This window comes from Micromys minutus (assembly GCF_963924665.1).
Source record: "Micromys minutus genome assembly, chromosome: 27".
In the NCBI taxonomy this organism is placed as follows: domain Eukaryota; kingdom Metazoa; phylum Chordata; class Mammalia; order Rodentia; family Muridae; genus Micromys; species Micromys minutus.
Genome location: NC_137962.1, coordinates 34,376,487 through 34,507,932, shown reverse-complemented (window position 1 = coordinate 34,507,932; position 131,446 = coordinate 34,376,487). Strand labels below are relative to the sequence as shown.

At 50.9% G+C, this 131,446-nt stretch overlaps 2 protein-coding genes across 4 annotated transcripts; both read left to right on the top strand.

Moving 5' to 3' along the window:
- The first annotated feature begins 27,131 nt into the window (after positions 1–27,131).
- On the top strand, positions 27,132–65,496 carry PRR5 (proline rich 5). Of its 3 annotated transcripts, XM_080938868.1 has the most exons (9): positions 27,132–27,160; positions 44,176–44,295; positions 50,623–50,703; positions 55,800–55,848; positions 56,069–56,126; positions 61,126–61,217; positions 61,610–61,750; positions 63,324–63,459; positions 64,654–65,496. In XM_080938868.1, exons 2-9 carry the CDS (start codon positions 44,186–44,188, stop codon positions 65,121–65,123), a joined length of 1,137 nt encoding a protein of 378 aa, XP_080794994.1. In that variant the 5' UTR covers positions 27,132–27,160; positions 44,176–44,185; the 3' UTR covers positions 65,124–65,496. The 3 variants fall into 3 exon arrangements, with proteins under 3 accessions (XP_080794994.1, XP_080794995.1, XP_080794993.1); XM_080938869.1 differs by lacking the exons at positions 27,132–27,160; positions 44,176–44,295 and adding an exon at positions 44,028–44,152; XM_080938867.1 differs by lacking the exon at positions 27,132–27,160 and having other exon boundaries at positions 44,034–44,295.
- Positions 65,497–80,016: 14,520 nt separating this feature from the next.
- ARHGAP8 (Rho GTPase activating protein 8) lies at positions 80,017–123,506 on the top strand (the record flags this gene model as incomplete). Its single annotated transcript, XM_080939730.1, has 13 exons — positions 80,017–80,083; positions 90,203–90,342; positions 96,453–96,540; positions 97,626–97,757; positions 101,563–101,649; positions 107,163–107,261; positions 107,843–107,953; positions 117,059–117,132; positions 117,690–117,767; positions 118,520–118,648; positions 120,828–120,931; positions 122,651–122,936; positions 123,376–123,506. Exons 2-13 carry the CDS (start codon positions 90,264–90,266, stop codon positions 123,504–123,506), a joined length of 1,398 nt encoding a protein of 465 aa, XP_080795856.1. The 5' UTR covers positions 80,017–80,083; positions 90,203–90,263.
- Between the last annotated feature and the right edge of the window lie 7,940 nt (positions 123,507–131,446).

The following is a 131,446-nucleotide window of genomic DNA, read 5'->3' as shown; positions in this document are numbered from 1 at the left end:
CCTATAGGAGTGGCCATGGACTCCGACTCCTTCTGAGACCTCACATGGCTACTGGGTTCTTCTCTCTCCAAAACATGGTGAGCCTTTCTCTTCCTTGCACCTGTCTCTTTTCCTCCATGGACCTGGAAGTCCTGCCTATTCCTTCCACCCAGCAATTGGCCCACAGCTTTCTTTACTGACAGATCAAGAACCAAATGGGGAACAGGACCTTAGCATCAGAACCGCCCCTACAGCTCCTGACCAGCCTCAGATATAAAGCAAGTCTGAGATCCTGTCAAGAAGCAAAGAAAAGCAAAAAGGAAAGAACAATGAAAAACATTTATTACCTTCAGTCTACTCTCCTCCAAACCAGAGCATCAGGGAGCCGCCATGCCTCAATGCCGACCTGGCCTTGAGGACAGACACAGGCAGAAGCTGGAAAAACAAGGCCTTGACAGTCAACAGGATGGGGGATGGGAGACTGAGAGCCCCAGTCATTGGAAGGACAGTAGATGTGGTGAGCTGAGGGTCTCTGGGCCTGTGAACAGAAGCTGTGAGCTTGTGAGCAATGAGGAAATCATATCTAAGCATTCACTGTGGTTTGGTATATCAATCCACATTCTGATGTTGTCTGAAGAGGCCAAAGTGAAGGCTTGCCTGGACTCTATTCTGGTTTGATGCAAGCCAGGCACTCTTCTAATGGCACCAGGTTGCTCTTGGTTCAAGGGGAATGTACTTACTGCTCCTCCGCTGTGAAAGCAGAACATATTGTTCACTGACTGTTTGGGAAAGAAAATGCTGGTTTTGAAAACTAGAAAGAACAGAAAACTTAACTCATTATCACTAAAGACACCCACCCATAGTAGTTTTCTTGGTCTACATTTCATTTCACCTCAGTATCCCATACAATACTTTGGCTATCAGCACCTCCCTCTCCTGTTTATCCATTTCATTTTTTATTGGCTTTCTGAGAGTCTCATTATGTAACTCAGACTGACCCTGGACTCACATCTCACAGACAAATATCTATTCATCCCAGACAGGACACTGAAAACAGTCCAAAGAAACAGTTCCATTCAAAAACTACCTCAGTGAACCAGTAAGTTTATTAGAGTCACTTACAGAAGAGTGAAGGTGACATTACTCACAAGGGCATTACTGAGGATTATTTACAGGAGCAAAGGATTCAAGGGCAGCTATGTCACTAAGAAGTCAACTCCAGCAAAGTAACGACTTGCAAAAAAACTGTATCCCTAAAGTTTGCAAGGAGTTCTGTAGAGTCTCCTGTTCTTAGCCACTGTTACTGCTTATAGAGCCTTGGGGTGAGACCTTGTAAATCTTGTAAGTTTCAGGAAATTCCTGAGCCTTGCAATTTTAGTTTACTGGGCCTTGTATATGTCAGTGAGTGGCTTCTCTCCGCAATAGCATTCCAGGCTCTGTAGTTTTGTTTGTTTTTTGATATTTTGTCTTTTTTTTTTTTTCTTTTTACAGAGCTGAGGATCAAACCCAGGGTCTTGTGCCTGCTAGGCAAATGCTGTACCACTAAGCTAAATCCTCACCCCCTTGTTTGTTTTCTGAGACTTTCTTTTCCTAAACAGAATTCATAGTCATTTCCCCATGTCTTCACAAATATGCTATAAACCTGTGTGGTGGTTTGAATAGCAGTGGTCACCATAGGCTTATACATTTAAATACTTGGTCATTAGGGAGTGGAATTACTTGACAGGGATTAAGAGGTTTGCTCCCTGTTGGAGTAGGTGTGGGTCTTGGAGAAAGTTTGTCACTGGGGGTTGGGCTTTGGGGTTTCAAATGCTCAACCCAGGCCCAGTGTCTCTCTCTTCCTGCTGCCTGTGGATCCAAATGTAGAACTCTCAACTTTTCCAGCACCAAGATTGCCTGCAGGCCACCATGCTCCTCTACCTGATGATAATGGGCTAAACCTACAGTTCTGTAAGCCAGCCTCAATTAAACCCTTCCCTTTATAAGAGTTGCCATGGTCATGGTGTCTTTTCACAGCAGTAGAACACTGACTAAGACAGCCTGTGATGATTAATTTTTATAGTCAGCCTGACAGGATTCAGAATCACCCGGGAAACCATCTGTAAGTATGTGTCTATGTGTGTATGTGAGTGTGCGTATGTGTTTCTGTGTGCATGCATGTGTGTGTCTATGTGTGTATGTGAGTATGTGTGTGTGTTCATGTGTGTGTGTGCATTTTCAGAGAAGTTTCACTGAAGTGAGAAAGCTCACCATTAATAGACAGCAGCAGCCTCTGTGTGCTGTCCTCTCAGACTGAAGGAGGAAAAGGTGAACTGACCACACGTGCCTCTCTGATTCCTGACCGAGCTCACAATGTGACCTGATTCCTGCAACACCCCCTGTACCTCAAACGGAGACAAGGCAAACCCCTCCTCCTTAAGCTGCTTCTGTCTGGTGTCTTGTTACAACCAGGAGGAGAAACATAACTTAAGCCAAGAGCCAATGCTTTACCCCACATCCCTAGCTTCCTACACACACACACACACACACACCCTCACATGCACACAAACATATGCCCACACACACTCACACACACACACATACACACAAACACATACTCCCACACACACCCTAACACACACATGCACACACCTTCATACAGCCACACACACACAAACACATACCCCCCCACACTCACACACACTCACACACACACCCTAACACACACATGCACACACCCTCACACAGCCACACACACCCTCACACAGCCTCAAACACACACCCTCACATGCTCCCCACACACACCCCATGCATCCTGTTCAGCGTGGCCATTACTAACTTCAGGATGAACTCTGACTGTGAGTATCCCTTCCTGCAACTACAAACCACACTCCAGTAGACAGTGTAAACCTCTTCCCACATTCCAGAGGCTCCCTGAGCCCCACTCAGTCCTCTGACTTCCTGAACTCTCTAGCCAGATCGGCCTCTGGATAATGCCGACATTTAAGTTGCCGCCAGAGGCCCAGGGTGGCTCCCGCCAGGCCCAGACTGGCTGATTCTTCCTTTTTCCTCTATGGCAGCCATCCCTGAATGCCATAAACCTAAACCACCAAGCTCCCCTGAGGAGTCTGAGGCTGGCTTTCAGGGTAAACCCTGTGTGGTTAGAGGTCCCTGGGGACCCAGGTCCCAAGTGCAGCCCTAGTCTCTGGACCCTCTTTAAATGAGCACACAAAAGAGGACATGATGTGTACACACCCGGGATGGTTGGTGATGGCCACTCCGTGGTCATCTTCCAAAGCCTGTGCACCCTGGCTGGGCTATTTGGGAGAACACACTGTTCCCGGCCAGAACAGTCTGGCCTCTTCCAAGAACTGAAGATGAAAGGCTCTGCAGTTCGTTAACAATTCCTTTCTTCCCTTTGCCCAGCAGAAGTTTCCATTCAACCAGAGAAACATTTTTCAAATTAACCGTCCCCTCCCAGAACTGCTTGGCTTGGAGGCTGAGGAGAGAGAGACACAGGCCTGGGCTTCCTCACAGTCTAAGGGACTGGATATCTGTTCCCACTTTGGAGGCTCGGGGCCCTGGGGGCAGACCCTTCTGCTTCCAGATGGGCCGAAAGGCTACTCAGGAGGAGGACAAGGGTCAGTGTGCAGCTGGCCAGTGGATGCTGCTCAGTCTCTGAGCTTCTGCCAGCTGTGGCTGGGGAAGGTGGGAGGGGACTCCAGAGAGGGGACACACCATGGAGGAGACACCAGGGAGGGGATACCAGGGAGGGGACACCAGGGAGGGAGGACACCAGGGAGGGGATACCAGGGAGGGGACACCAGGGAGGGAGGACACCAGGGAGGAGGGATGCCAGGGAGGAGGGACACCAGGGAGGGACACCAGGGAGGGGACTCCAGAGATGGAGACAGCAGAGAGGAGACTCCAGGGAGGGGATATCAGGGAGGGGGACACCAGAGAAGGGGGACACCAGGGAAGGGACTTTAGGGAGGAGACACCAGGGAGGGAACACCAGGGAGGGGACACTAGGGAGCCTCTGTCATTCATTTGTGTTCCTTAATACACTTGGACATGGCCCCATGGATGAGGACTAGGCTGGGCTTGGAGACAGACAGGCAGATAACACTCTCTCTGTCTCTCTCGGTCTTTCTATCTCTGCTTCTCTGTCTCTCTCTGTCTCTCTCTGTCTCTCTCTCTCACACACACACACACAGACACACAAACACTCTCTCTCTGTCTCTGTCTCTCTCTCTCTGGCTCTCTCTGGCTCTGTCTCTCTCTCACACACACACAGACAGACACACACACTCTGTCTCTCTGTCTTTCTCTCACACACACACGCACATGCACATGTGCACACATACACACACACTCTCTCTGTCTGTCTCTGTCTGTCTCTGTCTCTCTCTCACACACACGCACACACACACACCTTGTTCAATTGCTGTGGGGATGCTGAAGGAGAGTTATCACTGGCATGTTGCATTCACTGCACTGAGGAAAACATATTTTCTGTTTCTAATTGTGAGCTACAAACTGGGGTTGGTGTTGACATTTGTAAAATCTCTGCACCAAGGGCTAGAGATGTGGCTCAGTGGTTAAGAGCACTGACTGTTCTTCCACAGGACCAGGGTTCAATTCCCAGAACTCACACGACAGCTCACAACTGTCCATAACTCCACTTCTGGAAGATCCGATACCCCAGACAGACAGGCATGCAGGCAAAACACCAACGCACAAAAAAACATAAATAGATTTTTAAAAATCTCTGCGTCGGGTGGGTCGCTCATGTCTTTTATCCCAGCACCATCTTTGGCCCTTCCTGGACACCAGCAACAGTAAACTTCAAGAACTGGGTAATAGGAGTCGGGGGAACTGGGCATGGTGGCATATACCCAGTTACTCCACTGCTGTGTAGACTGAAACAGAAGATTATAAGTTCCAGCCAGCCTGGGCCGGGAATCAAAACCTGGAGAACTGTACCAATGTGCACAACCAGACCCTTGTCAGAGCCCCTGTGAACTGTCAGTGAAGGGCCTCCATCCAGCTGGAACATGCCACACATAGTTCTGTCAGGCCTTGCCCTTCTCTCCCATGCCCTCTGCCTTGCATTCCTAAAGCTGGCCACCAAGGTCTATTTCCTTATTTGTCTACTTGTCCTGAGGCTGGTTAAAAGGTCCAGCTACCAAACTATTGAAGTCCAGCCATCAGAAGCCATTGTCTCACCTAGTTAACCTGCCCAATCAAAATCAAACAACTCATCATAACACAGGGTTTCCCCCTTTTTATCTTTATAAACTGCCATCTGCTCATGGTCCATGTCTGCCTTCTCTCTATCCAGAGGCAGGCCTTTTCCTCTCTCCTCGGGGACAAATAGGCCTGCCCCCTCTCCCTTATTCTCTTCCCCTTCTCCCTCATCCTCTGTCTCCTGTCTTTGTCTTTTATTCCCTGCGCTTTGTCTCTCTGGGACAAATACATCTCCTTTGGGCTGAGAACTTGGTCTTGGGGTCTTGAGCCAATACTCATCAGCACCCAGAGCCCATCAGCCCCTCCAGGCATCTGACCAACATGAGTCAGGCAGGTGTCCTGGGATCCCTTTGACAACAAATGGCAGCAATAAAAGACTAGTTGCCCGATGCCCTCTAGCACTATAAGGCCAAGCATTTCCCTTTTAATGATCTCAGACTCTTTCAATACTCTGCAACTTAATGAGCCAAGAAACCGAAGATCAGAGAGACAAGGTGCTGGCTTGAAACTCCACAGTGCACTGAGGCAGAGCCTGGGCTTGCAGAGGCCAGGTCTGGGATACACCACAAGGCATAATTCAACCAAGCACTACCAATATGGCACACTGGGCACACATCTATCTCATCTGACCCCCAGAAGCTAAGAAGGCTCGGCACTTGGAATAGGAGAAATATTTATAAAAAGTGTCTGCCGTGTGCCAAGTCCTGATGTGGACATAGGAGCCCTGGAGACCCCAGTAGGCGAAGTTCAGCTCCCAAGAGCCTGGCTTCCAAGAAAGCTTTCTACATTAGCCAGGACTGCTTAAATCTTGAGGCTTTTATTCAAAAGTCTTTGGTCAAAAGCATTCACTCCGCTCCTTTGCTCCTTCCAAACTTAGATGAGTCACTTGTTGGTTCAGACCCAGGGGCGGGGCTGAAGGCTCACACATACTGAGAGCATGGTCACCAAGACCTCAGCGCCAGCGTCTCCAGTACAGTCAGAGGACTCTCTGAGAAGAGGATGCAAGGAAAGCCAGGGCTTAAAAGCCTGTGCAACTATATTCTAAAGAGGCGGGGTGGCCTGTGTCTCAGACTGCCTCATCTCTGACTCTTCCCATCGCTGGGAGGAGTTCCTCCCATGTCTCTTGGCACCTTGTGAGGCACCAGGTTTGTGGGTCCCAGGAATTAAATTCAGGTCATCAATGTTAGGAAAAGGATGAGGAGAGTAGGGGTAGCGATATGGCCCGTGGAGGTGCAGTGAGGCCTGGGGGCCTGGGAGCCCATGTTGGAAATCCCTTCCCCCTGAGGGACCAGCCACACAACGGTATAGTACAGAATAGAGTTTATTCAGGTCATGGGAGAGTTAAGAGGGTAGTAGAGGCAGAGAGAGGGAGAGAAGAGAGGAATAGAGGAGTAGCGTAGAGGCTGGCCATGAGCACATGGAGAGAGAGGGGGAAAGGGAAGGAAAAAAGGAAGGATGGGGGGAGAGCAAGGCTGCAAGAGAGCAAGAGCAAGAGAGAGAGGAAGGGTAAGCAGACCCTTTTATAGTGTCAGGTCACTGTGCCAGAGCATACCTGGCTATTGCCAGGTAACCAAGGGGTGGGGTTTACAGAATCCTAACAATGAAGCTTAGCAACAAGCATCTTCACTTCCTGAGCCATCTCACTGGTCCCTCATCCTGGATCTTTTCCCCACTGTCTCCTCTTTGCCTGATACCATCCCCTCAGGCACAGCTTCTGCCACTGAGTACTGAGAAGCATCTCCAAGCTGAAGAATGAGCCTCTCCAGGGCCTGGAAGGAGACACGGGACTAGTACAGATAAATCAAGGACCGTGGTGGCAAGGTAGCATAGGGAGTCAGAGGATCTGTATTGTCACTGCGGGTTTGAATCAGCAATACAGAGTGACATGGGCCCCCATGCTGGACAACAGACAGGCCCCTGGAACTCAGGGATCCAAGTTCTGGCCTGCAGAACTCAGCCATCCATCCACTCTAGGGGGATAGAGCATCTCTGTTTTCCCAGGCTGTTTGCTCAGGGTGTGTTGAGAAGTATCTTCCAATGATTCGTGTCCACCTAGAATCTATAAACAGACACTTGACAGAAAAGAGATTATGCAGACATGGAAAAGCCCAGCTGAGCTCCCTTTATTCAGTGGGGACTGCTGTGCTTGTAAAAGGGTAAGTCAAATTTCACACAGACACACAGACACACACAAAAGGAAGATGCCATGTCAGAACAAAGGCCGAGACTGGAGCAGTAACCAGAGGAGGCAGGAAGGAGCCTCTCTATCCAGATCCCTTGCTCAGACCGCAGGGCCCTCATCTCACGCTTTGGTTTCTGACTCCAGGTTGGAGAACTGTGAAAAACATGTTTCCCCTCTTTAAGACCCTCCCCCTGCTCAGCCCATGGGCCCTTTGCTCCTACAGCTGAGAAAACAAACTCATCAGTATCAAATTCTCACAAGGCCAGTCCAGAACAAAGACTAGCTGGAGTCTCTCATGCTTAACACACAGGCATGGGAAACTCACGGGAATTGTCTCCAACATCCCCATGATTGCTTTGCTCAGCAACATAAACACCAAGACTTTCTTTTCTGCACCTTATCCTGTCTTTTTGGAGTGTCCAACTCCTGCAGCTACTGCTCCTCAGGGGGAAAAAATCTTAAAGCAGCTCAGAAGAAAATGTAAAGTTGCTCCTGTGTCATTGCTCCAAGATGGAGTTCCACCGAAGGATGTTTGCAAAAGGGCAGTAAAGGGCTTCCAAAAACCAGAAAGCTAAAATATCTAATCCCTGCTCTTCCAGAGGATAGCAAGACCAGAAGCAAATCAGAGGTGCCTCTCAGCCCTTTTCTAGCCTCAGAGTCATGAGGGAGGGGGAGCTGGCCCTGGTGGCATAGGCGCAGGAGAGCTGGCCCTGACCCTTACCAGCTGTGAATTAGGTGAGCTAGCTGGGGCAGTGCTGGAGAGCTGGCCCTGGTGGTGTGGCTGCAGGAGGATTGGGCTGACCAACTCAGCTACCACCCAGGCCCAGCCCCAGGGCTCTGAGTTCGCCCACCCCAACATGTACCCCACCAATGAACTGTTGGAGCGCTTGAAGGAGCTGGTCCTGCAGATCCAAAGCCTGCAGGATCTCTGTAACACAGGCCAACAACGGGATACCCAAGAGGAATGCCTGTGAGGACCCAGTATTGATACTGTAGCAGAAGCCAGAGGCCTCAAACCAGACCAAGGACCCATTGCAATGAACATTCGCAAGTAAAGATGTGTGGACAAATGGATATACTGTGTGACACACTACACTTTTCACAAAAAGAGATGGTTTGGGTTTTGTTTTGTTATTTTAAAGTCGGGGAGTTTGCAAAAGGCTGATTGGGAAGCATGATGTGAAATTCACAAAGAATCAATAGAGAGTAAAAATAATAATGACAATAGTAATAACAACAACAACAACAATAATAGCAACCAGCATCCTAGGACCTCTTCGTTCTCTTGGCTCCTATCTGATGGCAGTGAACTTGTCTAAATGCGAATCACCCAGCATTTACATTGACATCAAGATTTCCAACAGTTTCATTTGCTACTGGACTAAAATGTTGCCTTAAAAAAAAAACTGTCCAAGCCAGGTGTGGTAATACATGCCTTTAATCCCAGTACTAGAGAGGTGTAGGCAAACTCTCTGTGAGTTTGAGATCAGTCAGGTCTTTGTAGTGAGTTCCAAGCCAGCCAAGGACACAGTATGATCCTGTGTCAAAAACAAAACAAAAAAAAAAAAAAAAAAAAAACAAACAAACAAAACCTGTCCCAGTAGGGCCACCTCTTCCCAAGACCAGGACCATATTCTCATCACTTTTCACTGAATTCTACCAGGAAAGGAGTCTCCTTAAGACTGAGTATATCAACAATTCACAAGTCTCAGGAACTCCCTGAAACTGACTAGATGTATGTACTAGGTTCACTCTCCCTCTTCAAGGTCAAATAAATAATAGGGAATGCTCAGGAAACACAGATCAGCTGCGCTGCCTGGAAAAAAATTCTTTGACCCACTGAGTTGCCTGCTACAAAAAACTCCAAGGTCTGGCTGCCATCAGTTGTCAACTACGCTGGGTGGTGGCCTTTGTAATATAGCTGTCTTTGAGTTGTTGCTGCTCCTGTAAATACCCATAAACCCATACTCCTGTAAGTAACCCTAAAACATTCACTAGTTCACCAAGCTAAACTTTGGTGGTATCCTTACTTTGGTCTGGGTTGAGTATACATTTTTGTGTGTTTCCTCAGGACCAGTTTCACACAGTATGGAGTGGCACAGTATGCATTTGTAATGCATGAGCTAGGGCCAGGGCCTATGATTTTCTCATCTATCTCTCCTCTTCACTGAACATGTGTGTGCTGAGCATCTCTAAAGGCCAGGGATTATGTGCACAGTCCTGCAGTCAGAACATAGCTATAATGGTTAATATTGATTGCTGATATTGATTGCTAATGTGATGATTTGAATGAGACATGTTCCCCATAGGCTGATGCATTCAAACACTTGGTGATGCTGTTTGGGAAGGTTTGAGTGGTGTGGCCTTGTGAGAGGAGGTATGTTGCTGGGAATGGGCTTAGAGAGTTTATAGACTCCACTTCTGGTTCTCCCCTGTGGGAAAACACTGCTGATTAAGATGGAAGTCTACCATTGTCTGGATAGCCTTTAGAGTTCAGCACAATATGGAAGACTCCCTTAATTCCCAGGGTTCTCCCTTCTCTAACCTTGTCTGAGGAGTTCAGACCCACACACACACACACCTCTGTAGAATGTCACGTAGCCTTGGTTAGATTACAGGTTCAACTTTCTTTCCCCCAATAAAAACCCATACAGCCAGCACCCGAGGTTCCTGGAATGCCTCTCTATGCTAATGAAGAGTTTTAGTACCATAAACCTTCAGCCAATGACGTTTGCTCATCCTGGATAGTCTGACCCCCCCCCATCCACAGAATTATATAAGCCTTGAATCAGTCCAAATAAAGTTGATCTGTCTCCCTGAAACTGGTCCCAGTGTCATTTCCATACATACAGAGCTTCTGAAACCCACCCCCTCATCCCAAACCCCTCAGCCCCCTACCCTTACCTCATCTATCATCTCTGTTCCCTTTATCCTTACCCTCATGGGCCTCTATCAACCAATGATCCCCAGACGCAGGCAGGGCCACACCCACCCCTCTTACTGCTTCATGTTTGTGGTTGATGCTGTGCTCTTTCAGCTTTTCACTCCAGATCCATGCCTGACTGCTACCATGCCTTTCCACCATGATGAACTCTAAATCCTTTGGAACCACAAGCCAGTAAATTCTTCTGTTAATTACCACAGTTGTGGTGTGCTATCATGGGACCAGAAAAGTAACTGGCACAGTCAACTTAGTAGGACCTAGAATCCCTGAAGAGACAATCCTGTGAACATGTCTGTGAGGAATTTTCTTGAAGTGGAAGTTTCTGGTTGTGTCATGTGATGCAGACTCACATGGTGTTTGCGGAGGCATGACCTGTGGGAGAACCATGTCTCAAGTCTTGACTGATCTTCACTTCTTTGAGAGAGGCTCTTCAGAGAACTTCTCCAGGTTTCCCAGCTGGTTCTGGTTACTCCTGCTGACTCATGCTGATTCAATGGAGGCCTAGAGGTTTCTGCTGGATCGTGACACCTCTGATGATATGATTTGTGTGTCATATCCTGACACTACTGAACTGGACTGCTGGTATTCTTACAAATGGAGATTGGAATCATCCCCAAAGAACTATTTCTGAACAGGTCTGCGCCTCTTTGTCCTATTTACCATCTTTTCTCTCCTACCTTTGGACAGTGAGCTAGAAGGGGAGGGGTTCAAAATATTTGAGAACACTTATCAAAAGTAGGTTTTGAAAAATCTAAGCCTACAGTTTCTAGATTGGGCTAATAAAGTGGGGTGTCCCACCCTCAACATATGTGGCACCATTTGGGGGACTGAACTTAGTAAAAAGGGACAGCAAGTTGAGTGCCAGTATCAATACCTCTCTGCTTCCTGGCTGCAGATATATTTCATGACCAGATGTCACACACTCCTGCTGCCACACTTTGTTCAGACAATACTCTCAAAATGTGAGCTATAGCACACCCTTCCTTCTTCCTTAAGTTGCTTTTGTTGAGAATTTTGTCTCAGCAATGAGAAAAACAGCTGGTACACAGACGAAAACACACCTGGGAAACATTCTATACAGGTGACCCCAGGAAGTCTGAGAGAGATATTGTTAGAGATTGGCTCTATGGTTTGATTCAATCAGGAATCAAATGCTAAAGATCCTTGTCCCCAATTGGTTTTTGATTGATCAACAAAGATGCTAGCGGTCAGTAGCTGGACAGAGGGAGATGGGGTAGGACCCTTGGAGTTGTATAGGCTAGGATGCAGGGGGAAGGAGAGAGAAATCGCCTTGACTTGGGAAAGAAATACAATATGGATGGACACAGGAACTGCAGAAGATGAAGCCAACCAGCCATGTGAGATTTCAGGTAAGTGGCCACTGGCCACCTCCCCGACTGGGCCTAGGGTAGGAGGCAGAAGATTAGAAGTGCCCAATCATTGAGCTGGACAGCATACTGAAAATAAGCCAATGTGTGTGTTTTTCATTTGCAGATCCAAAGAGTTCCTGGGTGGGTGGCTGGAAGCCATCAGGAACACAAAGCAGTGTAGCACAAACTTACTGCTACAGTGGATCTGTGGTCAATCCTAGGGAAATTTCAATCCCCCCAGCTTCACGTGACTTAAAAACCACGAATTCTGGAGGCTGTGCCTCTGATATTAACTTCCTGTTAGTCCTGCCGCAGATAATAAGGCTTCTGGCTGGTTGTGACATTTCACCTGCCCTTGTTTTCCAAGACCCGAAGGCTAGCTTTGTTGAAAGTGGAGACTCTTCCCTGGAGTCTTGCAGACGGCAGGGGGAACTAAAGATGGGTAGAAAAGCACGGCACCTCTGCCTGCATAACGTGCCCGTCTCCTGTGCTACCTCAGCCTCAACTAGATTTCTGTCCAGCTCTGTGATACCCCTGTTCAAGACTGATGACACAGAAATGATAACTATGACATTATTGCTCCTTAGCCAAGTGCCTGAGAGTTTCCAGTCATTCACTACTTCCTGACCATCAACACAGCTCCTGCTGTCCCTCCTTGGGGTCTCTGGGGAGAATCATGTTGATTATATCTCAGTCCTGTTACTGGGGGGGGGGCAGATCACCTGACTTTGTAAGGGAGGTTCTGATACTAAGGTCTTATTCCCTAACTGGTTCTTGATTTGACAATAAAGAAGGCCAGGAACCAACTGCTGAGTGGAAGGTACAGGTCCCAAGAGAAAAGGAGAGGCAGGGAAGGAGAGAGGAGGCTTTTCTGCCATGCTTTGGAATGAGACAAAAGCAACAATCACTTAAGGTCTTGGGGTAGCTATGGTCCGTGGCCTCCGCTTCCGGCAGATGGCCAAGGATGTTGGCTGGAACTAGCTGATACAAACCACTAAGTTTAGGCCGGAGGGAGAGATGGAGATAATAAATTGATAAGGGCTCGCCTTTCCAGACAGGAGTGATTTGCACCCAGCAATTGTGCCTAGCAGGCAAGTTCTAAAGTAATAAAACTGCCTGTGTGTCCTTTGTCCACAGATTCAAGGGTCTTGGGAGTGGGCTCATTACACCTTCTGGAGCTTAAAGGCCAGGAGAAAGGGAAGCTAGGTTAGGGTCAGTTGTGATCAATCTCGGAGCTAGGCTAAGTAGACCAAAAGGGAGCAGGGAGGAGATGGTAGTGTGGGCCGTGGTCCCAGGCAAAGGTGGTAGGTAGCATGCTATTAAAACTATAAGCAACATGACTTAGGGGAGGAAAGGGTGTATTTTGGTTACACTTCCAGGTCACAGTTCATCATTGAAGAGAATGAGGTCAGGAACCCCAGAGGAAGAGGATTTACTGACTCACTGTGGCTCACACTTAGCTAGCTTTTTTATTCAGCCTAGGACTACCTGCCTAGGGAATGGTAGTACCCGTAGTGGTCTCTGGCCTCCTGCATAAATTAACAATCAAAATGGTCTAACCATATAGACATACCCGCAGGCCAATCTGATCTCAGCGATTCCTCTGTTGGGATTCCCTTCTTGGCCTGGCTTCAGCAAGATGACCGCTGAAGCTAACTAAGGTGGTCTCTCATCTTTTAAGTTTGCTGGCTTTTCGCATCTTTTTCCTTGTCCCAGCAACTTACCCTGAGTCATTACCTTCTTCAGTGGTGAGCAATGAAGTTGAGGTCTGTAACAAAAGGTGACTATGCTGATTATCTTCATTATTTCAGATCCTCTTAATTCAGCAGCCAGGAGCGTCCACCATGGGATAGAACCTCCACACACTCTTTGGAACAGAGGCCAGTCTGAGTAGAGATCCACTGACTTCTCCCTGCCTGTCACCTTGCCTCTCTCTGTCCAAGCATCCCAACTTCTTCTAGGGAGTCACCCCACTCTGCTGTGTAATTTGCATGTATTGGAAGGTGAGAAGGGAACTAACAGTATCTTCTGGCTCAGGGTGGACAAGATAAAACAGCCACTTAGAAGCTTCTTCTGGAAAAGTTGGCTGGCAGTTGGTGGTGCATGCCTTTAATCCCAGCACTTGGGAGGCAGAGGCAGGCAGATCTCTGGGAGTTCAAGGCCAGCCTGGTCTACAAAGTGAGTTCCAGGACAACCATGGCTACACAAAGAAACCTTACCTAGGAAAAAAGAAAGAAAGGAAGGAAGGAAGGAAGGAAGGAAGAGAGAGAAGGAAAGAAAGAGAGAAAGAGGATCTGGAGAGATGGCTCTGACTGTTCTTCCAGAGGTCTTGAGTTCAGATCCCAACAACCACATGGTGGCTCACAACCATCTGTAATGAGATCCGATGCCCTCTTCTGGTGTGTCTGAAGACATCGACAGTATACTTATAATATATAAATATAAAATAAATAAATCTTTAAGAGAGAGAGAGAGAGAGAGAGAAGGAAAGAAGTAAAGAAAGAAAAAACAAACAAAGAAAGGAAAAACGAAAGAAGGAAGGAAGGAAGAAATGAACAAGCAAACAAAGAAAGAGAGAGACAGAAAGAGAGAAGGAAAAAAACAAAAAAAGAAAGAAAGAAAGAAAGAAAGAAGAAAATAAAGGAACAAAAAACAAAGAAACAAAGAAAGAGAGAGAAGGAAAGAAAGAAACAAAGAGAAAAGGAAAAAAGAAAAAAAAGTTGACTCACTTGGGTCCACAGAATAATTCAAAGTTGGGCCTCTCTGCCTTTGTTTTGTGTCTGTCTCCTTTGCTTGGAGTTACTTAGTCACCTCTTCAAACCACTGTGCCAGACAATCAAGAAGTATCTGCCTAACTCATTTGATCTGTTTTCTCTGTTGCTGTGTACTATAATGCTAAATTCTGTATCCCCAGGTCTAATTAATTGCCTCAAGATGAGTGAATCCTCACATAAGCCAGCTTTTGTTGTACAAACCTTGCTTCTTGATTTAGAACTATTGATTAATGACGATGCCTACAGCCTGTAGCTGGGAAGAAGAGAAGTAGGCAGGACTCTGCTTCCTAGGCTTAGGGTCTGAGACAGAGACCATGAGGAGAGGGAAGGGAAAAAGGAAGAAGGCGCCATGGGCTTAGTGGATCATGGCCATGAGGGATGGCCTGTTGGAGCAAAACATGCCCAGGCAAAACATGGCGAGTGATACCTCGGGATCACTGCCAGGGAAGTAGAAAAAAAATGTGTAGAGGGTTGCTATCTGTTCAGCTCTAAGGCTTTAAGACTTACTGTAAATATAAAGGTTTTGTGTCTTTTGAGATCAAAAGTAGAGTAGAAACCTCCAAACAACATTTACCACAACAGATAGACACCCCCAACATGGACATGGTGATCAATAAGAAGAACCCTAGAGGAAACAGCTGGAACCTTCGAATGAGGACAGTAATAAAGACGGCTTCACACCACCTCACAGGACCAGAGCCAAGGGAGTGGTGCTGAAGCTGCTCCTGCCCTGGGATATTTCACTGTGAAAACATCCTGGGCCTATTCTAATTCTTCTTCTGTTCAAACCCAGAGCTGTGTCAGCACTGCAAAGATGGACTGAAGACCCCCTTCATTCCTCTTCCCAGTGTGGCCACAGGGAATAAACCTCTCTGCCTTTTAGGGCTGCTTGTCTCTTTAACTGGTCATTTGAAAAGGAAAGCCCAGGTCCAGCCTGTAACACCGGAGTTCAGGATTTTGCCCTGAAAACTTCTGTTATATTAGATAGTTAGTTAAACATTAGTAAGCTTGAAAATCATTAAGGATTGGGGCTGGGGAGGTGGCTCAGAGGTTAAGAGCATTTGCTGCTCATGTAGAGGACCCACATTTGGTTCTCAGTACCCATGATGGGTGGCTGACAAATGTGTGTCACTCCAGCTTCATGGAAATTGACGCTGTCGTCTGGATTCTTAGGACCCTACACATGCGTAGACACATGTAATTAAAAATAATAAAGATTCGAGTAAAGCATTAAAAGAACAAACAGAAAGGATTGCTATCTAAACACAAGCTTTCTGGTAAAGAAGCAGGATGTATCTTCCTGTCCCCTCCTTTAAAAGTTCAATCCCCAAGCAGGGCATAAACCAAGTGTGGGGTACACACCTGTAATACTAGGCCTTGGGGAGCTGGAGTAAGAAGATTAGGAATTCAAGATCATCCTTGACTCCTCAAGGAGTTTGAGGCCATCCTTAGACACATAAGACTCTTCTGAAGAGAAGTTAGAGGCACTGGAGAGGTGGGTCTATGTTTAAGAGCACTGGCTGTTCTTGCTCAGACTAGGGTTTAGGTCCTAGCACCCACATAACATTACAACTCTCTCTCACTCCAGTTCCAGAGGATCTGGCACCCTCTTCTGACAGTCACCCGCACCAGGCACACATGTAGTGCACAGATATACACGCAGGCAAAACACTCATACACAAAATAATATATATGTTTTTAAATTAAAATGGCAGGACATGGGGGTATACACCTTCAAACCCAGCGCTTAGGAGATAGAAGCAAACTCTATGAGTTTGTAGCCAGCCTGATCTATCTCGTGTATTCTAGGTCAGCCAAGCTTACTTAGTAAGACCCTGTCTCAGAAAATAAACAAACAAACAAAACTTAAATGCCATTAAGTTTTGGGACCACTAAGAAAGATGAGTGTAAGAAAGGGTACAAAGATGGAGTGCCAAAGAAAATCAGGCAAAGCCCAGAAACTCCAGATCTGGGCAAGGCTTATCCCATGTAAGAGACGAAGCAAAGGCTTTGGATGAAGGGCTAACAGGCTGTGAAGACACACAGGCTGTCAAGGTAGATGAAGGTCTGCGGGTTCCCTCGTGGGGCATCTCCTTCCCCATCCCCAGGTTTTAAACAGTGCAATGACCGAGGGTAAGCAGGGGTCTGGGGTAAGAAACAGCTGTCCCACAGGGCTCTAGGTACAGGAGAGGCAGGAGAATCTGGAAGTCAAAGTCAGCCTGGGCTACATGTGATTCCATCCCAAGAAATCAAAATAGAGAACCCCCACCCCTTCTCTGGTTTTTAAAGACAGGGTTTCTCTGTGTAAACCAGGCTGTCATGGAACTCACAGAGATCCACCTGTTTCTGCCTCCCAAACTCTAGGATTATAGGTGTGTGCCATCACTCCCTGGCAAAACACCTCAAATCTTAAATTAGAATTTATTTGTTTTTATTTTACACGTCTGGGTGTTTTGCTTGTATGTCTGCGAACCTTGTGAATGTCTGGCACCCTCCGAGGCCGCTAAAGGACATCGGACCCCCTGATCTGGAGTTATAGTTAGTGTGAACCACCATGTGGGTGCTGAGAATTGAGTCTGGATCCTTAGGAAGAACAGTCAGTGCTCTAGCTGCTGAGTCACCTCTCCAGCCCCAAAATATAGCAGATTTTGAAGGAAGTATGTAAAGTAAGGCATGAGACAATTTTAAAGCTTTAAATAACTGTATTTAAACCGAATCAGCTAGGTACCCCCATGTACATCTGTAGTCTTAATTGACATAGAAAAATTGTCTGAGCCAGATTTTCTTTTTCTTTTTCAAATTTATTTAATTTAAATTATAATAACAATATAGCAGGACAGGCAGAGTGAACCGCCAGGGAAGGGAATTGCCTAGAGAGGGCAGCTTTTGGACCGAGTGATGGAGTCTGTGCCCTTGGCTCCATACTAGAGGGGCATCTTTGGAGTGAGACCATGGGGGCTGATAAAGGGATAAATCCATTTAATATTTACAACAACAGGGTTAAGCCAGGCCATGGTGGTGCACACCTTTAATCCCAGGACTTGAGAGGCAGAGACAAGCAGATCTCTGAGTTCCGGGGTAGCCTGGTCTATAGAGTGAGTGAGTTCCAGGACAGCCAGGGCTACAAAGAAAAATCCTGTCTTGAAAAAAAAAGGAAAGAAGGTCTGGAGAGATGGCTCAGCGGTTAAGAGCACTGGCTGCTCTTCCACAGGTCCTGAGTTCAGTTCCCAGCAACCACATGGTGGCTCACAACCATCTGCTGTGTCTGAAGACAGCTATAAATAAAAATTAATTAAAATTTTTAAAAAGAAATGAAAAAGAAAATAAAGAACCCTAGGGTTATAAATAGATAACCAGCTAAGCCATCACACAGAATATATAAGTCATCATGCAGAATATATAACTTTTTGAGGGTCTCAAGAAACCCAAGATGGCTTTGAATTTGCTCTATAACCAAGAGTGACTTTGAACGCCCTGTCAGTGCTGGGACCCTGCCTGGTTTTATGCCGTGCTGTGGGTAGAACTTAGGGCTTTGTGTGTGCTAGACAAGCCCCAGCCCCAGAATAAAAAATGTTTAAAAGAACAAATGTGTTCAATAGATGCAAAAACTAATAATCCTCAAACAAATTAGGGAAAGAGGGGATACCCCCACCAACCGGTAAAGAAATTCCAAGATACAACGCTAACGTCACAGTACGTCGGAAGCTCAAGGCTTTCTCCAGCAGCCGGGCATAAGATGTGGATCTCAGCTCTCCCCGCTTCCATCCTGCTTGATCCGGAGGCGCTAGACAGCCTGTATGCTGCTCCGTGTAGAAAACCTAGAGAAGCTCTACAGGGCCCTGGCTCTGCGGAGAAAGCGCAGAACGGAACGGCAAGGATGCTGAGGGCAGGCTGGCTGCAGGCTCTCCAAGAAGCCAGCTATCTCAGAGCAACTACGCCTGAGCTGACTCTACGTGGAAACCTGAGAGCAGCCGCTGTGGACAGATTACTGGCTGGGTGCCTGACCACAGCCTTCGTCACTAATCCCACCCTGGGGCACAGGATGTGGATGAGTGATGGATGGTAGGGGGGTGGGGCGGCTGCCTGCCAGGCTTTCAGAGTAAGTGGAGGAGCACAAAGCCCCAGCCTAGGCTCCTTTATCCCCAAGTTCTATGTCTTGGGGTCGGGGAGGAACAGTTTCGGGCCAGAGTTGTTCCTGTAGGGATGGAGGAAAGGCACCCACCCTGGATTCAGGTACTTAGGAGGTGGATTTGGTCAACTCAGAAAGCCCTTAGATCCTGGTCTCCTCATCCTCTCAGGCTCTTCTGTGGGGACCCAGGGTGTGTGCTCAAGTTTCAAGGTCCTCACTGGTAGGGCAGCTGGAGACTGCGGGATGACATTTTCCCAAGAATTGTAAATCTGTGATCCTGCAGTTGAGGGAGACTTTTACTCAGCTCCCTGGTAGACAGAAGCAGCCCACAACCTCTATGGTAGCAGTTTCCAACCTGCGGGGGGCGGGAGGGGCAGCATATCAGATATCCCGCATATCAGATCTTTCCATTACGATTCATAGCGGTAGCAAAACTACAGTTATGTAATTTTAAGTTAAGCAGCAACGAAATGATTTTATGGTGGCGGGTCACCACAATATGAGGAACTATGTAAAAAGGTCACGGCATTAGGAAGGTTGAGAACCACCACAAGGGCTTCCAGCATCACAACCTTGATCATAGCACCTGGCAGAATTAGTGCCGAGGCCTTGCTCGGCCTGACCTGCGAGCTCTTCAGAACAGCTGTGAGTCCTTCTTCATCCCAACCCCAGCTTCCCAGCTGCTAGGCCTCCCTGTGAGCTTGTTACTCAAGTTAAGGTCTGGGCCCTGGCAGCCCCCCAACAAGCCAAGCTCAGCAAACCGTCCTCGACAAGCCAAGTAAAGGCAAGTAACAAGCAGAGAGGAGAAAGAAAAAAAAGAAGTTTATTCAACACGGCCACATTGGGAAGGTGAACAAAGAGGCCCAGTGATTCTGTGACCTAACAGGACGTGTAGGCTGACATAAAGGGGAAGAGGTACGCATGACCAAGCAGTCTGGGTCCGAGTGGGACCCCACCCATCATCATTGTCTGTCTAATCTGTTCTGCAAGGTGGTCTGATAAATTATGGGGACCATGCAGAATCTCTTCCTAGGAGGCACGCTCCTCCTCTGGCCAGCTCCAAGCGTCTGCATTTTGTTCTTTTCCCAGCATGACACACCTGGGAATATCCCAGAATCGTGGGGGTGCGTCATCTCAATAGTCTCAAAGCCAGGGGGAGGGGTATAGGAGTCTGTTCCGAATAGTTTTATTCCTGACAGACATCACGGGCTCAAGGGCAGAAGGAGGGGAATCATGGAAGCCTCCAGAAGCCCTGGGCCCCTGAGGAGTTGCTAAAAATGTAACATTTGGCTTGCATTAAAACAGAAAAACTTCCTGATACGAGGTCATCTGGGTGTCGTTCATTCAGCTCCACCCCAAGAGTGAGCCATGTTGCTAAAATTTCTTCACTGGAGTAAATATGTAAATAATATCCATCACCCCTGCCTCAAAGGCCCCAGTGACAATTCATGAATGTATGAAGCACAAGGAACCCCACACATGTCTACACCTAATATGGTTGATGGATAATAGCCACTCTATGTCTGTGAGAAGAAAATCTTTTCCCCTTGTGTGCTGACCTTTTTGGTTTGGGGGTTTTGTTTGTCAACTTGACATACACTATGGTCAACCTGGGTGAGGGAGCCACAGTTAAGAAAATGCCTCCATCACTGGCCTAGAGGCAAGTCTGTCAGACATTTTCTTGATTGATAATTGATGTGGGAGGGCCCAGACCTCCATAGGTGATGCCACATCAGTCAGGTGATCCCTAGGTCGTACAAAAAAGCAGGATGAGCAAGTCATGGGGAGCAAGCTAGTAAGCAGCACCCCTCCGTGGTCCTGCTTCAGTTCCTGCCTTCTGGTTCCTGCCTGACTTCTCCTGGTGTACGACAGTGTAAGGTAAAATATACCCTTTCCTCCCCAAGTTGCTCTTTAGGTTATGGTGTTTATCCCATCAATAGAACAGGACAGAAACTGGCTCCAGGATTATGGGGTACTGCTGTGACAGACTTCTCTGTGTTGTTTTGGGGAGGACCACATAAGCTTTGAGATCTCTGAGTTAGGAAAGTCATTCAGTGCTCAGAGCCTACCGGGAACTTGCAAGGTAGGAATGCTGAAACCAATGTGGATGGCAGAGGGCTGACTGTGAAGTATTCGAGGGAAGGTTGAGAGTCCCTCAAAGATTCTATTGGGGCTGTTCATTTGATATATTTGACTTGAGCATCTGCTATTTGGGATAGAAAGGTGGTTCAGTAGTTAAGATCATGGCTACTCTTCCGGAAGACCCAAGTTCAATTCTCAGCACCTGCATGGTGCCTAACCACGATCAGTTTCAGGGAATCCAGTGCCCTCTTCTGGCCTCTGGAGGTGCTGCATTCATGTGGCACACAGATATATGCGGGCAAAACACCCATACACATAACAATAAAAATAGATACATCTTCAAAAAAAAGAGAGGGTTTTTTTTTTCTCTAGTTATCTGAGGTTAAACAATCAGCCGCAATTAACAGGAGACCAGAGTGACCTTATTCTTCCATGGCCTGTATACTCTAGACCCTTCCTGAGATCCCAAGACCATGTGCAGTTAGAGCAGAAATTCAGCTGCTGGCTGGTTGAGGAATGGAGAAGCCTTTAAGTTTGCTCATTGCGTGTGTATGTGAGGGAAATGTATTGTGACTCTATCTCTCTCTGTCTCTGTGAGAGAGACAGAAACTACATAGTTCTGACTGGCCTAGAACTTTCCACGTGTATCTCATTAGCCTCAAACATACAGAGACCCACCTGCCTGTACCTCCTGAGCGTTGTGTGGTGTATCTTAACTCATGTGCAAAATTTTCTTCTCCTTTCTCCCTCCCTCGGGGTGGGGATGGGGCAAACAGACAGAGCTGTTCTTATGGAAACTGCAGTTGTCTTATTCAGAGGATGCTACCCTACCTCCAGAGCCCAAGGAAGAGCCCCGAAGTTTCATAGAGACAAGCTAGAGGCTTCTCTAGCCTGGAAGCAGGTGGAGTCTCAGACCTGGCTAAACTCCAGAATTCTTCTGGCTCCTACAGGTCCTTGGCTCCTCCTACCAATATGTGTCTGATGCACAGGTGAGATATGTATGTGTGGATCACATGTATGAGGGATAGTTGCAAGGCATGAGCATGAAACATCCACACACAACAGGTGGGATGCACAGGTGCAGGATACAGGCCCAGGGCACAGGTGTGGAAGACAAGTCTAGGGTACAGATATGAGGAACAGATAGTAAATGTAAAGCACAGGTGCAGGGCACAGGTGTGAAGGACAATTACAGAGCATCAATGTGAGGTACAGCTGTGGAGCATGCAGACAAAGGACAAGCATGATGCACAGGTGTGGAGGGCAAGTGCAGGAGGCACAGGTGTGAGGAAAAGATGTAAAGCACAGGTGCAGGGTACAGGTGTGGAGGACAATTACAGGGCATCAGTGCTAGGCATAGATGTTGGGCATGCAGACAAAGGACAAACATGATACACAGGTGTGGAGGGCAGGTGCAGGAGGCCCAGGTGCTACGCTCAAGTATGAATGCCAGTGATATGTCTCTATAAGCCTGCGGGGTACAATCATTCAGCAGGCCTCCCCCAAGCATCTACCACGCAGTCTGCAGAGACAGCTGAAAGGCAGGCTGTCTGCTTTCAAGGACTTTCCATTCTAAAAGGAGAGGGGGAGGGAAAGAGTGCATCTCAATAGCTGCTTCTCTCATCATGCTCCAGAACTCACAGCATAGCTGCATGGACAGGACTGAGTTAGGCAGCCCTCCCTGCCTCAACCCCTGCACATAAAGAAAGCCCAAATCAAACCCAGCAAAAGGGACAACAGTCAAGACTCAGAGGTTCAAACACAGAGGTCAAACAGAGCAAGGAGAAGGATTTGCAGACACTCCTTCCTCACCAAGCCTTAACCCCCTCCCCTTCTTCAGATCCCAGCATGCTGCACGGCAGCTGCCTTTGCATCTTAGACCCTAAGTGGAGAGGAGACCAGGAGTGAGGCCATGGTCCTTCTGATGCTGGAGGAGCTCTGCCTGGAAAAAGACACCTGGGCCTGGCGGGTTCCAGTGCTCCCACTGGGTACTGGGGACACTTGGGAAGTCAGCCACGCGTTCTTTTTTTAAACTCTTTGGTCCTGTAACATTTAAATAATATTTAAGCACCAAGGGAAGAGTTCCAGCTGATCTCCCCAGCTGCTGAGTTCTTGGGAGGCCACAAGGCAGGACAGCCAGTGTCTAGTCCAGGATAAGTCTTGTGTCCAGGGTTCTCTGGCTGCTCCTACCAATGGCCACACTTTGGGGCTCAAAGCATGGAATTTCAGCCTCTGGAGCCTATCATGAGGGCCACATTCCTTCAGTGGCTCTGAGGGTGACGTTCCTTAGTTTCCCTGTGGGCTACTCAAGACACCCCCAGTCTCGCCCATCATAGCCCCTCCTCTCTGTTATGTTGCCACTCCTCTATGTGTAGTCCTGGTGATGGCCTTGGTCCCCGTGTGATGATCTGGGCCAGAAGTCCCATCTCAAAATCCCTGCACACAGTCGCAAAGTCCCTCCTGCCGTAAGGACTACGTCAGGCCACGGGGACTGAGATGAGAGACATCTCTGTGAGAAGATATGACAGTCTGGAACTGAGTGTGACCCTGGCAAGCCTCCCACACTGCTGAGCCTGTCTCCCTGACCTCAGTCCACGGGCTTTCAGTCCACCTCACAGAGGACCAAAAGCCTCACTGATCAAATGGGATAACAACAGACCTCCAGAGCCACACCCCCACCCCCATCCCCAAGGCTGTGGAGAAAATAAGGAGAAGGAAGTTTTGCATGTGAGTTTAGATACACCACACAGTGCTCGGGAGGCAGAGGCAGGTGGGTCTCTGTATGTTTGAGGCCAATAACAGAAAAAAATAAACTGCTGTGATCAGTGCCCTGATGACTCTTGCAAGGGATAAAACCTGGGGATCAAAGTAGATGGACCCCTAAGTAATGAACTATCACTGGCGGCAGGGCCTGCACCGAGTGCTGCTTACACTAAGAGTAAAGAACAAAAGCAGACATGGGGGCCTGTGGTGCAGCTCAGTGGGTAGCGCTTGCCTCGAATGCACAAGGCTCTGCGGTTCTATCCCCAGCACAGCATAACCCTGGTGTGGTGGCACACACAGTTCCAGCAGTGGGAAGATGGAGTCAGGAGAGCTGAAAGTTCAAGGTCACCCTCAGCTGTGCAATGAGCCCAGTCCAGCCTGGGATACAGAAGACGGTCTCAAAAAAAAAAGTAAACAAATAGCCAAGTGCACACCTGTATTTCCAGCACTTGAAAGACAGACCCAGGAGGATCTCTGTAAGTCTGAAGTCACCCTGGTATACAGAGCAAGTTCCAGGCCCAGTCATGGCTACACAGTGAGATTCAGTCTCAGAAAAACAACAAAAATAAAATAAAATAAAAAAGAATAGGCAGAGGCACATAAGTACAATACAGTGCCCTCCTGAGACGCCGTGAGGACAGGGAGAGGTGGCTCTCATGCTGGATAGAGAGGGAAGTGGTAAAGCCACCTGGAGCACAGTTAAGTGTCTCCTCACACCCTAAGCACACACATACCGCAGAACCCACTCCTGGGCCCGTTCCCAGACAAATGAAAACATATGTTCACACGAAAACCTATATGTTTTGCACTAGAAACTAGAAACAACCCAGTTGTCCTTCAGCAAGGGATCTGCTACATAAGCTGTGTGTGCCCATCCCTTGGAAGACAATTCCAAAATCAAAACGAGAGGCAGGCTTTTGATACCCGAACCCAGTTAGAAGGCAGGAAAAGAAGACTGCTCACTCATCAGTGACCTCACACGTGTTGGGCGTTTTCTTTTTCGGTTTTCTTTGTATCACAGTGACGACAAGCCGGAGCCGGGGCCCACGTGTAGAGGACCACCTCTGAGGAAGTGGACTTTCTTCTTCCACTTTCTTTCAAAACCGAGTCTCTGTTGTTTCTGCTCCGACTCCAGGTTCACTGGCCTGAGAACCTGCCGCTGGCCGTATGAATGTTGGGGTTACAGATCTATCCTGATTCCATCCATGCCTGAGGATGGAGCTTAGGTGGGCAGGCTTGTGCGACAAGCGCTCGTGAGCCATGTCCCTGAGGCAGCATGGAGCTTCTCTGAGGTGACAAGCTGTGGAAATGGAGAAAGGGAAGGAGACAAGGTCGTGAGATAACACAGGGTGTCCCTACTCTGACCAATGGCCTTCCTCTTAATATCCTTTTGTTTGTTTGTTTCTTTTTGTCTGTTTTACAGTTTTGACCAGCAGGGGGTCCAAGAGAGTTCTCCAAGGTCTGTGTTGTCTTTTTTAAAAACTTTGTTTCATTCTATTTTATGTTTTATTTTGTTTGTTTTTCAGACAAGGCTTCTGCTATGTGGCCTTGGCTGCCCTGGAACTCGCTCTGTAGACCAGACTTGCTTTGAATCACGGAAATCCACCTGCCTCTGCCTCCCAAGTGCCAGGGTTAAAGGTGCACACCCCACTGCCCAGCCTCTTTCTATTATTTATTCTCATTTATTTATTTGCTTATTTTTTAACCGGGTCTCATGTAACCCAGCTGGCCTCAAACTTTGTAGCCAAAGAAGACCTATAACTTTTAATCCTCCTGTTTCTAATTCCCAAATGATGAGAAATGCAGGTATGCACGGCCATGTGCAGTTAATCTCTCTCTCTCTCTCTCTCTTTTAAACAATTATTTATTTACTGGAGGTGGGTGATATGCCATGGTGCTCTTTTTCCACCGTGTGGGTCTTGAGACTCAACCTCAGGCCATCAGACATAATGTCGAGTACCTCTACCACTGAGCCATGGTACCAGTCCTGTATTCTTTTGTTTTAATTTATTTGTGTTTATTGTTTATGTATATGACTGCTTTGATCACGCATATATGTGAGCGTCACATGTGTGCCTGGTGTCACTGGAGATCAGAAGAAGGCATCAGACCCCCTGGAACTGAAATACAATCAGTTGTGAACCACCATGTGGGTGCTCGTAACTGAACCTGGGTTCTCTGCCAGAGCAGCCAGTGCTCTTAACTGCTGAGCCATCTCCCTAGGCTCCTGTATTATTTCTTATAACTTCATGTTATATCTGCAATATGCTCAAAATAAGAAACTTTAACTTGAGCCAGGCGTAGTGACGCATGCCTTTAGTCCAAGCATTTTGAAGGCAAAGACAGGCAGACCTCTGTAAGTTTCTGGCCAGGGCTGCTAAAGAGCTTCAGGCCAGGCTGGACATGTGAGTAAAGGAAAGGGGACATTTAATTTGAAAATAAAATGGTGAGTGTATGTGGTCACACAGACCACACCAGAGGCCTATTGGATGGCCTAACGGTCCACCGCCACCATTTCCTTTTGCTCCCATGTCCCTCTGACACCTTAGGGACCTCAGCCAGCACCCCTTCAAATATAGTCACCTCAGACTAGATACCTCGTGAGAACACGTTAGCCCTCTCTGCCAGGCATACCTTCCCTCAGGGAGTCTGCCTCACACTCGGATTGTGCGGGCCCCTGGGTCTACTCTGGATTTGGCTAGATCTACCATTCCTGGAGTGTAACCACCAGGAGGGCTGACACCTCACCTGAATGAACACTTCTGAGCTTGAGCAGTTTCACTTCAGATGAGCAAATGATGGGATAGAAAAGGCGTGTGTGTGAGTGTGGACACAGATAGGCACAACCGCATTCTAGAACTTTCAAACCATCTCTCTATTACACGCAAACGCAATAACCAGAGATCTGCATTGAGTCTTATGCCTGAAAGCCTGGACCCTGGTTAGGCTTCCTGCCTGGGAAGTCCTGGTCCTGGAGTGACCTCTTCACCTCTTACCATCACATCAGAAGAGAAGAGTGGGAGTCGGGTGAATGAAACACACCTTTCTGACACAAGAGGCTTTGGGTATTAGACATGTGGAGAATTGGGTATAGCCTCAAGAACATGGCCCATCAGGAATTGAGCTGGGTCCCGGGATGAGGGCGGGGGAAGGGAGGAGGGAAGAGGTGTGGGGCCGGGGTGAGGGACATGATAGTGTTTCTCTTCTAATCGAGGGGATGCTGTGATGTGGCCCAGGTCGCTACAAGCTTCCAGAACCTTAGCCGGGATATTTGCATATGTCCCCGAGACTCAGGACAAGGACTGAGTCTGTCAGATTTTTTTTTCTCACACCTGGAAGCTTCCTGTGGGCATTTGAGGGCCACCAAGGGATGTGTTCTGGGGGGTTCTGGCCCAAGGGTGATGCTAGGAGCCTCCTACAGGGAGGATGGGACATACAGCTTGCGCAATGCACGCAGTAGTATACAAGGAGGGGCCGCGGCGCTGCCAAGATGATGGGCGTGTCTGCAACCCCTTGAGCGTCCCAATTCTGTTAGCTAGAGACAGAGCCTCTGCGGGCTGGGCGGGGTCTCGCAGGGGCGCGGGCTCCGCGGGCGGGGTCTCTGATGGGCGGGGTCTCTGGTGGGCGTGACCTCCGCAGTCCCTCCTCCCCCAGCCTGTCCAGGCTTTGCGCGGTGGAGGCGGCTGCGGCGGCTGCACCGGGACCGAGGTGAGCGGCCATCGGTTCTCGAGGCGAAGCGGACGGCAGGGAGGGTCCCGGGCTCGGGAGAGGGGCTGCACACGTTTTCGCAGGAGGCGAAACCCGGGCGGCGCCGCGAGTGCATGTGTGCGTGTGCGCGTGAGTGCCGCCGAGCGAGCGTCCGGAGGTGGGGTAGGGGTGGGGGCGACCTCGATCAGGAACGGCCCCTAGAGGAACGTCTCAGTCAGCCTCACAGGATATTTCTTGTTTGTCCTTCAGCGGCCCCTGCCCCGCCCCCTTCTCTTGGTGTCGGAGTTTCTCTCCATCTCTGTGGGTGGGTCCCGCTGGGGTCCAGCCGCCTGGCCATCCTATTACCCTCCCTCCATCATGATCTTCCTCAATGCCTCCTCATTATCGAAGTCTGCCTCTCCCTCTCCATCGTCCCTCTTAATAGAGCAAACAAAGATTATCGAGGGAGGGGGAGCCCTTGTTCCCAAGCTGTTCCTGGCTCAGGCTGTGTCCCCCCACACCCTCTGGCCTCTGGCCTGGACCTCCAGTCACCTGGTAAGGAGCTGGATAAGAGCAGCAGGCTGATCCCACACAGGCAGAGGCCCCAGGGTAGCAGCACTGTCACTCTAGCTGGCCATTGACAGGTAGGGCTGGACACCTGGCAGATGAGCCTGGCCAGGGTCTGAGCCAGTGACCATCACATGGTTTCTACATGCCTTCCCATATGAGCAGCCGAGAGCCTAAGGCTTTCCATGATTTCCCTTGCCAGAGCCAGGGTGAGAAGAAAGCACGGAGCTGTGGGAGGGTCCCTGGCCTTGCAGGCCCCAGGAGGCCAACTCCATTCTGTCCCCTGAGCCTCCATATCCCTGTCAAGCATGGGTGGGAGTACTGCTGTGAGGGACTGTGGAGACTGTGACATGAACAAGAAGTTGAGGGACCGGGGATATGCTTGGCTGAGAGCGTAGCTCCACCTGCCTGTGTCCAGGATCCCGAAGGCCTTGGGCCGATTCCCTGGACTGCATTCAGAGAGGCCCCATCTTCCTCTGACTCCTGTCAGGGCTCATTCTAGAGAATCTTAGGGGCTCCCCTGGTCAGATCTCTGGGCACCCCAGCCCTCTTTGAGGATGCAGGCTTCTGGGCTGTCTTGGGATGCTTCTGGGGCTGTAGGGGTTTGCACTTAACTGGCAGTCCCTCAGTCCTGTTCTGATGCATGTTCAAGTGTGAGCCTCACTGAGAGAAGGCTGGCTAACAATGGTTCACCCTCAAGAAGGGTCCCAAGGTTGTGTCCCTGAGCCAGCCAGGGCTCTCTATGAACCCGAGTCCCCTTGCCAGAGGTGATAACCTCCTGAGTGGTCCCTCCTGCCGAGCTCTTTGTTGAATTGTAGGTCACAGGTTGCTATGAAGCCAAGTCAGCCTGAGCCAACTCTGAGACCCACTGCTGAGTGAGTGTGTGGCTCTTAGGGAATCACTGCTTCTCTGATCCTTGGTGCCTGAGCTGAAAACTAGGAGTTGGTATTTCTACCCACACTGGGTACCCCGGGAGGATCTAGTGGTGTGCACAGAATGGAGCAGAAGTAGCCCCCGGGGTGGGTGGCATTTGTTTTTGGGGGAAACTGTGCTAATGGAGGGTGATGGGGACAGTTGTATTTTCTCACCAGCAAGGAAAGTGTTTGTGCAGTGGCTGCTTGGCAAATGGCTTTTGTTTCTAATGGATGGCTTGAAAGGCCTGGGCCGGCTGGGCGGAAATGCCTGGGGAGGAAGAGCGGGCACTCCGTGTGATGCCAGCTTCTATGAGCAAGGACGGGCCTGGAGGGGGTGGTAGTAGAGCTGCCTAGAAAACCCCCCATCCAGTCCAGGAGGTCAGACCCAGGCCCCCTCCAGATACCCACATTCAGTGCACTCCTGTCCTCACAGAACACACATGAGACCCCCACAGAGAGACAGGAAATCAATCTGTTCTCAAAGGCCTTCCCCAAGCCTGCAGGTGCTGAAGGGACTGGAGGTGTGACTGAGACCTCACAGAGAGAGCCAGGCAGGCATGACAAGTGGATGAAGCTGGAGATCCAGATGAGGGTAACAGTGGTTCCCTGGGTTACACAGCAGGGCCAAGGGAGGCCCAAGAGGCCACAGGGACCAGTCACTCCCCTTTCAGAGGCAGGAGATAGGAAGCCAAGAATGAGGCCGTGGCTCCTTGAAGACAATGTAACAATGTTCTCCTTTAACCACATTCCTCTTTATGTCTCAAAACTGGATCTGGATGCAGGACTTCTCTTTCTAAAGGACAGTGTCTCAGCTGGCGGCAGCTCAGTTAGTGGAATGCTTGCCTGGCATTCACAAGGTCCTGGGTTCGATCCTCTGTACTATGTAAGTTAGGCATGATGACGCATACCTGTAATCTCAGCACTGGGGATGGGGAGGCAGAATGATTGGAGCTCCAGGGTCATCTCCAGCTCCACAGTGAGTTTCAGACCAGCCCAAGCAAGAGACTCTGACCTTGTCCCAGGAGGAGGAAGGGAGGATGGAGAGACGTTTCATTTTGTTTCCCAGGCTGGCCTTGAACTCCTGGGCTCAGCCTTTGAGTGCTAGGTTGCCTGTGCACACCACTGCAGCCAGCACAGATGGGCTCGAGGGCCTTGGAGTCATGTTTTTAGGAACCTTGGGAACCCTAAACTGGAGCTTTGTACCAGTGCTGTCCTCTGCCTTCAGATGGGGGCACAAAGGGAAATCCAGAGCCACCTACTACCAGAAGCTGCCTCTCTCTGCAGCCCGAGGGTGGTGGGAAAAGACGGTTTTGGACAAGCAGAGGCTCTGGCCCAGCTGTGCACCTTTACTAGCCCAGCAGCCTTGGCAAATTTCCCAGCCTCTAGCTGCCTCCAGCTTTGTCTATCAGATGATGAAAATGGCCACCGTATGCTTCATGTGTCACTGTGAGAATAAGAGGGTAGCCCCAGCCAGGAGGGTTCTCCACTAGTGAGGTATTGGATTCCACTAGAGGACTGGGGTGAGTGACTCTGTTGTACTGAAGCCCTCATACGGTACTATGGGCTTGGTGGCACTGTAGACTCTAGGGAAGCCATCTAGGCCCCAAGGCCCAAGTGGTAGTATTGTGGGCCTTGACATCGGTGCTGAGGTGACTGAAGGGATCCAGGTGAGGAAGGACTAGGTACTCACGTAGAGGGCAAGGAACCTTTAGCTGTTCTCTGCCATCTGTAACCACCCCAGGAGGGGGGAGGCTTACTGCCTTGAGCCTACCTGACTTTTCTGTATTGGCACATATGGGGAGGGGACAGGGCGAGGCACCTCATTAGAAGATGGTCTGATAGGAATGCAGAGGTCTTTCTTGCTCCACTTGGTTTTGCTCCAAATCTTGGCTCATCCTAAATGAACGCGGCTCTACCCCCATGTCTTGATCATCTCCCCTATGCTGGGCCCTGTGGGAGCTTCCCTGGCCTCTGTCTACTCTTCCAGCAGCTCAGGAGGTTGTTGTGGTCCTGCCTAGTTAGCAGATAGGTAAACTGAGGCCCAGGACCAGCAAGGAAAAGGGTCAGGGCTCAGACCCGGGTCTCTGTAGCCAGCCATTTGTCATATTGGTACGGTTGAAGATAAGGAAAAGAAGCCTTACCCTCAGGGGCTTCCACCTGGGCTCCCTGGATCCCAGCCTCAGTTTTGTGCATTTTTTTTTCTAGAAGGTTCTCAGAGTTTGCTTGTTGGACTGGTTGGGGGCCGTCATAAAATTTTAAAATCATTTGGTCCAGCAACTAGACAACAGTCCAGGAGAATGACACAAGAAAGCTCTCAGCCTGGAAGACAGCCCCTTGGCTCTAGATTGGAGTTCTAGACCTGGTTCCACCCAGGGCACCCTCTTTGAGCCCTCGGTGTGTAGTCTTAACTGTACCAGAAGATAGAGCATGGCTCTGGTCCTGATGCATGGGTGGGGCTGAGAGGCTCCTGTAGAGAGGGGAGATTCCCGCCAGCATCATTCACATTTGTACCCATCCTGCCTCTCTTTAGCCAGGCCTGAGACAGAGAGATGCCAACAAGGAGGGTAAATAGAATGTGTTCAAGGACCCTTCGGTGGGCCAGTCCCTTATCACCCGTGACACCAGCCTACCCCTGCTACACAAGGCCTGGGAGGAGACCCCAGCCTCGCTTTGCCTACACCCTCAGACTAAAGCCATTATTGTGAGAGTTTGGGTTTTGTTTTCAGAACCATGTCTTACTCTGTGACCCAGGCTGGCCTAGAACTCACTATATAACCCAAGCTGATCTCAGTGTCTCAGCAATCCTCCTGCCTCAGACTCTCATGGGCTAGAATTATGGGTGAGCACCACCATACCCATCTTCTGGTTTCTTCCTTTCTTCCTTCCTTCCTTCCTTTCTTTTTCTCCTCTATCTGTCTGTCTGTCTCTTTTTCCAGATAAAGTTTCTCTGTGCAGCTGTGGCTATCCTGAAGCTCTCTCTCTCTGTAGACCAGGCTATCCTTTAACTCAGAGATCCACCCGCCTCTGCCTCCCGAGTGCTGGGACTAAAGGCCTGTGCTGCCACTGCATGGCGTGGCTTTTTTTTTTTTTTTTTTCTTTCCCAATAGATCCTGGAGTGGACTGTTGTCTACAACAGTGCCCAGCCCACACAGGTCACCAGGCGACACCTGAGTGTGTGTCCTGCTTTTCCGTACGGGGTCCTCACCAGCCTCTTCTCTGTCTTTAGACAAAATGCCCAGCTCCCAGCTCCTACCATGCCTGAGTTCTCAGCCAGGCAACACCCCCTATCATGCCCGCTCTGTATGTCACACACTCCTGTGGAGGGTTCCCCTGTGTATCCCAGGTTCTGCCAAATGAGATACAGAACACCGTATCTCAGAGGCCTCGGAAGGAGTGAGCCTTAGATGGGACCATAAAGGCCCTGGTTGTGGCTGCTGTCACCCTGAGTTATTCTGACTGTAGCCTTTCTAAACGTGGTTGTCCCTGCAAGAAGGGGCTGGGTCTTACCTGTGACCACCTGACTTGATGCAGTTTCCCAGCTAGTGTGAGCCTCCATATGCACAAGGCCACACTGCATACATACAGCCTCATCTTGTCCCCATCACTGGGCAACCTTAACTCCATTGTAGAGCCAGCCTTCAAAATAGGCTTCCCCAGGATGACATGACAGGAAGGGACATCCAGGAAGGCTTCCTGAAGGAGGTGGCTGGCGCTGAGCCAGCAAGATGGCAGGGCTGAGTCTGCCTGGCATTCTAGGTAGAGTGAAGAAAGGGACTTCATGTGAGGGGCGTGGCCAAACCTAACATCTGCAGGGTTGAGTGGGGTATAGGGTTGTTTGCTGAGCTGCCCTGAAGACATCTTGGGTCAGATGTCCAGTTACACCTCCTGACACCAGCTGTTCCTACCACTTCAGGCCTGGACAGGAAGGGGTGTACTTTAGGCTCCAGGGAATGGGGATCTGCCTGGGACCTGCTCCGTAAGCATGATAAAATATTTATCAGGAACCAGGCATCTGGGGCTTCCCTGCGCAGGCTGCCACGGGCAGCTCCCACCGAAGCTGGCGGCAGCCTCACCGAGTTCCGCTGAGTCACAGCCCGTGAGCCCTCTGCCCAGCCCACCTGCTTGCTGTCCTGTGGCCACGTGGGTTTCTGATAATATGTAAGCCATTGGGTAGTCCCACAACCAGGGCACCCATCACAGTGAATGCTGAACCAACATGGACTGTGCAGGCCTCGGCCAAGGTCATAGGCAGACAGGCTGCGGGTACCCCTTCCCTCCTGTGGCCTCTGGCTCCTGAGAAAGGTAGGTTTTCTGCCTCTTTATCATGGGGACACTGATTCTGAGTGGAGTTAGGATGGTCTAAGGAGCTCAGGAGCTCGTGGTCAGAGGAGATTTGCCATTTGTCTGACCCCGAGTCTGTTTCTGAGAAGTCTGACACAGATAAGGACTAATTCCTAGGTCCAACCTAACGTGACAGTATTGGGACTTTACGTTTGAATCAGCAACAACAAAAACAGCGGCAGATGGTGCCTTCCTTCTGCTATGCAGGGTGCGAGAGCGCCCAGGCTGCCTAGTCTTTTGCTTATCCATTCATAAAACAGTCTGTCTGCCCTGGCCGGCAGTCTAACTTGAGTCATGTGTGTGTGCACTGTGCTGTGTGACCTTGGGTAGGTTGCTCCACCTCTCTGATGCTCATAATTCCTTCAGGTCCTCATACCCCTGAGGCCAGATGGGCCTCAATGGGCATTTAGAAAGGCTCCATTTTCGAGAAAGACCCTGGCACAGCCTGAAGTAGGCTTGCCAGGCGGTAGACCAGAGGCTTGAGGACAGAACTTGCTGGGCCGGATGAAAATGTCTCTGAGGTTGTCAAGATCCCTGGGGAAAATCTGTGGTCCCTGGAGCTACTGCCACAACATCTGGGGATGAGACAGGCAGCTGGCCACACCAGCCACAAGTGGGGGACCCTGTGAGCTGCCAAACCAAGCCAGGCCATCATGCCTCTGGCTGCCTTTGGTGTCTGCTAGCCCCATTCCTGCCTCTCATAGGCCTGCCCCTGCTGCAGCAGCTTCTTCCTGCTCCTCCTCCAGAAGGGCGCTGTGTCATTAAGCTCCTGTGGGAAGTTGTACAGCCCTGTGGGGCCTTCCTGACTGCCTGTGCGCACGCACCCACCCACACACACACACACACACACACACACACTCCTAGCCATGTGTCCAAGTGCCTACCCATGTCAACCTTGGAGTCCTGTTCCTGGCCCTGAAGAGTGCTTGCTACAGCACTTCCGTGCCTGCTCAGGACTCTGTGTGACAGCTCGTGTGTGTAGAAGTACATCAGGGGTGTCCTCGAGTGTCTGTTGGGTGAAGACAGGGAGTGCGGATGGCAGATGCCCTGTGAAGGCACCGTGAAGCAGAATGAACTCCTGTCTGTCTGTGCAGATCTCAGCAAATAGCCTCTGTTTGCCTGTCTTTCAAAGGCGGTGGAAGATGGGAGGAGGGGGTGATGGAAATAAAGGCATCTGGTCCTGGGAGACAGGTGGAGCCCAGGGCAGGAGACCCCTTGCCTCAAGTCCAGTGAGCAGGCCTAGTGTGTTCATTCTAAGGAGCAGGCAGAGAATGGGAAGGCTGGGGCTGTCACACAGCTAATAGTGGCTGACACATATGTACAGCTGGGCGTGGAAAAGGATGATACGGAATGCCCTGGTGGGGCTAAAGCTTTCTCTAGAGGCTCCTTTCTCTTTTATCTTCTGCTTTTGAGAAGCATTCTAGTGTTCCTTAGAGTGACTTTGTATGTATTAAAAGTCCCGTGACAAACCTCGATTTCAGTGGCCACAAGGTCATTCGGGGACACAGCCTGATGCTGAGACTCCGGCTGACCACAGTCTGATGGCAGAGGCCAGCAAGCCAGCCTGTTAGGTTTGGTTCACCAGACACAGCCTGACAGGAGGAGCTGGGCATACAGTCTGAAGGAGGAAGCTAACCACCAGGCAATCTGATAAGGGAGGTTTGTTGATAGTCTGACGGAGCCTAAATAGCTTGCCAAGGTGTCCCTGCTGGTGAATTCCTAGAGCAACATCCACAGAACTGGGCACTCCTCCCAGCATTCACATAAGGGACTTGTGCCTGTCACTTCTAGGTGTCTAGTATTTGAGAGTTGCAGAGCTGAGAGCCAGCTCCTCTCCAGTCAGGCTCCCAGGAGCCCTGTGCTTTGCAGAACACACACACGGTAGATATGAGATGCTCTCGCGGTCTTTGCAGCTCCGGGGAGGCGAGGGCCTGATTTACCCATAGAGCCTGTGAGGCAAACTCCAGGAACACTGAGCTGGCTGCTGCTCCCCAGCAGTCAAATGGAATGACTTTAGCAGGCAACTGGCCAGAAGGTGGCAGCCTAGTGCAAGGTGTGTAATCGCCTGCCCTGCCCCCCCCATCCCCCAGCCACAAACACACTCTGATAAGTGGGGTCAGGACAGAGGCTGCGAGGCAGCAAGATGATGATCACCTTGCCACGGCTACTGAGCAGCCCCATCCGGCCCAGGCGAGTTGTGCTTTTCTTCAGTAGGCAGCTCTGGGCCTCGGAATTACCCGGCCCTTGACTTTTGGAGGCCTGTGGGTGCAGTACTGGGGACCTGCTGAATGCCACTGCCCTTAGAACCTGCCTCCTAAGCTGGAGCCTGACTCCTCTCCTGGGGGAGTGGCCCTACCGAGTTCCCCCAGTAATGGCAGTATTATATATAATGGCAGTATCCATCTGGCAGTAATGGCAGGTATACCCAAGTGAGTGTGCCTCGTGGAGATGTATCTCCGAGTGGGGAAAATAAAGCCTGTGCAGCAATGTGCACCATGGGGCGCCAACCTCAGAGTGAGCACCCTAGAGACACCACCCTGAGCTGTGTGGGGCTTTACCCTCGGAGTGGACCTTTTAGGGGCTCCACCCTCACAGGAAGTACTTGGGGGTCTCCACCCTCAGAGGGAGCACTGTAGGGCTGAGCGTAGAAACGTTCCCTGCAATATTTTCTCAGAAGAGCAGGAAAGGTGGTGCTGGCCAAGATGTCTGGGGACAAGGAGCAAAACACATCCCGTGGAGGCAGTGGAGGGGAGAGAAAGCCATGTGATCAGTGGCCAAGAGGACAAAGATGAATCATGTGACAGTAGAGACCAGGGGAGATGGGACGTAGCATGAGGAAGCCGTGCCTTACAGGGGGCAGAGTGGACCCTGGGCATTTGTAACCCACTCAGCATCCAGACCCATCTAAGCATCCAGGAGCCCCGGCCCCAGGGCAGCCAGCCCAAGATCCTAACAAAGCCAAGGGGGAGGAGGGATGAACAGGGCCGAATTAGGCCAAAGAGTCAGAGGGCTTCTGCCAGAAAGGAGCCTGACATTTGGACAAGCTGGAACCAGAGGTGACAGAGGTGGGCAGGTGCTGCAATGATGGTGTCAAAAGCACACAGCAATGCAGTTCTCAAAACCGTGACTCCCCATTCCATAGACACTAAAGGAGCAGGGTCAAGAAAGTGATTCTGTGGGTCAGGGTGGTGGTCTAGGTTCGATTCCCGGAACCCACATGGGAGAGAGAGAGAACGGACCCCCACAAGCTGGGCTTGGACTTTTACATGTGTTGCCAAGGCACATGAGTGTGTGCATACACAGGATAAGTAAACCAAGGTAATACAGTGTTTAAGTTAGGAAGAACTATGATGAGCCAAGGCTTACCCACATTGACCCCAGGCTGGGTCCTTCTCTCCTCCAAATCCCAGGACTCTCCAAGGAGGCCCAGCTGGCCTGGGGACAACAGAAAACATGGCCTAGATGAGAGTAGAAGGAACTGATCCTTAGCTCAGCTTTTCCACACTGGGCATGGAATCATACGGTTAAAAATGCTAGGCCCTGTGGCCCATGAAAGCGATACCACTTGAGGCAAGAGAAGCACTAAGTTTGAAGCCTTCTAGCCAGGGCTACATAGTGAGTTCCAGCCTAGCCTGGGCTACACTGTGAGACCATGTCTCATTTTTAGAAGATTTATCTTCCTTTTATTCATATGTGCAAGAGCGTGTGTTTGCAGCTGCTCACAGAGGCCAATAGAGGGGTTCAGATCCCCTAGAGTTACAGGCAGTTATGACTCATTCCCCACACCATCAGGGTGCTGGGTACTGAACTGTCTTCCACAAGAGCATTGGGAGCTCTTAACTACTGAGCCATCTCTCTAGCTCCCCTGCAAAATGATTAAAACGTACCTAATTAAGCAGTCCTGGTCAAGGTGTAACCTGGGTGATCCCTGTCTAGGTTCTGTTCTGCAGGGTGATCCTAAGTTATTCCCACTGCGTGAGGAGTGATCTGATTCCATCCAGTAAGACCATCCCATAAGACACTCCCGGTTTAGCATGTAGCCTGGCCACTCTAGAAGAGACCCTCCTTGTGGTGGGGGGGCGAGGTGCCCTGTCCCTTGAATCCCTGTAGTTCGACATTGCTTGGGGAGGGGGTGTTTCTGTCCCTTGTCATAAAGATTTTTGTGTCTCAGTGTTGTTGGAATCCAAGGTGACTGCAGGCTTAGGACAGTGATTGGAGACCTCTGGAGCCTTCCGGGGTCTGGAACAGGACATTGTAACCTTTGACTACATGCCTCCATTGTTATTCGTGCTTTTAGCCTTGAAGCAAGATGCTATGGGAACAGGTACAGCTTTTAGACAGACAACCCTTGGGTGACTGACGTGTCTACCCACAGAGGTAAGCAGGTGACCCAGAATGAAGGAGACAGACAAAATGAATCGAGGCATGCTGTGGCTTCAGTCTGGCTTTAGTGGCCTTGTCAGACTAGGGAGAGCCTGTGCAGTGTGCTTTTTATCAAAAGTAGCTTTCCGGTGCCGGTCGCAAGGATATCTCCCCGACATTAAAACCGAACCAAACCAAAAACATAGCCATCGAGAGGTGGAGCCCAAAAGAGATCACCAGGCTGCACCTTGACCAGGACTGCCTAATTATGCATGTGATTAAGTTGTTTTGCAGGGCGGAGACTGGAAAGGGCTAGATGGGAAGCAGGGAGGATTCTGGGGGCCCAGGAGGATAGAGACGAGGACCTGGAGGGCTCAAGGGAGAAAGCGGGACTCAAAGAATGGAGGCTGGGCCCTGCCTGCCTAGAGTCCAGGATGGGACTTTGGACTTTGGAGTTTTCTCAGAGTTTTCACAGAAGGCATGGGGCCTGATCTGGGGATTAGGCAGGCAAAGCAAGGGCCCATTTGGAGAGGACCAGGGATAAAAGCCAGTGGCAGGGAGGAGTTGAGCCTATAGAAGTTGCTGGGTCCTGTAAAAGCTCTGGGGGGGGGGCAATATAGAGCCAGTGGTTAGGCCCAGCTGTCCTCAGATGGATTCCAGTCTTGTTACCTGGTATTAGAGAACTCGGAGACCCAACAGGCAACAGGAACTCCAGAGTCAGAGCTGGTCCTGCCTCTCACCAGCCTGTGACCCTGTTGTGACCTCAAGATTTGGGCCTCAGTGGCCTGGGCTGGGTATAGCAGGTACCTGGTAAATGTTGCTGCTTTTCCTGATCTTGGTGCCTAGGTCCACTGGGGATGTCACCCTCCAGGGAGTCTCTCCTTAATGGAAATTTTGAAGGAGCCAAGTTTTGACTGCTGGGGTTTGTCCCTGCCCCTCTCTACCATGTGACATGACCCCACCCTCCCACCCTCAGCTCAAAGATATTTAATTGGAAGAGTTTTCCTCAGATAATTTATTGGGTGTACAAGTCTAGTCTTACTACCTGATATTAGGGAAGCTTGGGGGAATACCACCCTCAAAAGCAGCACCCTTCTCCAGAAAGCCCTGGCTGGCTCTTTAGGCTTCAACCAGGAAGTAAGAGATACAGGCCAAGGGTTGGTTCTCCTTGTTCCTATCGCCCACGTTGGATCTGGATCCCTGACAGGAAACAGCTTTTCCTACCTGGCAGGTATAGGCAACAGGAAAGGAAATGAACTCTCTCCATTCAGATTTCCTACCACGCCTGTGCACTCTGTCTGGGCTCCTCTTGGGTCACACCAGCAGGAGCTGATTCTTAAATCATTTATTCTTTCCAAGAATGCTTCTAAGGAAAAGCTAGCTACTGGCAAGAAGGTGCCCCCGAGGAGAGTACGGAGCAGGAAGGAAGGCAAGGTCACTGTTGCGGGTGGGTGGGCCTTTATCCACAGAGTGGGGACAAGCACCATAGGTACCCACGTGAAACAGGAGCTGAGGTCGCAATGCCTTTGGCAGGGCTGGATCTCCTTAAGGGATTCAAAGTACCAACTCTGCCACACCAAGATTCAGCTCCAAAGGGAACCTCGCTGTCTCCTGACACCGAGTGACAGATCAGTACCCGAGTTCTAAAACTGTCCCCAAGAACCTTTGGAAACTGATGTCCAAGACCTTCACAGATGGGAAACTTTTGGAGGAAGAGTCTCCTGGGGCCACGTGGATGAGGTGAGGGTGTTGGAGACAAGGGATCACTGCTGGTCAGAATCCCACAGCAGCCAGAAGCGTAGGAGGGGAGGTGTTTAACGTGGGGACCAGGATTACCAGGTGGAGTTGTCCTGTGTCAGGAAGACCCAAGGGGAGGTGGCTCGAAGTGAGGCGGCAGACGGTATAGTGTGCTGCTTTTTACACTGATGGACACATGTCCTGCCCTCAGTGCGGATTGGTCAGCTGGCTTTGGAGTGTAGGGAGAAGAGTCCTCCAAGGTCCTAGTCCTTGCCCTATGGTGACAGGCTCACCCGACTTCTGCAGCCCAGCCTCAGTGTCCCTCCCACTGTCCTCTATAACAGGAGCAGTTGCCAAGCTCCGGGTGTGACCCCATGACCTTGTGATTGTCCTATTTCACCCTCCTCTGCACACCAAGGAAGGGATGAGGCATGGCACAAGGGCACAGGCCAGAAAGACAGAGCCACATGCCTTAGCTATCTATTGGCCCTTTCCTGGGTATCTGGGACATCAGGGGAAGGAGCCCACATGCCAACAGGCTACTAGAGACATGGTGCCAATCAGCTTTGGGGAACTGCCAGGCCTTGCCAACAGGGATCAAAATTACTCCTTCTGGAGAGGATGACCCTTGGAAGGAGAGCCTAGGGAGGGTGCATTGTGGGTGGTAGGTGACAGTGACTGAGCTGGAACTGCTTCTCTCCAGCTTCAGCCCTGCCACTTCCCCTGATTTTTAGCATGTGCCACAGCCTCTCTGAGCCCCCCATTTCTCTGTTGTAACAGGAGACTCCCTCACCTCTAGGGGCTACCACAGCCTTGGGAGCACCACAGCTTTGGGAGCACTACAGCCTTGGGAGCCCCAGATGGGGGTGTGTATTGAAGTTCTGCCTCTCTGCCCTGTTTCTTCTCCTTCCCAACCCGGGCAAGAATTCCTTCCTTCTTCAATCAGCTCCTTCAAATAAGCTCTCTGTCCCCTTTGATTGACATGAGAAAAGAGAGGGTGAAGCTACATTGTGATCTCGTCCTAGACTAGAAACTAGGGGCTGAGAGCAAAATGCCCGGAAAATGAACCACCTGGTTCATACCCCATGAGTCAGAGAGGACTGTGGGGGAGTGTATGTGCATGCCACCAAGGGCTTCAATCTTTATTGACCCTCAAATTCTGAGATGCTGTCCATCTTCCAGATGTATTCACTGAGTCCCTTTGGGTCAGCTGATCTAGTAGCAAGACCAGGTGGACCTCCTTCCCGGGCTGCTCGCTTAGGGCTCACTCCAAGGACAGCCCTGATGCTCTTTGACTCTCCCTTGGTGGCCAGTATCCTGTCTCAAGTCCTTAGCTGGCTAGGTGGGAAGTTGGATGAGACCTGGGTGCTGTGGGAGGAGACTGTGGTTCTGACAGATGAGAACTGGCAGCTTGGGGGATGCATGAATGAGCCCTCTTGTCTCCCATGTCCTTAACCAGCCACCTTAGACACAGGTGATTCTCAACTGTTCAATCCAGGCACCAAACCCAGAGGTCGCCATCAGTGCCTGGAGGACCTAGTGGGGCACATGAAGCCCCTGCACCTGCTTACAGAGGGCCATAACTGTACCAAGAGATGTCTAGGAATTCTGCCAAACAATGGCTATTGTGTTTGGTTGGTTGGGATCTTCAGACACTTAAGGCCACGGGAACACTTAGGCTCGCCCCACCCCCAACTCCTCAGTTGCCTTGCTGTAACAGCCTGGTTTCCTCCCATACTCTGCCGTGGATTTCTGAGCCCAGAGAGCTCTGCCCTTCGCCTACCACACTCAACACCCAGCAGCGCCTGCGCTGCCTACCACCAGCCCCAACACCGTCGGCACTGCACCCCCGCATCTCCGGCGCACTTCTGCGTTGGGCTGTGGGTGTAGCCTGTGTTCGTCTGTGCTGGGGTGGGGACGGCTCGTTTCTTCACTCTCTGGAGATGTCTTTCTTTTTTCCTTTTCCTTTCTTTGAGACATTGTCTCCTAAGAGTCTATAATTCACTGTGGGGCCCAGGCTAGCTGCAGACTCAAGGCAATTCTCCTGTCTCAACCTTCCAACAACTGAGATTACAGACAAGCACCCCTACAGTTAGCTCCAGAGACGTCTTTAAAGTCCCACAACCACATGCCCTGTTCTGCATTTTATTTTTCCTGCTTCTAGCCCTGTGCAGTTCATTCCTTCCTTCCTGCTCCTGCTCACTGCGGTCTCCTCTCACCTACCAGCCTCTCCTTTCCTCTGGTTGCTCAGACCGCCTCCCTGTGTCCATCCGGCCACTCCTGCCAGACAGGCAGCCAGGAGTCAGTCCTGCCCCTTGTCCTGCCCAACTGTGCTGGATACAAGGTCAGGCCTCTCTGAGGGGCCCAGGGTTTTGCTGCAGTGACACCAGTGGTGGAGAAATGGTGGCTTCATATCTATGCATCTTGGTTTCACCAATGTGACCTGAAACATGAGACAGATACATCTAGCCATTATTCCTACGGAGTAGCTACTGCGAGCTCAGCGTAGGGAATGTAAGTAGGAACAAGTTCCGGCTCCTGGCTCTGATAGTCAATACCATATTCTGATAGGAAATACCATATTGAGTCTAAACAAGGGCAGGAGCAATCGGAGAAGTGGGAGTTGACCCTTTAACGTTGATCTCCACTGAAGGGTGTTCTGGAAAGCAGGGAGGCATGCAGGTTTTGAAGGTATCTCAAGGATTGGGGGGCTCGGGCTTGCTCTTCAGCACAGTGGGACCTCAGGGGGGCGGTGTGTGTCATGGTCAGTTTCAGCTATTATTTGTGAGGGCAATGGGGGGGGAATCACTCGGTGTGGTCAGAAACGGTCTGTAGTCCAGGCTAGAGTGCTAAGGACCGAGGATGGAGGCAGGGTGGGTAGAGTCAAAAGGAGGGTCTGGCACATGTATCAACCTCTTTTTTTAATACTTGAAATTTTGATTATGTGAATGGATGTGTGTATCTGAGTGTGGGCTTGTGTACTGGCATGCAGTGCCCTAAAACGCCAGAAGAGTGTGCTAGCTTCCCAGAGCTGGAGTTGCAGGAAGTTTGTGAACCAAACTTGTGTCCTCTGCAAGAGCAGTACAAAGCCATCCATCCCTCCAGCCCCCGGGGGCTAGGGTTGCGATTTTCTGTTGCCGGTATTCATACCGATCCTGACGCACAGAGAGCTCGTAGGCAGGGCCTGGACATGTCTGATACAGGATGAAAATCTCCAGGACCTGGACTGTGTGTCCTGGGGAGATAGGGACATTTGTGGCCTTCATTTTCCACACAGGAAACAGAAGCCCTTGAGAAGTGACTCACCCAAGGCTACCTACCACTGCTCCAGGGGCTGAGAGCACCCACCCAAGAGTTTCAAGGCTAGTGCTACGGAGCAGTGACAGCTCCCCACAGACACCCCCAGCCAGACCACCACTGCACACCAGTATAGGCTGGTGGGTCAGTAAATCACTGGATTTTCATCTAGGTTTTTTTTTTTTTTTTTTTTTTTTTTTTTACATTAAGATAGGAAATCTGTGTCCAGCTGGGACATAGTCCTGTGTGTGTCACCATGACTGGAAAGCGTCCAAGCTGGCTTCCTCCTGCTCCCTTGAACAGAGCTCCTAGCCAGTATGGCCAGCACTCCATAGTTGGTTAAGCCCTGTACACCTATGTAAGCAATCTCTATGCCCCCACCTGAATGCCTCCTCCTCCCAGACCTGGGTTCCTTGGCATGGTTCAGAAAGCTGCCGCCTGCTGTTGTCACCTCCGCCCTTGCTTGGAGACTGGTGAATTCATCTGCTGTTGGCCCCCCGAGTCAAGTCCTCACTGGAGCCATTGACTGAAGGAGACAGGGGGAGCCCAACCCTTCTCCTGGCTGCCATTTCAGAGTAGGTTGAGTGGCCTTCAGCTCTGTGAGAGTTCTTGTGAACAAGGAGTTGTCTGTTTAATTACTGCCTCCTAAGACAGGCATGTGGGGGTGTCCAGGATACATTGGCCACTTAGGAAATGCTGATGGCTGTAGTTGAACTATGATTCTATTCTCCTGCAAGTCACCTGGGGCTGTGCTTGGAAGTGGCAGGCAAAACCGAGGGACTCCCAGATCCTGGTTGAAGGGAACTGTGTGTCAGGGGTTGGGGCACTGTGTGGTCATGAGCCTTGGTCCAGCTTGCCATGTTCCGGTGGCAGAACCCTGGAAAGATTATTTTGTCCTGGGTGATCCACAACGTGCCCAATAGGTAGAACTCAAATTTGTCTCAATGCCCCTAGAGCTGTCATATGTCCCTGGATCATTTTTGCCTTGCACCTAAGTCACAAGGACTGAGGAGACACTCTGACTTCTGCCATTTAGAAAGATTCAGGGGGTGTCACCGCCCTCTGTTCCTTCAACTCTCTCTCTCTGGCCAGTCAATAATCCAAGGTACCTATCTGCCTGAGAGGACCCTAGTCCTTGGCCCCTCCCCCCTCAGAGAAAAAGGCTCTAGGACAGCTGGGTTCATGCTAGACTCAGGTGGGGTGGGGCTGATAGCTGAGGCACCCGGCTGAAAGCTTTGATCCGCAGTGGGAGGAGCCAGTGTCCACGTGAAGGGGTCTGGATGGATCTCTGTGGGCACAACCTTATCTCCTGAGATGAGTAACTACAGAGAGGGCGTGAGTTCAGGAGACATTAATGGGAGCCTATAGGGTGTGTGTGTGTGTGTGTATGACCACAATTTTGGATGCCGGGTGGATAGTTGGGTTTGACCTGCCCAGTGGCTCTCGTGTGGTGGCTTCCGAAAGGAAGAAGGGAGGTGGCTGAGAGCAACCCCACCCCAACCCCCTCGAGATGGCCCTTTGGCCGCTGAGGTCTCCAAGACGCCGGCCCCGCCCTCCCAACGGGAGACCACGCCCCCGTGGCCCCGCCCAGATGGGAGGCCCCGCCCTCGGCCTGCTTTTTTGCGCTCCGAGCGCTCCACGCTGCGCCGCTGCGAGCAATGGTTCACAGGGCCCGGAGCTGGGTGTGCGGCCCCGGGAAGGGGCGCAGGACCGGGGCGGTACCCCACGGGGTCGCCGGGCTTGCTGCTAGCGGCCGACTTTCGTCGTAGGGGACGCGGGGCGCGCGTGGGCCGGGGTGAGCATGAGGACTCTCCGCAGGTTGAAGTTCATGAGTTCGCCCAGCCTCAGTGACCTGGGCAAGAGGGAGCCGGGCGCGGCGGGTGCGGACGAGCGGGGCACGCAGCAGCGCCGGGCCTGCGCCAACGCCACCTGGAACAGGTAAGGCGCGCTGCCCGGAGCGGCGTGGCCGGAGACCGCACCGCGCCACTTTGCGCGCAGCTCGCCCCGCCGCCGGGCCGCGCGCGGGGAGGGAAGTGAGTGCAACGTGTCGGCGGCTCGAGCCCACGATCGCTCCCCGGAGGGAGGGCGAGCGGCCGGCCGGGAGCAGGAGGCCTCTGAGCCCCCACTTCGGAGGGGCGCACTTGAACCTCGTGGGCCCCCGGCGGGGCGCCGCTGCACTTCCTGTATGCGTGTCGGGCCCTGGGCGCGGGGTGGGCGGTGGCTTTCCCCGAGTTGGACCCCGGGCCTCCCAGCTGTCTGCGGGGGTGCGCCAGCTGCCAGACATTCCTTACCGGACCCTTCCGGAGGCCCATCCAGGACCAGCCGGGCGTGGGAAGCCCCTCCCCCAGCGGTACTCTCAACCAGTCACAGTTCTTTTAGCCGAGTTCCCCGATGGGTCTCCTCTTGGCTCTTCAAAAAAAAAAAAAAAAAAAAAAAGTATTTCCACCCAAAGTAAAATATGGACCGAGGGAGTGTGAGGCAGGCTCTCCACTCCACCCCTCCACCTGGCCATAAAATCCTGCCAGGTGCTTCACCCTCTTTGGTGTGCCACTAGGAACGCGGTTGTCTCTTGGACACATATCTTCTGTTCATCTAGTTCGAGAGCAACCCCGGGCACACTCGGGTGCCAGCCTGGACCCTAACTTCCATCTTCCAGTAAGCTGCAGCCTGCTTGAGAACTGAGACTATCTGCCTCAGTTTCCCTCTATCCTGGACCTACACAGGTCTCCTCTCAATGGGCTGGGAGCACAACTGTGAGAGGAGGAAGACTCCTTGTGCCCCAGAACCACTCTCTTCATCCCCTTCCTGGTCCCTGGCTAGGATTTAGTGGAGCCATGCTGACTTTTGGCTCAGATTTCAACTCCACTTCTCTGCTGTGTGGCCTTAAGGAGTTTGCTTGCCATCTCTGTCCTCAGCTTCTTTATCAATAGCAGCAACTCAGAACTCAAGTCTAGACGCATTCAGAGAACAGCTGTAGGAGTAGTGTCTAGGAAGTTACTAGAAGCAGTTTTGTGGGGACCCTTTCACCCCATCTTGGGGTCTCTGGCTCACAGGGCTTAGATGGCTCCATGGAGATTTACTCTGCCAGAGCTGAGGGGAGGGGCTTGCAAGAAGAGATCATCTAAGTTCTCAGGTTTTCCCTTTAGTGGCCTATCAAATCCTGATGTTGGCTCCCACAGTATTTGAACTGCTCCCCTCTCTCCAGTCTTTGGGTCGGAGGATGCAGGCTCGGGCTGTGTTCTGTGCTCTGGTCCTGACTGTTCAGGGTCCTCACCATCCTAGCCAACAAGGGAGATTGTATCTCCTATCCTAGAGAGAGTTTCGTGGTCACCCAAAGCAGCCAGCACCCACACTGTACAGCAGGGCGTGGCTTGAGTCCTGGGACCCTCTCAGGCAGGCGCACGGATAAGTAAAGGATCTGGAGATAGTAGGCCCAGAGTCCCCTCCCAGCCCCAGCTCCTGCCTCTCTTTCTGTTCCCTTGCCAGTGCCTGCAAGGGCTTCAGGACGTCAACCCTAAGCAGGGTCAGGACAGCGGTATCAGCCAGCCGCCTATATTCTGGCTCGCCCTTAAGCTACGGACCTCATTCTTCATCTCAAGACCATTACAGCGTTAAGGAGTCCGATTTCCTTCACAAGAGGGACTGTCCAACCCACCGCAGTGACACTGGGTACAGCCCTCCAATTCAGTGCACAGCTATTGCTCTGTCCTAAGACAGTCCACGCACACATTCATTCATTCATTCATCTAGTGTTCATTCATTTTTTCTCCATGTTGGCTTGACCAGGCTGAAGGTCTTAGTTTAAGAGCAAACAGCCTGCTCAGAGCGAGAGACCCAAGTCGGAAAGTAAATGAGGGGCTGTCAGAGGGAGAGATAATTGCTGGTGGCTTAGCACTCAGAGGAAGTCGAATGGGGAACACTAGACTGCTGACCACTTGGCCCAATGCCTCGCCCTCCATGCCTGCTAGGTGTGCGGGAACATGGGAAGCTCTCTGAAAGAGCCATGGCGCTGCTGGCCTGTCCCCTACAACCACATAGAGTTGGGAGCTGTTTCCAGAACACCTGCTGCTGCTTTCTCAGAGCTGGAGGGCAGAATACCTGGCTTAACAGCTCCCTCCTGCCTGGGAGATGCCCTGCTGTCCCCCAGCCCCTCACCCCTAGTGGCTCCAGAAAAACTCTCAGAAACTAGCCAGTATTCACAATAGACCTAAAGTGCTAGGGGAACTCGTGGCAGGGAATCCTAGCCTTCTGAGCCTTCACACAGTCAGTGCCTCATCTCTGTCCCCATTGCAGGTGGAGGCCCTGGGCAGGCAGGAGCAGGGGAAAGTATACCCCAAAGTGTAGGACCCCTGTCCTCCTCCTCCCCCCAAGTGGGCTATCCTTCTCCATATCCATGAAGAGAATGAGGACATGAGAGGAAGAATGTGACCAGGATGTCCCCTGACAGCAGGGTCTGGGATCTGAACCAGGCCTGCCAGGGAGCCCAGTGCCCAGGGCTACCTCTGAGTTCCTGTCCCTGCTGGGGAACAGGGAAGCAAGCATTGGTGATTAGAGCTGTATTTCCGGGGCTGATGGCTCTAACTCAAGCGGGAACAAGTGGCAGCAGCAGGGCCCTCTGGAACCTGAGGTGGGGTTTAGCGTATGTGTTATACACATGGGAAAATGGGGGTTCAGAGAGATGCAGAAATCACCTACACCCTAAATCCCACCCAGGCCTGAGCCAAAGCTTCCAGGCTACCAGCCCCCACTCAACCTTGTCTTATTCCACCCTAGGGCCTGGTCTGAGATTGGGCCTCTCTCTATCCTCTCTTGCTCCAAGTATCTGACAGGTTTTTATCGTTTTGGTTTGGTTTTGATTTTTTGTTTGTTTGTTGTTTTTGTTTGTTTGACTGTGGAAAGCTCAGAGAGCTAGGGAGACTCAAAAGGAGCAGGTTCTAGCCTGTGTGTCCTCAAGGCTGGGGGCAGGAGGGCTGTAGGTCAGTGCCTTTTTTCCATTCTGGTCCTGCTGAGTAGAAAATGTGACCCTGGGCCTTTCTAAGCCTTAGTGTCTTCTTCTGTAATTGGGGTCCCCACCACATGCTGGTTTTTACTATACTGAAGAGACCAGACAGTGGGTGGTCCGTGGGTTGGGTGTGGACCAGGTGTCCTGAGTGCCCATCCCTGAAAGGCCCCCAGGAGGTGGGCACTTCGTGCATTCGGCTCCTTTGGAGTGAGCAGAACAGTGACCCCCAAAATGTTACTGCCCCAGTTCTTGGCCCGTGGATGTGGGCTTTCATGTGGCTAGGAGACTTTGCAGCTGTGGTTATATTACAGCTGCTGAGCCAAGGTGATGGCCCAGCCTGTTTAGGTGGCTTTGTGTGGTCACAGAATCTGTGAAGGGTGGGACAAGTCAGAGAAGGAGCTGACACCTAGCATCCTGTCTTGCTGTCCTTAAAGACAAGGAAGAACTTAGAGCCAAGGGACTCAGGTGCTTCTAGAAACCAGACGAGGTAGAACAGCACCCAGAGCCACCCTAAGAGCTAGTTGCAAGGTGCTCTTGCCCAGTTTGGCTGAATGATAGATGTCATAGCAGATTTGGCTTTTGTTAGACTAAGTGGTTTTAGCAGATACTCACCCCTGGTCCCTCTTCTTCCCTACTTGGTCTCAAGGACCAACCTTCCTCCCTAGGCACTGAGAACCAGGTCTGAGGTGCAGGCATGGCCTCCTGTCATGTAGCTTTGAGAGACATTAAGGAAGGCCCCCAGCAAATAAGAAACATATTATCTCCATCCCCTTGGATGTCTCTAGGGGACTCCAGAGCAGGTTCGGAATCTGGGAAAGATGGTGTTCCCACCCTTCCCTACAGGAATCTCAGACTCTTAGAGAAATTGTTCATCCTCAGTGGAACCAAAACTGGCCTTCAGACCTGCCCTTCCTCTCAAGACTAGGCAACCCCTCCTCTGGTGGCAGTCTGTCTCAGGCTGAGCTGCTTGTGGGGCCAAGCTTCAGTTTCTCCCTGTGCCCACCCATTGAGGTCACACACGCTCCAGGGCCAGGACCTGGCCTGCTTGAACAGAGAGCCTTGTTTTCTGGTAGATGCTAGAGGCTGGAGAGGGATGGGGTTTTACACCTGAGGATACCCTCCCCTGGCCTCACCCGGAAGTCCTGCCACTTCCTGTGGTTTTCTGGGGACCATCTGCAGATGTCCTGACTGGGCTTGTCACACTGGCCGGGAGGCGGTGGCTGAAAAAGGCAAGGTTTCACTTCTTAGTTTATGGATGACAAATCACATGGAGTCAGTCCTCTCTCTCTCTCCCCCTCTCCTCCCTCTTTCCAAGTAGCTGACAAGTTTTGATGTTTTGTTTCTTGTGGGGTTTGTTTGGGCTTTTTGGTTGGTTGGTTGGTTGGTTGGGTTTTTTGGTTGTTGTTTTTGTCTTCAGAAAGACGGATCCTCACAGAGCAAGGAAGAGTCAAAAGGAACAGGGTCTATGCCCAAAGATGGGACAAGAGGACTATAGGCTAGTGCCTCATTTCAGTTCTGGTCCTGCTGAATAGAAGATATGTCCCTTGGTCTCTCTAGGCCTTAGTGTCTTCTTCTGTAGTTGAGGTCTGACTGTTGCCACCACATGTTGGCCTTTAAAACACCGAGGGACCACATGGGTGGTCCATGGGTTGGGTGTAGCCCAAGTATCTGGAGTATCTGTCCCTGAATTACCCCTAGGAGGTGGGCACTGTGTTTATTCAGCTCAAGGGAACAAGGCCTGGAAGCTAGAGGAGGACATAAACCCAGGCCTGTTCAACAGGCTGGGGTAAGTGCACGGCTCAAGGGGTGGGTGGGAGGGGCCTAACATGCACTAGCCTAGGAGATGGTCAGCTGACTGGGGCAGTGTGGCGGGGTGGCTTCAGGGCTGTTGAGTTGGCTATGGTAGCCTAGGGTAATGAAGGAAGGGAGAGGACTTAAGTAGCCACCTTCATAGCCAGTGTGATTCACACCATTGACAACCCGATGAGTCCAGCCTTGGGTAGGAGGGGTTCCAGGGCACCAGTACTAATGTACTCTGGGCCACAGGGAGCCAGGGAAGACCTTATCTAGGCAGAGTCAGGGTGTCTCTCCAGAAGGTATAATGGAAGAGGAAGGACAAACTGAACCTTGGAAACCAGGGCTGCTCCTACTTTTGGCAATCCTGGACCTCCGCCGTCTGCTCTGATGGTGTCCTGGGCTCCCCAGGGCATGCTTATCACCCTACACCCCCGATCTGTTTCTATGGGTGAAGCCTTCCTGGCATAGTAGGAAAGTTCTTAGGTATCACTGTGAGCCAGGTTCAAGGGAAGGACAAACAGTGGTCTGGTTTTCACCAGGGCGGGCGGCCAAGCTTAACCTAGCAGTGGAGAAAGGCGAGTCCAGTGATCACATTGACTAAGCATGTCCTGAGTTGATGTAAGCTGTAAGCGCTGAGTGGAGTTGTGACCTGGAAGAAGGGACCGAGTAAACAGAGGAGCAGGAGATAGGCAGAAAGAAAGGCATGTGCAAATGTCCTGGGGCTGACAGCAGCTTCCCCTGAATATCCGGATAAGCACAAGGAGGCTTGAGTACCGTGGGCCTCAGCTCAGGGGCTCTCTGCAGTTCATGCAGGGCTTGAACTTTATGCAGCTCCCATGGGCCAAACCCAATCTATCACCTGATATATGAATAATAAAGTTTTATTGGTATACAGTCCCACATTTCTAACTTCACGGCATTGAAGCAGATAGCTGCAGGTGAGTAGTCCTCAGACCTCTTAACAGCTGACCCTCTGGCCCTTTAGAGAAAAGTGTTTGCAGCTTCCTGCTTCAGAGAGTTTTAATCAGCAGAGCCTGGACAGGGTCAGCCTCACTGTTTTAGCGTTCCTTTGCCCCAGGGAAGAGGCTGTGGGGGCTGGGACCCCAGTGGCTCATGGGGGCTCTGCCATGGGACTAGAAGCATTGGGGAGTGGAGGAAAAGAGAGAAGAGACGCAGAAGGCGCCCAGTATCTGGCCCAAGGTGGGAGGATTAAGAGCATGCAGGAAGGAAGGGAAGTTCTGCCCAGGTTGGACTCCAAGGCCTACAGGATGCCTGGCTGGTTCCTGTGAGCCAGACTTTGTGTCAGGAGCCCAGACCTGGAGTTGTAGCAGGGTGGGACACCGCCCATGATTTCAGGAGGGGGCTGAGTGGGACTGGATGGGACTGGATAGTTGGGAGGAGACAGGCCTGGAGGGAAGTTAAGAGGTCTGGTGCCTCTGGGTGAACACTCATCTTTCTTCCCACAGTATCCATAACGGCGTGATCGCTGTCTTCCAGCGCAAGGGGCTGCCCGACCAGGAGCTCTTCGTCCTCAACGAGGGTGTCCGGTGAGTGTAAACCAGTCCTGTCTGGGAAACCCATCTGTGCCACTGGGGGTGGAGGAGGGAGGGCCCACAGCCCACCCTCCCAGGGACGCCTTGGACATCGGCTTGAGGTAATGTCCGCATTCCCTGCCACCCGATGCCTTACGGAGGATATTTATTCTGTCAGAGAGGAAGGGCCCACCTGCTTAATGACCCACTGCCATTCCGGAAATAGTCGAGCCACGAACACCCCTCATTTCCTTTGACTGGCTGGGAACCAGCTGAGGACAGAGAAGCACTCGGACTTCTGCAGCAGACCGGGCCACTGTAGCTTTGAGAGGGTTTTCAGTCAGTAGTGGAAAATGATGGAATTCCGAGTGGTCAAGCTACCTCCCCCCTCTCCCGCCCGGGTCACACAGCTGCCACAGTGAGGTGCCGTTAACCTCCGACCCTGACCCAGAGCACCCTATCCCCAGATCCAAAGTATACCTGCAGAATAATCTTCCATTTACTGGCTGAAGGCACACCATATCCACCTGAGGCCCGGGGTACAAAAGGGTACTGGGAACAGTGTGGCGCGAGGTGCCTCTGAAGTCCTTGTACTTGTCATTGCTAACAGCGCCCCACTGCTCACGGTGCCTCTGGAGCCTAGGGAACCCAGTTCACAACAAATCTAAACAATCTGGTAGCCGGTTTGGGGTTGGTCAGTGAAGTGCTCTGGTGTGGCTGTGACGGAAGCTCCAGCATCACACACAGGAAAAGAGCGCACCCACATCTTTAAATCCACAGAGTAGGTGCGCCTCCTTGGCCCTTCTAGTTCTGGCTTCCACCTCCTCTCTGAGAGGCCTATAAAAGCCTTAGGGGGACTACCCTGCTCCCTAGGATGGACTGGGGGGGCAAGGTTTAGAGAAGCCACCCTGTGTCCCAGCACCTGACTAGAAAGCATAGTGATGGGAGGTGCTGACTTCAGGGATATATGATGGCCTTGGGACAGCTGCTTTTTTACCAGTGCAAACACTCGCCGAATGTCTGCTGTGCCTTTAAGCCTCCCACACACCACAGACCTTGGGTCCATGCCTTTATGTCTGTATTTTATAGGGTCACTGGCTGCCAGCTGAATGGCCTGGTGGCTGAGCTAGAACCCAGGTCCCAGCTCCAGGGTGCATGGCCATTCAGAACTGTCCCTTCCCACTGTAGTTCTCCACACGTGGCCACATTAAATTAACTAGGACTAGGGCTGGGAATGTGGCTCAGTTGCCAGAGTGCTTGTTGAGCGTCGAACCTGAGGTTCAGCCCTTCATCAATGGTTCGTTCCTGTGACCTCAGCACTGGGGAGGTAGAGGCAGGAAGATCCGGAGTTTAAGGCCATCCTCAGCTATGTATTGAGTTTAAGTCCATCCTGACCTATCTGAGACCCTGCCAGAAACAAAAATCATCTTGGTCTGATTGTGCTTCAAGCACAAAGCTCGCCATTGGCTTTGATCCAGTGAGAGAATCCCTGGGCTGCTTTCAGAAGTTCCCCACCATCACCATAGTAAGGGGTAGTTAGTGACACGAACAGGGGTGTGTTGGCTGTACCTAAGTAGGGACAGTTAGGCACAACTGAAGACTGCATGACTCTCTTCCCTTTATATGTGTATGTATGCGCACACACGTGTACATAGAGCCTTGCGTGGTTTGGTCACGCCGACATCCCCAGGCAGTGCCACCATGAGATAATCACCGTGTCCCTTCCTAAACCCAGACAATAGATCCAGCTGCATGCCTGTGGTGCAGAGTGTAGCCTGCCCCAGTGCTCCCTGGCCACCCGTGGGCCGGTCACTGTCCTGAGCACTAGGTCACTGTGACTCGGTGCTGTGTATTATAGACAAGGTACAGAGAGACTCAGTGGTGTGAATTTGCAGGCCCATGACGAGCCTGCTCATCCACTGTCCTTCACAGACCTGCCTTTATGCACATGGTTGTGTGCGTTTATCCACATGCAGTCCACAGTGTTGAGCGTGCTCGCGTGTTGGTATCGTTGTCACCAGGCTTCCAGTTCATTTTGTATCACCACACGAGAAGAGTCCCTCCCTCTTACAGCCCCCCAGTCGGCCCAGCCTGGCTCTTCTGGACATTTTATAAGAATAGCATTGCATGACAGCGTACAGCTGGTCCCTTCATGCTCCTGAGGTACGGCTGTGTGGGTGCCTGGATTTGTGACCCATGTTACTACTTGTGTGGCCTGTGGCTGTAATGAGTGCTGGGTCCTACTGCTGTGAGCATCCTTGTACAAAAGGTTTGGGGGTTTTCATTTAGTTCTGGGCTTAGCTTTTCTTATCTTGTTTATTATTTTCAGACGGGGTCTCAATATGTATTGCTGACTAGAACTTTCGATTTAGCTCAGGCAGACCTTGAACTTACAGAGATCCTCCTGCCTCTGTCTCCTGAGTGCTGGGATTAAAGGCATGTGCCACCTGTCTATAGTTTCGAATGGCTCTGAAGACTTCTGTAACCTAGTCTAGCATTGACTTAGATCCTCCTGCCTCAGCCTTCTGCCGGGATTATAAGTGTGTGCCCAGGATCCATGGTCAAGATTTTACATAGATGTGTGATGCGGCTTCTCTTAGCATATGTCCAGATCTGTTGAGGGCTTGGGCTTCTTGTGGGGGAGGCTCCCTACTTCCCACAGAGTGAGCAGCAAGATGGGCCCCAACCTCTCACTATATTTCTTGAGAGTCTCACAGCACTGAGGGTGCCACGGTGGCTCCTTGTGACTTTGGTTGGCGCTTCTTGGTGACTGACGGTGTCAGGCATCTTCTGGGTACAAGCTGGCTGCTCATGCATCTTCTTTGGAGAAGCTCACATCCCCGACCACATATCATTGAGGAGTCTTTACTGTAGATCGGCCAATTAGTAGTGTTTCCTGGTCTAGCCTGTGTCTCAAGCCTGCAGCCTTTGGGCCATATGCATCCCTGGGTAGTTATGAATGCAGCGCAGAGCACTCATGATGATATATCCCCTTAGCACACTGTCAAATGACTGAACACCTCTGGTGAAGTCGCTGCCTTTATCAGGTACCATCTCTATTTATTGTCCCAAGTCCCAGGTCCCTTCACCTTCCTCAGTTGACTATTTACCATTTTAAATCCACCTAGTCCAGACAAGGGAGCTGACATTGGGGTTCCCTGACCTGACGCTGATGGCATTGTCTGCCTTCCCAATTTCAGTTTCTCCTTAAGACTGATCACTGTGAGTTTGAGACCAGCCTAAGCTCCGTAGTGATGGGAGGGCGGCTTGGGTTGTAGAGCAAGACCCTGTCTAACATGAGTGGACGAACAAGCCTTATAGGAAAGTATGAGAGTCAGTCAAATGCCTGAGTCAGCACTTGTGTCCGTTTGGACTAACAGGAGAATGAGTCTGTTCTGAGCATGTCCAACCCGGCTACACTGTTGGAATCGTTAGCTGGAGTGGGTGCATCTTTTGCTTTTTGAGACAAGGTCTCTTGTAGCTCAGGCTGGCCTATGAACTCTATATAGCCAAAGATGACCACAGTCTCCTGACAGTCCCAACAAAATGTGCATATATTTTGGATGCACGCATTTTTAGCTTCCGGTGCAGGTGTGGGAACAGCGTCCTCCCCACCTGGCTGTGCTTGCTTTTGCCTCTGCTGGGCACTTCCTCTTTTTGTTACGTGTTACGTTTGTGTTTGGAGTTTTATCCCTTATATTGTTTCCAGTTCCTACTTGGCTTGTCCTTATTTTTGTTGTTTGCAGTTCTGGGGACTGAGCCCGGGGCTTTGTATATGCAGGGCAAATGTTCTACCCCTACACCTACCATAACCTTCCCAGCTCGAGGTTTGGCTGTTTTTTATAAAGCATCTTGGAAGGCGGGGTATTGTTACCAGGAGACAAGGAGATGGTGGAGTCATGTGCCCGGGTGTGTGTGAACTAAAGGAAGGACAGATGACCAAGACCAAGCACAGAGTAACTTTGAAGGAAATGACAAACTCACCCGCCAATCGGGATGGGGGAGGAGCTTTTACTGTAGATACTCACTGTGTGGGAACTGAACTAGGACCATGCTGTTGGGGATGGTGTTATTTAAGCCTGAGTAACTCAGATTTGTATGTATCAGAACCATGAAGGATGAGGACTACCTGTAATTCAGGACTGTACATCTCCCAAGTGGAACAAGCAGCTGGAAAAACTTAAGACTTCTGCCTGGTTTGTCTCAGAATGTGAAGACTGGGCGGAATGTCAGTGTCTGTATTGATTTCCTTTGGGGTTCTGTGATTAAACACCATGACCAAAGCAACTAAGGAAAGGAGGCATTTATTTGACTTGGACTTCACAGGGATAAGAGTCCACCATGGTAGGGAAGCATGACAGCCAGGGGTGGACATAGGGGAACAGGAAGCTCATCTTCATACCCAAGCATTAAACAGGGAGTAAGCAGGAAGTGGGCCCTGCCCCCAGTGACTTCCTCTATCAAGGCCCTATATCCAAGAAGTCCCACAACCTCCCCCAAACAGCACCACCATCTGGGGACCTAGTGTTAAAGCATGTGAGCCCATGAGGGCCATTCTCATCCAAACCCTCACAGTGGCTGTACTTTTTCAGGATGGGATCAGGGTAGAAAATGACTCCACTAGAGGCAGGCAGCACTGTTTACAAGGTAGAGATTCCATGTTAATGTGGCATGGGTTGTGTGTCGTGGGGAGGATAGCTGACCCCTATGAGCTGTCCGGCTTCCACTATCTAAGGGAGCTCCAGTCAGTGCCTGTCACTGGCTCTATGAAGACTTAAGTTGGTGCTTGAGCCACTTAGGAGAGTAAGTCCCTGCTGGCTGTGGGCTGTTCAGGCAGGCAGATGATAGATGGAGCCCCATGATGCAGGGCCAGGCCTGTGGGCATCTGCTTGAGGAAGAAAAGACATATGGTTCCACTAGGACCCTCAGACTTCTGTGAGATGCATCGGGGAGATCCCTAGTGAGCTAGCCACTCTGTGGGTCATAGAGGAAACATTCTTGGGCCTCTTGTGTTGCTACACTAAGCAGGTTGGTCCCTGCCTGCCTGGATGTTTCTAGCCCTCACTAGTACTGCATGACCTTTAATTGTTCTCATCTGCCCTCCCCCACAGGCAGCTGCTGAAGACGGAGCTGGGGTCCTTCTTCACTGAGTACCTGCAGGTACGCCGTGCCTCAGAGGAAGGCTTGCTCTGTCTCTCAGAGGAGATCTCTATAGCTATATGACCTGTGACCACCTGGGCAGACTCAGGGCTGGCCTCTCAGGGTGGATGGGGTTTTGACTCGTGTCTTGACTGCTTACTGGTAGACTCCTGGGAGTCCGGTGGGCCAGAGCACCCTGGAATAGCTACAGGTCAGTGATGGCGCCTCTGTTTGCTTTCAGAACCAGCTGCTCACAAAGGGCATGGTGATCCTTCGGGACAAGATACGCTTCTACGAGGGTGAGTCTGGAGGCTGAGTGTCGTTTGGCCTGGCTGTGATGTGGTGTGGCAGATGCTGGGAGCGAGTAGTGGCTCTCTGGTTAAGATAGCTAGAAAGGAAGGAAACAGCATTGGGCAGCAGGACTGAGGTCTGGACTAGGAGGGGACCTTGGAGAGAGTGTGTCCCCCTTGGGAGTCCAGGAGAGCTGTGCTACTCCAGGGAGAGGTACTCTACTTCATCTCACGGGGACTTTGCCCTCAGCTTTTAATCACTGAGACAAAGCCAGCACTTTCAAGGGGGTCTTAGTCTCATTTCTGTTGGTGTGATAAAGCACCGTGCAAAAAGCAGCTTAGGGGAGAAAGGGTTTATTATGCTTACAGTTCCTGAGAGCAGAGATGTGGAGGTGGGAATTTGTACAGTCACAGTCAAGATCAGAGATGAACACGTGTGTGCTGCTTTCTGCTGTGCTCAGCTCTCTCTCATACAGTTTAGGAGCCCCTGAGTAAGAATTGGTGCTACCCACAGTGGGCTGGGAGGTTCTTGCCATGGGATTGTAGGTTTTGTTAAGCTGACAAAGGTAACCACTGCAAAGGGAAAAGGTTTATTTCAGCTCACGGTGTCAGAGGCGACCTTGTCACATTGAGCCAGTCACGTCAGAGAGATGTGGCTTAGCAAAGCTATTCACCAGGAAGTGAAGAGACAGGAAGAGACCAGGGTCAGAATGTACCTTTCATAGGCACTCCTGCAGTACTTGAGTTGTGTTTCTTGTTGCCATGACAAAAGCAGTTTGAGGAAGAGTGTAGTTTGCTCACTGTTGCAGTTCATCATGGTGGGGACAGCGTGGCGGCAGAAACTCGGAAGAGACAGGTCACATCGTGCCCACAGCCAGAAAGCAGAGAGATGAGTGCCGCTCAGTATGCCTCCTTTTCACTCAGCCAGGGCCCAGCGTGTGGAATTTGGGACATGTCTTCTCTCCTCAGCTAACCCAGCCTAGGAACTTCCCCATAGCCATACCCAGACGAGGTGATTCTAAATCCTGTCAAGCTGACAGGATTAACCATCACATCCTCAGCCCACTGTCTTCCCCCAAGCCTCACCTCCCAAGGCACATTCAGCTCTGAACTGGTCAGTGGGTCTGCCCAGTGTGGCCGCCAGCACCCTCATGAGCCGGTCACCTCCACAGTGCCACTGGCTATGGACAAAGCCACTGCCACGTGAGCTCTTTTAGGAGCTACTTTATATCCAGACTGGATATGAGGGTCACCAGGATATAAGGTATGACAGGAACCCCATTCTATTGCCTTGAGAGAGACCATCTTGAGTCTGAATATCCAAAGACCGGAGAACTACCATAGGGCAGAAGATCATTGTCCCTACCCAGGGCAGTGGATATAGTAGGTAGTTGGTCCACAGCCACACTACAGGGAAATTTGAGCCTCACTGTGATGCCATGACAACTCCTAGTTCTTCCTCAGGCCCCACAGTTCCAGCAAGCTTCTCTGCCTGGCCCAGTCCCTGCACCTCAGGCCCCTGGTGTCTGATGGTCTTGAGATCCCAGGAGGGGCTTAGCACTAATTTCTACTGTATGCCAGGCCCCGTGAGCACATGACAGGTACCTGTTGTCTGTGGATCCCATAAGCATTTGATGAGCAACTACCGTGCACCAGGTCCTTGTACTAGATTCAATATATGAGTGTTTTATGTGCACCTACTTTGTGTATGCTAGGCTGTGAGTATTCCAGAATCACCTACTATGTGGCCAGGCTTCACACTGGCTGTGGGCTTTATGAATGTTTGCTGGGAGCCTCCCATGGGCCGGGCACCAGGATGTTCTCCTCTAGGTTATGTCCTGGTTAGTTTGCCTCTGCCTACCGAATCGGTAACCCCGTAGCTCTGGGAAGGAGGCACATGCTCAGTTCTCTCGGGCCACACTGGATACATGGCTGCCCATGTGTAGAGCAGGTGTCTCCTCCAAGTGCTAGGCCCCGGGCAAATGGCTGTCAGCCCACTTCAGAGAGTGAGAGGCTGAAGCCTATAGTCCTGCCTCACTCCAAGAGGACCCCCCTCCCCAGTTCCCCATCATCTTTCTACATGAGGCAGGCCTAGACAGGAATGAGAACACCCTGAGATCAGTGGGTGTGGCCAGGAGGCCCAGGCAGCCAAGGTCCAGGGGGCGTCCTGGTAGCCAGGCCCCTGGGTGGCGCTGTGAATGTTTGGCACCTGGGTGAAGAGGCCTCCCACACCCTCCTGACCCACCTGACTCAGCACATTCCCTGAGATGCCTCCCACAAACACAGCCCAGGGGAGCTGGGTCCTGGGAGAAGGGCAGCTTTGTGAGGCCTGTGGAACCTCATGACTGTGAGGCAGGGCCTCCCAGGGAAAGGGGAAAGGATGCCCTGACTTTTAATGTCCAACCTCTAGGCCCAGGGCACATGGGAATACACCATGGGTATCACGTACTGCAGACTCCCTACCCTCAGGGCCCATTTCTTACCACTGAGGCAAAGAACGTACTGTGTCCATGCAGGGCGCCCCAGGGGGAGTCTCTGCAGACCTGGAGATAGAAAAGATACAGGCCCTACCCCGAAGGGACTGACACATAAACCAGATGTTGACAGGCTAGTGTGACAAGTGTCAGATGTAGGGTGACAGTAGCCGTCCCTGGGTGCGGCTTCCGAGCCCAAGAGTGGTCTGCACAGCAGCTTATCCATCCCTTCAGCCACTTACCGCTGACCTGTGGGTCAGCCATCTTCATTCCACTCCATCTCGTAAAATCCGCCCCCTTGAGTCCCCAAAGCTGACTGTACCCTCAGCCCATAGCTGCCGGCTGGAGGGGATGTGCAATCCAAGTCCTCCAGAGGGTGATCCAAGACTCCAGTGAGACCTCTGCCATTATTTCCCAGACTGAGTGATTCCTGGAGTCGGGAGCCAGCTAGAGCGGGAGCACTCCCTGCAGGGGAACAGCCTGGCACCTCACAGAAGGTCACCCAAGAGGCCACGGGGGGCTACTGCTCATGCAGCTGAGGCTGCTGTTTATTTTCTCACCCACGAGCCAAACCCAAGTGTATCCAGTGTGTGTGTATGCAGATGCTTCAGACCCCTGCTAGACAACCTTCGCCGTTTCTCTGTGATCATCACCGTTCCTGGAGCCTTCCCCGTGCGTCTGCGGCCTGGAGCCGTAACCACCTGGCTCTCCTGTTGGTTCTTAGCACCCTGGGGTTGAATAAAGGAGAGACTTGACATCCCCAGTGAAAGCCATCATGGATCCTCAGCCTGGCCCTTCACCAGAGCGTTCTGTTCCACCTCTGGCTGCGGCCCAGTCAGAGTACCCACGTTCGCTGGCTGCGTAATACCAGCAGCAAACACAGGGTACCTTGTCATCAAGCTCTGGGGACTTATCCTGTCCCTTACACGGAGGGTGCCACTAGGTCTGGCTGGAAGAACTTTCTGGGGCTCCGCTGTAGCCACAGAGCAAAGCTTCAGCCCTTGTCTGTGTGTCTGACAGTAGCCTCCACTGACCCCCCTCCCCGGCACACAGCCCAGTCCACAGTCCCAGGCAAGAACCCAGCCAGGGACCAGGCTATCCTTCCGGGCCTCTGACAGCACACAGCTCCAGCTGGGGCCTTGATTCTGTGTTTTACAACATCTGCTTTTCTGTGGTGTGTCCGCCCTGTGGGCTAGAGGACGACCTTCACTTGGTGGCACACTGCCCTGGCCAGCGCCCAGGGCCACCCCACAGCCAGCCAGGACTGAACAGCCTTTCTTCCTGTATGATGGCAGGAACTGAAGGGACTTTGTGTTCAGGCAGGGCTCTGAGGGGCTGTGAGCATCCGCCTGCCCCAGGCATTCCTGCAGTCTCCCTGCCCCTGGAACCAGGTGTGGGCCACCCGGGAATGTTAGCGCTGTCTGCCAGCAGACAGCCCTGGGCAGCCACACACACAGCCCAGCCTGCTGCTAGGGCCAGCTCTCTGTTCCCCATATCCTCGCTCTACAGAGACCTAGAGCTTTCCATGAAGGGAAGTTGTACTAGAAAGGTGGGCAAAGGCCTGCCTTGTTCCCATAGAAATCAGGAGACATGGAGGCAGGCTTGGCCAACAGTCAGGGCCCTTCCCTCCTGCTCAGACCCATATGGTACCGGAGTCCTATGGGACACATGGCTGGGTCTGTTCACCCCTAGACCCAGTGACCGTTGTCTCAGCTCTCTACTCTAGTGACAAGTTCCTATGTCTGCAAGCCACAGGGTCATCTTGGGGCACCTGCCTGCCCCATTCCCCAACAACTACCCACCTGTCCGGTGGTGCCACTCCGCCCGAGGCCAGCCAAGTTCCTGTATCTTATCCAGACTCCAGTTTCCCACACAGCTGCTTCTTTCTCTTGGTAGGGTAGGGATGGGTGTCACATGCCCAACATATACCCATCTGAGAAGCCAACTCAGATATCAGACAACTCCTCCAGGAAGTCCTCCCTGCCAATCCTCTGCCCCATCTCCCACAAGCAGGTTGAGATGTTGTGGCTTGAGCCCTCGAGAGGGAGCCAGAGACTGTAGCATGGGTCACTGACCCTAGAGGCCACCCTTTACCCACTGTCTTTCCAAGGCTGTTCTATGTCCTGCTTCCCTGCTATATAATGGTAGGTGTCTGGAGCCATTGAGGGCTTGACTGTCCCCATTGCCCAGTGTCTCAACTAGGAGTTCTAAATGGATGGACGGATGGGAACGGGCAGTCTGATGAAGGGTCTGAGCGCAGCTCCTGCACAGGCATCCTCAAAGCAGGATAGGAAACAATTGCCCACACTTACCCGGGCTGAGCACCCTCATGGTTTATTTCCCATCTAGATTGTAGGTCTTGTTGTGTGCCCACTTCCCAGGTGAAGAGTGGGCTCAGGGGCAGAACGCTGCGCTATACTGGGTGTAGGCGGGGCTTCTCAGGGCCCCTCCCACTCTTCCTTAACTCCTTGTCCTGGGTGGGTAGGTCTATTAGTGTGTTCAGGACATGCTGTAATGGCTCTTTGTGCCCACAGGACAGAAGCTGCTGGACTCACTGGCGGAGACCTGGGATTTTTTCTTCAGTGATGTGCTGCCTACCCTGCAGGCCATTTTCTACCCTGTGCAGGTGTGTTATGGTGGGGTACATAGGCATAAGGGGAGTCCCAGTTGTCCAAGATACACCATGAGGACATAGGATGGCTCTAGGAAGGAGGACTCGAGCCCTGATGACCTCTTTGGTACTAACCCAGGCTGTCCCTTACAGACCAGCTGAGCCTAGCATGTGTGTGACTCCTCAGGGCGTGGAAGGCCTGGAGTGGGGAAGCCTACTGGCAGGGATCTACTCTGCATGGTAGAGAAAGCCCTACCCAATGCGGCTACAGGGAACCCTGTATCTTTAGAGTAGGGAGAGAGAATGGGGGAAGGGTGGGCATCACTGGGCCCTTTCCCACATCCCACCCTTGACTTGAAAGCTGTGTAACAGCAAGGCGGCCAGCTTGTCTCTTCCTGTGTCCACAGGGCAAGGAGCCGTCGGTGCGCCAGCTCGCCCTGCTGCATTTCCGGAACACCATCACCCTCAGCGTGAAGCTGGAGGACGCGCTGGCTCGCTCCCACGCGCGTGTCCCCCCTGCCATTGCACAGATGCTGCTGGTACTGCAGGTGGGACAAGGGTTTGGGGACCCAGAATGGACTGGGCAGGGAGCAGGCAAGTGAGGCTTTGGGACTGGGATGCAAACCAGACCACAATTGTTCATTGCAGCAACTGGCTTATGAATGCTTGGTCAGTTACCAGGGCTGGGCCCCCACGTACCCACACCCACACCCACTTCAGCACATGCGCACATGCACATACACACAGGAACACACGAAAGCACGCACGTGCACACACACAAACCTACCTTGGTACAGGTGGACTTCATCAACAAGGCTAACTTTGGAGAAGGGACAATGGCCAGCTAGTATGGCTGAATTAAAGGGACTTACCCCAGGACTGAAGAGGGTTGGGCCACCAGCAAGTACAAGTACCCTATATCTGACACATCCCCTTTCTGTGCCGGCTCACTGTCCTGAGTTCTCACGGCCTACAATCCTGCAGGACTTTAGAGGTGCCATCAACCTCCCTATCTGACTGACAGGGAAACATTTTACTGTTGGAGGGATTGTGGCCTCACTAGGATTCTCCTAAGCACCAAAAGCTCTGTTGTCGTGAGTTCCCCATGCTTGTGGAAGCCCTTTTGAGTTATGGTTTGTGGGATCAGGCCTAGGGACCAAAGGAAATGGTAAAGGGTTCATAGCAAAGAATGGGCTGCCGTGTAGGGGTTGCAGGGTCCAGGGGCTGCCCTAGGTCAGAGGCTTTTGGTCACCTTGGGATGAAGCCAAGTACAAGCCTGTGAGTGGGATTTCCATAGACTGCATCTAGTCAGGCAGCGAGTGTGAAGGGAATTGGGAGAGCTGGAAAATCAGGTCTCTCTGGTGCTGGGCCCTGGGAGTCCTAGGCCCAGAGCAGTGCTGCCCCCTGCTGGTCAGTATGCCTCCTTCTGCTTCCCAGCTATGCTTCTACAGGTAGCTCCACATGGCCCTCCTCTGTCCCATCTGCCACCTTTCCCCAGACTGAGTGGCCGTGCTCTGAGGCCTCTATAAACATGTCTTCTGACCTCACCTTGGTCCCCAGGCGAACCCAGCCCCCTACTGTTTGAAGTCTTGAGTTGCTCTGAGGTCACAGCTACTAGGCAGTGTGTATTAAGGACCCACTGTGTGCCCTTGACTCACTCCCAGGACCACAGCTCCTACTGGGGTTCCAAATGGTGGGGTGCTGGTCATATTTAACAGCCATATGTGAATTAATATAGATGGCCCAGTCCACTTACCTCTCTCCCTTGCACAGGAGAGATGGCAGGGGAGATATGACCTCAGAAGTAGAAGGGGCAGGACGTGGTGGCACACACCTGCAATCCCAGCTGTCGCATTGAAGGCAGCCAAGGATACATCTCAAAAAGATCCTGGGCTGGGAACCTGGCTAACCTGGCTAGCAGCCTTTGCTGGGTAGTACTAACTGTCTCTCAAAGGACCATCGAGGGCCCCCAGCACATCAGGGCTCAGTGACTTTAGTGTAAATCACCTCATGCAGCTATAAGGGCTCCCAGCCTCCTGCCTGGAACTCCACCCAGGGAAGATGAGGGAAAGACAAGATGCTGCTGGACCAGGGCGCGTGACGACCCCCATTCCCTTGCAGGGAGTACATGAGTCCAGGGGTGTGACCGAAGACTACCTGCGCCTCGAGACATTGATCCAGAAGGTGGTGTCACCATACCTGGGCACCTATGGCCTCTACTCCAATGAAGGGCCCTCTACCCATTCCTGTATCCTCGGTAGGTACTGCCTGGGGCTGGGGCTGGGGTGACGGTATTGGCAAAGCCAGGATCCCACAAGGGACTAGCTACAGTCACACAGAAAACCTGTCCTATGCACCTGTCTAGCTTTGCAGTGTGTAGACCTGGACCCCCAGCATAGAGGGGGTGTTGGAGGGTACCAGGCAACCCCTAGAACAGTAATGGCTCTCCATCGTGACTGGCCATGCAGAGAGCCTCCTACATCCCCAAGATGTCATACCTGTACTGGCTCAGGAAGGGATACAGTGAAAGTGGGCCGGAGAGAGTCGGCCTTGCCCTCCCTGTTCATTCCACAGTGCTGCTTGGGCGCGCGCTGTGTACCAGCGCAGAGACCAAGCCAAGCCTTCCTTCGTAGCTTTGGTCTAGCAGGAAAGATGGGTCAGTGAGCACCCATGGTGATCACGAGGCTGCAGAAGCAGATGCAGACTGGATCATAGGAACAGGGCAGATAAGGTCACTTGGAAGGTTCCCCGTCATCTAGGCTGCTCCCTAGAGTATAAAGCACTAGTACTGGGTGTCTTCCAGCTCAAACAAGTTAGAACTGGGGAACTTCGCACCTCCCAGGACCTGCTTGGCTGTAGACAGCAGATAATCTGGCAACCATAAAGGCAACCCCTCCTGATCCAGAGAGGCTCTCCCACAGTTTGTTGTACTCAGGAGTGCCACCCCATGGACACAATTAAGTATTGCAGGGTCCTGCGTAGAAGCCTGCCTTCTACTTAGCCAATGGAATTTGGCTCTGGTCTCGGTCTACACAGCCAAGTGAGGCCTGTACACAGCTGCTTCCTAGCACTGCCTCATTCTGCAGCTCTTCCATGCAGGCTTGTGCTCCGGGTGCCCAGCCTTACCTAGGAAAGCGCTGGAGCCTAAGATCCTTAGGCTTCCACAGATGAAGAAAACAAGACACGGCTCCATGACTGACAGCTCACAGATCTGAACCTGGGCATCTGAGGTCCCAGGCCAAGGTTGGGAGTTCTCCAGCTAAGGCAGGAGGCTTGTACCCCTCCTTAGCAGGCAGGCTGGGCTGGTCCAGAGCTATCGGTCACTGAGCCTTTTATTTGGGTGACCCTTTTGTGGATTAGATGCTTGACCAGTCCAATGGGACTTGGATGGTCAGACCTGTGGGCCAACAGCCGCTATCCTATGGTGTATGACGATTCTCTTTTCCTGCAGAGAAACGGTTCCTACGCCGCTCCCGCTCTGGGGATATCCTAGCCAAGAACCCAGTGGTGCGCTCCAAAAGCTACAATACTCCCCTGCTCAATCCTGTGGCTGAGCATGAAGCAGAAGGCACAGCAGCCGGTGGCCCGAGCATCCGCAGACACTCAGTCTCTGAGATGACATCTTGTCCTGAGCCCCAGGGTTTTGTGGACACTCCTGGCCAGGGCCCTTCGGGGCCCTTCAGGTCTTCTCCAACACCCCACTCAGGGCCTTGCCCCAGCAGACTGTACCCCCCTGCCCATTCCCCCGAACAGGGCTCGGGCCATGACTCCCCACCCACCTCCAGCCCTGAAACACTTGTGGACCAGATCCTAGAGTCAGTGGACTCAGACTCTGAAGGGATATTCATTGACTTTGGGCGGGGTAGTCGCTCCAGTGTGTCTGACTATGAGGCAACAGGCAGCCGGCCGAGTGTTGTGTGATGGCCTGAGGTTAGTTCATGTTTTTACTGCCCCTGTGTGTTTGCGTGTCCATGTTTGTGTGTGTGAGAGACTTGTTACTCTTTCCTAACGTTGCCAGCCCCCTGCCTCAAGTCACTTTATACTCCTCGTCTGTTGGAAAACCCATCCACCCCCACTACCACCTCCCGCTCACCCCAGGACTGATTGAGACACCCAGTCAGCATCAGCACTCAGCCACCTGGAGGATGGGGTCATCATGTGCCCTTCTGTGCCCCACCCTCGGTGCCCACAAATTACCCAGGAAAATGTGAACCAGTGGGCTCTGCCTTTGCCAGCCCAGCCTGGCCTTCATAGTGACGGGACTCAAGCCACAGGCAGACCTGCCTGCCTGCCTCCCTCTGCCCTGGGTGGCCACAAAACAGGAAGGCATGAAATAAAGTTACAGCTCCAGGCTTTAGTGTGCCCCCTGGTGTCCTTCTGGGACCCCCACCTCCCTGACCTCCCCTGCAGGGCGCATTCCCAGGCTGGGTCTGAGGCCAAATTCTCAGCTCCAATGTCACTACGTTGTCTTGATGGAAGGGCCTAGAAAGCACATAGGGGAAGCCTGAGACCTTAATGGATGACACTTAGGTATAAGACAAACCCTACTGTGGGTCCCAGGCATTGGCACTGATCCGATGCAGCCAGGGAGGGAAAGGGGTCAGGAGACCTACTGGTCTTGCTCTTTGTTTGGTGAGGGTTGCTGAAGACCAGAGCAGGTGGGAGGGGCAGCCCAGCTTTTCCAGAATCTGAGGGTGGTCAGGACCTCCCTGGTCCACAAATGGGCTGCTCCCACTGCCTGACCTTGGTAAATAGGCATAAATGTTCTTGAGTATTGGCAGGGTTGTTCCAGGACTGCACTGGCCCAGGAGCAAAGCTTTACAAGCCTTGCCCGGAGTCGGCCTCTGTCCCTTTGAGACCCTCTTTAAAGAGCCAGTGGAAGTGTGAGCCCCCTGAACTGCATGCCGATCCCCTCTTGAAGACCCTTCAAAGTGCCCGGGTCTTAAATGATTGTCCACAGAGAATGGGGAAGCAGACAGACCCTGGGGCAGGATGGCCAGATCTGACTCCAAAATAGACAGGACCAGGAAGCAGCTACTTTGTGCTCATGGATCCATGGGAGATCAAGGATGGAAGGGCTCCCTCCCCTGTGGGAGAAACAACCTGTTCCAGCCAGGGATGGCCTGCTTGAGCTTCCGTGTTACCTCTAAGCGTGTCATCACCTCACAAAGCATCTTAGGGTTACTGTGCTGTGCTTATGTCAAGGCAAAAACTTGGAGGCAGGAGCTGATACGGAGGCTGTGGGATTGCTGCTTGCTCTCCATGGCTTGCTCAGTCTGTTCTCTTTGTTTTGTTCTGAAACAGGGTCTCTACATAGCCCTGGCTATTCTGGAACTCACCATGTAGACTAGGCTGGCCTCCAACTCATGGAGATCTGCCTACCTTGACTCCTGAGTGCTAGGATTAGAGGCCTGCGCCACCACACCAGGACCAGCCTGTATTTTATGAAACCCAGGACCACCAGCCCAGGGATGACCCCACCCACAATAGGCTTGGCCCTCACTCATCATTAAGAAAATGCCCTACAGGCTTGCCTGCAGCCCTATTTTATGAAGCATTTTGTCAGTTGAGGTTCGCTCATCTCAGATGACTCTAGACTGTGTCAAGTTGACGTAGAACTGGGCAGCACACAAGGCTTTGGAAAAGTGCTCCCCAGGGATGTGGGGGAGCAAGAGCCACTCCAGCCTTGAGACACGCAGAGCATCAGTCGGTAACCTCAATCTGGAAGGAATGTTCAAAGCTAGAAGCTAGCATCACCTCCGGCTCTCAAGGAGGCAAGATAGGCCTGGGACCTGGCTGAGCTCTGCCACCCTGCCTCCCTCAACACCATGGAAGTCATCTTTAACCCTCACTACTCTGGAACCCCTTCGAGAAGTGGAATTATGGGTAGAGGGTTCCGCTGTGTCTACAGGTCTACTGTAAGCAGAATGGGCAGTGTTAACCAGGTGTGATGGGTTCTCTGGAGTGGCGGTTCTCACCTTCCTTAATGCTCCTTTAATGCAGTCAGTCCTCATGATGTGGTGACCCCTGTCTTAGGGTTTCTAGAAGCAAGTTGGGGAGGAAAGGGTTTATTCAGCTTACACTTCCACACTGCTGTTTCTCAACAAAGGAAGTTGGGACTGGAACTAAAGCAGGTCAGGAAGCAGGAGCTGATGGAGAGGCCATGGAGGGATGTCACTTACTGGCTTGCTCAGCCTGCTTTCTTATAGAACCCAGGACTACCAGCCCAGGTACGGCACCACCCACAATGAGCTGGACCCTTCCCCCTTGGTCACTAGTTGAGAAAATGCCTTACAGCTGGATCTCATGGAGGCATTTCTTCAATGGAGGCTCCTTTCTCTGTGATAACTCCAGCTCCTGTCAAGTTGACACAAAACCAGCCAGTACAGTCTCCAACCATAAGATTATTTCGTTGCTACTTCTTAACTATAATTTTGCTACTGTTTCGGATCATAATGGAAATTATGCAGGATATGTGACCTCTATGAAAGGATCACTCAGCCTCCAAAGGAGTCATGGCCCACAGGTTGAGAAACGATAGAGGAAGAGAATTGGTGTGTGTGTGTGTGTGTGTGTGTGTGTGTGTGTGTGTGTGAAGTAAGCTCTAACATCAGAGAAGAAGTGGACTTGTCAGCGAGAGTGAAGGCAAGCAGGCAAAGAACAAACTTCCTTCATCTGTGTCCCATAAATAGGCTGCTACCAGAAGTTGTGGCTCGGGTTAAGTTAGATCTTGCCACCTTAAAAGATCCAGATTAAAAATGGGTCTTCTCACTTTAAATGATTTAATTAAGAAAGAAGAAGAAGAAGAAAAAAAGAAGAAAAAAAACCAAACCAACAAACCTCACAGTTGCACTCAGCCGCTTGGGTTTTAGTTAATTCCAGTTGTAGTCAAATTGACAACCAAGAATAGCCAACACACCAGGTGTCCAGAGACAGGTGCACCAGGATGTGACAATGCAAACGTTGCTGGGGTGCCCCGCCAACTCCTTGAAGGAGCCCTGAGCCAGTCAGCCCAAGTTCCTGTTTTGTGAGCCTATATGGGGCTTGTGCTGGCTGAAATGAGTTGTTTCATGGTCTGTCACCCCCTCCACACCCCTCAGGCAGCTCCATTTTTCTACCACTGAGCTCCCCGATCTGTCCCAGTGCCTGCCCTGTGTCCTATTAGTTACTAGATCAACATGGGGCATGGGAAGCCCAGTGTGGGGACGGTGGGGAGGCTCTCAGTGCCCTAGGCTGATTCTATGGGTTCCCTGGGCCCACCTTCCTCTTCAGATGTGCATGTGTGTTTCTGCCACCAGTAGGGTTGGGAGGCAGGTGCTTGTCACAATTGACAAGCCCCACTAACTGATCAGCAGTCACACACTGCCAACTGTCATGGGAAGGGACACCAGGCCCTACCTATTGGCCATCAAGTCTGAACCCTAATCCACTTTCTTGTGTGTTGGGTGGGGTGGGGGCAGAGGACATAGGGAACCCACAGGAAACAGCTGTTGGGGATTTTTACTTTTTTTTTATGTTGAGTGGGGTATGAAGGGACTTGCCTTTAATCCCAGTGCTTGGGAGACCAAGGCAGGTGGATCACTGTGAGTTCAAGGACAGCCTGGTCTACATAGCCAGTTCTAAGCCAGCTCGAGTCACATGATGAAACAATGTCCCCAAACAACAAATGACATTGGAAACATGTATTCAACTGGAGTGACCCTTGATTACACTACTCTGTAAGGCTTTTATGACATTTCATCTCCAGGGCTCTTGCCTTGTTCTGTGCTAACTCCCAAAGGCTTCTGGGACAGTCCTTCTGTGGAGAGGATGCTGTCATGGCCTTTAAACTCTTGTAGAAAAATGTGTATCCATTTTTCTTAACATGGATGGTGGAATTTGAAATGTCAGGGTAGGGCTCACCGATAGCAAGCCAAGCCTTTGGCTCTGTCCCTGTCTCTAGACTTTGCTGATGCAGATGCTGTTGCTTAAGGCTGAAGATGTGGATCAGTGGGTAGAGTACTTACCGAGTATGCACAAGGCCCTGGGTTCAATCATATGGTGATTCACATCTAATCCCAGCACTCATAATGAGGGTCAGAGTTCAAAGTCATCCTTAGCTACCTATTGAATTCGAGGCTAGCCTAGATTATGTAGACCATGTCTTTTTTTTTTTTTTTTTTTTTTTGTTTTTTTTGTTTTTTTTTGTTTTTGTTTTTGTTTTGTTTTGTTTTGTTTTGTTTTTTTTTTTTTTGAGACAAGGTCTCATTATGTATCTCTGGCTGGCCTGGAACTCTCACTGTGTAGACCAGGCTGGTTTCTAAGTAACAGGGACCCCCCCTCCCCCTGCCTCTACTGCTTGAGTGCTGGGTGGGATTAAAGGTATAAGCCTACTGAACCTTATTGTTTCTTTTTAAGATTTATTATATAAAAATATGTATATGTAATATATATTACACACACACAGAGAGAGAGACACTGTAGCTATCTTCAGACACATCAGAAGAGGGCATCATATCTCATTACAGATGGTTGTGAGCCACCATGTGGTTGCTGAGATTTGAACTCAGGACCTCTAGAAGAGCAGTCAGTGATGTTAACCAATCTCTCCAACCCTGTTTTTTGTTTTTTGGGTTTTTTTTTTTTTAATCACATTCCCATCCAATTATCAGACACCTGGGCCTTATCTCCTGCTGCTTAGAGGCAGAGGTGGCCCAAGGTCATGAGCCTCAGCATGGCTAATGGGAAATTGAGGTATGTCATGGCCTCATATGGGGCCCTGGTTAGTGTTAGTGTGAGAGTCAAGCTTCCTGACTGGCTTCTCCCTCGCACCCACACATTCTAGGACCTAGGGCCTTATTACCCAGAGTCCTCTGTCCCCAACCTGTCCTAAGTCTGGTCACCATACTTCCTATGGCTCCTGCATCCAACCCTCAGCAGCCTGGCCCAGATGTCACAGACAGGGATTAAGGAACAGTACCCCTTTGTCCCCAGTTCTGTACTGTTCCCCAATGCCCTTTGGGATGAAAGCCACTTTGGTGTTGAAGGTCATTCCTTCACAGAGGTGTGCTCTCCTGCATGAACATTCTGTCAGGGCACAGGATTGTACCTCCAAAGTGCCCTTCCCAACACTCTACCTGCATCCTCAGCTCTTGGAGTGCCACAGCCTAGGAGAGGGAAAAACTGGGCCCCACCATTATTCTCAAAACCTTTGAAACATCTTCCAAGGACCTGGCAACCTACTTCCTGAAGCTCCAGGGCTCTTCCCACCCTCACTGTGAGAAGCCTCTCTGTCCTGTCTCTACAATGACAACGGGACAGTGGCTGGAGTCTCAGCACTGTTCACACATACTGTCCCCCCTTGGGGGAGGTGAGGATAGAGAGGGTCTGTGACTTCTCAGCTCTGGCCCACTGTCCCTGAGTATCTCCATTGCTTCTGGGCACCACTAAAATGACCACAGATTCAGGAAAGTTCTATTCTAGGCTCAGGAGGTGCAGCTTGGGGGGCACAAAAGGCACAGAGGCTGGGGCATTGGATTAACTGGTACATTTTTTTATCATTATGATTATTTTGGCTTTTGGAGACAGGGTTTCTCTGTGTAGTCCTGGCTGTAGACCAGCTGGCCTAGAACGCAGAGATTCTCCTGCCTCTGCCTTCCAAGTGCTGGGATTAAAGACCCGTACTGATAACAACCCTGCATCATTCCACGAGCTGCAAGCACCAAGGGGCAGGGAATGGAGTGTGATAAGGTTCTGTGCCCAAGTGGTAAAGAAAGAAGAGCTAGAAAAAGAAAGAGGGAGGGACAGAGGTGAGAGGTCTCGTGAACCTCACCCTCTCAGTGACCTCGACTACACCTTTCTGAAAGACAACATTTGTTAGGGGAGGGGGAGAGACAGAGACAGAAACGGGGACCCTACAAGATAGAGAGCCACACAGCAGCAGTAGCCCCTCGCAGATCTATGAAACACAGGTTAGATGATCACACACAACTAACACTATGGATATGTTGTACTGGATGGTGGTTTGCTGGAGCAAACAGGTGAGGAAGGGTTTTCCTGAAGTGGACACAGGTGTCAAAGGCTAAGGCAGACTCGTGAAGGAAAGTTTGGCTGAGGCAGACACAGGAGAGAGGATGCTCTGCTAAAGCAGGCACGTGAAAGGACACGTGATGAAGGGGTGCTTCCGTACAGCACACGTGTTTGTCCACCCTACACTGTACGCTGCACGCGTCAGGACTCCATAGAAACACATCAAAAACCTTGTGGTGGCGTGCTGCGGTTTCTTGCCGCTTCCGTGGACTCGGACTGATTCCACGGCGATGTCAGCTGAGGCAGAGGCACGCTCTGAGGCAAGACCTGTGGAGGACAGGAGATGTTTGGAGGATATAAAAGGGAGGCACAACCAGAATTCTTCCTGGTCCCTCCTGCTGAGGGGAGGCTGAGGCCTGGCTGTCTCTGCCAGGTTGTGACCCCCCCCCCCCCCCCCGCTGCTCATTCACCTTTACTATCCCTTCTGGACTGGACTGGACTGGACTGAACTGGACTGCTGGCGTTTCCGTGACAGTGCTCGAGAGTGGATTGAGCTGCTGCTGCAACCTGTGAGCTAAACTGCCGATTTCCAAAGAACTTTTCTAAACAGGTCTATGTCTCCCCGACCTTTCTTTTCCACTACCTCTGGTGGGTGGTGGGCTATGTTAAAAATAGGTTTTAGGGGGCTGGAGATAATGGCTCAGTGGTTAAGGGCATGGGCTGCTCTTCCAAAGATCCTGAGTTCAATTCCCAGCAACCACATGGTGGCTCACAGCCATCTGTAATGGGATCTGATGCCCTCGTCTGGTGTGTCTGAAGACAGCAACAGTGTACTCATGTACATAAAATAAATAAGCCTTTAAAAAAAAACATTAGAAATAGGTTTTTAAAACATTAAAGTTACAGGGTGCTGTCATCTGGGTACACTTCCCAGGACTCCAGAGGCTCATGGGGTTCCCAGATGGGGAGAAAGCTGATGAAGGAATACTACACCATGCCCCTCTGTCCCCAGTGTCCTCAAGGTCACTTTGCGGATATGACACCGTGCTCCGGTGACTTTTCTCTACTTCTCTGTGCCTATGACTCACATACAGAGCAGGACTATGGGGTTATAAAGCCACACAAATGGCCACTGCGCAAAAGACCTCCTTCAACTGCAGATGGGTCCTTAGTGGGCTTTGAGATGCAGGAGATAAGGGCTCAATACTAAAGCCGCTGGCTTTCTAACCAGCTGTAAAAGGCTATAAAAATGTAAAGCATGGCCCCCCTCCCCTGGCAATGGGCAAAGAGACACTTCGTTGATGGTGTTCTTACTTCAGTCGGGGACAGAGCAGATGGCTGTCCTTTGTTCATTCTAGCTTGATATCTCTGGCTTGGGGGGGGGCAAACTGTCTTATGCACAGGACACATAAAAATCAAATCAAATCGATTCGAGGCAGAGCAGGTCAGGAAGAGGAAGACAGAGACCTGTGGACTGCCATGGCTCCCCACACTTGCCCTCCAGTGCACGGGTACAGGTGGGTCATAGACAGCTGCCACCATGCCACACAGCCCAGATGGAAGATGTCACCCAGGGGCCCACCAGCTGTGTGGCCAGCCTACGGTGGGAGCCACCACAATATCAGATGGGAGAGAAAGAGAAATGGGGAAGCTGGAGCACTGTATAAAGATATGCCTGGAGACTCCAGAATGGAGAGGAGTAGTCTATTGTGAGTGGCCAGCCCTGCTACCTGGGGCCATCTGTGTGATGGCACGGGTGCTGGGGTGACGGCCACCCCCATCCCTCAGCACCTGCATCAGTCAGGAGCACTGGTCCTGGGGTCGTGAGCATGGATGAGCTGGCCCTGCCCCTCACCTGACGCAGCACTCAGGAGAGCAGACCTTGCACCTTGTATGGGCAGCACTGTAGGGCTGTGGTGGAGGAGGCACAGGTGAGCTGGCCCCAACTGCAAAAGCACGGGAGAACTGACCCTGACACTTGTCTGTCGTGAGGTGGTGTGGGAGTGGGGATGGGGGTGATACCCTCCCCCACCCCAGCTTTGCTACTTGTAGTGGGTCCTAGCTGGACCAGTGCTGGGGAGCTCAATCTGGTTGTGCTGATAAAGGAGAGCTAACTCAGCTACCACCCAGGCCCAGATACAGGGCTCTGAATTGCCCCACCCTAAAAACTGCATCATCTTCGAATGGTTGGGATGCATGAAAGGGCCAGTCCTGCTATCCTAAAGCTGTAGGATCTCTGTGAGTAACAACAAGATAACCTCGAGGAGTCCCAATTCTGTGACACCAACATTGATGATGTCACAAAAGCCAGAGACCTCAAACCATTTGCCAGTAAAGATGTGTGGACAGAGGGATGGACTCTGGGATATGCTGTTAATGCTTCAGTTTCCACAGTGAGATGTTTTCTATGCTTTTTGTTTGGGTATTTTATTTTGGAGTGGAGGTTGCAAGGGCAAAGGGCAGATAGGAGGGGCTGAGGAGATGAACAGAAATGAGGTGCATGATGGGAAATTCACAAAGCACAAATGTAATATTTTTTAAAAGTAAAGAACCACGCATGTTATCTGCAGAAAGTTTTTCTCATCCCAAGACCCTCTGGGACTCTCCTCAGCCTGTGTTTGGTGGGGATAAGGACAACATGGGGATGCTGATGAGGGACTTACCTGTGAGTCACTGAATAGCCTGTGGATGAAGCAATGCTGATGGCCTGGTGGTGGGAGCTTTTTCTAGCTGCCGGGAGTGGGGAGCCAGACTTAAGTTTAGCTTCCAGGAACAGTGTCCAAAACCTACCCTACCACAGCAGAGTGGGCCTAAGGGCAAAGCAGTGCCTATGACAGCAACCCACAGGAGACTCCACCCCAAAGGAGAATCTACATCCCAGGAGACGCCCACCCAACAGGGAGACTCCCGTCATACTGATCCAAGATGGACAGCCACAGCAGCTGTGTCCAGAAGGTCCCAAGTCAGCCTGTCACCGTTGTGTGCTCTATCGTCCCCGAAGGGGCCTCTGCAAACACCACAGCTGATCTGAGAGAAGCAAGAAAGCAGTTCAGTTCAGCTCTGTAGCCAGTGTTGGTTCATAGTTGGAGAGTCTGAGCTCAAGTGATTTATTTTAGGCATATTAAAGCCTTGCATGATTTGGTGAAGAGTTTCTAGACAATGACTAACTCAATTCCGTGTGCACCACAAAGCTTAGGACATAGCAACATTGAAACCCTTTTTAAAGCACAAGTAACATCTTCTGTAAGATATTAACTGAGAAAACAAGCTCAAGATAAGGGTCTTGGGGAGGAAGGCCGGGACATACAAAGGTCACCAGGATATAAAAAATGTCTCCCAGTCAGACATTTTCTGGCTAGAAAATACGTTATAAATATATCTCTCTCTTGGAAGAGACAACTGTGTGTTTAACAACACACACACACACACACACACACACACACACATGTACACACACACATGCACAAACAGCCATGCTGGACACAGTGGTCCTAGTGACACAAGGTTTTCCCAGTTAGCCCTCTCTCTTAGAGTGTACCCCATCATGGTGGAGTGTGTCACTGCCCATGCTCTGATGACAAAGGAGCCTGGGTTAACTAGTTGTTAAGTCACTGTCCATCCATGAGGGTGTCTGGTTAGTTTTATGCCAACTTGACACAGCTAGTGTTGTCTGAGAAAAGGGAACCTCAATTGGAAAAAAATGCCCCCATGTGATTGAACTGTGGGCAAGCCTGTGGGACATTTTCTTGATTGATGGTTAGTGCGGGAGGGTCCAGGCAACTGTGGGTGGTGCCACCTCTGGACGGATGGCCCTAGATGGTGTAAAAAACCAAGAGGAGCAAGCCACTGAGCAGTTTCCTCCATGGTGTCTGCATCAGCTTCTGCCTCAGTTTCAGCTCTGACCCCCTGATGGATTGTGATCAGGATGCATGAGCTGAAACAAACCCTTCTCTTCCCAAGTTGCTTTAGGTCATGGTGTTTATCACAGCAGGAGAAACTTAAACTAAGACAGAGGTCTACCAGGTGGGGACTCTTTGATAGCACAGGCATTTGAGGAACTGGGGCACCAGCCTGGGACACCGGTGGCCGTGCCTCTGTCAAGCAGATATGAAGGCCAAGTCACTTGATTGGGAAGAGGTTGGAATGTTGCAGATGGCAAGCCAAATTATCTGGTGCTATCTCTAACCCCTGGATAGCCATTCTTTGCCCTCCTTTTCTGACTATCCCGTGAGACCTTTGAGGATGTCTTAAGAGATCCCTATCCTCCCATAACCTAGAAGCTAAGAACATCATCAGACAGCATCTGAGGTCTAAGCAATGATTACCCACCTGTGTGGAACTTGCCTGCCTGATGTTCCCACCATTGTATTTGAGAAGTTGATTTCTGACTTTCTTTCATCTGTCACTAAGAAATTCACACCAACCATACCACGTTGGCGTCATGCATATTTGGCTCCAGAATAAATGCTTATTCCCTTAGAGGTAATAACTGTTTTAGTCAGTAGGATATCCAGAGCTGTGGGGGGTGGGGGGGATGGCGGTGGCAGGGGAGCACCAGGTTTCCACGCTGGGCCATAGTGTCCCACAGAACACAGTGGAGATGTGACATGTGATGTCAGACCAGACTCTGTTCTGAAACAGGAGCATGACACTGTCTCTGTACTGGGCTATCCCTGAAAGCAGGCCCTTAACCAGTGGATTACGGTGGTTTAGCCAGCAGAGGGAGTGGCTGGAAGCCGCCCAGATTCCTTTCTGCCTGCCTGTCCCCATGCGTCAGCCTTCACGGAAATGCAGGTTTCCTGGAAGGCTGCAACTCCTGCAGCTGGCCTCGGCGAGCGCGAGCGGCTGGAGAGAACACAAACAGGAAATCCAGGACCTCTGCTGGTGGCCGGGTCTTTCTCCCGGCTCCAGCTCTCCACCCAGGCATGCTCATTAACTTAGAATTTGCTGCTGGGGGAAAACCGAAGCCTCCGACTTCATAAACATCTGCAAGAACAAATTTAATAAAGCCAGTAGAGACGCTATCCTGAGGTCGCTCTTCATTTCCCATTACCGTCCTTCCGTGTTTTATTGCTCAGTCTTTGAAATGCTGAGTTCTCATTATAGATGCAAAAGGGAAAGACCAACTGGCTGGCTACTGGGGAAGAAAGAAAGGGAAGGGCGCCTGGCTTGCAGCTCCTTTCCTGGCCTCTGCCTTCTTGCGTCCACAGCAGCGCACACACAACTTTGTCCCCAGCTATGCAGCCACTCTAGATGGCTGGCTTAGTATGTGTGTGTGTTGTGTGCACACACGAAAGCCCACCTGGCAGAAGTAGAAAACTGACCCCCAGAGGGTTGTCCTCTGACCTCTACACACACACCCTGACATACGTGTGTGTAGCATAGCATAAATCAGTGAATCAATAACTAAATCGAAAAGATTAAGCCTTTTTTTCTTTTTCTTTTTTTCCCTCCTGCCACCCTGAGTCCTCTGTGAGAAGGAAGATGTTAGATATCATTCCAAGCTGTGTTGGTTGACAGGCTCACATGCCAAAATGATTGCAAACTGTCTTCCCAGGAGGAGGCAGCTGTGAGAAGACTGAGGGAATTTGAAGGAAATCACCCCACCACCTACTGTACAGAGGCAGTCCTACTATGTGCAGGAACACTGAGCAAGCAGACTCATACCGGCCTCTGCTTAGCACAGGTCACTGCTGCCCCTTTCTATGAACACATATTTGGTGACTTCATGGTTATCTTCACCAAAACCAGTGGCCAGTCTTAGCTGCATGACCCACCTGTGTGTGAGACGGCTATTCTCGGTTGTCATCTTGGCTGTCTGGAATTAACTATTCTGGTTGTCAGTTTGACTAATGTGTAGTTAACTAAAATCCAAAGGGCTGGGCACAGCTGTGAGAGATTTTTTTTTTCTCTTTTAGATTTTTATTTATTTATTTATGTTTTGGCGGCATGCATGACTTTGTGAGGGTGTCAGAGCCCCTGGAACTAATGTTACAAACAGGTGTGAGCTCCATGGGGGTTCTGGGAATTGAACCTGGGTCCTCTAGGAAAACAGCCAGTGCTCTTAACTACTAAGCCATCTCTCTAGCTTCAGGATTGTTTGCTTGTTTGTTTTTGTTTTGTTTAAAGTGGGGAAGACCCATTTTTAATACAGATCTTTTGAGGTTGGAGCATCTACGTGTAATCTGGGCCATAACTTTGGGTAGTCACCTGTGAAAAGGACATGGAAGAAGGAGCTTACTCTCTGCCTGTTTGCTCTCTCTGGCAAGCCCAGTTCTTCGCTGGCCTTAGAGCTTCTTTGGGATTCCAGTGCATACTGAAGACCAGCTGAGACATTCAACCTCATGGGCTGTAGAGCTACTGGATTGTTGGACCTTCTGCTGATAAAGAGCCATTGTCGGACTAATTGGACCACAGCCTGTAAAGTACACACACACACACACACACACAGAGAGAGAGAGAGAGAGAGAGAGAGAGAGAGAGAGAGAGAGAGATATTCAATCAATTCTGTTCCTCTAGAGAGCCCTGAATAAAACAGTGTATGTTAGACTCAGTCAATCAGAGGTTTCTCCTAGGATAACCCCACCCCGCCCCCTATACTGCTAGTGTTGTCAAAAGGCAACAATTTGACAACTTGGATAAAAAGCCAGAGCAGCGGTAGCATAGCTTTCTGCGCATGTGCGAGACGCTGGCTTCAATCCCTGGTCTTGCCGGGAAAACATAAAAAAGGTTGATTTTTTCCACCAGGATGCTCTGAATCCTATGGAATAGAAAACTCTCAAACCATCATAGATGGTTTGGGTGCCTGCAGCTAAGGTAAGAGAGGCCACAGGCAGGTTTGATCTGGGGAATGAACCGTGTTAACCACAGACTCAAGTCCTTACCCGTGCTACCTGCCCACAAACATGACCCTTGGGAAAACCGACGCAGGAAGAAGCTGTGGTAGTTTAAAGGGTTAAGGTTCAGCCTGGGAGATGGTCTCGTGGGCCTGGCTGTGGTGTGCTTCCAGAGAGGTCTGACTGGGAGGGGTTGACTTCCCCCAGCTTATTACAGTTAGGACATAACCTTTTGCCTTCCTATCATGTTCCTCCATGACTAATACCCTTCCTAAAACCCAAGCATTAAAACACACAATGTGCCGGTCTCTCTGGGTCCTCCTTTCCTTGTGAAGTTTCTCCATATCCTGTAAAACTTACATGCAGTGTGACTGAAGAAATGGCTCGGGTGACTAAGAGCGCAATCATGAAGATGGACTCAGATTCAGTTTCAGCATCCACAGGACAGTTCTTGACCCTGCCCTCTGTAACTCCAGTTCCGGGGGGGATCAGATGCCCTCTTCTGACTTCCACGGGCACTGCATGCCTGTGGTATATGGGCATACATGAAGGCAAAACATCCATACACACAAAATAAAAATACACAGGAAAACATCCAAACCTTACAGGAAGAAATCATGCATGCTACCTGCTCGTTAAGCCATTAAGCTGTCTTCTGTTACAGGGCTTCAGCTGTGTGTTCAGCAAAGGATGATGGGAATGGTTCTCGCTTGCTCCCACAATGAGCCAAGCTTCCCACACTAGGATGGGGGTGGTAGACACAGCAAACTGTATTTTCTCTTCTTCATCCAGCAAGGTCCAACAGATCCACCGGAGGGGCCTGCCCTCTGTGGTGGCCTGTGATGCTTGGCTGAGACCCAGTTACTTCCAGAAGCTGGAGGTGGTGGCTTATATTGATTGTCCTCTGAAGTCACAACACCCTCTAGAGGTGAGTGATGTCAATACTGTCTTAGCTGCTCTACAAATGTCCCCAGGACCATGTTCCCTTCATGCAGGTTATGGGGCTGCCTCATCTACTGGAAAAACTTCAAGTGGGGTTCCATGTGAGGACCCTCAGAAGGGGCCCCTGACCCTGCATGGGGACAAATGGGCCTGTGAGGACAGGAGATCACCAATTTGACTCCACTCCCCACTTTGTCCCTACTTTCTGCGCCCCCTGCCTTCCTTCCGACCCAGGTTCAGTCCCCTTTGGACCCCTGGGGTCAACATATGGTACAATGACATACTTTGTTGGGGCTACTGGGGCTTGAGAGTGGACCACACATATAGTGTGAGATGAACTACCATTGGAAGAATGAGATGAGAAGAAGTTGGGAGTCCATGAGTGTGTTGCTCCATAGGCTGGGTATCCAGCAGACAGCTAGGAGCCTGAACATGGGGTTAGGGTGAGAGCTGAGATTATCAAGGTTGGTGGACAGCAAGTGGATGCAGGAGATGAGGTGCAGGCAGAAAGAGGTGCAGGCCCAGCATGACGTCAGAAAGTTTAGAGGCAGAAGTACATGCTCTGGTAAAGCCACCCACATGCCTCCACCTCTGGTCTGCTCTCCCTAGAACACCAAGGCCTCTTTGTGCCTGGAGGCAAGTCAAAGGGGTGTGGGAGTGGTTCTGAGTCTCCAGTCCCAACTTCGTGCTGCGACAAAGGGCTAGAGACTCAGAAGGGCAGGGACAGCGACATACTGACATTCCAAGGGCAGAGGCAGCAGATAGAGCCTCATACCCGCACCTGGGTCAGGCTTGGGGACGCGGGCTGTGTTTTCCAACTCAGCACAGATCTCCGGTTTCTCATCTCTCCAAGGCGCATCTCAAATGCGGGTAAGTGTGAGGGCTGGCAGCGGATGAGGAGGCGACACTGGGCCAATGTCCCTCAGCTCCCTCCCGCCTAGAGCTAGAACCACCTACCCTAGTCCCGCCCACCCTGGGGACTCCCGGCTGAGCGCTCCGACGTTGGGCGGAGCCCGTCGGGAAGGGGCCCGCCCGGGGGCTGGCCAGGTGAGTGGCTGGAGTTGCAGAGACCAGGTGAAAGTGCTCGGTGGTCCGGTGAGTCCCCCGTCTTTGGTCCCGGCCTCTTCCCGCCTCAACTTCTCCTGAGTGTTCCTCCACTCCCCACCTTGTCCTGGCTTTCTGTGCTCCCTGCCCTCCTTCCAACCCGGGTTGGGTTCCCAGGGTCACCAACGGCACTCGCATCAGACCTGAGCATATCATGGTGGCATCATTCCCGCCCAACAGATGGCAACACTGCACTTGGGGCCCGAGGCTGGGGTCTGTCTGGTCACCTTGTCACACTGGGTGCAACTCCCAGGATTTTAAGGCCGTGAGCCTGGGAAGTACCTACTTAGGTAAGGCTTTCTTTCGCTTTCCCAAACCTAGCAAAGGCCTCCCGAGAATTTGAGAATTCTTAGGAGGGAGGTGCAATCAGTGTAGCTAGCTGCCGGGGGGCCCTGCTAGGGGAATTGTGGAGGCCACAGGGGGGAGGGGTGGCATTCCTTAGTTCTTTTGGCTGGCTTGGGGAAAGAGCCTGGCCGTCCCAGGTTCTGCTCTGGGACTAGCAGATTCTAGTGCGCGCGCTGTGGGCAAGAGTCTGGGCAAACTTGGTTCTCTCAACTGTTTGGAAAGTAGGCAATCTTCGTTGGCCTCTGTTGTTTCCGGATGTGTTTATGTGTTCCTTGTAGAGTGCCCCCGCCAAGCCCTTCCCCCATTCCGAACCGGGATGGAGGAGGGAGCAGGTAACTTGAAGTCTGAGTCCAGCTGTTCCCAGAGGTCAGGTCAGCCTCTTGTCTGTTCCATCTCTCAGGAACCCAGAATCAGCTCTCCTTGATCAAAGCCACGGGGTGTGGGGACTTTCCCGGAGAAGGCTGCAGCTAAAGCTGTTAGATGGAATGGGAGATAGGCAGGTGGGTGTGGCCTGTAGGTTGCTGGGTGATCCAGAAGAGATCCAGACGGATGTGTCCTGGGGTATGTGCTTGGATCAGCTCACAGTTAGTGAAGTGCAACTTGGGAGAACTGTGTAAGGTCGGGAGTTGCCGGTCAGTGATGGGCATAGAGGTCGCCTCAGATAAAGAGAATATAGCTAAATTAGTAGAACCTCTTCCTAGCATACATAAAGCCTTGGGTTTGTTTCCCTGGGACACAGGAACCAGGTGTTTGGTGGCCTGAGGCTGTAATCCCAGGACTTCATCAGATGGAGGACAGAAAGCCATCTTTGGCCATACAGTAGTTTGAAGCCAGTCTCAGTGTGTAGCCAAGAGCTGTCACCTACAGATGCCTGACCTTAGACTCACACCACACTAGAAAACCACCCTAATTCCTGAATCACCCTCATCTCACTGATGGGAGAAAATAGAGGCACTGGTCACGAGTTTCATGGGAATTTTGGGAGAGCTTGATTTTTTTTTTTCTTTCCTTTTCTTTAGAGAAGGTTTCATTATTTAGCCCAGGCTGGCTTTAAGCTGAAGGTAATCCTCCTGCCTCAACCTTCCAAAAGCCGACATTATAAAAATGAATCACGACACCTAGACTGATTAGTGGGTTTTGAGCCAGCCACTTTCTTTGTAACCTCTATATCTGCAAAGTGTTCTGTTGGCCCACCGGTCCTTCTTCCCCAGCCCTGCCCTTTCTAACAGAGGTCAGATCATCCTCATATGCTGATTGCCTCGTTCCTCACTCACACCAGCCTCCTGGGATGGCAGTGGCACTGCCCATTCTACAGATGAGGAAACAGAGGCAGGGGAGCCATGGTCTCAGTGCTGGCAAATGGAAAGCCAGGCTCGGAATCTACCTTTGCTGGAGTGGGCTGGTTAAGTTGGAGATGTTTGGGAGCCCTCTGGCAACTACCTGCCCTTCCAGACGTCTAGTGAGAGGCGGACAAACACTCTCACCCTCAGTAGCTGGAGGAACTTCTGGAAGATCTCACCTTGGGCAAACCCGAGGTCCATGGCTTCCACTTAAAAGGGAATTTCAGGACTAGGCAGTGGGAAACAGGGTCGAAGTTAGTTACAATAGAAAGGAAGGTACGCAAGAAAAGGAAACAGTACAAAGGGAGGCTTCCTGATGAAGGGTTTGTTTTTTGGTTTTTTTTTTTGTTTGTTTGTTTGTTTTTATTTTTATTTTTTATTTATTTATTTTTTTCAGAGCTGAGGACCGAACCCAGGGCCTCGCGCTTGCTAGGCAAGCGCTCTACCACTGAGCTAAATCCCCAACCCCTATTTTGTTTTTTAAAGACTCTCTAAGGGCTGGAGAGATGGTACAGCCTTTAACAGCACGCACTGCTCTTGCAGAGGACCTGGGTCCAGCACCCATGGAGTGGCTCACAACCACTTGTAACTCCAGTTCCAGGGGATCAGACACCCCCTTGGCACCTCCATGGGCATGTGCAGGCAAAACACCTATATTTGTAAAATAAGAAATAAATCTCAAAAATAAATTATAAAGACTTTTTTTTTTAAAAAAAAGATTTGTTTATTATGTATACAGTGTTCTGCTTACATGTATGCCTGCACGCCAGAAGAGGGCACTATAGATGTCATTATAGATGGTCATGAGCCATTGTGCGGTTGCTGAGAATTGAACTCAGGACCTCTGGGAGAGCAGTCAGTGCTCTTAACCACTGAGCCATCGCTCCAGCCCAAATTATAAAAACTTAAAAAAAAAAAAAAAAAAAAAAAAAAAAGAAGAGGGAGTTTAAAAAAAATGTGAGTGTGGTGTGTGTATAGAAAGTAGGTGTGTGCACATTTGTGCAGGTTCCTGTGGAGACCATAGGAGGGTATCAGAGTCCCTGGGGCTGGGTTCTAAGAAGTTGTGAGCTACCTGGGATGGGTGCTGGGAACTGAACTTGAGTCCTCTCCCATCTCTCCAGTCCCTAAGCGACTCTTGTTGATGCTTTGAGACAGGGTCTCTCTATGTATCCCTGGCTGTCCCAGAACTTGCAATGTAGGTCAGGCTGTCCTTGAACTCACAGAGATCCTCTTGCCTCTTGCTTTCTGAGTGCTGGAATTAAAGTTATGCACCACCATGACTGTCCTCTAAAGGAAAATTTTTACATAAATGTTAAGCGCCAGGGTTCAAAGAATAGTGGGGTTTAAGGAAAGAATTAAGCTATAGCCAAGCATGTGTATGGGCTTCTCAAGGGAGAGCTGATAAATTTCTTAACATTAGCCATATATACCATTTTAATTTGACTTTCACGTTACATCTCAGAAGGTTGGTAAGAATCTCCCCTTTTATTATTTTCCTCTCTCTCTTTGCTAGGTAAAAATTACAGGTGGCTCTGGAGGTGGGTGATATTCTAGTAAAGTGAAATAAAAAAACCACTAAGGTTGCAGAAGGGTCTTGGGGTATGTTTTCCCATACATGGGGTATTGGGTGAAAAACCCTAGAAAGTCAAAGGTTTCGGGGTAGGAGTAGAAACCGTAAACAGATGTTGAATGGGCTAGAATTCTGTTTCTCATCTGGGAGGAAGCCTCAGGGGTGAAGAACGCTTTTCTCTTTTCACGACGTGATGATTCTATCCTGTGTCACGATGTTAGCGTGGTAGTGCAAACATATTTTCTGTCTCTTATGCTGAAAGTCAACTTCCCCTGCTATTCGGTTAAATTTGATGCTTGAAGAAGATGTCCCACAGGTATCCAGAGGCTTCTTGGGTGGCCGCTGTGGGTAACGACAGGCTTGGATCTGGACTACTGTGTGGGACTTCTGGCAGCCCGTTCCATCCAGGTTTCTGGGTTCCTGGAAGCAGGGCTGGGTGAGCGACTCTCCCTAAGTCGGTTCTTTGGGTCCCTGTCTTCTCATCTCTGTCATAGGCATCACTGTAAGGCCATTTGAAGCTTGGAGGATAATGTGTGTGTGCAGTAGAGGCGGTGCAGTGGTTAACAGCTGGGAATAAGGACCCCTCACCCTGTCACAGGCTATGTGACCTTGAATCCATTGCTAGTTACTCTGTGCCTTGGTTTATTCGCCTGTGAAGTTTCACATTTTATAGTTATGGAGAGGTCAAAATGAGTAGATTTTTGTGAGTGCCTCAAACCAGTCACACAGCTTTTTGAGCGGCCATGTTTGTCAGCGCTCACTCTGTCTGTGGCCTTGCATGAATTGAATGTGAATCTACTTGTTGCTGATCCTTCCCTGCTGAAGACCAGCCAGCTCTACCTTGGGAGAAATGACCTTTCAGCTGGCCAGGGACTCTCAGAAGGAACTGGTTAGTCCGGTCTGGATTCTGGAGACTTCTAGGAGTCACTTTGCCCTTCCTCCACTGGAGGGACCGGGTGCCCGGGTGCCGGGGCTGGGGTTTGCTGGGCTTATGATTTGCAGTAAATTGAAACTCTGGGGTCCTAGGACAAGCTCTGAGTTAGTGTCTTGGCCTCTCGGAGGTCTCTGCAAATGTGCCAATGGTCTCTCAGGCTGGGCAGATGGGTTTGTGTGTGTGTGTGTGTGTGTGTGTGTGTGTGTGTGTGTGTGTGGTGTACATGTGTGTGTGTGGTAGTGAGTTTTATTTCTCCATCTTTAAAAAGATTCATTTTGTGTTTCTTCCTCTTTCTGTCTGTCTGTTTATCTGTCTCTCTCTCTCTCTCTGCATGTGTATATGATAGTAGGTTTTATTTATTTCTCCACCTTTAAAAAGATTTGTTTTATGTTTTTTTCTGTGTGTGTGCGCTCGCGAGTGCGAGTGTGCATGAGTGCATGTACACTGTTGATCAAAACCCTCAGAGACCAGAATAGGACATCAGATCGTTAGAACTGGAGTTCCAGGCAATTGTAAGCCACTGATGTGGGTGCTGGGAGCCGAGTTCAGGTCCTTGAAAGAACTGGAGCTCCCAAACATCCAGCCATCTCTGCAGCCCTCTACTTCTTCACTTCGGGGGAAAAAATCTGTTTCAGTTTTTATTTTTATATTTTTTCCTCACACAGATGTGTGGGTACTTGTGTGCCTGTATATGTGGGTTTGTGCACATGAGTACAGGTGCCCCAGGAGGCCAGAGCAGTTTTGGATCCCCTGGAGTTGGAGTCACAGATGGCTGTAATCTACTCTGGGAACTGAACGTCAGTCCTCTGTAAGAGCAGTAAGTGTTCCTAACTACCGAACCATTTCTCCAGCCCCTATCTAACTATTAAAGATGTATTTATTTTTTTATTTTGTGTGTGTTTGAGTGTTTTGCTTATCTATATGTCTAGTGTGTGTGTGTGTGTGTGTGTGTGTGTGTGTATGTGTGTATGTGTGTGTGTGTGATGCCCCAGAGGCCAGAAGATCCCCTGGAACTAGAGTTAGGGATGGTACTTAACTCCTGTTAAACATGGGAAGGTCAACATCAAAATGTTGGGTCCCTGAGTATCCCATTTGAGCTCCCAAGGAGGAGATTTGACTCTAGACTGGACTTCAGCCAGTGATGGGGGTTGAAGTTGGTTATGGGTCCTTTACCTGATGTGGGACTGACTGTTCTAGGTAAGAAGGACAGTTTGTGCAAAGCACAGAGGTGGTCACAGCGGGATGTTTGACGAATGCCTGAGGCCTATGCAGCTAGAGGAAAAGGGAATGGGGTGGAAGGGTGCCATCTTGTTTCCAGAAGGGCAGCCTATGGGTGGGGGATGGGGCTTCGGGAAGCCAAAGATGTGAAAAAGCTGAAACTGGAAACATCAGGTTGGCATTGTGAAGTCAAGTCTGGTGCTAGGGTCGGGCCAGGGTGTGTGTGTGTCTGAGGTGCATAGCAGAGACAGGCATAGCAGAGACAAAAAATGGCCCCCAGCTGTGGCGTGTCTGAGGTGCATGTCTCTTTCTGAGCCTTGGAGGGCTAGGCGTGGTGGCATGGGGCCCCTCTCCTGAATTTGGTGAGAGCCTGGAGGTGTGTACATTCCCTGAGCTCTTTATCTGTGCGCCCCACCTGCCTACTTCCTCCCCACCAGCAGTGCTGCTTAAGGTAAACCCTGCATTAATTTGCCCGGAGTAAGTAGGTACTCATTTGTAGCTACTACATTAAGATAATTGCTATAAGGGTCTGTTTGTGTAATATGCAAACACATTTTGACAGCAACAAACCATTTTGCTGTGAATTATAAATAGACCCCTTGGGTGGTTTGGAATCTGTTTTGCATCGTATGCCTGCTGCTTGGATCCCGTTCTCATCTTTGGTGCTGATGAAGACTGAAGCTCTTCTCAGCCTCATAGATGCCCATGGTTCCCCCAGAAATAGGAATAAGTTTCCTCACGGTGGGGGCGTGGGGGAGACTCTGGACACAGGCAGAGCCAGGCAGGCTGGGAGACAGGACTAAGGCTCAGAAGCACTGAGGCAGGACAAAGGCTCTGTTTGCAATGTGACTTGTCACTTTGGCATGTTTGAGGGACCTTGACTATGCTGGCCCTGCATGGGGGATGGGGGCGGGTGTGCTCTTGAGCGGCTGTGAAACTTTACTCCTCCAAGGGGTTGGGGGGGCAGAGTTGTGAGTTTCTGGTCATCACTAGTGGGAGCAGTGATGTCCGTGCTGTGTTAAGAGGCTTGACCCTCCTGTGGGAACTGGAGAATTCTCCAGATGGAGAAAGGTGGAGAGAGGCCAGGGCTATGGGCTCTCAGGCCCCAGTTCCTTCACTGGCTTTTGTAATCAATTTTCCCTTTAAGGTGTGGGCACAGGGTCCCAGCCTGGGTGTCACCCCATACCAGCCAGGTCCCCAGTGAGCTGCTTTTCAGCGTGGATGATTTTGGATTTGAGAAGTGCTGAGAGAAAGTGGGCTGCTAGTGGAGCCTGGCATTGGTGTCCTGCACCCTGCCAGGGAGGCGAACCTGATCCCGGGTATGCATCTGGGGCCTGGGCCAGTGGCTCCCCAGGTCAGATCCTCAGCACCTAGAGTTAGGTGACATGGAAAAATTACCGGTGCAGGCCAGGGGAGGCTGCCACAGGGTCATGTCTCTATGTGATCCATGGGAGAGCTGAGCCATCTGCACTGGTGTAGGAAGAAATGTCACTCACAGGACTAGGAAGTAGGTGATCTGGAATTACAGGTGCCTTAGTCAGGCTCCATGTGTCTCTATGGCGGTTGTAGGTGTGAGACATGTCGAAGGGATACCCGGGACACACAAGGCCCCTCTCTTCTTGTCTACTTTGGGTGTCATAGCCTTGGCCCTCTCCTGGGACCTTTACCTCCTCTGTGCCTCCCTTCTTTCAGGATCTCCTGCCAGCATTGCCCTGGCCACCCCAGAAACTTGGCAGTAGGTTTAGCAACCGCCCTGCCTGCCTGTCTGACCACCCAGATGGGGCAAAGCTCCAGGCCAGGGCCACACAGCGGCACGGGGACAGAGTCCTTCCCGGGATACAGATGACAAGGGCTTCAGTGAAGGAGGGAGAACAGTATGGGGAGGGGAAAGGGTGTGTGGCAACTGGACAAGGAAACTAGACTTGTCACTGTTAGCATGAGAGAAGCTGCAGCAGGCTGGAGAGATGGCTCAGAGGTTAGAGCACTGACTGCTCTTCCAGAGGTCCTGAGTTCAAATCCCAGCAACCACATGGTGGCTCACAATTATCTGTGATGAGATCTGATGTCCTCTTCTGGTGTGTCTGAAGACAGCTACAGTGTACCCGCATACATTAAATACATTAATAAATCTGAGAGAGAGAGAGAGAGAGAGAGAGAGAGAGAGAGAGAGAGAGAGAGAGAGAAGCTACCGCAATTAGGCAACTAGCTCCTAATGACCCTAATATTAGACCTACTCTCCTGTTAGAGGTCACCAGCCTAACATCACCCCTGCAGGGGCCTTTAGCAGGGAGAACTCACTCACCCAGTGGAAAACTTGCAGAAGCACAAAGTCAAAAGTCACGAGCTTTCTGTCCTGGGCACTGATCTATGGATGATCTTGGGTTGGTGTCTCTACTTACGCAGCACAGAGCTCTAATAAATACAGAGATTGGTTGTCCCCAGGGCACAGTGGTTAAGATGGGTGTGTCCCCTCTGTCACTACTTCCAGTCCTTGCTAATATTTCTTAAATATTTCTGTAGCCTGAAGACTGAGAGGGGTGGGTTTTGGTTTTGAGACAGAGTCTTGCTGTGCAACCCAGGTTGGCCTCACACTTACTAGTCGGTACGATGTCACCAAGTGTACACATCCCCAGTGCTGACGAGTTTCATCCCTTGGCCTAAAGGGGTCTAGCCTCCCTGCTCATCAGAGCACAGAACTGCTGAGGTGCCTGTAGTGATGTCTCCTGGCTATGGTTTCAGTTTCCATCTGTATTTGAAGACATGTACTTTGTCAGCTCTACTGTGTTTTAGTCAATGAAATTAAGTCATTCTGTCTGTGCTTCTCACTCCCTCTCTCTCTCTCTCTCTCTCTCTGTGTGTGTGTGTGTGTGTGTGTGTGTGTGTGTGTTTAACTGGGGTCCAGAAATGCTGGGGTTCACATGACAGCTGTTCACTTTGGCTGTTGGCCAGAAGCCCTTTCACTGTAGTGGTTGACTGTAGGTCTCACAACCATCTGTGGGTATCTTCCTGTTGAGCACCTCAGGGGAAGGAGTGGCCGAATCGGCTACTTGCATCCGGCAGCTCTGAGTGATGCTTTCTAGTGTTTTAGCTCTTAGGCCTGGGTGCCTGCTCTCTACAGTGTGTGTCTGGATCGCAAACCTTGATACCAGTTAGTGTTATAGCCCTCAGGCCCGAGTGTCTGGACCCCAGCCCTCCAGACTCCGGTGTTCTAGATATCAGGCCTGGGGGTCTGAGACTCTGAGCGTTTGACTGCTCCCTGTTGCTCTGCAAGCAACCGAGGCCCTCTTTTTCTTCAGGTTTGCGTAGCTCTTGTCTCCATCACACTTGCTTTTATTTGCTCCTGCCTTAGCTTCTGGAAATCTCCTCCTGTGCTTTTATTTTGGTTTGGTTGGTTATTTTGTTTTTGTGGTTGTTGATATTTATTTGCTTTTGGTTTGCTTAAGAAAGTATATCACTACATAGCCCTGGCTGGCCTTGAACTCACAAGTAGCTGTCTGCCTGTGTCTCCTGAGTACTGAGATTAAAGGCATGAGCCATCACACACAGCAGCTTCAGATGTTCTCTTATTGCTATTCCCATTGCCACTGCTGCGATTGCCACCACCTCCCTTTCTTCCTGTTCTCCGCTCAGCAAACTCGACCCATAACTCAAGCCAGACAAGACCCCAGTATGGAGAGGGGGAATGGGCAGGAAGTCCCGCCCCTAGCTAAGGACCTGTTTTGCTAGAAGGAGAGTTAGCGTTTTTTGTTTTTGCTTTTAAGATCGTAGCCCCTGGTAAGTGGACCATGCTCCAGTGGAAAACCATAAATCCGAGAATATATGGGCAGCACACATTTGGCTTTCGTGGGTTTAGAAAAAGAAAACAGAAAACAGGAAATTGGGTGGGTAGGGAGGCAGGGGTGGATCTGGGAAAAGTGGAGGAGGAATGTGACTGTGATTAAAACACATTGTATGACGTCATAAAAGTGAAGAGGGGAAAGATTGGAATTGAGCAAGCAGTGGACACCAGAGAGAAGCCTTTACTGGCCCCCACGCTGCAGTACCAGGGGCAGCACAGGAAACTGCCTTCCTCCCACACCCAAAGGGTTTAGTTCACATCTCCTATTCACATAGATGGAGCTGAACAAAGGTCGTGGGAGTCTGACAAGGCGTCTTCAGCAAGTGAGGCAGGCCTTCATTCAAATGGGAAACTCAGAACCAGCCAAGAGCCTTCTGCTGGGTTGTCGGGGGAAGTGCTGAGCCTCAGGTCTGGGTAGAGATGGCTGCAGAGTCATGCAGGGCTCACTGAGGCTGTAAGGGCAGAAAACCAGGGGCTGGACGGAACTTTTGGAGACAGAGCTGAGCTTCCTCAGCAAAGCAGCACAGTTGCCATGGGGCTTCCTCAAGGCCCTGCATAGCTCAGGGCAGCAGCTGGCCAGCTATTTACTAGATAATCATTCACCCAAAGCCGTGAGGGGCACCAGGGAAGGGTCTGATAATTGTCAACTAGGGAGTCAATGTCCCTCTGACTCTCAGCATCTCAGCTTAAAGTAAAAACACCTCTGAGAAAGGATGGTTACAACCAAGGCTAACTATTAGTGGTGTATCAGTGGTGTTTAATAGTGATTTGTCAATGCTTAGCTCCTGTCCTGGTGCCTTAGTGAGTAATAACTCTCCCTAACCTAGCCTGACTCCTAACTCTGTTTAATTCATGTCCCTAACAGCTACAGAGACAAGGAAGCAGCAGCCACACTAGGGGCCACAGGAGGGCCCTCAGTGGTGTCCATGGCTGGCCTGGACCCAACGCTGAGCACAAGTCACCCATTCTATGATGTGGCCAGACACGGCATCCTGCAGGTGGCAGGTAGGTTAACTATCTGGCTGGTCCCCAAGACTGTCCCGTATAGTCTTTAGGAGCTTGCAAGGTTGTGGGCTGTCACAGGCTGCCTTTGTCTAGCTGGGCTACCGAAATGAAAAACATAAAGAGAACAAGAGGACCCACCGGTGTTTCCAGACAGCAAAGCCAATGGCATCCGTGTCCCGAGTGCCGTCTGAGCTGCTCAGGGTTAGTCCCCCACCTTCTCAAGTGGATGATGTCATTAAGTAAGGACACCGCGTTGTGTCTCAGCTATAGCAACAGACATCCGAAAGGACTCTTATGACCAGCAGCCTGCTTCCGCAGGGTGTCAGGAGTCAGGGCATCATTGTGTTTCATAGAATTAGGGCCTGTGGGCCTCTCTGCATGCACTTAGAGCCAGACTCTAAGTCTTCTACACCAGCTGCCATTGTTGGCTCTTTCTTCCAAGGAGCTAAGATGCTACTGAGGTAGTGGACAAGAAGAAGTACTCTGTCCCCAAATAATTGAGAATCCCCCGGAAACAGGAGTAAAGAATGTTCTGGCACCTGCTGAGTGTAGGAAGAATCATAAAATGGCTGGGACTGATGGGCTCTTGGTTGTTTGAAGTTTTCAGTGTCCTTTTAAAAAAGCTTAGGGATAAGGGATGCTAGATCAAATATGGAGGACATGGATCTACATATCACATATCAGCCAAAGAGAGGAAAGAAGTGGTCACTTTAAAAAAAAGAATTACTTATTTATGTATAGGAGCACACTGTAGCTGTTTTTGGATACATCAGAAGAGGGCATTGGATTTCATTACAGAAGTTGGTGAGCCCCCATGTGGTTGCTGGGAATTGAACTCAGGACCTCTGGAAGAGTAGCCAGTGCTCTTAACTGCTGAGCCATCTCCCCAGCCCCCAGAAATGCACTTTTAATAATACAAAATACATATTTAAAAAATTTCAATTTAATGCTTCTTTTAAAAATATATATGTAATTTTACTTCATGTGCATTGATGTTTTACCTGAATGTATGCTTATGTGAGTTAGGGCAGTTTTGAGCTGCAGTGTGGGTGCTGGGAATTGAACTCAGGACATCAGGTTTGCACACAAACTCATTACCTGCTGAGCCATGTCACTGGCCCCAGAAGAAAGAGCAGCAACCCAACCTTTCTGCTGTGGAATGGTTTTGAGAAAGGATCTCCCGTAGCCCAGCAGGACCAGGAGCTGGCTAAGGCAGGGATGACCTTAAACTTCTGAGGCTTCTGTTCCAGAGCCTTTGGAGCAGCCAAGATGACAGTTCTGTATACCACTACCCCAGGTGAAGGGGGTGCTGGGGAACTGAACCCAGGGCCTTTGGTGTGCTAGGAGGGCACTCTACCTACTAAGTGACACACCAGGCTTATTTTGTTTTTGAGATAGGGTCTGACTAAGCTAGCTTCCACGTGCGTGTCTTTCTGCTCAGCAGACTGAGTGCTGGCTTGCCTGTGTGTACCCATCCTGGTCCCTGCCCTGTGTGTGGGGTTTTGTGATGAGTGTGTATATTTAAGGTTGTTCTGTCTGCTGGGATCACAGGCATGCACCTCCACACCTGTCTCTCCTTGCCTTAAAGTGTGATTTTCCTGACCAAGGCCCCCACCTAGCTGTCTCATTCTGGGAGCTGGCTCATGTGCATTTCCATTCTTTCTCTTCCGACCCGCCTGTCCACATATACCTCCAAAGAACATGTCCAGGGTATTCTTTTGGGAGAGATGGAGGCAGGATGGGAAGCCTATTCTCAGGGCCTTGTTGAACATGATAGCTCCAAGCCCACAGCCAACTTTGTGATTTACCGTTATCCCTTTTTTGTTGAGGAGGAGACTCCTAATGGTAGGGGTGTGTGTCTATGTGTGTCCGTGAATCCGTGTGTGTTTGTGTGTATCTGCTTGTATGTGTGTGGTGTATGTGTGTGTATCTCTCTGTGTGTGTCCATGTATGTGCTCTCTCTCTGATGTGTGTGTGTGTGTGTGTGTGCGCTCGTACAGGTGCCCACAGGCTAAGAGGCATCATATACCCTGGAACTGAAGTTACAGGTGGTTGTGAGCTACCCAACATGGATACTAAGAGCTGAATTTGGGTTCTCTGCAAGAGCTGTAAAGGCTTTTAACCATTAAGCCTTCTTTAGCCCAAGAGATGGTTTTAAAGTGTTAAGCTGGAGGCAAGGCTGAGCTTCTGGACTGAGGGTGTGGCCCTTAAAGCATATAAGATAAGGTCTCTGGGTGCAGAAAAGCACTTTAAGAGAAGTGACTTGATTTTTTGGCCTCTGTCCCACCTGCTCTGCTGGCAGATGCCTCAGAGCTGACGTCATTCACCGTGGGATATCCCCGTGGTTTGTTATAGTTTCCTCTGTGCCAGGAAAAGGCTGCCCTAGTTTGATTGCTATTGCTCTAATAAACACCATGAGGAGGACAGGGCTTATTAAATCTTACAGGTTAGGATCCATGATGCAGAGAAGTCAGGGCAAGAACCCAAAAGCAGGAACTGGAGCAGAGGCCATGGAGGGACACTGCTTGATCCTTCTGCCCATTTGGTCTGATCAGCACGTCTCAGTAAGTGGACCAGTATGGTATTTTGTGGAAGAGATGACACAGGACTGGAGAGTTAATATACCCTTGTGGTATAACTGTAAGAAACAAAGAGCTCCTGGAGGTCCTTGTGACATTTTCTTCATCAGTTGCTGCATACCATGCACCAGGATGTATGTTAATCTGCACAAGCAAAAAATCCAGAATCGGAGTCACTAGATTCAGTTTCCAATAGTCAGCTGTCATCCTCTGATCCCTCTGCTTTTGCACTGACCAGGTAGGAGGGTTAAAAGGAAATGACAAGGAACCACCACCCCTATACCTTCCGATTTCCTTCTTTTCAGTCCAGACCTTTTTCTTCTTACAACTTTATTTAAAAAAAAAAAAAAAAAAAAAAAAAAAAAAAAAACAGATACATGTACAGATTTTTGAAGGCATTTTGGCACAAAACTATATGAATATATTTTTGTTAGTACTTGACTTTCTTAAAGGTTTGATAGTATGCACTGAAATCTTACTAGTTACCATAAGCATAAAGTACGTGTAAAACAAACCATAACATGGAAATAGTCAAAGTTTTCTTGGTGTGTGTAGATTAAACATAATGATCTTTAAATGCCAAAAATTGCTACAAGGCTGTCTTCTTCACATTCCTATTTCTAGATGGTGGCACTGGTTTCTGTAACTCCTCTGGGGATACAATATTGTCTTTGGTTTACTACTTTCTTTGATAAAGCCAACTCCAACAGCCTTCATTTAGCTCTTCCTACCCTCACTCCATAGGTTAGGGAACCAATGTGGGAATCCTGCCAACTTCTAAGTCTATCTATCCCAGTTAAACATGTCTGGAACTGGGGGAATAACCATTTGATGAATTTGGGAGACGCACTGGACCTTCTGTGAGTAGAACTTCAGCCAGTATTCCATATACCTCTACTTAAACTGGAAGACTTATTTTGGGGAAGAATTCTTAAAACCAGTTTCCTAGGAGTTTTTGGAAGAAGAGGGACAGAGAGTATGTGGAGGTGTTATGGGGTTTCTCCTGGCTTCTGAGTGAAGAAACCCCTGTTCAGAGCAATGGAGGACTTGTGCCTCCTGGCCTGGGGTGCCTCCTGGGCTGGGCTGAGGAGTAACCTGCAGGAGTAGCATCTCCTCCTGTTCTCTCCTGAGCAGAGGCTTTGTAGCCTTCAGTGAACAGTGGCTAAGTGATCTTGAGATCAGGCGAAGGGAGAAGGAGAAAGAGGCCACAAACAAGAACGTATTGCCGAGGAGCCTGGACTTCACAGGTAGCTGATGCCCGGTGATGCAAGGAGAATGTTCTGGAATCTTAAACACCATCCAGGCTCTGGAGCTTCGCAGAGGAAGAATGGTGTGGTGGGAAACATAACAAACAGCCTGCCAGCCGCAGAAGTGGGAATCAAAGCCCACCAGTGCCCACACAGTGAGCTCACGTGATTATTCTGGTTCCCAGACATGGGGCCGCAGGGGAGGGAGAACAGAGGCTCTCTGGTGCAGAGAAGCAGAGGATGCTGGGAACCACAAGATGGCGGCTGTTCTGTGGGACCCAGGCTCTGTGTGTGTAGAGAGACCTGCAGACTGATGCTTTAGCTTACCGAGTCTAGTCTGACTCAGGGCCGAGAAATGCCCTTAGGTTCTGACCTTGATGGGCTAACTTTCTCTTGTGCCATTTAATCATGGTAATTTTTGGGGCTGCCATACTGTGACTCAAAACCTCAGCTGAGGGATTGGTGGCCCTCGGACATGGGCCACAGTTGGCATTGGAACCCAGTAGCACAGGCAAGAGGACCCAGTTTGGAAAACTCACTGTTTTCTGCTGTTGTGCCCAGAGCCCCTGCCAGACAGGGGAGGGGACTGTGTGGTGGGTTAGAGCACAGATCTCTGAATAAGCAGAGGCCTGGCCAAAGTTCTTAAGGAGAGAGAGATGAATGGATGCTGTATCTGCAAGCAGATTGTTCTGGAATCTTAAACACCATCCAGGCTCTGGAGTTTCGCAGAGGAAGAATGGTGTGGTGGGAAACACAACAATCAGCTGCAGAGGTGTGAATCAAAGCCCACCCGTGCCCACAGTGAGCGTGTGCGATTCTGGTTTATTCTGGTCCATTATCTTTCCAGGCGTGCAGTCTTCTGTCCTGCATCACGTTTCGGGGAGCAGGGGAGGAGAAACCCCGAGAATAGCTATAAATGGTTCTTTAAACCACAAGTGAGTTTAATAGGGGTCGTCTTCTAGAGGGGGGCTTTTGTTTTCTTCCGGGTCCTGTCCTTCAAGCGAGCAATCGCTGATGATTGGAGCTGCAGGGAAGGAGGTGGGCAGCAGCCCTCAAGGGGTCTGGAGGGCTCTCCTCGGGCTTCGCAGGGAAGTGGGGGTGGGGGCTGTGGAAATCCAGGCTGCTGGGTCCCCAGAGGCCCCTGGGATGAGGTCAGGCAAAGGGAAAAGGAGAAAGAGGCCACAAGGTGGACACCACAGGGTGGCATGGGGTTGCAGGGGAGGGAGGACAGAGGCTTTCTGGTGCAGGGAAGCAGAGGATGCTGGGAACCATAAGATGGCAGCTGTTCTGTGGGACCCAGGCTTTGTGTGTGTGGAGAGACCTGCAGACTGATGCTGAGGTTTAGTGAGCAGCAAGGGGCTGTTGTCATGTGTCCTGGCCCTCCTATAAATGAGACAGGATGTGGGATAGAAACATCCTGAGTTCTAAGTAGAGACACGTGTGGGGGTAGCTGGAGGTGTAGTGTGGCTCCCCAGGAGGGGACAGGTTTAGCCATGTCACAGCCCCACTCCAAGGAGTTTCAAACAGCAGATATTCAGTCTCAAGGTTCTGGGGTTCAGAAGTGAGAACCCAGGGACTGGGTGGGCTGGTTACTCTTGGAGGCTCTAGAAAAATCCACCCCAACTTTCTCAGAATCTAGAGTCCTGGGATTCCTTCGTACCTCTCGGCCTTTGCCTATCCCCACACTGCCCACCTCCCCTGGCCCATGGCTGTGTTCACTCCTAAGTCAGTTTTCTCTCTCTTCTTTGTTCTAAATTCAAGATGGCCCCATCTTGAACTTTAACCTAATTAAATCTGTGATGACCCTGTTTACAAATAAGGTCACATATAAAGGCTCTGTCTAGGGAGTCATGAGCTGGTTTTAGGGGATGGAAACAGTATTCAACCCAAAGCCACCTTCATAACCTTTCCCTAAAGTCTATTGGAAATGTCCACTCAAGGGTAGCACTGTCCCGAGCAGTGTGATGGAAATGTCCACTCTGTCCAGAATGGTGGCTTCTCAACATGCGTCACTGCTGAACCCCGAAGTGTATTGTGAATACCCTGAGGGTACTAGGTGCCCGTGGCAGCCAGCAGCCCTCCACACACCGTGACCCCACAACACACGCCAGCTTCTCAGTCCTGTCCTGTTGATGTGCGCATGGGGTGGCGTGTTCACAGATGTGGGACACAGTGTGGCAGGACCAGGGGACAGCAGCTCAGTTAGAATAACAGGTAGGTTTGCAGGTCAGAGGACTCACGACTTATGACTGAGGAAATCCAGTTCACGCCTTTGTTCTTCCAGGGGATGACCGCCAGGGGAGACGCATCTTCACCTTCAGCTGCTGCCGGTTGCCACCCCTGCACCAGCTCAACCACCAGCGTCTGCTGGAGTAAGTACTACAGTGTTCTCTGCCGCATGCATCTGCCTCCCACTGTGGTCATCTCAACTTCCAACACAGGCATAGAGAGACAGTGAGCTGAGGATCTCCAAAGTCCACCCAATAGTCATCTGAGGGAGGCTCCCACCACGAGGGCTACCATGGCTTCACCGGTACCAATAGGATAGTGGATGTTGGCGTGATTCCCTGAGCTTGGGCACTGACCTCTGAGGCTGGGGACAGTCCCCTCTAACTGCACACATGGAGGCTTTGTCTTCCATACCTGATATACGGCACGCTGTCTAGAGAGCAGGAAGATATGTTTCTGGAAACACAGTAGATCAGCAAGATGCCTGAGGTGAGACCATAGTGTTGAGTCGAGGGCAAGGCTGAAAGCTACATGGACCTGAGTTCGAATCTCAGCCCCTCCTTGAACAGTTTGCTGTGGCTCCCTCAATAAATAATTGTGAACTTGGTGGCATGAGACAGCAGAACTATATTCTATCCAGAACGGAGGTGCGCTTCAGATGTGCTCCCTTAGTGCTCCCTCCAGGGGGAGAGCAGGCGGCTAGCCTCCTCCAGCTCCAAGTACCAAGCAAATCCTTGAACCTCTCACTGGGGCTGCATCACATCCACTCTGCCTGCATCTTCACAGTCTTGTCCCTCTAAGGGTCTCCTCTGTGGACCCATAAAGGGGCCTGGGTCCAGGTTTGCATCTCTAAGACTTCTGGAAGCCACCCTGGCAGGTCCAGCACCCACCCATCTCTTAAGACTACAGCATCATCTGCAAGCACCTTTATTTTTTTCCAAATGCGGGGTGGTCACAGTTTCAGGGGCCTTACTGTGGCCATCTTTGGGGAGGTGCCATATCCCCTTGCTAGCTGAATGACCTTGGGTCAGTGAGGTAACATCTCCCCTGAACCTCAGGTGTCAACTATGGGACAAGGAGAGTCTCCACACGGTTTTGGATATGACCTGAGCGTGGCCAGCCCCTGACCCCTGCTGGCTCACCGTGGCTTCTGTTTCATGGATGTTAGTAAATCACAGTGTAGTGCTAACAACTGTCCTGAAGGAACCCTGTGTCTCGTACCCTTCAGGTATCTGAAGTACACACTGGACCAGCACGTGGAGAATGATTATACAATCGTCTACTTTCACTATGGCCTCAGCAGCCAGAACAAACCATCCCTAGGCTGGCTCCAGAACGCCTACAAGGAGTTTGACCGGAAGTGCGTACAAGGGGACACAGGGGTGGGAGACACACAGGGACTGAATGGTGGGTGGGGTGGGGTCGTGGGCTATGCAGTGGGTACAGATAGATGCTAGTGCCTCATTTCAGTGATGGAGAGAGTCCATTTGGGAGAAGGCTATAGAACTTCAACACTTCTGTCTTGTTGCTGGAGGCAGAGGTATCTAAGGTAGCTGGAGGCTTAGCATCTGGGCAGAAGGCAGTGTTCATGTTTGGTTTTTTGAGACATGTTTTCACTGTGTATCCCTCCCTGGCCTGGAACTTTCGATGTAGACCAAACCTCTGTCTCCTATGGGCTGGGATTAAAGGAATGTGCCACCGTGACTAGCAGGCCATTGGTTTTTGAGGAGTTACAGAGTAAGGTCACATCTGCAGACAGAGGAGGCCACCTCTATCTAATGTGAACAGCCATGCACACACATGCTGAAGGACATCAGAGAACACAGTTGTCCCTGGGGAGGGATGAAGTACTTTCTGACTTCCTGCTCTCTTAACCTGGGCCAGCCGGTGTTAGGCTGAGGTCAGAGGGAGAGATGTCTTCAGAGTGGAGGAACTGAACTCTCCTGCTTTCTTTCCCACTCTCAGCTGGAAACAGCGGGGCATGCTTGTAATCCCAGTATTCTAGAGACAAAGGCAGGAAGACCAGAGTTCAAGACCATCCTAGGTTATGTGAGGTCGAGGCCAGCCTGGGTTACATTTGACCATGTTTCAAAAATAAAACCCAAACAAAGCGATTTGATAAAGATTTCCCCACTCTCTAGGGAAGGGAAGTAGGGACAGGGAATGGGAATTTTTTTTCTTGGTTCTTTAGAAACAAAGCAAGTGGGTGTTTCAGGCCCGGAAACCATCCAAGGCCATGGTAGGTGGAGGACGATAAACCCTCTGTCCCTAGAGGCCTGCAACTGGGATTTGGCTCTGATCTGTGCTGGGGGAGCCTTCTAAAGCCTGTGCTGTGCCCGAGAGGAGTCCCTCTGGCCTTCTTGTGATTGCCCTCCAAGCCAGGCTACACCTGCTAAGACAAGGCCACACCTCCAAAGCAGGCCACACCTGCTAAACCAAGGCCACACCTCCAAGCTAAACCATACCTGCTAAACCAAGGCCACGCCTCCAAGCCAGGCCACACCTGCTAAACCAAGGCCACACCTCCAAGCCAGGCCACAGCTGCTTGCCCTATTTGAGGCTTCTGATGAGAGCAGCTCCCTCTTCAGTGGGTGAGGAGTAGCACCAAGCTCTCCCACCTTGCGGCCAGAGCTTTGTAGATGTGATTCAAATGATGCTCCAGTCACATGGCCTCAGATCTCCAGGTGCCACTGGTGGCCCTGCACTGGTGGCTTCCTGCACTCTGCTGAGGGGCTGGGTGGCAGTGGGGCATTGGCCAACACTGACTGGTAGGATGTACCCTTTCTCCCCTCCCTTTCCTCTCCTCTACCCCTCCCTCCCCTCTCCCTCTTCTCTCCCTCTCCTCTCCCTCTCTTCTCTCCTCTCCCCTATCCCTCCCCTCTTCCTCTCCTCTCCCTCTCTCTCCCTCTCCTCTACCCCTCCCTCCCCTCTCCCTCTCCTCTCCCTCTCTCTCTCCCTCTCCTCTACCCCTCCCTCCCCTCTCCCTCTCCTCTCCCTCTCTCTCTCCCTCTCCTCTACCCCTCCCTCCCCTCTTCCTCTTCTCTCCCTCTCTCTCTCCCTCTCCTCTACCCCTCCCTCCCCTCTCCCTCTCCTCTCCCTCTCTCTCTCCCTCTCCTCTGCCCCTCCCTCCCCTCTCCCTCTCCTCTCCCTCTCTCTTCCCCTCTCCCCCTCCCTCCCCTCTCCCTCTCTCTCCCCTCTCTCTCCTCTTCTCTCCTCCCCTTCTCTTCTCCCTCTCCTCTCCTCTCCCCCTCCCCTCCTCTTCTCTCTCCTCTCACTTACATCAACAGGACACGTGACTTGGTTTGTCATTCAGTGGTGTCCGAGTAAGAAATTAGTCAGTGGAGGAAGAGGAAAGAACAGACTCAGGTCACCTCAAAAGGACAAGAGCAGACCTTATTGGTCTGAGAGGTTGGTGTCCTGGTGTCCTTGTGCCTTAGAACGGAGGGTCCAGGAAAACCACTGTTCAGGATCTGAGAGTCAGTTTTTATAGAAAGTAGGAGGGGCTGGCTTTTCCAGTGCCCAAAACTGAATTTTGAAACTGTGAGGTAGGAGATAAGCTGCCTGTTTTTATGGCCAGCTGAGCTTTCTGGCTACAGTGTGAAGGATAAGTCGGGCTGCCTGTTCTGTTTTTATGACCTCTGGGCTCCAGGGAGGAGCAGCTGCTTTCTACAGCAGCCAATGTCTTTCTTTCTTTTCTTATTTTTTTTTTGTTTTTCATTCTTTTCTTCTCTTTCCTTCCTTCTTTCTCTCTTTTTCTTTCTTTCCTTCTTTTTGTTGTTGTTGCTTTTTGTTTTTCTAGCCAGGGTCTCTGTGTAGCCCTGGTTGTCCTAGAACTCACTCTGTAGACCAGGCTGGCCCCTAAGTCACAGTCCCAGTTTTGGAGGGGTGACTTCTTTAATTTGTGTCTCACTATCATTTATTGCTCACACGACACAAATCTTGTCTCCGACATTGTCCCTCAGCCTGGCTCAGGGTCCTGTCTCACTCCTACACTCTTTCCAGGCTTCTTCCCCTGTCACCTCAGCCCTGGAACCTGTCATTTCTCCCGGGATCCTGCCTCCTTTCTGAGGACTGTGTATGAGAGGTCCCATCACCTTTGTTGCTTCAGGCTGTGGTGTTACTGGTGTTACTGGTCAGCCTCATGAGGTGACAGTGAGTTCACAGGGAGCCCTGCACCCACTTTCCTGTGTGCTTACCCCAGCTCTCTGCTCTGGGTTAACTTCTCCCTGAAGCAGCCCCTCCCCCTCCTGGCCTGGCCTTACCTCCAGGCGTCCCCTCCCCTGTCCCCCACCCTGCTGTGGCCAGGCCACCTCAGCTCTCTGCTTAGATGTTTTCTTTTCTCTGTCTGGGTTTTGATTCCTGTCCTGAGACTTGTGACACACTCACCCCCAAGCTATAACCCAGGTTGGGGCCTTCTGGTGTGCTACTGCACTTAAACAGTTGGCTCTCAGGTGAGCTGGGGCCCTCACAGCAATCTGTGGAGGAAGTCACCCTCTCCCCAGTCCCCAAGGCCTTATGTGTACTACCCATAAGACACCGCGACTGATGAGCGCTCTGGGCAGGTTTACGAGAATATCCTTAGCCACAGGCTCTCATATGCAGTGTAAACAATGCAATGGGCAGGCCAAAGCAGTGAGACCTGTGTGTGTGTGTGTGTGTGTGTGTAAGCCAGAGGTTAATTTCAACTGTCATTCTTTCTTAGGCACCGCCCACCCTGTTTGTTGACACAGGGTCTATCATTAGCTTAGAACTTGCCCAGTAGGCTGGCCAGCCAAGGATCCTCCTGTCTCTGCCTCCCCAGGAGATTACAAGCACCTGCCACCACACCCCAGATTTTCTTACATGAGTTCTGGGGTCCCCAATCCGTCTCTCCAACTCCTTCTGTTTCTGGTTTTGTTTTTACATAGGGTCTCACTGTATATTTCTGGCTGGCCTGGTACTCTCTACATAGACCAAGCTGGCCTCGAACTCATAGAGCTCCACTTGTGTCTGCCTCTCAAGTCCTGGGATTAAAGGCGAGTTTCCCTCAACTCAGTTCCTTCCTGGCTTTAATCCATGATCTTTGAGCTTGTTGAGAAATAGCTCTTCTGAAGCTTGGGCAGTCATTAAGTATGGAGTGTGGCACAGTTGGAGGACTTGAAGTCACCTCATTTTTCCCTCCTCAGGTACAAGAAGAACCTGAAGGCACTGTATGTTGTGCACCCCACCAGCCTCATCAAAGCATTGTGGAGCATCTTCAAGCCCCTCATCAGGTGAGCATGCACCCTGTAGACCATCATGCCCGCCACCGTCTCTGAGGTGCACCTCAGTTGGAGGGCTCCATGCAGGTCTGCCTCTGAGGCGTGTGTTCTCCTGGCTTTCCTGTATTTCTTTAAGTGTGTTATTTATGTGCTTCTCGAGGATCTCCGTCATCATGATGAAGTATGATTTTAAGTCTAAATCTTGTTTTTTCTGGTGAGTTGGGATATCCACTACTTGCAGTGGTGGGAGAACTGGGTTCTAACAGAAAGTTTCTTAGAGCCTTGCGTTTGCCTCTTGCCATCTTGTTATATATAGGTGATGCTAGGTGATCTTGTTGTCTCTTATTGGAGCTTGTCTCTCCTGTGGGTCTGTGGGACAGTGATCTTTAGAGGGAGATTGTTCTTGGGTATTCATCTCTCTGGGTAGGCTGTGATGGCAGTGTCCAATCCTGATGTAACTGGGCCGGGTTTGCCCTTGGGCTGGAAGTGTGCACTCCCAGGCAGCACTGGCACCTGCGGCGTGAGAGTTCTGGTTGGCCTCTTCCGGGGTAGACCGTGGGGAGATTACATGGACTCACCCTTCCTCTCAGGAGTGAGAGCCCTCCTGCAGCTCTTCCGAGGGCTCAGCGACCTGTGGACAGGCCGTCAGTCCTGATGCAACTGGGTTGGGTCTGGCCTTGGGCCGGAAGTGTCGCCTCTGAAGCATCTATAGGTTATCATGGGGGTCGCATGACCACCCAGGCCATGACACTGTGGCTTTCTGAGGTTGTGGGCAGGAATGCTGCCCGGTGACATTGATGTCACAACTAGTGTAGTATTTTAAACACACCGTGACCCGAATGCCCACATTCTGCATCTGGATCTTGGTTCCCAAGGTGACTGTCAAGTTCTTAAAGCCCAGGAAGGGCTCCAGTTTACACAGCAGGGTAACTGTAAAAGCACAGGCTGGGACACGGGTATAGTGTGTAATAATAAAAAAGCACCATCCCACGCTAAGGCCAGCTACTCTCTAGCCCCGGGTGGTTTTGCTGCCTCCCTGGCCTCCAAGTTCCCATGATGAGGCACTACCAGGCCAGCTCCACGCTTCCAAATTCCGGTGGCTGACTGGGGTTTCCTGCCACTGTGCCTTTCTCTGGAACTCAGCTGAATCACTGTGTGAAGGAAAACACCACACAATCAACAGGTCATACAATCGCTGGGTGCAGCAACTCGCACCCTAATTTTGTATGCTATTTTAAATCTAACTCCTCTGGTGGCGAATCCGCCATCTAAACCGGGGGCGGGGGGCTTCTTGTTAGCTAGATTTTGTTCTCCCTGTCCAAAAACAAGTCACCTTTTCCTGTCTCCCCTCTTTCCCTCTCCATCCTGGAAGTCTGGCCCAGTGATTGGTCCCCTGAAATCTTTATTCATCAGGGGAAGGCTCTGCCACACAGAGGCACATAGGGCTCTCACTCTTTGGGGAATGACCTGGGACAGCTCGTCCCAGGTGTTCTCATAGAGTTGGCCTTGGAGGTATGGACACTCCACAATGGGCCTGGGTGACTCGGTCTCCGCTCCCCCTGGATGCAGACAGACCACCCTGGGAGGCGTTGTCTCTATCGTCTGCCGGTATAAACTGTGTGACGTGGCAGTGTTTCAGACTTCCACTCTGGAGCAGGTGAAGGCACACACTTTCTCCTGGAAGCTCAGGATGGATCCCCAAGCCCATGGGCTAGCCTTTCACATCTGAACCAACAGCCCAGAAGGTGGGGGAGGGGCTTCTGTTAGCTCTTTCCAAATCTGGACTCTTTCTCACCAGATAGTGATTTCTCTGACAGCATCAGGGAGAGCTCCAGGGGACGGTAAGGCCTGGCTCCGCCGGGACCCAATGGGTCTTCATTTTATCTTCATTTCTTCTCTATTTAGCCACAAGCATCAGGCACAAACTGCACCCAGCCACATGGTGAGTGAGTGCACTTTATTGAGGAAAGCCCAGTATTTGCATAGGGCAGGTTGGGACACTCAGGGGAGGGAACACATTCAGAGAAGAAGGGGCTCCTTTCTCGTCAGCCAGGAGGACTGGGGAGGGTTCTCAGGAGGAGCATTTTAGTTTGGGGGGAGAACACACATAATGGGTGATCACCCTATACTGGACATGGCCCTCAAACTTTTTGTTACCTTCTCCTCCTCCTCCTTCTCCTCCTCCTCCTCCTCCTCCTCCATCTCTATCATAATCCTCTGATCCCTTCCATTTGTTGGTATCTACCTACAGTGGCTCAGAAGGCCACAGCCAAAAGGGCCGTTCATGTTGTGCCCTGTGTGTAGGTGAGAAAGCAGGACAGAGACAGGAGTGGGCATCACATCTGTTCTCTTCCTCCCCTCTGACTTCAGGAAGGCATGGAAAACTTCTGTTCTCCTACATCCCCATCTAGTACGCTGTAGCTGTCTTCAGACACACCAGAAGAGAGGGCATCAGGTCCCATTACAGATGGTTGTGAGCCACCATGTGGGTGCTGGGATTTGAACTCAGGACCTCTGGAAGAGCAGTCAGTGCTCTTAACCACTGAGCCATCCCTCCAGCCCATCCTACCTGCCTCCTTGAGGGCTAAGCTATGTGTCTTACCACGCTCTGTTCTCAACTCTTCATCACTCAAACACAGCCACAGTGTTGAGATCAGACCTTTCCTCACTGGACAATGAATGACCCTAAAGGTCAGCCAGGTGCCAGAGCCTGCAGACATGTCACATTCTGCAGCCCAGGGGTCATGCAGATGAGATTAAGGAGGAGCTGCAAACAGAAGACAACAAGCAGAAGATTGTTTTCCTGGACTCGAGGTGAACAATGGGGTTCTTAATGAGTAGCCTTTCCCAGAACTGTCTGGAAAGAAGCTCAAAGGTGCTGGCCACACTGCCCGCTTTGAGGATGGAAGCAGGAGCCCCACACCAAGGGTCACATGCACCTTTAAGAACTCGAAGATCCAACAGGGCTGCAGCCCTGCCCGTGCATGGTCTTCCCCACCGACCTGGACCTGGAGAGGGCACGCTAGTGCCATTTTAAGCTGTTCCTTTTGCCCTGGGTCCCTGACAGCTACCTGGGGACCACCTATCTATATCCTAGGACCCCAGAACCCAGTGATACATGCTTTTGAATGTCTGCCCGAATTGGTGTGTGTACTTCTGCCACACATTCCTATTCCGTGTGTGTTCATTTGCATTCACACAAATACACAAATACATGCACACACATACATGTACACACACATGCATGCACACACACACACATGCACACACATATATGTACACACATACATGCACACACACATACATGCACACACATATATGCACACACATACATGCACACACACATACATGCACACACACGCACACACACACTCCCTCAATGGCTCCTGGAAAGTGCTGTAGACCTGCCTCACCTCAAGCCCCATCCCACATTTCAGCTGGCCTACAACTCAACATGCCTTCCCCAAGGCCCTCATGTTATATGGAACATAGCATGTACCACTGTGCCTGGTTTATTCTAGAATGTTTTTAACTATCCTTTTGGGGATTGAATTACTTATTCAATGTATATTTATACACACCGAACCATCTCATGTAGTTAGTCATGACTTCTCTACTTCTAAACAGGGGAGGTTGGTGCTCAGAGAGGTCATACAGCTTCCCTAGGTCACACAGCTTGTGAAGGACTCAAGACTGGGATCTAACAGCAGAATGAAACCAGAATGCAGTATGAAGTGTGTACTCACCCACACTTGACTTGAATCCCGAGCATCATCCTGACTCAGTATCTTCTGTGGCTATGGCACAGATCTTGTCCCAGGCCTGTGCTGCTCAAGGCCCTCACACCAGTGTGAAAGGCCAGATGGGTCATGTCTAATCCTAGGGTCCAGCAGATGCCTGGCATACAGAAGTCATCAGGCAGCTACAGAGAGAAAGGGGTGACCATGGGAGGTCCCCAGAGTACTGAAGCAGATGTCACTGTCTAGAAAGTTCCACAGGACAGCTAGAAAGTTCCACAGGATAGATAGGTCCTTAGTAGGCTTAGTGGGCTCTTCCTGTACACACACACACACACACACACACACACACACACACACACACACACACATTAATAGCAAGCACTTCAGACCCCAGAGGAAAGGTCAAATTATCCCCGAGTTATCTGTTATCTGAACCAATAGGAGGTGAGGACCTCCCACAAGACCTGTGCCAATCCCTTCCTCTAGGCTCAGGGCCAGGTTTCCTGGCAGCACCCTAACAGTCTGTGAACGCTACCTTGCTTGTGGCTGGAATCTGGCCCCTACGTCTGATCCACTCTTGTCCACAAGAGGGAGCCAGTGCACAGGCATTGGTCTCCCTTGGGGCGTGGGAACTGGTTTAGACTGGAGCTGGCACTAGACCCAGCTCATTCACATGGGTGTCCCGTCTCTCAGATCCCCGTGGTTTCGTTTTGTTCGGACAGCCGTGAGTTGGATAATCTTAACTTCACATTATCCATAATGTGGAGAACTCACAATTGTTCTAACTGCTGCAGAATCCGGCATTGCCTTTTCTAGTCTTTGCAATTTCTGTGCAATGGCTTAAGTTCAGAGTCTGTATCAGTGGGACCCAGGCCTTGGCAGGTCAGGTGCCTTATCCCGGATCCCTCAGAGAGAATAGAAAGGCTGTCAGAGGGTGTGCAGTCTCCCCATGGCTTTCTAAGACACCCCTGGACAGTCTCCTAAGGTCCCTGCCCTTTGGTTTCTCATGGGGAGGAGATGACCCAACACAAAACCACCACTCAGCTCAGACCAGAGTGACTCCAGACATGTAGGCTTGGCCCCCGGGTCCTCTGAGCTGGCACATAGTTCCGGTCAGTATCAAGGGCAACCTGGTAGTATTAAGAATCACATGGTAGGCGGGTCTCTGGGCATGTCTGTGAGGGGTTATCCTATGAATTGAAGGGGGAAGACCTGCCCCCTGTGGGTGGGGTCATTCCCTAGGCAGCAGCTCCTGGGTGGTATAAAGGGAGAGGGGAACTGAGCAGTAGCACACACTTAAATGTTCTCTGCTGGTCTGGACATAAGGTGACCCAGAGCACTTTCTACTTTGACTTCACTGCCATGATAGAGGGTAGTTTGACTTTGAGCCGAAATAAGCCTTTCCCCCTTAAGTCGTCTTTGAGTATTTTATCACAGAGAAAGAAACTAAGATGCATATGTTCTACATAGGCAGGAGCCCCTGTCCATTGTGCTCTATGTAAATTCACAGAGAGTTCAAAGTGGAGGCATAATTATTTTATGCAGGTGAGCCTCTAGGGCCTTTGGCATATTCTAGGTCTCACTTATTGCCTTGTCTTTTGACTGTTTGTTTGGGGGGGGGGGAGAAAGGTTTCAAGGCAAAGTTTGTCTTTGTAACAGCCCTGGCTGTCCTGGAACTCTGTAGACCAGGCTGGCCTCACAGAGAACTACTTGCCCCTGCCTTTTGAGTGTTGGGATTAAAGACATGCCCCTTAATGTTTTATTCTCTCATTTCTCCTTCCTCAGTCACAAGTTTGGGAAAAAAGTCACCTACTGCAGCAATCTGCGTGAGCTCCGAGAACACCTTCAGTGCGACCAGCTGCTCATCCCCCCGGAAGTAATACGGTGAGGCTCTCCCCCCACCCCCCCACCCCCCACCGCATGGCTCTGGGGTTCAGTACACACACACACACACACACACACACACACACACACACACACACACACACACACGTGAGGGAGAGCAAGCCACGAAGGCTGCATATAGTGCAAGTATAAACTGATTAAAAACACATCCAGGCACTCGGCTTTGTCGTTCTGCTTCTGAGCCGGATATGAAAGGGGTTCCCTGGTGTGCTGGTGAGCCGTGTGTCGAATGAAATGTTCCAGGAGTGGAAAGCGTGAGGGCTCCAGAAGGCAGCTAGCTCCTGCTGAGTGCCTCACTGAGTGTCTGGCAAGCCAGAACACAGGGTCAATGATCAGAGGCAACCTGGCTTCGGGCCCGGGCCAGCCAGTTCCAGTATGGCTCCTGGGCCTTATCTTGACTTCTCTCTGAGGATGCAGCACCCTGCCCAGGGGTAGAGATAGGATATGTGGGTTTCCTATTGTTGCTAATGGGGCTTAGTTGCCACATAGCCCTTGGAGATGACTTCCATGGCTAGAAGGCTGTCCCCCTGTGAGGTGACACTCTCCTGTTGTGTCCACAGGTATGATGAAAAGCTGCAAAACCTGCACAAAGGCCAGCTGCCCCCTCCCACCAAGACGCCACCACCTCGGCCGCCTCTGCCCACCCAGCAGTTTGGCGTCAGCTTGCAATAGTAAGTGAAGGATAGATAAGCTGCTCTCCTGAACAGTGGGACCCTTCTCTGTCCAGGGAAGTTGTCCCAGGCCTTTGCCTCCTGCCTACAGGAGAGATAAAGGGTCAGGTCCCCTCTGAGGCTGAGAGCCCACTACTCCATGTATGCCTGGGCAGAGGACAAGAGCTTTCTTTCTTTCTTTCTTTCTTTCTTCCTTCCTTCCTTTCTTCTTAAGATTTATTTATTTTATGTATATGAGTACACTGTAGCTGTCTTCAGACACACCAGAAGAGGACATCAGATCCCATTACAGATGGTTGTGAGCCACCATGTGGTTGCTGGGAATTGAACTCATGATCTTTGGAAGAGCAGTCAGTGTTCTTAACCGCTGAGCCATCTCTCCAGCTCAAGAGCTTTCTAGTCACCCTTCAGTTCTGGCTCCCTGCTCTTTGGGCCACTAGCTAGGACCCCTCCCGTCCTTTTCCAAGGGAGATGTGTTTGTGGGACTTCGATGAATCTGTCATCTTCTACCTGTTTACCAGGCCAGTTTAATTCCCATGCATCTTGGGCCCCTCTCCCAGAAGCCTTCCCTGGTACCCCAGTACACAGCACCCCTAGCCTACCCCCAGTTCAGGTTCCTACGTGCCTCGCCCTCTTGGTCATGAGTTTGTCCCTCTTTGGGTCTCATGCCCTGGTAGTAGACCTGGCTGACATAAATCCAAGGCAATGTTTTATTCTAAAGCATTTGAAGTAGCCGGGCCACCCACAGCACACTCAGGAAGAGCTGGGCACTTTTAATTGCTTTGTGTTAAAAATTTGCACGAGGTTTGATTTTCACTTCAAGCTCTGGCCATCTTAAAGGTCCAGGAGGGGCTGGGAACCCTGTCAAGAATTTAAGGAAAATCTGGTGGGGATTCAAGTTCATCCCTGTCCTTCCTGGGCTACCAGGAGCAGGATTCCTCATGTCCTCGTGTGAGTCTGGGATAAACATGCTGTCACAGTCTGCAGTGCATGTTTAGAAAACAAATGTGCCCAATGGATGTCACATCCTAGCCCCCAGGACCTGTGGCTGCAACTGGCTTTCAGGAAGGACTTTGCAGACGTGCGTGGCGTCTTAAGATGGGGGTTATCTGGGACACCTGGGTGAGCCCAGGCTAGCTCCTTCGGGTTATATAAGCAAGAGTCTGAGAAGCTGCAAAAGTAAGGCATATATTCTGGAGTCTCCAGGTACCATCCCCACACCTATTCCAGACTTGAGCTGTTAGGTAACTCACGGTGTTGTTTTACGCTAATTAGTCATCTCAGCCAAGCAAGGTGGTGAGGAGGCTGTTGCATGGTTCCGTACCTGTCAGCTAGGAAGGTGTGATAAAGCGGTGCTCCCTGAGTGAGACGGGGTGCCTCCCGTGACTTGAGTGGATGGAACAGGATGAGTCACGGGGAGGAGGGGAGCATCTCGGGATATCACAAAGAGGACTTTTGTTCCATGCAGTCTCCCCTGATCCGCACTGTCTGATGGAGCTTTCCGTTGTGATGGGCGTGGTCTGCTGGACCAACTTCCTGTCTTAACAGTTTGAGTAGCACATGTACCGGCTCCTACTGGGTCACACAGCACCTCCCCACCTAACCACGCATTCTCAGAGAGAAAATGCCGTATATGGTGAATTACTTTGCCGCCAAACTAGAGCACAAACTTGCCACCAAAGAGTCCTTTCCTTTTTTATGGATTATGAAAGTTTGCTGCTGTGGCTCCCTACGCTCCCTACGGCCACCCCAAAGGCAGGGGAGGACAGGTGCCTGCAGTAACAGCAATCCCCTCTAGGGGTCGCTGGAGAGAGCTCATCGCTCGGGCACCAGGTCATCAAGAGACAGTTTTCACAGTGCTTTTGAGGCCTCTCTCTGCCCTTCCTGCCTCTCTGGTTCTGCTGCCAATGTTCCAAATGGTTCTTCCATTCAGAGCTCCTACTAAGGGCTCCAGCCATGCTATCTGATGACCTGTCGTGCCCCACAGAGCTATCTCTGTCTTCTCAAAAACAAAACAACAAAAACCACTGAAAAAAATAGGACCAGGAGTGTTTGTCACTAAGCCAGAGCAGGCTGTATTTCACCATATACTGTGATGTATCATGCATCTGTGAGGGAGAGACATACCTCGGGTTCAGTGAGCTCACCGGCCAGCTCGCCTAATGGGCACTCACTGGGCCAGCGAAGAATGGTACCGAGGTTGTCCTTAAGTTGCACTTTCTACTCACAAGCACACATACAACCACTTGAAAATGGAGAACAGGGGTAATGTGTGGATTTTCACGTGTGCTGGAGCATCGTGATTGGGAACTTGGTATCTGTCGTTGGTTTCGAAGCTCTACTGTGTGGCTGGGTTTTAGAGGAAGACCTGGTTTTAGGGGAAGTCTTGGTTTTTGTTTGATTTCATGGGTGTGGGTATTTTGCCTGTATGTGTGCCTGTGCACTGTGTGTGTGCCTGTTTCCCACAGAGGCCAGAAGAGAGCATTAGATCACCTGTAACCGGAGGTACGGATAGCTGTGAGGCGCCATTAGGTGCTGGGGATCAAATGTGGGTCCTCTACAAGAATAGTCTCTGCTCATAACCGCTGAGCCATCTCTCCAGCCCCAGAGAGGGGCCTATTTTTGCTCACATCAGATGGGAGAGATTGAGACTAAAGAGGGGGTTCTGTCCAAGTCTAATCTGCAGATCAATGCATTGATGAAGCACAGGAGACTCAGGCTGCTGCAGCACTGAGAAGCCCCACACCCCAGCATTCCTGGAGCCCATGATGGGATTTGCAGACAGCCCCAAGAGGCTCCTCTTCCAAGCAGTAGCTCACGGTTTACATAACCTTATACAAGTCTCCTGTGTCTTGTAAGTTTCTGGTGAGTGTCATGAGCCTTGTGAATTTCCTTCCTCCCTCTCTCCTTTCCTTTTCCACCTCCATGTGTGGATGTGTCTTTATGAATCGAACAGCTACACAATCAGGCCACCTGGGACACTTAAACACTTGCAGGATATGTTGACACAGGCTGCTGGGACTGTCACATCACTAGAGTTATTTCTGTTCCAGGACCGGTTACTGCTTTTAACAGTTAATACATGGAACAGACAGGAGGAGCTGGAATGCAGTTAGAGCTCCTGCTTGCCTAGTGTATGTTACCACTGTGGCCTCTCCAGCATCACACAGAAAAATTTACTTCACTATCTCTTTAGGGAACAGCAAGCAACATCAGATGCCTTTGAGTACATCCCGGGCACGCCACTTTAAGGCATAATCTGTGTGATTGCTTCTTTAAAATTAATATTTTATGCTGTCTCATTGCCAATGACTATAATAAAATGGCAATAAACGTATTAAATAAAGTACCAGATATGTAATTTGTTTGGACTGTGAATGAATGGGAGACATTAAAATTCATAACCAAAGCCTATCCGCCAATGTTAATTTGCTGATTTAAGTTCACAACAGAAAGCCATCACTTGGAATGAGCCGCTTAAGCCAACAGAGGAAGGCAAAGGCTGGGAGTCAGCGGTCTCCGGGCTGAGCCGGGGCTGGGAGGCACTTGATTAGCCTGTGCAAAGCCCTGGGTTCCATCCGAGTGCTGCTGAACTACACAGGCTTGCTTGCCAGCCTCAGGGAGGGAGGGAAGAGTGGTGTGAGTCTCCTTTGGGTACCTGTGGGTCTGGGAAGAGAGGATAAGGTGGGCCAAGCTTTCCAGGTTTGAGAAATCCGAGCTTCTTTATACATCCCAGTTTCTGACTTTACACATCCCAGTGTCTCTCTGTTAAGGGATGAGCCACTGACTTCCTCACTAACCCTGCCCAAGAGCCTTTCAACCATGGGCCTTGCCACAGAGCATGCAGAATATGTGCCTTCACTAGCCCCTCCTCCAGGAAGCCTTCCCTGATGGCTCCACACAAACTAGGATGTGTGAACTTCTCCTGATACATCGCCCCCTGCATTACCTGCCCCTCAGAATAGGATTTAGTGTCCAGATACAGGACTGACCTCTGTGTGTGTTTAGGAACTATCCAGGCCTGGATTATTGGGTCAGCTTCCCTTTTCCTAAGTGTGCAATGCTGTGTGGATTAAGTTTATCACAGCTATGGGCAACTGCTACCGTTGTCTAATCCCAGAACATTCCAACCACATCTGTGGTCCTTCTTGCCTCTCAAGCCCCTCACAGACACGAGCCCACTTCCCGTCTCCAGATTCTAGACATTTCAAGTAAATGGAACCACACCGCATGTGGCTGCTTTTAGCTGTTTCTGCCTGGTGTCATTTTGGGGGCCCATAGAGGGTGGCTGGATGCTTTTATTCCAAGGCCATACTGGATTCTGTTTGTTCTCTAGCAATTACTGAACATGTTGATTGTTTCCACCTATTCATTCTTATGTATAATGGTGCTCAGAGAATTCACTTGTGAGACTGAGTTTCTGGGTTTTCTGTTCTCTTGGATCTACAACTAGAGGGGGTGGATTACCTGCTTCCCTTGTGTTGGGATTATAAGGACATTCACCTATCTGGCTTTTTATGTGGTTCCAGGGCTTAAACTCAGCTCTGTATTCTTGCTTGTACCGGTGCACCGTCCCCCAAGCCCTGCATTATGCCTTTTTGATGTCCTGAGAGTGTCTGACCTTCTCCCTTGCGACTGGCCTAGTGGTGGGGAGTGGGCCTCCCTGGGCCCTGGTTCTGGGTTGTGTGTGCTGGCCTAACTTACTGAGTCCGCAGGCTGTGGTACAAGCATCCCTGGAAGCCAGTGTGTTGGATGGAACTGTTCTTCCCAGCACGACAGTGAGGCACAGCAAGAGGCACGTGGGTCACAGGTTCCAACCACATGAGTAGACCTGGACGTTCTCTCTAGTGAGTTCCTTCTGGTGAAGCATGTAGGTAGCAAGCCCCTCATGATTTTGTCCTCTCTTGTGCTCAGTCCCCTTCTGCCTCATTATGGGATGTGAGAAGTCCTGTCCAGGAGCCCAGCAGATGTAGGGTCCCCTGCACTTGACTGTCCTGCCTCCAGAACTATAAGAGAGAACTGTATTTTATTTATAACTGACACAGCACCAGGGATTTTGTCATAGCGATAGAATAAGAAATAGGCTCTCTACCTCTCTAGAGATTCCAGACAATTATGAAGCCATTTCTAACTGTCCATCCAAAGAGGGCTGGCTCCACAGATATGCGGCTCCACATTTCTGAGCCCTGCTGTCCTGTAACTTCATAGCTCCCTCACTGGCTCCAGATGCCCCAACACAATAAACAAGGTGTAGTCTGTGCCTTTTGTGCATATACCTTTAATCCCAGAACCCAGAAGGCAGAGTCAGGTGGAACTCTGTGAGTTCAAGGCCAACCTACTCTACATAGTAAATTTCAGGACATCCATAGCTATGTAGAGAGACCCTGTGATGTGTATATAAAAAAGAAAAGATATGTCCTGGGTTTCAGCACCAATGTTAAGAAAAAGATGAAGAGAGTGGTGGGGGGGGGTGCTCCATGGACATGTGGTGAGGCATGGGGGCAAGGGGGATGCCTCTGGGGGACCCATGTTGGGACCAGCCACACAATGGTATAGTACAGAATAGAGTTTATTCAGGTCATGGGAGGAGAGTTAAGAGGGTGGTAGAGACAGAGAGAAAGGAGGGGTAGAGAAGCAGAGGCCAACCATGAGCACAAGGGGGGCGGGGAGGGAATGGGGAGAGGAGGGGTAAAGGGGGGAGAACAAGAGGGAGAGACCAAGAGAGCAAGAGAACAAGAGAGAGAGGAGGGAGCAAGCAGCCCCCCTCATAGTGTCAGGTAACTATGGGGTGGAGTATACCTGGCTGTTGGCAGGTCACTGTGGGGTGGGGTTTACAGAACCCCAACAGTGTGTACTATTGACTGCCGAGCCACCACCTCTTAGCCTGATTTTGATCCTGCTTGTACCCACACCAGGCAGCGTGACTTCAAGTAAAACAATTTACCTCTGAGCTTCAGTTTGTCCCCAATACAGATGAGGATGAAATACCGCCGCTACCAGACTCTGAAAGGCACCTGAGGCAGTGACCACCAATCCGTTAGCCTGGGCATCTGGGATCTCCCTGACTGACCCTGTGTCCATGGAGCTTTGTGGGCACTGTGGCCATTCCTCTCATCTTGGGGGTTGAACAACCATTGCAGAGGTCTGGCATAGACTCAGGAGACAATGATTGTCTTGGAGGGCTAGAGAAGCTAGCGCCCTGGGACAGACCCGGGCACTCCCACTGTCTGCAAATAGCCAACCAGCTTCATTGCAGTGGCTTCCCCTCCCCTCCCCACACTCTTCTGTTTGCATTCACCACACGTGAGGCATGCGAAAGTAGGAAATGCCTGATCTGACTGATGCCAAGCTCCCAGGGGACAGGTGGGGCTTATGAGCAGAGCCACCACAGTGTCTTCCGGGCAGATGGCTGGACATTGAGGTCTCCCAGGCCGCTTCTGAGGATGCCCTCGGCACTTCAGCCCAGGGGATGGATTTAATGTGCCCCCGAGCATCTTTACAAAGACCTGCCCTGCCCTGTGCCATTGAGGTGCTCAGGAGGGACATGGTGTGACATTCCCCCATTGCCTTGGGCATACCCGCCCAGGCAGAATGTGAGTGGGGCCCATCTGCTCTCCTGCCTGGAGTAATTGTTATTCTCAGCACTGACTTTGCAAGTCCACAGAACAAGCCTCTCTATGGGCCACCAATAGCTTGGAATTGTGGGGTGTTTGCAGTGTTAGAACTGGGGGTGCCATGCCTATAGCAGTGACTTCTGGTCAGTTCCCTGGTTGCTGTGAACCCTGATAGATGGGGCAGAATGTCACTTCTTTAGTCTACAGACTATCAGACCCAGACTTTGGAAAAAATTCATCTCTAAGGAAGCCTGAGTTTTCTCCACCCACAGAGGAGGTGGGGTTGAATGGCCCCAAAGGCTCTGCCCACCTAAAGATGTGCTTTTAAGTAGCCAGGTACAGCGAATCCCCAGGCAAAAGGGTCTTTAGTGGCTCAGCCTTGTCCCCCAAGCTGAGCAGGACTCTCCAAGAACGAAGGCCAGCCTGCTCTTTTCTGTGTGACCTAGACGGTCACTGCGGCTTGCCTGGTCCACTTGCTTCCGTCTGCCATAGGCCACTTGTGTTCCGTTTGGGGATGCCACTCAGTCCTGGGATGAGAATGGTTTCTACTGTTGACACTATTGCCTTCCTGCCTAACAATACCCCTGCATCGCAGACTCGGGAGAGGTGCTGTGAGCGCCCTTACTTTCCAAAACCGGGAGACTGAGGCTCAGGAGGCTACGGGACTGGCCGGCAAGAGCACAGATCTGGAGAAAGCTAGCCCGGGCCATCGGGCTCCCTAGAGAGCCGTGTTGTGGCTCCTGCTGCCCTCTGTTCTTCCCTCCCCAGGGACATCACCTCCTCCTGACAGCTGGCAACTAGGAAGTTGACATGGGACAAGCTAGGGAGGTCCCATCCATCCCTGGGCCTTTCCAGAGTCAGGGCAAGCCTCATGGTGACTGTTCAGGGTCCTATATGTGTGTCTTTAGCAGAGAGAAAGATCTACGTGGAACCAAACCAGGCACAGAGTCAGGTTGCACAGAGGCCATTGCTTTTGTGACATGAGCATTGTACGTTGAACTGAGTCAAGTGTTTAAGGTCTGTCCCTAACATCCCAGGACAGCCCACATGGGGACAGAGTAGGTTTGCTTACTGCTTGCACAGTAATAGGATTACCTTGGAGGACTTTACACCCTGATGATTTCACAGCCAGACCTAGAGTCACACCCACCTAACAGAAGGGAAAATAGGGGCTCAGGGAGGCCAGTGCTGGCTTTGGCTGGCAGAACTAGGGTCATTGTGCACAGTCCATTTTGGCTCTGCACTCAATTGAGCGAGTCATGTAGCCAATCTGTGCCTCCGCTTCCCCATCCAAGTTCCAGTCAGCCTAAAAACATTTATCTCGCTTTAATGAAACAGAATAGGTGCTCTCTGTATTTATACCTGTCCTTGTGTCCAGTGTCGCAATCCACCTTCCTCTTCAGGGGACCCTGAAGGCCTTCTCTGCAGTTTTGGGCCTAGCCTCACAAGCGGCAAGTGTGTATCAGTCAGCTGTCGCTGGTGACACTGTGTAACAAGTAGTCTCCATCTCAGCGGGTTACAGCAGCAGGTCTTTTTTCCTGTCTCAGTCAGTTCTTGTTGCTGATGCCGTGTAACAAGTAGTCTCCATCTCAGCAATAGGCATTCTTTCCTGGGTTCCATGAAGTGTGTGGGGCAACTGGGGTTCAGCTTACTTTGTTCAGCCGGAGGAGTGGCATCCACCTGCGACATCTGTTCTCCATGGGGAGTATGGGTGGGGCTTGAGCAAGGATGGTCCAGTCAGGAGATCATACAAAACATGTGTATTGTGTCTGCTTATGTCCCACAGCGGGTTGTGTGGGTCAGCCCATGGCCAGCGTACAGAGAGGCAACTCTCCCCAAGTGAAGGTGACACAGAGACACTTACCCTAAGACACTGTAGCTCCTTCATCTGAAGTCCCCAGGCAGAACTAGAGACCGAGGATTTAGAATTTGCATCCAGTCCTTCCACCTACCTGCTGTCGTGTCTCAGGGCCTGTGTTTTTAATCATGTACTTTTCCTTTGTTTTACTTTATTTTTGAAACAGGGTCTCTGTAGTCTTGGCTGTCCTGGAACTCACTATGTAGACCGGGATTGCCTGCCTCTGCCTCTCAAGTACTGGGATTAAAGGCATGTGTCACCATGCCCAACGAGTACTTTTTAAAATTGGATGAGCACCTAGTCTAGTCTTCTGGCTCACAGTTAGATATTTATCATCTTCTAGACTGTAATACTTTTTCCCCCCTCTGGCAAGCTCCTACTCATCCCTCAAAACCCTGCCTTAAAGTACCCCCCAGAATTTCCCACACCATATTCTGGGTGGAGTTTCGGCACTCTGTTGTCCTTCCAAAGTTTGGACACTCATGGCTGTTTCATGGAGGCTGAAGCTTTGGCTCTCCCCAGAGACTTCTTGATGTTGTATCTTCTCTGGAATGGGGAATCTGAGAGCCTTCCTCTGGCCATGCCTGCCATCGAGGTCTGGAATGAATAAACCAGTACATTCTTCTCCCTCAGCCTCAGAGACAAAAATCAAGGTGAACTCATCCCCCCTGTGCTGCGTTGGACGGTGACATATCTGAGAGAAAAAGGTAAGGAGCTGCCTCTGGCAGGGACACTCAAAGGGCCTTCATTTCAGCTCCGGAACACCCCAGAAGCATATGGATGCAATATGCCCTGTGGCTTGGAAGGCAGAAAGAAGCATTGCAGGTGCAAAGGCCCTGTGGTCACCTGGGTGTGTATACATGAATGTGGGTCTATGGGAAAGCTAGGGAGGAGAGGCAGGAATTACTAAAAGGATGTCGACCTTCGGGCTGCTGTTCTTGGTCTTGACTTCCTCTCCTGGCTGTGTAGCCAGCAGGGGTCTGGCGGGGAGGCAGCCAACTGGTGATGTTGGATAGAAAAAAGGTTGAGCATTTTCTCCAGGGTCACAAAGCTGCTAGGAGGTAGGGGCAACCGGTCACGGGCCTGTGTGTTTCTGCACACCCTTCTCTTAGAGCAGAAGGGAGAGACTGGAGTTGGGACACCAGATGACTGGAAACGCCTAACCTGTCGCCACAGGAGGTTGATGCCACAGACAGGGGAGTCACAGAATCTTGGGAAGCCCAATGTGCAGGGATCTGAGGTGTTCAGTCTCTTCTTCCTGTAGGACTTCGCACAGAGGGCCTGTTCCGAAGATCAGCCAACGCCCAGACTGTCCGCCAGGTGCAGCGGCTCTATGACCAAGGTGATGCCCCAGGCCCCTACCTCCTGCCAGCTTCCTGATTGCCACCCTTCCCCCCACCCCCAGTCTTCAGGTGTAACTCCATACCCTACCTAACTCCAGAAACAGGTCTGGGCGGGGCTGCTGGCCAGGAGCCCTAGCCACTGTGGAAGGGTCCTGTGTCCAGACTCCAGTCTGCTAGCCCAGGTCCTGCCCCAGCTCTCGTTGCCTATGTGCCTTCTCCACTGACACCAGGTAGTCACGGTAGTTTGAACTAACACTACAAGGGAGGGAAATCAATCATGACATGGCTTTCCAAGGGCAGGCCCCACCCTGCGAGCAGAGGGCTGGCATCCAAGCTAGGAGCATCCCCAAGATAAAACTAAGCAAACAGCTGTCTTGCTCCCTGGGTTACTTGCTCTTTAGTTTGAGCCACCTACCCTCTTCTGCGATTGCATGGCCATCCATCAAACAGCAGGCCCCAACCTGGTCCAGAGCCCTGTGTATGCAGCATAGCCCCAGAGTCAAGGCCCTGACCTTGGAGTTTAAACCTCCATCCACGGTAAAACCAAGGGAATCATAGGTGACTCCGTGCGCACCCTAAAAGAGGGATGCTGTAGCAAAAAGAGGGAAGCAGGTGGGAGAAAGCACCCCAAAATCTATGTGGGGACAGTGGCATCCCAGGGGCACATGACTGTGACCTATACCTCCCTCTTGAGTTCCTGAGCCATGGGCTGAGAGAGGTGCTTAATTACCACGTCATGTCCTGTGTTCAGGGAAGCCTGTGAACTTTGATGATTACGGAGACATGCACCTCCCAGCCGTGATCCTGAAGACATTTCTTCGAGGGCTGCCGCAGCCGCTGCTGACCTTCCAAGCCTACGAGCAGATTATTGGGATCACCAGTATGTACCGGTTTGAACCCTGGCCTCGGGGTGTCCCTGGCTACAGACCCGGGTCAGCCTTGGTCTCAGCTGAGGCAGTGTCCACCCAAACTTGGTCCCTGTGGGTCATCAGAGGGGAGCATGGGTCCACCCCTCTATTCATTCAGTGAGGCTGTAGGCTTCGCCATGTTGTCTGTGGAGGAGGGGAACCCTAGCTTGCCTGGTGGCCCTACCCAGGTGGGTGCATTTCTCCTTCCTGCGAGCCCTGTGGAAGACGTGAGATTCTTGCCGTCTGTGGTCTCCAGGGAATGTAAGAGAGTCATGAAGCCAGTCTAAAGCTGACCATGTCTCAAGTTGTGGCTTTTCCAGTCGCCAATTCGTTGTGCGACTTGGGACAAGTCATGTGAGCTCCTCTGTGCTCACTCCCTTCACGCGCGTTGTCTGGGGCTCAGTGGATGCAGTGTTCGCCTAGCGTGCAGGAAGCCCTGGATCCCATCCCCGGTTCTGAACAGAGTAGGCACAGAGCTCTGAAGATGTAACTCCAGCACTTGGAAGGCAGAGGCGCAGATGACTGCTGTCAGAAATCAGTGCTGTGACATTCAGCTGCTCTGCCTGCTTCCCGGGGAGGGGTTAAGAGAGACCTCCATGACCGCCAAGGTGGCCTTTGTCCCCCCCCCCCCCATGTGCTCTCTGTGAGGAGCCTGACACTGTATCACCCAAAGCTCAGAGCTGGTGGCCCCTTGTCTCCCTAGAAATGTGAATCGCAGACAATCCCTCGTCCACTGAGATGGGAAGCCTGCTCAGTTTCCTAGAGACAATGGTTTTTATTAGAAAGCCCCCAAGCTTTGCACAGATGGGAATCCTGTGTCCTGCCAGGAACATTCATAGAGTTCCAGGATCTCCTGGTCACTGCACAGGCTCAGTACAAGGACAGTGATGGTGTGTGAGGCTGTGGACTCAGGATCAGGATCACGGGCACCCCTTGTTTATGGGTGTTTTGTTTTGTTTTATTTTTGAGACAGGGTTTCTCTGTATAACCCTGGCTATCCTGGAACTCATTCTGTAGACCAGGCTGGCCTTGAACTCAGCCATCCATTTGCCTTCCTCTGCCTCCCAAGTGCTGGGATCAGAGGCAATGTGCCAATCCCCACTGCCTGGCTCATGGGAGATTTTTAAAGCCCTTCAGCTGGAACCACTGAGCAGCTGACTTGCTCTGTTTCTTTTTAAAATCGTGTTTCAGAAATGGTCTCACCGTGTAGTCCAGACTGACCTTGAACTCATAATCCTTCTGCCTCAGCCTCCAAGTGCTGGGATTACAGGTTCCTCCCGCCACACTTGATTTTAGTTTAGTTTTTTTTTTTTTTTTTCCTCCAAGACTATATAGATCAAACGGAGGACCGGAGGATGTGGATTAGTTGGTGGGGTGTTTGCCTAGGAAGCACAAAGCCCTAGACTCCATTGCCAGCACCGCATCATCAACCAGGCATAGAGGCATCTGTCTGTAATCCATCGCTTGGAAAGTGGAGGCAGGGGGTTTTAAGAGTTCAAGGGTATCCTCAGCTACATAGTAGGTTTGAGGCCAGTCTGGGACCTACGAGAACCTGTCTCGAAACTCACATGGAGGCTGACTGAGGGAACTGAGTGTATGTGTGAAACAGTTCCATCCAGCCCACTGCTCCCATACCAAAGGTGGGATTTTCCCCCAGGAACCCCACAGTAGTCTGTGTGTACTGAGTAACATAGGTGCATCTGTCTTAGAGCAGGCCAGAGAGTCAACGCCGAGCCTTCCCCAGCCCCAGGGTCTCCACGGCAGCCGCTGGTTCCATCCTTGTAACCCACAAGCAGCCCTAGGCCATGTGTAAACACACAGCCGTGGTTGTGTTCAAGGAAAATATTACTGAGAGCTGGAGTGGTGGTGCACGCTTCTGATGGCAGTACTTGGGAGGTAGAAAGAACAAACAAAACCCTTACTACGAGAGAAACTTGCTGGGCCAGATGTGAACGCTGGCTGAGTGTAGATTGCTGGTCCCCCGACTAGCCTTTTGCTGTTTGCTGAGTGACACACTGCCCTGGTTCCCAGCAGGCCTCAGTTTCTGTAGCCATCATACACACGGGAGGAAGGAGCCTGGCAGAAGTAGGGTGCTGAGCAGAGCCACGTGACCAGGCTGTCCTTGGACTTTGCTGCCTCGTGCTATTGCAGGTGTGGAGAGCAGCCTGCGGGTGACCCACTGCCGCTGGATCCTGCGGAGCCTCCCAGAACACAACTATGCAGTCCTCCGCTACCTCATGGGCTTCCTGCATGAGGTAAGTGCAGCTAGCTGCCCCCCCAGGAGAGGGAAGGCCAGCCCCAAGACTGGGCCTGGGGGGCCTCTTCACAGCAGTCCCTGCATAAACTGGTCCTGTTTGCCACAGGTGCAAGTCTCAGCCAACTCTCCTCTTTAGCCTCCGAAGGACTTCCCTCTGAGAAGCCTGACAGTCTGATGCTGTGCCCAGAGCTGGGAGCCAGGAGGGGCAGAGGGGACATCTGTCATATGATGTCACATTCCTGGCTTTCCTGTGTGGTGGATATATGTGTACATGTTCATGCGTGTGTTCGTGGACGAACATGTGAGAATGTACACGTGGAGGTCAAAGGTCAATGTCATATCAGCTGACCAGTGAGCGGTGAGCCCCAGGGTGTGAGCAGTGAGCCCCAGGGTGTGAGCAGTGAGCCCCAGAGTGTGAGCAGTGAGCCCCAGGGTGTGAGCAGTGAGCCCCAGGGTGTGAGCGGTGAGCCCCAGGGTGTGAGCGGTGAGCCCCAGGGTGTGAGCAGTGAACCCCAGGGAGCTGCCTGTCTTTATACTCCTGTACCCCAGTGCCTGGATTACATGCATGTGCCACCACACTCATTTCTTTTGTGGGTGCCATGAATTGAACCCAGGTTCTGTGGCACCTACTTTAGCTGCTGAGCCACCTCCCCAACTGCCCTCTACTGTACCCTCACAAACACAAGCAATTCTGTCTCTCGTTGTTGCCTGGTTACTGTTCACTCAAGCGAGGATACACTCAGGCCCTCTTACTGAAGAAGGGGTTTTCGAGCTTTCTCCTCAAACACGGGTGTGAGCTGGTCTTGTTCCCATACCAGGAGTCAGCAGCAGGTCTTCTTTGCCCTCGGGGCTCAGTTTTCTTACCTAGAAAGTGGGGAGTACCGGATCCTACTTATCCAGATGGCTGTGTGGGCCAGGAGGATGGGAGCCCCCCAACATAGAAAGCACATTGCTCTTGCTTCTGTACCCCGGGGCCTGAGCTCAGTTCCCCAACCATATCACAGAAGCCAGAGGGTGTCTGGTTTAGATCTTCAATGCTGGGTTCCCCGCCTCAACCCAGTCTGCCAAAGTGGAAGAGATGCTGATGGGGTGCTCAGGATATCCTTGGTGGTGGAATCAGTGTCCCCACAGAATCAAGGCCAGAACCTTTACAGATGGTGAAACTGAGACCGCCAAGTAAAGACATGGCCGCACAGGATATTGATACTGGCTGAGGTCTCCATTCCAGACTTCTTTTACTTACTTGTTCGTTTATTTATTTGTGTGTGCGCGCTCATGCATGGCTATGGGTGTGTGCATGTGCTACAACATGCACACACGGAGGTCAGAATACAGCTTACAGGGAGCAGGTTCTCTTGGGCCATGGATTGGTGGGGTCTCTCAGATTGATAGACTCTGCCGAAGTTAAGGTTACCCACTGAGCATTCTCAAAAATTCCACTGGCTTTTGAGACGGGGTCTTTCACTGGCCTGGAACTGTGCTTGGATTATTCTGGAGTTCAAATTCAAGTTGGTGTGGCAAGCACTTGTCGAACAGCGACAGCACCATCTTCCCAGCTCAACCCCTCCCTCTCCGGAGCTCTTTCCAACCACACCAGCCCCTCAGGGGTGTGGATGGATCATTCAGAGCTCTCTCTGCATACCAATCTCCCTTGGGCTGAAGGTGGAGTCCAGACTGCTGATGCCCGGGGCCTCATTTCTTGGGTTTCCTCTTCCAGGTATCTCTAGAGAGCATTTCAAACAAGATGAACAGCTCCAACCTGGCGTGTGTGTTTGGGCTGAACTTGATCTGGCCATCTCAAGGGGTGGCTTCCCTGAGTGCCCTGGTACCTCTGAACTTGTTCACAGAACTGATGATAGAGTACTATGACAAAGTCTTCAGTGTCCAGGAGGCCCCTGGGGAGCACACCCGGACTACTGTGGAAAAGCAACAGGCTGGTCCTGTCACCAAAGAATTCACGCAGACGGGCACTCCCCGGGCCTCCCCGTACCTGTCACGCCTCCGTATCCCCTAAGTAGCTGGAGACACCTCAAGCTGGAGATTGGAGATATCCCCTTCCAATCTATGCGTCTGTGTACCTGTTTGTCTTATGAACTTCCTGTCTTTAAGAAGACACGGGAATTAAATGGATCCAGAACTTTCTAGTGGGGATTTTGTGCTTCTGATTGTTGGGTCCAGCACGGTTCCGGGACATGTCTGAAATGACATGTGAGAGGGACTAAAGGGAAATGTGAATTTGTTGGCAACGGGCCTGGAGCTGTTACTGTTGGCTGCAGTGCTATGTGACAGGCCATCCAACCCAGTGACTCACACAGCTGTAGAGTGGCCACAATCCATGGGTTACCTGACACTTTTAAGGATGGTTGGGGGAAACACACACATGTCTAGGGCTGTGCTCGCTGTCATCTGGGAGCTTTAGCTGTCTGTCCTATCCTCCTGCAGGTCACATGGGGTACGTGGTGTCTTGGTCAGAGGTGCTGCACAAGGTTTGTGTGATCTTTGAGATTCTGGACAGCAATGATCAGGTCCCTGTGGAGATCAATGTCCACGGCCAAACCCCAGTGGAAAGATGAGCATTGCTGACACTTTCGAACTGGAGCGGAGCTGCCATTTGGCAGCCGGAGGGGTGTCAGGTTTCTGGTCTCAGACAGATAGACTGTCCCATCAGGGTTGTGGAATGGGCCTTTTCCATCAAAGACAGTACAGCAAAAGTCCCTACAAAAAGTTCCATACGTTACTCTGATTGGGCAAGCTTAGGTCACATGCCCAACCTGGACCAATCACGGTGGCCAGAGGATGCACCTTAGGGCTGGGCCCGGATCACTTGCTTCCTGCCTGAATCCTCACTCACAACTAACAGCCGCTGCTGAGGGAGCCATGCTGCTCTGTTGCAGAAAGATGAGAGCTACTCCACGCTGTGGTGATTCCGATGCCTGTCCAACATGGTGGGAAAGGAACGGGGACAGGAGCCTAGGCAGAATCGAGACAGGAAGAATGTGAGGCCAGGAATGACCCACTTCCGCCTCTCCTAAAGTTTACAGAACGTTCCAGAACATGGCCACAAACAGGCCCAGGTTTTAACCATATGAGCTGCCAGACTCCATAGCGGGTGTAGACCTGCCTGGGAACTGGGGCCTTTCTGTCGTTCTGGCCCAATTATCTGGTTATTGGCCCTGCAAACTTCTGAGCATGGGCTTGGCTGACCTTGCAGGGCAGCTCCCTCTCCTGTAGGCAGCCTTTGAAATGTTTCCTCTTCTACCCCAGAGACGCCCAGGACACAGAGGGATGGAGTCCTGCTTCAAAGGATTTCCTACTGTGAGCAAGGGGGTGAGTCCGTGTCCCCGGTCATATTCCTAGCCCACAAATGAGAACCCGAAGCCCCATGAAAGTAAGATGCACACACATGCACAGAGCCAGTGCACACCACGGCCCAAATTAACTTCAGCTTGCAGATCACACAGTCCCTCGTTAAGGGAGGCTGGGGCATGAACCCAAGGTAGGAACCCGGAAGCAGCAACTGAGGCAGCTGACACGGGGGAGCTGCTCACTGGCTTGTTCCTCATGGTTTTCTAGCTTGCTTTCTTACAGCACCCAGGACCACATGCCCAGGGCACAGCCAATACTCACAGGCCAGTCATCCACCAGTGAATGCCTCACAGACTTGCCTACAAGCAATCCGATAGAGGAATTTTCTCAATTGAGGTTTTTTTTTTTTTCTTGCCAGATGACTCTAGCTTGTGACCGAACCCATGTAGGCTCCTGCTTTGCTCCTTTCAGGTGGAAAAAAACAAAAAGAAGAACAAAACCTGAGACTAAGGGAGGTACTGAGCATGCTCTTCTCATCTGGAGAGCGTGGGGCTTATACCACAGGCACCTTCTGTCTCTGGAAACTAGCTCTGTGGTGTTTACAGGACCGAGCTGGAATTGTAGCTTCTCCCCGTCATGGTCAGCCTTGGCAAGTTTGGTCTTTTCTGTCTAATTCCTGCCTGGGCATGGAGCAAAGAGAGAGCTTAGTACTCAGCCAAATGCTTTAAAAATGAGAGTTGTTAGTGATTCGTAGTGATTTGGGGGGAGGGGCTGGAGAAGTAACTCAGTTCTGCCGTTCTTGAGGCTGAGCTTACAGGTGACAGTGTATTACACCATAGAAAGGTTGGACGCTGATAGATACTTTGAGATGAAAGTAGATTTGTCTTTCTGGTAGCCATCTCTGCTAGCCAACACTGTCCTAAAGTGGCCCTCAGCAAATGACCTTCCCGCATTCAGAAGCTTGAGCCCGGCCTGCACTGCTCCTGAGTTCAGGGGCAGGACTCAGGCACTGGCCTGACCCTGGTGTTGAGAGAGTCCTCGGTGCCCTTGGCTGGTTCTCTACACTTCCTTCTCTTTCTCCTAGCGAAGTTCCAACTGTCTGTGTCAGGGGCCCCATTACTTGTCCACCGTGTTCTGTGTAGTGTGTTGTCTGCTTTCTGGTGTTCTGTCTTTCCTGGTCACTTGAGGCCACATGGATTTTTCTGGGCTTCATGAAACTGATGGCTGCTTCTTCCTCTTCTCCTCCTCCTCTTCCTCTCTTCTTCTTTTTTTCTTTCTCCTTCTTCTCTCTCCTCCTCATTCTCTTTCTCTCCTCCCCCTCCTCCCTCTCCTTCTCTCCTCCTCCCTTTCCTTCCTTTCTCTTCCCCTTCTCCTTCTCTTCTTCCCCTCCTCCCCACCTTCTCCTCCCTTTCCTCTTTTTCCCCTTCTCCTCCCCCTCCTCCTCTTCTCCTCCTCCTTTTCTCCTCCTTCCCCTCTTCCTTCCTCTCCTCCCCCTCCTTGTCCTCCTTTCCCTTCTCCTCCTCCTCCCTCCCCTCCCCCCTCTTCTTCCTCTTTCCCCTTCTCCTCCTTCCCTTCCGCCTTCTTCTCTTCTCCTCCCCCACTCCCTCCTCCTGCTCCTCCTCCTCTGGTATCCCACAAAAACCTTTCTTTTTCCTCTTGTTTCTTGTACTTTGCTTTCTTCATTTCTTTTTTTTTCTTCATTTTCCTCTTTATTGTCCTTCCTCTTTCTTTCTTTCTCTTTATTTTTCTTTCCCCATCCCTTGCTTTCCTTCTCTCTTTCTTTCTCTTCCTTTTCTTTCTTCCTCTCCATTTCCCTCCTCTTTCTACTCCCTCTCCCATTCCTTTCTTCCTTCTGACAACCCCAACCCTTCCTCTCTGACCCCAAACAATCAAACAAAGTAGGCTCCCAGCATGGCTCAGTACAGCCCAAAGCAGCCAACCCCCTTGTCCTGGTGGCCTCTGGAAAGGCCACCGTGTGTCTGTGCTACCCCCCTCCATGGCGTCTGTGCTCACAGAATGCTGAATAACCCCAAAGGGTCTCAGAGTTCTGCTGCCAGGGAGAAAGAAAGAAAGAAAAATGATGGCTCCCTTAAGAGCCCGCCATTGTGAGCCCCGAATTAACAATGACATTAAATCAAGTCTCATGCATTATGCAGCGGGGTTTACAGGGAAATGCGTGTCTGTGAAATATATGTTTCAAATTTCCTGACTTGGAGAGGTGCCCCAAGATGGTCTCCTGCCGTTCCTTTGATAACAGTTTCTCTTCACAATCGGTAATTGTGGAATCCCAGCCCAGCGCTGCATGGCCCCATCACCTTCCCGTGTCTCAGTACAATTCCCCCGATCATTCCCACAGCAAAAGAAAGTGATTATGGCGGTCACATGTAATGAAGCACACGACATGGCCCAGCTTAAAACAATGCCAACAAAGCCTGCACGAGGACTCCAGGGTGTCCCTGTCGCCCGGACACAGGGGATAGATTATCCAAGCATTCACTTTTGCAGAGAGGACAGAGATTTCCAGTGACTGCAGAGGTTCGGCAGGCTGCCCAGAACTCAGGGTTGACATTCACAGAAAGAACGAACTCACAGAATGAAACACAGATACCGCCCCAGGCCCATGCACGTTAGGGTCTGTGATGGAGAGAAATGTCTGGTAAGGAAAATGGAAGTCGGAGGATAGAAGTCAACTGAAGCACGCTCAGTGAGCATTGGAAACCGACACTGTGTCTAGGAATGCCCTGGAAGGGGACCAGAGCTTTGCTGCACGTGGATGCAGCTGGCCTGACCATCAGAGGAGCAGATTAGTCGAGGTGTGCCACCAGCGTGACCAAAGAGTATCCTGCATTTGAAATGGCCAGACTTGGCCTGTGTGTATTGATGTGGGTCACAGTTTCCCCTGGGCAGAACCATCACGTCTCTGTGGCATGCAGTCTGGCAGGAAAACATCACCCAAGGTCACGTCTGCAAGCCCACGACGGCTCATCACCAAATGGTTTCATAGACACTGAGTGCTATGGGAGCAGAAGTAGTTATTACAGACTGAAATGAGGTGGAGGGATGGCTCAGTGGGTAAAGGAGCTTGCCAGCAAGCCTGGGGACTGGAGTTTAGTTCCTGGGAAGAAAAGAACTGCGCATCACAAGTTGTCCTCTGACCTCCATGTGTGTACCATGGCATGTAGATACCCCCACACAGGTACACAGACCCACAGCCTGTCCCCCCACACTAACCAGAGAAGAATAACTGAGTGGGGATACAGAGAATATGGTTTGGTAGTAGAGCACTTGCTTAGCCTGAGTGAGGTCCCGGGTTTCAGCCTTCAGTGCTAGAGGAAGAAGGGAGAAAGGCACAGAGAGGTGGGGGGAGGGCACAAAGTGTGAAGCCATAAACAGGCTGAACTCTTGGATCTAATCCGAGTTTACAGAACATCATATTCAACCACAGAGGCAGCTGCCTGCATAGAAGACTACAGTCTGGGTCATAAGGCAAGCTTCTGGTAAATTAAGGGAGTTAAAAACCAAGCAAAGAACGCAATGGAATAAATTGGTCCTGGAAATCAATGACATCTATCTGGGGGAAAGAATCTAAGAATATAAAACTTAACACACACAAATCAATTTGTTAAAGACAGAGTAAGAATGGAAGCCTCTCCTGGCTTTTTTGTTGTTGTTGTTGTTAATTTTGTGTGTTCCCGAGCATCTGAGCCCAGGTTCGTGCATATGAGGCCTGAGGAGGGTGTTGGGTCGCCTGGAGTTGAAGTGGGAAGCACCTGACACGAATGCTGGGAATGGAACATGGGTCCTTTGCCAGAGCAGCAAGTGCTCTTCACTGCAGAGCCATCACCTCTCTAGTCACACCTTTTACTAGAGACAGTTTCTCGCTGCTCAGTTAGGCTGCACTGGTTGGTCAACAAGCCCCAGAGTTCTGTTTGTTTGCCTCCTCAGTAGTAGGATTACAAGAAAGTGCCACGGTGCCTCCTGCCTGCCTCCTCCTCTTCTTGCTCCTCCTCCACTTTTTTTCCTCTTCCTCCTCTTTTTTTTTTTTTTTTTTTTTTTTTTTTTTTTTTTTTTTTTTTTTTGGCATGGATTCTGGGGCTCAAGCTTAGGCCCTCTGGCTTCTATGGCGACCACTTTGCTGACTGAGCTAGCTCCCCAGCTTCCAAGAAAATAATACGAAGAATTCGCACTCAAAATAAGCTAAAGACACGCTAATGTCACAACACATCAACATTCATGAGGTGTTAAAGCGCAGCCTCCAGGGAGAGCTGAAAGCTTGTAGGAGAAAAGCAAGAGAAACATCCAAAAGCAATGGCTGGTGCTGTACCAGAGCAGAGTCAAGGGAGAGAACACTTATCAGTAATTTGGACTAAGAACTGTGTCCTAGTTTTCCTTCCTTCCTTCCTTCCTTCCTTCCTTCCTTCCTTCCTTCCTACCCTCCTTCTCTCCTCCCTTCCCTCTCTTTCTTCCTTTTTCTTTCTTTTTTTCTGACACAGAGTCTTACTTTGTAGTCTTGGAACCCACCATATAGACCAGAATGATGTTGAGTTCAAAGATCTGCCTGCTCTCACCTTCCAATATCAGAATTAAAGGCACAAACCAACACTCTGGGGGCCCTTCGTTTGTCTTCTACTGGGCTGATAAAACCTGTGACCAAAAGCAACTTGTGGAAGAGAGGGTTTATTTGGCAAACACACCCCAATCACAGTTGATCATTGAGGGAAGTCACAAGGCAGGACCCTGGAGGCAGGAACCGAAAGGCAGGACCCTGGAGGCAGGAACCGAAGCAGAGACCAGGATTGCACCTCCCCACTTGCTCAGCTGGCTTTCTTATGCAGCCCAGGAGCACCTGCCCAGGGGTGGCACCATCCACAGTGAGCAGAGCTCTCACACCAGTCAATAGTCAAGAAAATGTCCCCCAGACTTGCCCTCAATAATCTAATGGAGGCATTTTCGCAACTGAGGTTCCCTTTTTCGGTGCCCCTCAAACCTTCCTAAATACAGTGACCCTTTAATCCAGTTCCTCATGGTGACAGTCCCCCAACCACAAAATTATCTTTGTTGCTACTTCGTAACTGTAGAGTTGAATCATAATGCGATTGTCTCTGTTTTCTGATGGTCTTAGGAGACCCCTGTGAAAGGGTTGGCCAACCCCCCAAAAGGGTCTCTACCCACAGGCTGAGAACTGCTTTCTAGCAGCTAGAGACAACAAGAAGTAACCAGCCCAAGTTAAGTGTGGTGGCACATATGTAATTTTAGCTCTTAAGAAGCTGGGGGTAGGAGGATTATGAGTTCTGCGTTAGCATGGGCTACAAATAACAGGACCTTGTCTCAAATGAAAAAAGAAGAAAGAAATTGGGACTGGTGGGTAGCTCATCGGCAGAGCCCTTAGCTTGTTCTGGGCTCCGTTGCCAGTACCCAAAACAAACAAGACCAATAAGGCAGTAACAAACAAGAGAATGTAAACAAATCCAAAAGTCAGCCCCTCACATAAATCCGTGCATTTATGAACCCCCGACAGACAACAAACAGATCAGGACGAGAAGAAGCAAAAATTAAGAAGGAAAAGGTGCTTATTGCTTTACAGTGTGTGGGGAGCGAGAAGATTGTCAAACCGTCACCGACAATTTTACGATAAAATCAGCCTAAGTGATAATTCCTCGAGTAACTCGGAGTATTGGAACCGCCAGCAGAACAGGCCATCCCAGCAGCCCCGAGTATAAAACATATTGAAATGTTAGATGAAAATGTCTCCTCGATAAGGAAACCTTCGCTCTAGATGGCTTCACAAGTACAGTCTAACCAAAAAAAAAAAAAAAAGTTTCGGGAAAGAAGGGACATGTTTCTGAATTATTTAGTATTACAGTGTCTGAGGTTTCAGGAAGACAGGCAGAATTGACCATCCCACGGAAGCATCAGTATAGAACACCTCATAACAGCACGTCAAATGGAGCCGACGGAAGGAATGCTGTGCCGCGAGCAAATAGGGCTTATTCCTAGAATTTAAACTTGGGTTAGCGTTTGAAAATTAATATAAACAATCACATGGGCAGAACTGGGACACTCACATGATTTAAAAAGCATGGTGTATGCATTTGAAAAGATTAAGATGGTGATTAAAAAGCCAAAAAAAAAAAAAAAAAAAAAAAAAAAACCGCCTATGGGACAGCAAAAGGGCTCAGCAGTTAAAAGCAATTGAGGGTCTTGCAGAAAATAGTTTGGTTCCCAGCATCCGCACTGGGCAGCTCATAACTACTTATAACTCAGCCATGGGATCTGACACGCTCTTCTGGCCTCTACAGGCACCCTGAACTCATCTCTCTCTCTCTCTCTCTCTCTCTCTCTCTCTCTCTCTCTCTCTCTTTCTCTCTCTCTCTCTCTCTCTCACACACACACACACACACTTACACTAAAACAATAAATAAAACCCAAAGCAAACTGAATAGAAGAGAATTCTGACCTACCATACAGTTGACTATCAACTTGATGTGATTAGAATCACTAAGGGAGAAGCCCCTGGGCATGCCAATGAGGGTTTCTCCATTAGATTAATCAAGACCTGTCTTGAATGGGTGGCACCTTTCAGTAGTTAGGGACCAGATACAAGGACACCTAAGGGGAAAACGTTTTTTTCTTGTCTGCCTGCCTTGGCCTCTTGCTGGTGAGGGCTGCTGTCCTCCACTGAGGTCAGAACCCAGTTTCTTGAGCCTTCCAAGACAAAGGAAAACCAGAGGAATCCTCCATGCCTTTGGCACCGAGTTGAGACTCTTGAAATGTCCAGCCTCATGGACTGAGCTACTGGGCTCTCTGCCTGTCCCGTATGAGACAGCCATGTGTGACTATCCAGCCTGTACCCTGTAAGCCAATGTAATGACCTCCACTTTAAATATGCATCCATTCTGCCCGTTCTGTTCCATTATTGAAACTTCATCATTAACGAAAGATGCCAAGTCTCACCTCTTCCATTCAGTACTGGACTAGACGTCCAGCTACTGTAGGAGGCAAGAGACGCGAGCTATAGATCGGGAGGGTGGCTGACAGGCATGGTGGGACTCACTACCATTCCCAGCACTTGGGAGGTAGACGTGGGCAGTCCTCATAGTGACTTCCAGGCCTGCCCAGCTACATGGTGAAACTCTTGTGTCCAAACCCAAAACAGACAGGAAGGAAGGAAGGAAGGAAGGAAGGAAGGGGGAGGTAGAAGAGGCTT

Excerpts from the sequence above, each read along its gene's own strand:
- PRR5 (XM_080938867.1), top strand. The coding sequence starts at position 44,159 with ATGAGGACTCTCCGCAGGTTGAAGTTCATGAGTTCGCCCAGCCTCAGT. Across the intron at positions 44,296-50,622 it reads GCCAACGCCACCTGGAACAG|TATCCATAACGGCGTGATCG; the intron begins GTAAGGCGCGCT and ends TTCTTCCCACAG. Across the intron at positions 50,704-55,799 it reads GTCCTCAACGAGGGTGTCCG|GCAGCTGCTGAAGACGGAGC; the intron begins GTGAGTGTAAAC and ends CCTCCCCCACAG.